At 35.3% G+C, this 111,427-nt stretch overlaps 6 protein-coding genes across 12 annotated transcripts in view; 3 read left to right on the forward strand and 3 right to left on the reverse strand.

The window, feature by feature from the left end:
- Window positions 1-7,306: 7,306 nt before the first annotated feature.
- Window positions 7,307-31,241, reverse strand: LOC117322327. Its single transcript, XM_033877181.1, has 17 exons — window positions 31,157-31,241; window positions 29,501-29,650; window positions 25,957-26,059; window positions 23,368-23,643; window positions 22,628-22,760; window positions 21,655-21,887; window positions 21,045-21,199; window positions 20,416-20,566; window positions 16,730-16,815; window positions 15,995-16,226; window positions 15,335-15,486; window positions 13,126-13,258; window positions 12,659-12,811; window positions 12,058-12,219; window positions 11,690-11,768; window positions 11,281-11,365; window positions 7,307-9,098 (listed from the first exon to the last, which is right to left on the reverse strand). The coding sequence occupies exons 3-17, from the start codon at window positions 26,045-26,047 to the stop codon at window positions 8,166-8,168; spliced, it is 3,054 nt and encodes a 1,017-aa protein (XP_033733072.1). The 5' UTR covers window positions 26,048-26,059; window positions 29,501-29,650; window positions 31,157-31,241; the 3' UTR covers window positions 7,307-8,165.
- Window positions 31,242-34,282: 3,041 nt separating this feature from the next.
- Window positions 34,283-57,740, reverse strand: LOC117343474. The gene is made up of 22 exons (XM_033905841.1): window positions 57,640-57,740; window positions 56,209-56,484; window positions 54,359-54,494; window positions 53,922-53,997; window positions 53,378-53,537; window positions 52,086-52,234; window positions 50,710-50,854; window positions 50,465-50,553; window positions 49,230-49,467; window positions 48,424-48,596; window positions 47,843-47,996; window positions 46,999-47,040; window positions 46,100-46,169; window positions 45,598-45,655; window positions 44,321-44,542; window positions 39,991-40,098; window positions 39,450-39,662; window positions 38,335-38,580; window positions 36,039-36,179; window positions 35,531-35,800; window positions 35,032-35,244; window positions 34,283-34,592 (listed from the first exon to the last, which is right to left on the reverse strand). Exons 1-22 carry the CDS (start codon window positions 57,713-57,715, stop codon window positions 34,293-34,295), a joined length of 3,555 nt encoding a protein of 1,184 aa, XP_033761732.1. The 5' UTR covers window positions 57,716-57,740; the 3' UTR covers window positions 34,283-34,292.
- Window positions 57,741-61,437: 3,697 nt separating this feature from the next.
- On the reverse strand, window positions 61,438-67,614 carry LOC117322329 (histidine N-acetyltransferase-like). Of its 7 annotated transcripts, none has more exons than XM_033877187.1 (4): window positions 67,447-67,614; window positions 62,744-62,932; window positions 62,419-62,646; window positions 61,438-62,068 (listed from the first exon to the last, which is right to left on the reverse strand). In XM_033877187.1, the coding sequence occupies exons 2-4, from the start codon at window positions 62,903-62,905 to the stop codon at window positions 61,694-61,696; spliced, it is 765 nt and encodes a 254-aa protein (XP_033733078.1). In that variant the 5' UTR covers window positions 62,906-62,932; window positions 67,447-67,614; the 3' UTR covers window positions 61,438-61,693. The 7 variants fall into 7 exon arrangements, with proteins under 7 accessions (XP_033733078.1, XP_033733081.1, XP_033733077.1 ...); XM_033877190.1 differs by having other exon boundaries at window positions 62,824-62,932; window positions 67,447-67,613; XM_033877186.1 differs by lacking the exon at window positions 67,447-67,614 and adding an exon at window positions 66,429-66,539.
- Window positions 66,384-76,028, forward strand: LOC117322328 (failed axon connections homolog). The gene is made up of 7 exons (XM_033877183.1): window positions 66,384-66,539; window positions 66,738-66,861; window positions 69,765-69,967; window positions 70,939-71,016; window positions 73,438-73,556; window positions 73,697-73,813; window positions 74,718-76,028. The coding sequence occupies exons 1-7, from the start codon at window positions 66,409-66,411 to the stop codon at window positions 74,807-74,809; spliced, it is 864 nt and encodes a 287-aa protein (XP_033733074.1). The 5' UTR covers window positions 66,384-66,408; the 3' UTR covers window positions 74,810-76,028.
- A 9,308-nt stretch (window positions 76,029-85,336) lies between these two features.
- On the forward strand, window positions 85,337-99,724 carry LOC117322330 (activin receptor type-2B-like). Its single transcript, XM_033877191.1, has 6 exons — window positions 85,337-85,622; window positions 87,779-88,117; window positions 89,114-89,252; window positions 90,368-90,938; window positions 91,131-91,400; window positions 91,977-99,724. Exons 1-6 carry the CDS (start codon window positions 85,544-85,546, stop codon window positions 92,160-92,162), a joined length of 1,584 nt encoding a protein of 527 aa, XP_033733082.1. The 5' UTR covers window positions 85,337-85,543; the 3' UTR covers window positions 92,163-99,724.
- A 9,995-nt stretch (window positions 99,725-109,719) lies between these two features.
- The window catches only part of LOC117322333, a 4,349-nt gene continuing 2,641 nt past the window's right edge, over window positions 109,720-111,427 (forward strand). Inside the window, 5 exon segments of the mRNA XM_033877194.1 lie at window positions 109,720-109,847; window positions 109,984-110,394; window positions 110,891-111,081; window positions 111,208-111,386; window positions 111,388-111,427. The exon segment at window positions 111,388-111,427 is cut by the window's right edge and continues 2,641 nt beyond it. Of these exon segments, the coding sequence (XP_033733085.1) occupies window positions 110,220-110,394; window positions 110,891-111,081; window positions 111,208-111,386; window positions 111,388-111,427 (585 nt within the window). The 5' untranslated portion in view covers window positions 109,720-109,847; window positions 109,984-110,219.

Genomic DNA, 111,427 nt, shown 5'->3' on the forward strand with positions numbered 1-111,427 from the left:
GTAGACGAATTATACGTTAACGAAATCTCCGTGCAGGATTATCACAGCTAGGGCAGATATGGAAGAACATGAATGGTTGCAAAAGGAATGGAACTGTGTAACAATTTTAACAACGACGAATGTTTCAGAGCTATGTACTGACAGTATGGCCATGCCTGGTGCACATTCAGCTGTGTCCTATATGCCCATTCCAGAAGAGGTGACTGGACAGTACAGAAATTCCATTTTACAGCAGCTAGAACTATCCTATCACCCTGATCAAGATTGGGTCAAATATCTTTGCTCTTGACTAGACCAAGGTTTTGATACGATGATAAGACTGTGTATAGAACGTAACTGCAAAATAAAGAATGTAAAAAATCAGCTTGTTAGAAGATTCAACATTGACAGAATTAATTCAGCAAGAAATTAGTAAAGGTTTTCTATCAGGACGATTTCAACAACCACCATTTGAGAAATATGGTGTTAACTAGTCCTATCGGGCTTGCTACAGGTAAAAATTCTGGCAAAAAGAGGCTATTGACAGTCCTTTTTGTTAGCAGGGGTCGACATTAACCTTTTTCTGCACTTGTCCCTTTGGACAAGTAACATTTATATTCACTTGTCCGAATGGAATTATCACTTGTCCCACTTGAAAATTTTCAATTAAGTTAAATGATGTTTTTCAATGTCTGTGTCCAAGTTACATAATGAAGAAAAAAAATGCTACTGACTGCCTATTTTCGATTTACAGAAACTAAACTAGTCTTATAAGAATAGAAATAAACTGACTAAAACATGAACATAATTGTAGAAATGCAATAGTGCATAAATATCTGACATACTATATTTGCTAAATCTTGCAATAGATAGCGAGCCTGCATCTGTTGCCACTTTAGTCCTTCAAATTAACTTGCAATTTACTTGTATGCTTTTATTCATATTCCTTTTTTTTCCAATATGCATATTCAATTCAAAGACACCAATGGGGCTGATTGAATATTTTTGAAAAACACAAAGTTAAGTTATCATCTGCATATAGTGTTCTGAATTAAACTATTTTCGTTATGAACAAGTCACTTCCAATGTACACTATCCATGTTTTCGTTTCTTTTTTATCATAGGTATAAGGTGAAGTCTTGTGAATGTTGATTTCAGAATATAAATATACAACATGAAGACAATATTTGTTACTTGTCCCCTCGGACAAGTGTTTTGATACATTCACTTGTCCGACAGCAATTAAGTCTGGTACCGGATAAGAGGACAAGCCTTAATGTCGACCCCTGGTTAGTATGTTATTTGTTTTGCATAGGGGCAGCCAGTCAGCAGCTTGGAGTAATGTACCACTTGATTAAGACTTTAGGACATTGGTCAAGTGATAATACATAGTGTAGATACAGAAATCACAATATGCCATGGCCAAGACTATGCAGTGATTGGTTATTAAATCTCAAACTGAACAGTCTTGTAGTTATTTCTACCGCAATATACTGTTATTCCACTCTCAAGTCTTTGTATTATAAATGTGCCGACTATTAATATATGGTTTATGTGGACTATAACCTTCCAGTCTTTTGCTTAGTCAAGAATTAAAACTTTGACCCGAGCTGCAATTGTTATTGACGTCATCAATATTCGAATGACTTCACATCACCGAGTCCTGGTATAGTCACCTGTACATCTTATTTGCATACGAGAAATAAGACTTGGCCACGTTTCCCTTTTATTCAAGCTGATATTATAATATTGTAGTAGAAACAGGTCACATGACTCTTGATTTTAGGATATAAAATTCATTTCACACTCGTAAGCCATTTTATAAAAGTTACAACAGACACTCACTAAAGCTGAGATCATGTCTTTTGTAACTTTCAAAAAACTAATTTACTTGTGTGTTAATCCATATTCATCTTCGCTAGCCAAGGCTTATGATAACGTTACACTCCACAAACCCTTGGCAGATATAGTCGTCAGTTCTGGCCCTCTAGCAGAGATACAAAATAACTGCTCTTTATGCATGATATTTTCGACTAATCAAAACGACCGTTACCAGTGTACTTAATTGGTAATGTTTGCAAACACATGTACACTTGGAGGCTTGTGTCATTTTGATGAGATATGTAATCAATAGCTTCTATCAATTGATCAAACACTGTGATTTCCCCAATGATTGTACATCTCTGTATTCAGATAAAATACCATGACATAGTCGACAAGGTAGCTCTGTACTGGGCGTCGCAATTTTTGTTTACTGCGATTCCAAGCCTGAATGTAAAACGCTATTTGATTGGATGCCCTGGGATTCCAGGGCGCGACAGTTTAAGCACGACTATAGCTGCCAAGGGTTCGTAGAGTGTAACGTAATCAGAAGCCTTGGCTAGCGAGGATGATCCGTATCCAACAACCACTCATGATCAGTGTGCAACCTCTATAACTGCATGTAAATGTTATATAAGTGACTATCTACCATTTAGTAGAGTATAAAATGACTAACAATCAGTGAGCAGTGTATATAAGTGATTATAAGCACCTGTTGACCACAGTTGCCAACCCTTGGTCTTATTGGTGACCGCAGTTTACCAGCCCGTATTTCTAGTAGTATTGGTGACTGCCATTGCCAGCCCTTACTGATAGATAAGTGATAACCACAGTTGATATCCCTTACTGATAGGTTAGTGGTGACCACAGTTGCCATCCTTTACTGATAGGTTAGTGGTGACCACAGTTGCCAGCCCTTACTGATAGGTTAGTGGTGACCACAGTTGACATCCCTTACTGATATGTTAGTGGTGACCACAGTTGTCATCCTTTACTGATAGGTTAGGGACGACCACAGTTGACATCCCTTACTGATAGGTTAGGGACGACCACAGTTGCCAGTCCTTACTGATAGGTTAGTGGTGACCACAGTTGACATCCCTTACTGATAGGTTAGTGGTGACCACAGTTGCCAGCCTTTACTGATAGGTTAGTGATGACCACAGTTGCCAGCCCTTACTGATAGGTTAGTGGTGACCACAGTTGCCAGCCCTTACTGATAGGTTAGTGGTGACCACAGTTGCCAGCCCTTACTGATAGGTTAGTGGTGACCACAGTTGACATCCCTTACTGATATGTTAGTGGTGACTACAGTTGACATCCCTTACTGATATGTTAGTGGTGACTACAGTTGCCAGCCTTTACTGATAGGTTAGTGGTGACCACAGTTGCCAGCCCTTACTGATAGGTTAGTGGTGACCACAGTTGCCAGCCCTTACTGATAGGTTAGTGGTGACCACAGTTGTCATCCTTTACTGATAGGTTAGGGACGACCACAGTTGACATCCCTTACTGATAGGTTAGGGACGACCACAGTTGCCAGCCCTTACTGATAGGTTAGTGGTGACCACAGTTGTCTGTCCTTACTGATATGTTAGTGGTGACCACAGTTGCCAGCCCCTACGTATTTCTAGTAGTATTGGTGACTGCCATTGCCAGCCCTTACTGATAGGTTAGTGATGACCACAGTTGTCTGTCCTTACTGATAGTTTAGGGATGACCACAGTTGACATCTCTTACTGATATGTTAGTGGTGACTACAGTTGACATCCCTTACTGATAGGTTAGTGGTGACCACAGTTGACATCCCTTACTGATAGGTTAGTGATGACCACAGTTGACATCCCTTACTGATAGATAACTGATAACCACAGTTGACATCCCTTACTGATAGGTTAGGGATGACCACAGTTGACAGCCCTTACTGATAGGTTAGGGATGACCACAGTTGACAGCCCTTACTGATAGGTTAGTGGTGACCACAGTTGCCAGCCCCTACTGATAGGTTAGTGGTGACCACAGTTGACATCCCTTACTGATAGGTTAGTGGTGACCACAGTTGCCAGTCCTTACTGATAGGTTAGTGATGACCACAGTTGACATCCCTTACTGATAGATAACTGATGGCCACAGTTGACATCCCTTACTGATAGATAACTGATGACCACAGTTGACATCCCTTACTGATAGGTTAGGGATGACCACAGTTGACAGCCCTTACTGATAGGTTAGTGGTGACCACAGTTGCCAGCCCCTACTGATAGGTTAGTGGTGACCACAGTTACCAGTCCTTACTGATAGGTTAGTGGTGACCACAGTTGCCAGCCCCTACTGATAGGTTAGTGGTGACCACAGTTGACAGCCCTAACTGATAGATAACTGATAACCACAGTTGACATCCCTTACTGATAGATAACTGATAACCACAGTTGACATCCCTTACTGATAGGTTAGTGGTGACCACAGTTGTCAGTCCTTACTGATAGGTTAGTGGTGACCACAGTTGACATCCCTTACTGATAGGTTAGTGGTGACCACAGTTGTCTGTCCTTACTGATACTTTAGTGGTGACCACAGTTGACAGTCCTTACTGATAGGTTAGGGATGACCACAGTTGACATCCCTTACTGATACTTTAGTGGTGACCACAGTTGTCTGTCCTTACTGATAGGTTAATGGTGACCACAGTTGTCTGTCCTTACTGATAGGTTAGTGGTGACCACAGTTGTCTGTCCTTACTGATACTTTAGTGGTGACCACAGTTGTCTGTCCTTACTGATAGGTTAATGGTAACCACAGTTGTCTGTCCTTACTGATAGGTTAATGGTAACCACAGTTGTCTGTCCTTACTGATAGGTTAATGGTAACCACAGTTGTCTGTCCTTACTGATACTTTAGTGGTGACCACAGTTGTCTGTCCTTACTGATAGGTTAATGGTAACCACAGTTGTCTGTCCTTACTGATAGGTTAATGGTAACCACAGTTGTCTGTCCTTACTGATAGGTTAGTGGTGACCACAGTTGACATCCCTTACTGATAGGTTAGTGGTGACCACAGTTGTCTGTCCTTACTGATACTTTAGTGGTGACCACAGTTGTCTGTCCTTACTGATAGGTTAATGGTAACCACAGTTGTCTGTCCTTACTGATACTTTAGTGGTGACCGCAATTTGCAATATTTTACTGATTTTATTCATGGTTAATGATTTGATAATTAGGTAGTTCAGATCTTCATATGTTTTTAATCATGTTGGGTTTTCATACGAATTCCTGGAATCATTGTTTTACAAAGATGGTACTTAAGCAATTGTACTTGTAACATTCATTGATTATATAATTATCTGCAGTTCAACAGCATGCTAAACTTCTGGTTTCATAGTAACATGTTCAGCTCTCAATATTGCATTACCTGACTTGGTCACAGGGGTATAATGATTAATTCTTTTATGTTATTGTATGTGTAAGTATGTATAGTATTGCATTATATATATATCATGTTGTTCTATTTCTTAGGGATATTTCAGCTGTGGTACATCTTCAATTTGGGCACTTTACATTTGTAATTTGTAAGTCCTCCAAGAATGTGTTTATCTCCACTGATAAGTTGACTCGATTCAGTTACATGGCTTGTCCAACAGGAACAGCTTTTTCACTTAGCTATGTATACCATGACATAGCTTACATTTGGTTTTTATTATATGTCTTTAAAATGATTTATGTCAGCCAGGTCATGATCATCTATTAAAGACAGTCGAGCACCACAGCTGTTATAGCCCCACAGCCCAATGTATTTAGTATATAAATAGCCGTAGAATTTCAAATTGATCATCATAAATTGATAGTTGTGTTGGTAAGTTGAAAAAAAAAGATAATTGTGTTGGTAAGTGTTTAGATAAATTGATAGTTGTGTTAGTGTTGAGATAAATTGAAAGTTGTGTTAGTATTTAGATAAATTGATTGTTGTGGTGGTTAATGTTTAGATAAATTGATAGTTGTGTTTCGTTAGTGTTTATATAAATGTTTATATAAACTGAAAGTTGTGTTAGTATTTAGATAAATTGATTGTTGTGGTGGTTAATGTTTAGATAAATTGATAGTTGTGTTCGTTAGTGTTTATATAAATGTTTATATCAACTGAAAGTTGTGTTAGTATTTAGATAAATTGATTGTTGTGTTGATAAGTGTTTATATAAAATGATAGTTGTGTTGGTAAGCGTTTATATCAACTGAAAGTTGTGTTAGTATTTAGATAAATTGATTGTTGTGTTGATAAGTGTTTATATAAAATGATAGTTGTGTTGGTAAGCGTTTATATAAATTGAAAGTTGTGTTAGTATTTAGATAAATTGATTGATGTGTTTATAAGTGTTTATAAAAAATTATAGTTGTGTTGGTAAGCATTTATATTAATTGAAAGTTGTGTTAGTATTTAGATAAATTGATTGTTGTGTTGATAAGTGTTTATATAAAATGATAGTTGTGTTGGTAAGCGTTTATATAAATTGAAAGTTGTGTTAGTATTTAGATAAATTGATTGATGTGTTTATAAGTGTTTATAAAAAATTATAGTTGTGTTGGTAAGCATTTATATTAATTGAAAGTTGTGTTATTGTTTAGATAATTGATAGCTGCGTTAGTGTTTAGTTAAATTGATAGCTGTGTTGATAATTGTTTATATAAATTGATAGTTGTGTTGGTAAAATTTTAAATCGATTGAAAGTTCTGTTGGTTAATGTTTAGATGAATTGATAGTTGTGTTGACAAGTGTTGATATAAATTGATAGTTGTGAAACATATTGATTTTGTGTTGGCAAGAATTTAAATAAATTGATAGTTGCACGGGTGAGTGTTTAAATAATCTGATAGTTGTGTTGGTTAATGTTTAAATTGATAGTTGTGTTGATAAGTGTTTATACAGATCAATAGTTGTATTAATGTTTAGATAAATTGTTAGTAGTGCTGCGAAGTGTTTAGATGAATTGATAGTTGTGGTTAAATTTTAGATAAATTGTGTTGGTTTGTGCGAAATAAATTGATTTTGTGTTGGTAAGAATTTAAATGAATTGATAGTTACACGGGTGAGTGTTTAAATAAACTGATAGTTGTGTTAGTGTTAATTGACGGTTGTATATGGTAGTGTATCTTTTAACTGAATGTTGTGTCGAGTTGTGCGGAAATAGATTTGTGAAAGTTGTGTTTAATAAATCGATAGTAGTGTCTGTTGAAGGTGTCTTCAGTAAGTCCGTCTTGATATTGTTCTTACGTTTTTGATACATTTAATCGTGCATCATTAGCTCATAATTTTTGGGGGAAATATTATAATAAACAAAGATGACGAACGTTGATAAAATTTTAGATAAAATGTTTTTAATGAAAGACAATAAAGCAATGTATTAAAACGGTTCAATAAATATCTTTTTTATGATCAATGAAACAATGATAACAGAAAGTTCTTTTAAAGTGATTCTTTAAATTTATTAAAACTTTTATAAAAATATCAAATCAGTTTCTTTACATTAAATATATTGAGTATAAGACTAAAAATGAAACAGTCAAACAATCATGTAGACGCCACATATTGATAATATGATAATTGCATTGCTGTTAATGGCCATATTAGTGATAACATTGCTCTTAATGGACACATTAATGATAACATTTCTATAAGGGACATATTAATGGTAGCGTTTCTATTAGGGACATATATATCGATGATAGCATTGCTATTAACGGATATATTTATTAGTGACAACATTCTCATTAGGGACATATTAGTGACAACATTCTCATTTGGGACATATTAGTGACAACATTCTCATTAGGGACATATTAGTGACAACATTCTCATTAGGGACATATTAGTGACAACATTCTCATTAGGGACATATTAGTGATAGCATTGCTTTTGATATTAATGGACATATAAATGATAGCATTGCTGTTAATGGACGTACATAATCCACATGTGCTAGAGTTGTTCGCAAAGACACAACACTAGAATATCTGTTCCTTAAGTTTCAACAATGTTTTCATCCTATCCCTCACAACGTTTTCATCCTATCCCTCACAACGTGCAGTACGTAAATCTTCACCGTATATCAAAATTCAATAAAATTCAGCAGAAATACGATGATAAATGTTCACACGTAGAATTGAATGATTAGATATTCACACACGTACACTCGAAATAGTGCATTTTGTATGGATCATGTACACAACTTCAATGTTGCATTAAGAATAACGCTATTCTTGAACGATCGATACACATGCTCAGGACCGGTGTACTCACATATGTGTCCTACAAGGATGTATAGCTCCTGTTAGAAATCGCGTTTATTGTGAAAACATTGTGAATACATGCATAGTTAGGAGCAAGAGTTTTCTAGAAGTTGGCTTTCAATGAACAATGAAGAAACGTAATCTCCACATGCAGATTGCTGTGTTGAGTGACAGTTTTGTTCTTTTTTGTATCCCTCGCCTTGAGGTTGCATATAAGCTATGTCACAGGTTGTTGGATCTAAGCTGATTTTGGTTGAATTATTTTGAGTACTAGTCTGAACATCCATGCCGCATTCTGTGATTGTTGTATCAGAACAGTTTTTGTCTGTCGTATTTTGACTAAACACATCACATACAATGTCATGACTTTGGGTGTTCCAACCCCTTTGTACGATCGCATTTTGATAGTTCACACTATGATTTGGTGTACCAGAACCGCTTTGGACGATCACATTTCGATCATTTATTAAAGACACATTAAAAGAACTCTCCGAAGTTGATATCTCGTTTTCTGTGGTGATTTGAGAATAAGCACTGTCAGAGTTTGTTGGGCCAGACATATTTCGGGATAAGATTTGGTAGGAATCGTATTCGGAGTCTGACTTTCCACTAAAATTCCTTGAAGATAAACACGATTCTGTATAGTTGCTTCTTGCTACTGCTGAAGGACATTTTGGGACAATATTGCAAACTTGAATGTAATCTGTGTTCTGTTTTCTGGAAAACCCTACCTGAGTAGTGCTAATCATATTGATTGTGTTATTTCGACTATTACTAGATATGTCACCATCCCCGACAGAGGGACACTGCGCCGGTTCTTCTTCCGTCGACTCTTCTTTAGCATTGTTCGCCAGATTATCATGTGATTCTTCATATATATTCCATGGCATATTGAGAAGAGGATGTGTTGCAGACAGTTCTGCATTAGGAGTCTGATTGGTAGCCGTCGAAGATAGGGTGCCAAGACCACTTTCTGGTGAATTGGTCAGCATCTCTCCGATTACTTCTGTGTGGCAATGCTTTAAAGAATGTAGAAACAATATCAAATGCGTTAGCATAAAATTATATTTCGTCATCGTTTGCATTCAATCGAAGGGGATTACATAGTAAAATTATTTATTCATTTTTTATTTATTAGCTCACCTGCCCGAAGGGCAAGTGAGCTTATGCCGTGGCGCGGCGTCCGTCGTCCGTCCGTCGTCCGTCCGGCCGTCCGGCCGTCCGTCCGGCGTCAACTTTCCATTCAAGCAACTTCTTCTCAATAACCAAAAGGCCTAGAGACCTAATATTGGGCCTGTAGCATGCTGGGGTGAAGGGCTACCAAGTTTGTTCAAATGAATGACCTTGACCTTCATTCAAGGTCACAGGAGTCAAAAAGGCTAAAATCTTCAAACGACTTCTTCTCAACAACCAACAGTCCCAGGGAGTTGATATTGGGTCTGTAGCATGCTGGGGTAAAGGGCTACCAAGTTTGTTCAAATGAATGACCTTGACTTTCATTCAAGGTCACAGGAGTCAAAAAGGCTAAAAAAAATTAGACGACTTCTTCTAAATAGCCAAAAGACCCAGGGACTTGATATTGGGTCTGTAGCATGCTGGGGTGAAGGGCTACCAAGTTTGTTCAAATGAATGACCTTGACCTTCATTCAAGGTCACAGGAGTCAAAAAGGCTAAAATCTTTAAACGACTTCTTCTCAATAACCAAGAGTCCCAGGGAGTTGATATTGGGTCTGTAGCATGCTCGGGTGAAGGGCTACCAAGTTTGTTCAAATGAATGACCTTGACTTTCATTCAAGGTCACAGGGGTCAAAAAGGCTAAAATCTTTAAACGACTTCTTCTCAATATCCAAGAGTCCCAGGGAGTTGATATTGGGTCTGTAGCATGCTGGGGTGAAGGGCTACCAAGTTTGTTCAAATGAATGACCTTGACCTTCATTCAAGGTCACAGGAGTCAAAAAGGCTAAAATCTTTAAACGACTTCTTCTCAATAACCAAGAGTCCCAGAGACCTAATATTTGGCCTGTAGCATGCTGGGGTGAAGGGCTACCAAGTTTGTTCAAATGAATGACCTTGACCTTCATTCAAGGTCACAGGGGTCAAAAAGGCTAAAATCTTCAAACGACTTCTTCTCAATAACCAACAGTCCCAGGGAGTTGATATTGGGTCTGTAGCATGCTGGGATGAAGGGCTACCTAGTTTGTTCAAATGAATGGCCTTGACCTTCATTCAAGGTCACAGGGGCCAAAAAGGCTAAAATCTTTAAACGACTTCTTCTCGATAACCAACAGTCCCAGAGACCTAATATTTGGCCTGTAGCATGCTGGGGTAAAGAGCTACCAAGTTTGTTCAAATGAATGACCTTGACTTTCATTCAAGGTCACAGGAGTCAAAAAGGCTAAAATCTTTAAACGACTTCTTCTCAATAACCAAGAGTCCCAGAGACCTAATATTTGGCCTGTAGCATGCTCGGGTGAAGGGCTACCAAGTTTGTTCAAATGAATGACCTTGACTTTCATTCAAGGTCACAGGAGTCAAAAAGGCTAAAATCTTTAAACGACTTCTTCTCAATAACCAAGAGTCCCAGAGAGTTGATATTGGGTCTGTAGCATGCTGGGGTGAAGGGCTACCAAGTTTGTTCAAATGAATGACCTTGACCTTCATTCAAGGTCACGTCGATCAAGTATGCTTAAATCTTTAAATGACTTTTAGTGAAAAGCCAAAGTGCAGAGAGACATTATATTGGTCCTGTAGCATGCTTTCAAATAACTGCAGGATCCATATATGAAAAGATCACTGCATTGCAGGTGAGCGATTTGGGCCCATTGGGCCCTTGTTTATTTTTATTCTTAGACATATCATTGCTATTATAAATACATGTATAACACACTCTATTTCCTCGAAATTTTCTACAAGGTCAAAAGTCATAATACCATGGTCCTAATATGATCGCAAGTTACACCGAAAGTTACATATCAAATTTAGCATCAAAGAACGATGGACATTTTTTGTGGTGCAATGAATTACTCATTCACTTTCAATTTAAAGATTAAGTGATGCTCAATCTTGTCGAGAATAGTAATAGCATATAGTCTGTAACTTTTGTTAATGTTTGAAATATACAACAACATACTAGTATTCTTGTTTTCAGTCGGTCATAATAACTTTTTTCGGAAATGTAGCATCTTTATCAGTATTATTTACCTCATTAAAATTTGGGTCTGGTATAGCCACGTTCTCAATTTTGTCGTCAAAGTTCTTCCACTTCTTTTGTGCTTTGTACACCAAACTGAAAATAGATGATGTGAGGAAAGGGTGATCCCTTTATACTGAATGATCCGAAAGTCTGACGATATCATCACTACTATTGGTGATGAAATTGCCGATTTATTTATTGGTTTATTTATACATTAAAACATTTCATGAACAGTAATTTTACTGCCAAAAAAAGTTATGGAAGGATCAATTTTGCTCCATGGAGGATAATCGGAAAAGTTTGTGACAATATCACCAGTGATTATGAAATCAACAATTCATTAATATATCCAAAAAGTGTATATCAATGTAATGTACATTAATGAGCATTACAGAATGTGTAATACTACAAACTCACATTAACAAGATAACAAGAAAGACGATGCCTCCTATGATAGCTCCTAATATCCTCCAGACGTCTGTTGTCGTATCGGCGACTGGTATTTGTGACACAAAACACGAGAATAATATTGTATTTTTGCTGAAAGGATGCAATGTTAACATCACATACAAGTTTCAGTTTCCATATATCCGACATAGCAGTACATATACAATGTATGTGATATATTTCAGTTAATAGTAAACGCATAATTGCGTTTTCCTTGAATTTGATTATATTTATTTATTTATTTATTCATTTACTTATTCATTTTTTTTATTTATTTATTTATTTATTGTTTATTTATTTATCTGATTTGTTACGCATGACATGCAAATCGTGCGAACCTTTCGCCGGTGTATCTATAAACACTTCATCACTATAATCTGATTGAAGACCATCTGAGTATAGGATCTTGTATTTGACGGAGTAGTTCTTCTCAGCACGCAGACCTAGCTGTTTGCTACTGAATGCGGTCGTCGAATCAGCAGGAAATGTGATGTTATTGTCTGCAATTGTATTGAGAATACTTATGACAAATATGTATATGAAAGTCATGTCAATAGAATACCAGCTTTCCCACCTTTCGGAGTTGATAGGTCTTCGTAACATTAGCGACAAATTTAATAAAATATACGTTACACATCACGGACGACATGGTTTACTACCAGGAACTTGCTTCTTGGATATTAGTGTATTTAGTTTATTTGGGGGAAATATTCGCGTACCAATATTTTCACGTGTTATTATATTCGCGTGTGGATATTTTCGCGGAGATTTAATGATCGCGAAATAAGCGAACATTTCCAATCGGTATTTTGTATTAATATATTTATGTGATTTTAAAGTATAAATCATGTTATCTTTATTGCTCCGCTAACGGGAAAATGTTTCATTTGGAACCAGAAAATGTTATATAGTTATCAATGTGAAATTTGAATCACGTACCTGTGTTGGTTTCAATGTTGGCATACGATACAAAGTACGATGATGGTCTGGGTCCTAACCGAGACTTTCGTGAACAAAATGACAAGGGGTATAATTTTATGTTTGATTCCACAGTAACAACCAGACGGTCAGGTTTTTTGAGTGGCGGCCCATCTGTTGTCATAAAATAACAATATAATTAGGTCAACTTGAATTAACTTTTGGGAATTCCCTCATATAAAGCTCTGAATGCTAACATTTAATATTTAAAACTCTCATCCCAAATAATATTGAATAAGATTAGCTTAAACTTTTAAAAAGTTGTAATTTATTGTAGAAAATATCATTCAGTGTCAAACTCGGTTTTTAGCTTACACAAACTCCTCCCCAGATTGGATTGTTGATATCATATTTGAATATGATTGAAGCTATATAACTTGAGCAATGTGCCAAGATAGTATGCTTATGACTTTTGTATTTATACTTACTCTCAAAGACACAGTCTTGCCATCGGATCCCAGTATCTTTCTGTGAGACACCGAACTGCCAATTTGATCCACTGTCTTTTTTCAATGGGATAAGTAATTGTTTATCTGTTGATTCTGTGAAGTTATACCTTCCCTGTATGAACAATGCATACAAAAGCTATCTTTATTATTATGATTGTTTCATGATATCAGAGTATAACTTCATGCAATACATTGTTGCTGGTTTTTTGGGTTTTTTTTTGTTTGTTGTTTCTTTTTTTTTTGGGGGGGGGGGGGGGAATACGAAACGTGTCGTATCAACATATATACCAATAGCTCATGGTGGTTCGCATGGAAGCTAGCGAGGTGTCTTATTATGGGAGGAAACCGGAGTACCCAGAGAAAACCAATATGGTTGGTTACCCCATTAAACGGATGAGGAATATAAACCCCGGTCGACTAAGTGAAAGGCGAAAGTGTCACCTCCGTGTCACCAGACCACCCACATTCCACGGATATTAATAAATCCTTAGACACTTGTATTGAACGATACTTTACCATCAAATTCCTTTCATAAAGAGTGCCACCCAAACTATGTATATTCAAAAAGTATTAGCGATCGATCACCCTTTGGATGAAAACGTGATCTCTCTACACAGGATTTGTAATATACAGGAACAGCCCAGGAAGCACTCACTTGGCACATCGAAAGGGGCCATTTAACGACGATGGTCATGAAAAACGCGGGGTATGACTTTCTATTCTATCTGGGTCATGTGTGGAGGAGTATCAAGGATCCACTAAAATATGGAAAAACGAAAAGATAGAAAATCGGAAGACAGACAGAAGGGAAAATGTCAAGAACCAAGGTTTTGTTATTTAGTATTAAGTTAGGTGTGGACTCCTTATTCAATTTGAAAAATAAGAAGGTTTGCCTTTTACATTTAGGTAGGAATTATATCTAGATGTTTTAAGGAAATTGTAGACAAATAGAAGATATACAAGAGTGGATTCTGTACATACAATTCAAATAATGAAACCATAAAAAAACAATATACAATCCATTAATTGATAAATTAGCAAAATTTCCTTATAGAAGAAATTATATATCTGTATGATTGATAAATTATCTTATGATTATATAGGTACTTTTATATCTATGGTTGATAAATTACCATATGATTATAGAACTACTTTTATATCTATAATTGATAAATTACCACATATGATCAATAGAAGTACTTTTACATCTATGATTGATAAATTACCATAATATGATTATAGAAGTACTTTTATATTGATGATTGATAAATAACCACATATGATCAATAGAAGTACTTTTACATCTATGATTGATAAATTACCATATTATGATTATAGAACTACTTTTATATCTATAATTGATAAATTACCATATTATGATCAATAGAAGTACTTTTATATCTATAATTGATAAATTACCACATTTGATCAATAGAAGTACTTTTATATCTATAATTGATAAATTACCATAATATGATCAATAGAACCAATTTCATATCTATGATTGATAAATTACCATATTATGATCAATAGAAGTACTTTTATATCTATAATTGATAAATTACCATAATATGATTATAGAACTACTTTTATATCTATAATTGATAAATTACCATATTATGATTATAGAAATACTTTTATATCTATGATTGATAAATTACCATAATATGATCAATAGAAGTTCTTTTATATTTATGATTGATAAATTACCACATATGATCAACAGAAGTACTTTTATATCTATGATTGATAAATTACCATAATATGATTATAGAAGTACTTTTATATCTATGATTGATAAATTACCATAATATGATCAATAGAAGTTCTTTTATATCTATGATTGATACATTACCACATGATCAATAGAAGTTCTTTTATATCTATGATTGATACATTACCACATGATCAATAGAAGTACTTTTATATCTATAATTGATAAATTACCATAATATGATTATAGAACTACTTTTATATCTATAATTGATAAATTACCATAATATGATTATAGAAGTACTTTTATATCTATGATTGATAAATTACCATAATATGATTATAGAAGTACTTTTATATCTATAATTGATAAATTACCACAGATGACCAATAGAAGTACTTTTATATCTATGTTTGATAAATTACCATAATATGATCAATAGAATTACTTTATTTTAATGATTGCCGTACTTACCAGACAGGTGGCGTTATATTTATTGTCCTGTGAATGGGGGTCGGTGAGACACCAGTGATATGTGCAGTTGCTAGATTGACCCGTTTTACCTTTCCAACTAACCAGGTATCCAGAATTTGTTTCTTCTACAATAACTTCGGTTATGGACATACCTACAATGTAATACATGTCCATTACACATCCTTTAAACGCATCCAGGAAACCTTTCGCTGATATGCTCGGCAGTTTATACAATATCAAAAATATTCTTTCCAGTTGTTGTTTAAATAAAGTAAACAAGATTTCATATATAACTCTTAAAGATATATTCGGTTGTTGATTAAGAGTAGCTAACAAAAAAAATAGACTTTTTGAGATAATAGCTAAACTAGGTCCCTGGTCAAGAGATGTACTATTTCAGCCGGACATAGCTCACGGGTTTTAGATTGTGCGTAACAACGCGCTGTAAACATTATTCTTTAAACACTTCTATACAGTTGTTAGATATTCGGGGGTTTTTTTCGCTCTATTTTTAATGACCGCGAATATAGTGAAATTAAATCCTCCACGAATATTACCAAGAAAACAGTAAGTAATAATGTTAAGTTGTTTCTTTGATTAATTCTCCATTCACCTGTGGGTCAGTAATAGCCTATTAGGCATGGTACCGCCCTTACTTACTTGTTAAGTTAGCTCTAATGGACATTGGTGTTCCTTCCTTCGAATCACCCCTTTTCGTCTGTGACCATATGATGACATCATATTTTACAGAAACCCCACATGTTGTATAATACTCGCTTATGGATAATGTTGCTTTGTTTCCATTGAACGTCACATTCCAATAGTCAACGGAAGAATTTATTTGCATGTGATAACCAGTCAATACTCCTTGTGTTTGGTATTCGTTTGGTGGCTGTTAATTGAAGTCGAAATCAGGCAAACTCAATGCAGTATTTTGCCTATTTGATTGAATGACAATACATTTCTTATATATTCTTTTCAATTGAAATAAATAAATAAATGTTAATCTTTTACACAAGATTAGATTATTGAGCTAAAAAATATTACGTCAAATTTGTCTTGTGTGTATATTCATTCATATGTGAACTTAGCGTTCTTTTGAAATGAAATATTAACAGTCACATGTATGCTATTATGTAATCACGGGGAACACATCTTCATCTATCTAAATTGTTTCTTCCGAGCTATAATTAGTTTCCTCTGCCGTTTTCTATGTATGAACACTTTCGGTCCATAGCAGCACTGATGAGTCTTAGGAGGACAACGTAGCTGTATGATACAGATACCATTGTTTCATTTTTGGCTTTATTGTATTCAACTCTCAATTTGAATCGTAAGGTGTTAATACATTTATAAAGTCTTAATATGTATGACCGAGTGGCATTTATTACGTACCTTGATATATATTAGAATATGTAGTTGTTCTGCCCTGCACCAGGCTGTATAGGACTGCTTGCTAGTTGAAGGGCCAACTAACGGCACTGCCGAAACAATAGATAACCAAATATGTATATTTCAAGAAATGCCATTTCAAGCGACAGAACATAGATAATAGAAAGTGGTTCTAATTTTAATGTTTGTTTGTTGGATTTATCGGATATATTTAAACAGCCAGGGGCACTTTTAGGAGAAGTATCTCTGTATTAGGGGCACTTTGAGGAGAAGTATCTCTTTATTAGGGGCACTTTGAGGAGAAGTGTCTCTGTATTAGGGGCACTTTGAGGAGAAGTATCTCTGTATTAGGGGCACTTTGAGGAGAAGTATCTCTGTATTAGGGGCACTTTGAGGAGAAGTATCCCTGTATTAGGGGCACTCTGAGGAGAAGTATCTCTGTATTAGGGGCACTCTGAGGAGAAGTATCCCTGTATTCGGGGGACCTTTGAGAAGTATCTCTGTATTAGGGGCACTTTGAGGAGAAGTATCTCTGTATTAGGGGCACTTTGAGGAGAAGTATCTCTGTATTAGGGGCACTTTGAGGAGAAGTATCTCTGTATTAGGGGCACTTTGAGGAGAAGTATCTCTGTATTAGGGGCACTTTGAGGAGAAGTATCCCTGTATTAGGGGCACTTTGAGGAGAAGTATCTCTGTATTAGGGGCACTTTGAGAAGTATCCCTGTATTAGGGGCACTTTGAGGAGAAGTATCTCTGTATTTGGGGCACTTTGAGGAGAAGTATCTCTGTATTAGGGGCACTTTGAGGAGAAGTATATCTGTATTAGGGGCACTTTGAGGAGTATCTCTGTATTAGGAGCACTTTGAGGAGAAGTATCTCTGTATTAGGGGCACTTTGAGGAGAGGTATCTCTGTATTAGGGGCACTTTGAGGAGAAGTATCTCTGTATTAGGGGCACTTTGAGAAGTATCTCTGTATTAGGGGCACTTTGAAGTGAAGTATCCCTGTATTAGGGGCACTTTGAGGAGAAGTATCTCTGTATTAGGGGCACTTAGAGGAGAAGTATCTCTGTATTAGGGGCACTTTGAGGAGAGGTATCTCTGTATTAGGGGCACTTTGAGGAGAAGTATCTCTGTATTAGGGGCACTTTGAGAAGTATCTCTGTATTAGGGGCACTTTGAAGTGAAGTATCCCTGTATTAGGGGCACTTTGAGGAGAAGTATCTCTGTATTAGGGGCACTTTGAGGAGAAGTATCTCTGTATTAGGGGCACTTTGAGGAGAAGTATCTCGGTATTAGGGGCACTTTGAGGAGAAGTGTCTCTGTATTAGGGGCACTTTGAGGAGAAGTGTCTCTGTATTAGGGGCACTTTGAGGAGAAGTATCTCTGTATTAGGGGCACTTTGAGGAGAAGTATCTCTGTATTAGGGGCACTTTGAGGAGAAGTATCTCTGTATTAGGGGCACTTTGAGGAGAAGTATATCTGTATTAGGGGCACTTTGAGGAGTATCTCTGTATTAGGGGCACTTTGAGGAGAAGTATCTCTGTATTAGGGGCACTTTGAGGAGAAGTATCTCGGTATTAGGGGCACTTTGAGGAGAAGTGTCTCTGTATTAGGGGCACTTTGAGGAGAAGTGTCTCTGTATTAGGGGCACTTTGAGGAGAAGTATCTCTGTATTAGGGGCACTTTGAGGAGAAGTATCTCTGTATTAGGGGCACTTTGAGGAGAAGTATCTCTGTATTAGGGGCACTTTGAGGAGAAGTATATCTGTATTAGGGGCACTTTGAGGAGTATCTCTGTATTAGGGGCACTTTGAGGAGAAGTATCTCTGTATTAGGGGCACTTTGAGGAGAGGTATCTCTGTATTAGGGGCACTTTGAGGAGAAGTATCTCTGTATTAGGGGCACTTTGAGAAGTATCTCTGTATTAGGGGCACTTTGAAGTGAAGTATCCCTGTATAAGGGGCACTTTGAGGAGAAGTATCTCTGTATTAGGGGCACTTAGAGGAGAAGTATCTCTGTATTAGGGGCACTTTGAGGAGAGGTATCTCTGTATTAGGGGCACTTTGAGGAGAAGTATCTCTGTATTAGGGGCACTTTGAGAAGTATCTCTGTATTAGGGGCACTTTGAAGTGAAGTATCCCTGTATCAGGGGCACTTTGAGGAGAAGTATCTCTGTATTAGGGGCACTTTGAGGAGAAGTATCTCTGTATTAGGGGCACTTTGAGGAGAAGTATCTCGGTATTAGGGGCACTTTGAGGAGAAGTGTCTCTGTATTAGGGGCACTTTGAGGAGAAGTGTCTCTGTATTAGGGGCACTTTGAGGAGAAGTATCTCTGTATTAGGGGCACTTTGAGGAGAAGTATCTCTGTATTAGGGGCACTTTGAGGAGAAGTATCCCTGTATTAGGGGCACTTTGAGGAGAAGTATCTCTGTATTAGGGGCACTTTGAGGAGAAGTATCCCTGTATTAGGGGCACTTTGAGAAGTATCTCTGTATTAGGGGCACTTTGAGGAGAAGTATCTCTGTATTAGGGGCACTTTGAGGAGAAGTATCTCTGTATTAGGGGCACTTTGAGGAGAAGTATCTCTGTATTAGGGGCACTTTGAGGAGAAGTCTCTCTGTATTAGGGGCACTTTGAGGAGAAGTATCTCTGTATTAGGGGCACTTTGAGGAGAAGTATATCTGTATTAGGGGCACTTTGAGGAGAAGTGTCTCTGTATTAGGGGCACTTTGAGGAGTATCTCTGTATTAGGGGCACTTAGAGGAGAAGTATCTCTGTATTAGGGGCACTTTGAGGAGAAGTATCTCTGTATTAGGGGCACTTTGAGGAGAGGTATCTCTGTATTAGGGGCACTTTGAGGAGAAGTATCTCTGTATTAGGGGCACTTTGAGGAGAGGTATCTCTGTATTAGGGGCACTTTGAGGAGAAGTATCTCTGTATTAGGGGCACTTTGAGGAGAAGTATCTCTGTATTAGGGGCACTTTGAGGAGAGGTATCTCTGTATTAGGGGCACTTTGAGGAGAAGTATCTCTGTATTAGGGGCACTTTGAGAAGTATCTCTGTATTAGGGGCACTTTGAAGTGAAGTATCCCTGTATTAGGGGCACTTTGAGGAGAAGTATCTCTGTATTAGGGGCACTTTGAGGAGAAGTATCTCTGTATTAGGGGCACTTAGAGGAGAAGTATTCCTGTATTAGGGGCACTTTGAGGAGTATCTCTGTATTTACTCGGCCTACATCTGCAAACATTATGCGGGATGCCCATCTCATGCCATGCCATCCAGAGAAATTAGGATCTAGTGTCTTGTCCTAGACGCAACCTCTCTTAAATGTCAGTTAAGTTGAACTTGTGACAAGGCATTTCATCAACACAATTCAATATCAATAAGCATTAAAAGTATCATAGTTCTTGATATACAGCTGCACCATTTTCATCGGTATAATTTGCTAACAGCGCGATGCAATTATGAGATTAACAGTGACGAACCGTTTACTCTTCCGGAGTACCTGGTCGCCAGACAAATCTATATATTTGTTCATTTTTTTGCTCTCGTTCTATCGATTCTGCGTTAAAATCAGTTTTGTTTTTATGTCGTTATTTTCTGTCGTTTTCAACTATGAAAATAGTTTGTTTTTTGTTATCTTTTCACAGCTAAAACTCGATATACCCTTTGTTGTATGAGATACATACCATCTTCTGGTGTTTTAAATTGGTATACATGCGGAGTGCCCCAATACCGACTTTGGCTGACTTGGCACATCAAAGTCACTGTGTAAGACGTATACGGATGACTTTTTTCCAGATGATAACAAAATTGTTTTTCTTTTTCTTCTGTGCATCGCTAAATGTAAAATAGAGTGAAACAAAATCAGTGTCTTATTTCCCTGATACATGATTAACAAGTATCCATTATATTTGTGGGGTGGATCACACAACATTCGTGGATCATCCTTGATGCTCCAATAGTAACGGTTACTTTCGCTTCCTGCACCGCTCGAATATGACACGGCAAAATTGAAGGCTCAGTCACAGCCACCATGCGGATAAAACGAAGATAACTTGGATTATTTGATGTAAAATTACTGTCTTTGAACTCTTCTGTGATCTTCACAAATACATCGGTAAAATGTGCCATGACATACTCCGAGGTGCAAAGAACGGACGTGAACGTAACTTTACCGATTGGCCAGTATGTTATGGAGTAACAAAATAGATATGTAGCCTGATAGGTAACTGTCCCTGCAATATCACAGAGGATCTAGTACAGTTTATTTAGAGAAGAAGAAAAATATAAACGAATCTGAATTGATGATACTCACGATGGTGTCAAACTGTGAACTGTATCTAGACTGGGCCGTAATATTACATTTGATACCATTTGTAAATCCTTCTGGAGGAAATGGGAATAAGCAACAAACTGCGACTCTGGTTCCGTTAAAGCTGTGCCGACATCCGGACAGGTTGCCAAGCTTTTCTGTAAGAAGTACAGAATACATACCATTGTATGGCTGTAGATATAGGACACTCTATTGTCATCTAGATATATAACTGGTGTTGAATTAGCTATATATTGCAACCAATTCCGTCGAAATGAACATACAGATCACAAATGCAACTTTTCATAAGAAATATAAGGAATTTACTAAAACCCAAAAGAGCAATCACGTTACGCTTGTAACACAACCAAACGTGGCCGTAACAAAACGAGATCTGTTCTGTACTCAACAATGTTAGATTTTTCGTCTACGGAACAAGTATGATATGATTTTATAAACATCATGCTGTTTTAGACCTTGACGCAAAAGTGATTTTATCACAATCCTATCAACTTCTATCCATGGACCTGACGACATAGACTTATTGAAAAACTGATGTTCTGTAGGAAGAATCTTGATGCATATGACGCAAACAGAACAATGGAAACGTTACCGATAGCATAGTTAGAAGTAATATTGAAGTAGTGCGAGGATGTTCCGTAAAGACCCTTCCCTGTCAAGTTGAAATTGTACGTCACATCCAGTCTCGGTATGTCCAACCTCCACACATTGCGTACACATGTTGTATCGTTGTCGATGACGCAGGTACACTGAGGATCATTATCGAGTGGTACAGGATCCCCGTTTTGATTACATCCTGTTTGGTTTAATACTGGTTCTTTATATCTACGACGAATACGCGACAAAGAGAAAGTGAAATATATGTAAATTGATTGAAAATTATGTAATTTGTTTAAAAATTATGTAATTTGTTTAAAAATTATGTAATTTATTGAAAATTATGTAATTTATTAAAAATTATGTAATTTATTAAAAATTATGTATTTTACTGAAAATTATAAAATTGATTACATTAATAGTATTTTGCACATCCCCATCCAGACTCTGGCATTTCTTTTGATCAAATCGAGCTTTGTTTTTGGTCGCCTCCTTTATCACTGAGAAGTCGTATAATGACGATACAGCTGTAGTGTGCAGTGTGATTCGATTGTGTTCCGCTGTAGCTCTCGCGTTTAGAAAGGTGCTAATATCTTGTGTGTAAATTGTATAATGCTTTAAGTTCACAATGATACCCTATCAATATAATGCTTTTCTTATTGCCTATTGCATTAATTGTAATTATGTATATCACTGTTCTCCCCGGACTAAGTCTATAATCATGATTGCCAGAATGAATAATTGATAAGCAAAGATTTGTTTTCCTATTCAATTGAAATCATGTGCGTGCGTGCGTGCGTGCGTGTGTGCGTTCGTGTATGTTGGAGATATTAAATGCTAAAATTTGTTTTATAAATGGTTCTATAACAGTGACTTGACTTCACGGTATAATTGTTACTTCTGTTGATCATTAAAAAACATAAAGCATGAATTGGTTATTTCAATAAAGAAATTTACAGATTAATCACCTCAAAGTCGGTCCAGGGATAGTTTCGAATTCTATGGACCAGGAGACCCACTTCTGTACGCTGATCCATGTGCATTCCATGTAGTCTATGTTATATATAACACATTCAAATTTCTTTGGTCTAAGCGGTGGTTCTACAAAAAGACCAGAACTAAAACAGCGAAAATCTTTAAGATATAACGAAAAGCATTGTATGATGTTTAAATCACGCAGTTAGTCTTCAGAATATGTTGCTGGCCAGGAATTATTTCTTCGAATTATAAAATATCCATTATTTAGATTAAAAACTTGCCTATTTTGCTGCATAACAAAAACAAAGGTCAACGCATTTTCAAAACCTATGTAAGTAATGCATTAGAGTACGAAAGTACGGGATGTATTAAGCATCGGCAGTGAAAACCATGCCGCATGTCTAAAAATAGACTTCAGTACTATCTTGATCATATACAGTTATGTAATGTTACGATATACATTGTACCTGTTGTGTTACTATGTACACGATATTTGTTTGAAATTTACCTCCAAATAGTCAATGTCTTCTTTATTTAGCAACTGCTTGTAGTCACGTTCCTAATTCAACACTTGCTTTATACTTATGAATACGATACTATATTTATCATAACTTGGCAATAGACAAAATATTTAGAATCGATTAAAGGTTTTAAATACATTTCGTTTGTTACGATGGGATTTAAATGTAAACAACACAATTAACCTCTTCCTGACTTAAGAAAGACTCACTGACGACTATGAAGCGTAGTCCTGCGCAGTCATCTTGATAACAACACTGGTAGACGGCAGAATCATTTTCAGACACGGTTGGTATTGAAACTTGAATCCCTTGACCAACATCTGTCCATTCCTGTAGCGTCTGTGACGTTGTAGAGTTGACGGGTTGCTTTCGCAAACTTATGTTTGCTGAAGCTTCAGTTGGACACCATTCTGGATTACGCGTACAGTTGATAACGAGGTCAAACCCTTCGGGAATACAATGGGAATTGGCGTTCGACTCTATGCCTATGGGAAAACATTTGTAGAAGATATATGACTTTTCATGAAATTGGATTCTAATGACAACAACAGTAACATATTTCTTCGTAAAATTTGATTGCAGGATTGCATTAGAGGGATTATGATATACACAGAAGCTTTAAAAGAATAAACATGTACTAGTGCAGATATTTTAATAAACAGGTAAACTTTACTTTGGATTATTTTGATTACATATGATCACAAGAATGACAGTACAGCAATTCTACATTTTTTTTGTTATCCGATGGAAGATTTACGGTATGACAATGGGTAAAAATGAACAAATTTTTGAAAAGGATATTAGTTGTCCACAAAGGAAATGGCCACTTAAGGTAATATATATATATCTACCTGTCGATCTGCACAATATAATTGGTACAGTTTATTTCTTGTAGTCTATCAAGTGACCTCAATACGAAAAATATGATATGATGGAATTTTTCTTGTTACAGTTTAAGGATTTTTCCTGATTAAAACAAAATTTGATCCTTCTTTGAATGAAGAAATATTACATAAATTTTATAGAGATCAAATTAAAAAATAATTGCATTTAATTAATTACAAAATAAATACCACGGAATGCCATTTAATGGAATTGACATGATGTGACATAATTTGATATATAACAACGTAACACAAATGACAGTTTCCTTGATGTCGCCAGGCCTCAAACTCACAATATACGGCATCTAATAGCCTAGCTAGAAATACCTGCAGCTTACACCACCACACCAAGTCCATGTTCTTAGAAAAGAATGTTTTGATGGCACAGTGATGAAAAGTTAAATAACCCTGACCATTAACCATAGAGACCAATCGTCCATAAGATGATATTGAATACCTGGATTGCAATGTGTACATGGATGCGAATTGTACACAATATATTACAAATATTCAACATAGTACAAAAGTTCGGACTATCAAACCTTATCTCAAGATAATAGCTAGGTCATTGTTATTTTCGTAGATCTTGGTATACGAGTCCAATTCTGGCCTAATGAACATTTAGAGGTCATGCGGTGCAGCCATCTTCAAATTAGCCACCCAAACAAATACACTGTCAATATGAGTTGGAGCGTGATTAATTTAAGTTAATATAACTTGTTTCGCAATTGCTTTAAAATAAATAAAGTTTATATTTACATCAGTTGGAGATTACAAATCCACCTGACGAAAACTCAATCAAAGGGTTAAAAACTTTGGATGCATGTATGTTGGAATCTTAATTTCCACGGTTATAAGCCTCAGAACTCTTCTTCATAATCCTGTCCTGGTCAGGTCATCGAGTGATGAATGCTCGGAGATGTATGAATTAGCTTGCTTCAGAAGATCCGTTTCGAATGCAAAATCAAAAACCAGTTCAGATAAATCCAGAACAGTTGATTTTGCAATTTGTCTTCTTTCATTTTTTGCTTGTCTGAACTTTAGTTTGAACAATTTGTTAAAAAGAGATGAGGTTGTTTTTGCTTAGAACTACCATATATATACCCTGTAAATTATGAATCATACGAGATTAAGTGTCAAGTCAAACAAGTGTCTACAACATGGACAACTCTCACATGTAACTAAGTTCTACATCCTTTCGGTATTTACACACTAAGCATGGACTATTTAGGGCAAACATTTCCACGCCATACATATTAAAGAATTCTCACGAATTCTTCGTAAAATGTGATTGCAGGATTGCATTAGAGGGATTATGATATACACAGAAGCTTTAAAGGAATAAACATGGACTAGTGCAGATAATTTAATAAAACATGTAAACTTTACTTTGGATTATTTTGATTACTTATGGTCATAAGAATGACAGTACAGCAATTCTACATTTTTTTTTGTTATCCGATGGCAGATGTACGGTATGACAATGGGTAAAAATGAACAAATGTTTGAAAAGGATGTTAGTTGTCCACAAAGGAAATGGCCACTAAAGGTAATATCTATATATCTACCTGTCGATCTGCACAATATAATTGGTACAGTTTATTTCTTGTAGTCTATCAAGTGACCTCAATACAAAAAATATGATATGATGGAATTTTTCGTGTTACAGTTTAAGGATTTTTCCTGATTAAAACAAAATTTGAACCTTCGTTGAATGAAGAAATATTAAATAAATTTTATAGAGATCAAATTTAAAAAATTGCATTTAATTAATTACAAAAGAAATCATGCAGGTTGTTAACATAACTGTTTTCATGGTATGACTTTGAAACAAAGAGGAATTACGTGCATAGTGCTTTGCAGACAGCCAGTATAAATCTTTATCAGTTTTAAGCACATAATAAAATTACTTACATGTGGGTTGTATCCATGAAGATTTGCATTGTATACATGAAGATGCTACGTATGCGCTCCCAAATATCAGAATGGTGATGAATTTATCCATGGCCGCGGCAAACTGTATCAAATGAAACAAAACAATTTGATCAGCTAAGTAATGATTTTGAAGATAAAGTAAAATATCTATAATTAACTTGTTTTATTTTCAACAAAGAGTAAAGCTTACTTGTTTTCTTTGGAGAAATCGCCAATTCTGGACATTTCCAGTGTTTTATACATTTTGATTCACCTTATCCTTCACATTTCCAGTGTTTTATCATTATGATTCACGTTATCCTTCACATTTCCAGTGTTTTATCATTATGATTCACGTTATCCTTCACATTTCCAGTGTTTTATCATTATGATTCACGTTATCCTTCACATTTCCAGTGTTTTATCAATATGATTCACGTTATCCTTCACATTTCCAGTGTTTTATCATTATGATTCACGTTATCCTTCACATTTCCAGTGTTTTATCAATATGATTCACGTTATCCTTCACATTTCCAGTGCTTTATCAATATGATTCACGTTATCCTTCACATTTCCAGTGTTTTATCATTATGATTCACGTTATCCTTCACATTTCCAGTGTTTTATCAATAAGATTCACGTTATCCTTCACATTTCCAGAGTTTTATCAATATGATTCACGTTATCCTTCACAGTTCCGGTGTTTCATCATTATGATTCACGTTATCCTTCACATTTCCAGTGTTTTATCATTATGAATCACGTTATCCTTCACATTTCCAGTGTTTCATCATTATGATTCACGTTATCCTTCACAGTTCCGGTGTTTCATCATTATAATTCACGTTATCCTTCACATTTCCAGTGCTTTATACATTTTGATTCACGTTATCCTTCACAGTTCCAGTGTTTTATCATTATGATTCACGTTATCCGTCACAGTTCCAGTGTTTTATCATTATGATTCACCTTATCCTTCACATTTCCAGTGTTTTATACATTATGATTTACGTTATCCTTCACATTTCCAGTGTTTCATCAATATGATTCACGTTATCCTTCACATTTCCAGTGTTTTATCAATATGATTCACGTTATCCTTCACAGTTCCGATGTTTCATCATTATGATTCACGTTATCCTTCACATTTCCAGTGTTTTATCATTATGAATCACGTTATCCTTCACATTTCCAGTGTTTCATCAATATGATTCACGTTATCCTTCACAGTTCCAGTGTTTTATCATTATGATTCACGTTATCCTTCACATTTCCAGTGTTTTATCATTATGATTCACGTTATCCTTCACATTTCCAGTGTTTTATCAATATGATTCACGTTATCCTTCACAGTTCCAGTATTTTATCATTATGATGCACGTTATCCTTCACATTTCCAGTGTTTTATCATTATGATTCACGTTATCCTTCACATTTCCAGTGTTTTATCAATATGATTCACGTTATCCTTCACAGTTCCAGTGTTTTATCATTATGATTCACGTTATCCTTCACAGTTCCAGTGTTTTATCATTATGATTCACGTTATCCTTCACATTTCCAGTGCTTTATCAATATGATTCACGTTATCCTTCACAGTTCCAGTGTTTTATCATTATGATTCACGTTATCCTTCACATTTCCAGTGTTTTATCATTATGATTCACGTTATCCTTCACATTTCCAGTGTTTTATCAATATGATTCACGTTATCCTTCACAGTTCCAGTGTTTTATCATTATGATTCACGTTATCCTTCACATTTCCAGTGTTTTATCAATATGATTCAAGTTATCCTTCACAGTTCCCGTGTTTTATCAATATGATTCACGTTATCCTTCAGAGTTCCTGTGTTTTATCAATATGATTTCTTCACATTTCCAGTGCTTTATCAATATGATTCACGTTATCCTTCGCAGTTCCAATGTTTTATCATTATGATTCACGTTATCCTTCACATTTCCAGTGTTTTATCATTATGATTCACGTTATCCTTCACATTTCCAGTGTTTTATCAATATGATTCACGTTATCCTTCACAGTTCCAGTGTTTTATCATTATGATTCACGTTATCCTTCACAGTTCCAGTGTTTTATCATTATGATTCACGTTATCCTTCACATTTCCAGTGTTTTATCAATATGATTCACGTTATCCTTCACATTTCCAGTGCTCTATACATTAAGATTCACATTATGCGCTACCTCTCATTTCCAGTGAATTTTGTGGAATACCAAACAAGTTCAGTCATTATCCAATGGTAATTTGAATTACAAACCATTTATGGTGCCTATAAGTTTGACCAATTTCGTGTTTTACATTATAAAAAACATTGAGAGTGAAAAAAGGCGAGTTAACCGTCTCAATAATACCGATTGTAATTGTTCTGAACTAAAAGATTCGCGGTTCTATTTTTTTTAATTATCTTTCTATATAATTTCATTTCAACGACCGTGAACTCTGGATCAATCTTTATATATCTTTAATACATTAAATAAAAACCTGTAGATGAATGTTCTATTCCTGTCTTCTTTACTCTTTTATTCTTATTAATCTATTCTTTCCTTCTTTGATTTGATGGCGGGTTCCATAGGTTCAATACTAAAACAGTTTTTGTTTACAATTCAAATACAGTATTCTATGACGTTTTGAATGTTAATCTGTGATTTACATTGTAGAGTTCGTATCCCTAAACTGTAAATTATTATTAAATTTGTTTTGTTTGCAACATTCATTGCCGATTTGTTTTACATTGACTCCTTAGAAAATGATTTTGTGTCATCATATATAATAAAGAATAGACAGATTTAATTCAATATTTCACAATGTATTACATCAAAGCAGGATATTATAATTGTTCTTATTAGTAGTGTAGGTACCCAATGGGATTATATACCACTAAAACTAAAATGTTTTATAATTAGTTAACATTTTACTCATTAAGTCTCTATGCACAATGGAGAGTGGAATAATGCTATATTCACTTTTGCTTTTTATACATTTATGGAATAACGTATATCACTTTCATGCTTCCCGGAAATTACACTGCGTAAACAAGTTTCAATCATACATTATCTTAAATTGAAATGTTACCCTCACATACAACCAGAGTAGCAAAATTATCATTTTTTGTTGCATAGAAAGGTGCACGAATTATCGTTCTTTTATAGACTTAACTAAAGTAACCCATTCTAAATGGAAAAAAAACGGCGATCGGGTACGCCTGCAAAGACCGGAGTTGTGCAATATATACCATACTATTCTTCTGATTAAGTTCACTTCGTAACCAGTTTCCCATTATATTGGGAAGCCATAACTGAAAATTGATTCCTGCCTTTTTTATCTGGTTTTAATAGTAGAGCGGTAAATTCTACGCATTTGTGTAGGCGGATATTGACTTGATATAGGACGAGTCAATGTCCAGGTAAAAACAAATATTGTTAACCAAATAAAACTTATTATAGATACATACACAATATGTAACAACAAGAAAAACAAGAAAGCTCTAAACATCGAAAATGATTAAAATTAAACCATTACCTATGCTATACGCTTCCAATTGCCACGCTGTCTAGGTTTTTCCAGGTGATAGAAAATGTGACATTGTCAAGTAGCCCGGTCTGGTTAGATTGAGTAAACCGCGATAGCTGTACATGTATAAGCTGTGTTGTTCGTTCAAGTCAACAAGTCCTGAAAGATAAACATCAAAGGTACTTTAGTGGACAATTTCTTATTGTAATACATCTAATGTATCATCTTGTATATCTAAATTAATTTTTATGATGTCCATGTACCGAATAATTTTAATTTTTTAAAATCTTTGCCGGCGAGTTCAACATCGTGATGCACTATCTAGAAAGATTCATGTTATCAATGATGATTGTTAGGTGTAACAAAGGTTGCAGGAAGTATTATCAGGTTAAACTGTAACATGAAATCCTGACCTATCCGCGTCCACAGTCAGCAGTGTATCGAAGGCGTTATCAACAAGGCGTTATCATTTATGCAATCATTTGTTGTTCGTAAATGAAATCTAAACAATCTATTCGTATCGTTGTTGGCTTCATCTAAATGTAACCATGTGTAAACACCTATATATGATTTATGTTCGGTGACAATGACCTAAATTAACAGTACATTTATATCATTGTAAAAATTGTAAAATAAAAAAAAATATTGAACAGAGATTGGAAATATATGATCTAACTAAACTGCAGCTGGTAAACACTGTTGGTGAATTCTAGTCTCCACGGTCTGTGATACAGCTTGATGATGCAGTCTGCATGCCTTTTGTAAGTAATTTGAATAACGACACGGTTCAGAATATATACAATGTACTTAACAATATTTTAAATCCAACATTGGAAATATGATATATTTTGTTCAATTATCGCACATTTTTACCTTCCCATCAAGATTTTGTCTTTTCTTTCGACCTATTTTGATTCTACACTTTGGGTCCTTAGCGTCAATGACGAGTCTTAAAATGGTGAAACAGCTATATGATATAGCTTAATTCATTTTATATCTACTGTATCTTACTCAGATTTTGCATTGAACCCATCAATATCTTGCTTTTTGTAACATTCTTTTAAAACAAAGCGGTATCAAAAGGCCATAGCTTCTTTTAAACGAGAAAATTATATGTTAACATCATAAACATACGAATTTGATGTGTTTGATTCAGATTTACTATACCAATTGAGATGTACAGACGGGATTAAGTATTAATGGAGCGAAGCTAACATGTTTTAAATAATAATGAGAAGATGTTATCTTGAATTAAAATTCTAAATTAAACTCGTAATAGCGACTATCAGCGGATAAAAAGCATTTCATAGAGCTTTTAATTCCTTTTCATTTCATATGATTATCATATCGAATAATGTATTAGCGAAGTTGAATTCACTAAATAGATAAATATTACTTTTATCAAATGCCAAACGTCATTTCTGATTATAAATATTGCATTGCATAAGGCATTCAGTAAAAATAGATAAAAGAATGTTTTAGCCATGATATGTACAATATACATGAACACTTTATATATATATTTATGATATCAATACCTATCATATATTAAACTATATCTGCCTTTGTTATTTCTGATGTAATACGGGAGTCACATGAGTGTTAACTGTATGGCATCATACAAATAATACAATGACAAAAGTGATTCGGAAAATAGTCACTTACCTTTCCATCTTAGATATTTATGTATTAAGCAAGTGTTGAAACACGATATCCTTCGTACGTTGTGTCACAGCTTGTACCACCGCCTTTAGTGGGTTGGAGTGGCTAGAGGACGGAAGTTCAATGTAAAACTACCACTTGTATCACATGTACTGATAACGTAACGTTGTAGCAAAGTAGGTGAGATTAGTACTACAAAATGAGTATTTTTAGCCTACACAACCTTTGTGAAAAGGCAAATGAGCAAAGAGGACAAAGAATTTCAAACTACACTAAATCGAATTAATTATTGTCAACACTACGGTAATTTAAGGTGATTGTGTCAATGTCTGGAGCAACATGTGTGGTTTATTGTCTTTAAGTGAAGTGTCACATGTGTGGCATGATTGTCTTTTAGACTTGTGCCACTTGTGTGGCATGATTGTCTTTTAGACTGGTGCCACTTGTGTGGCATGCTTGTCTTTTAGACTGGTGCCACTTGTGTGGCTTTGACTGCCTGTTAGTCTGGTGCTAAATAAGTGGGATGATTGTTTTTTAGTCTGCGGTCAATGTGTGGCATTATGATGTTTAGTCTAGTGCCACATTTGTGGCGTTATTGTTTTAGTCCTGTGCCACATTTGTGGCGTTATTGTTTTAGTCCTGTGCCACATTTGTGGCGTTATTGTTTTAGTCTGGTGCCACATGTGTGGCGTTATTGTTTTATTCTAGTGCCACATTTGTGGCGTTATTGTTTTAGTCTAGTGCCACATGTGTGGCGTTATTGTTTTATTCTAGTGCCACATGTGTGGCGTTATTGTTTTAGCCTAGTGCCAAATGTGTGGCGTTATTGTTTTAGTCTAGTGCCACATGTGTGGCATTGTTGTTTTAGTCTTGTGCCACATTTGTGGCGTTATTGTTTTCGTCTAGTGTCACATTTGTGGCGTTATTGTTTTCGTCTTGTGCCACATGTGTGTCATTATTGTGTTTAGTTTTGTGTCACAGTTGTAGTTTGACTGCCTGTTAGTCTGGTGCCACATTTGTGGCATACCATTGTGGCCTAAATGATTTTTGAAAAATGATAGCTTGCATTTTTGTCGTGATGATTAATTCCTACACCATTTCTATCAAAATATTCATGGGTAAAGACTGATACGAGACAGCTATGTTAACTCATACAATTGTTATCCTAACATAGAGAGTTTTAATTGTCATTCAATTGAAATATCGTAAATTAAACTAAAAATGCTACTTTAAATGATGAATCAATAAACAGCAGATACAAACGATTACACAAATATACATATAACTAGATATGATTGATATTTCTCTTTGTTTTCATACCTGTGATAATTAATTTACTTAACCCTCACAACATTTGTTAGTGTTGGGATGAAACGTGTAGCTGATACTGACCGATATTCCTATGTTTGGCAGTAGCCATAACAATATGTTCAATGCTAGATCTAAGCACATATTTGTTGATGAGTTTGAAAATAAAAACAGTGATGATGATTTTTTCTTTTCAATGGGTAATGAGGTAGGTTTTTTTGGTTTTGTGTTGTTTTTTTGTTGTTGTTTTTTTGTTATTGTTGTTGTTGTTGTTGTTGTTACTTTTTGTTTTTGTTTTGTTTTTTGTTTTTTTTTTGTTATTGTTGTTGTGTTTACGGGGTGAAATTAAAGATGTATAGATGACATAATATCAAATAAAATCCGATGAGGATATATCAAAGTTTCGTATAAGATGTCTGCTCGAAAACGTGCATAGCTTAGTATTTTCTTAACTTAATGCTATTTGTTTCATACTCGATATAACCAGTAAGCAATTATATTGCCAAATTCATTTCGGAGACATGTATAGTGGTTTGGGTAGAAGGGCTTGACAATTCGTGACAAATTGCTGTCAAGCCATACTGATATAACCAAGCGAATGTTAACTAGTAACATACATCAGCTTTGTGCACTATTATCTAAAGTTGGTGAGTGGTTTACATATCAACTTGTAGATAACATGTCTTCTCAGCATACACCGCAACATCATACTTCCGTATAGACTTTTATACAACTTGTAAACACTTATATGTATTTTTACATAGAAACTTATGATGTGTGAGTGAAAACGAAAATCTAACCTAGATCTTTATATAAAAATACAATAGAGCCGATAGAGAGTAAGAGGGGGACTATATGAACAAAATATTGATAGTCACCGAGAATGCATGGAGACTAAGACCAGATGTTCCAGGTAAGTAAGCGTCCTCTGCTTCATCAACGAAACCCGCAATGCAAATCTAAGCCAGATCCAGGTAAAGTTATTATCTCAGATTAAGGACCGGGTGTATGTTATTATTGTGCTGTCATATGTCGGTGCCTGTTGACTTTGAGCAGACCATCAATGTTTTTTTGAAAGATTTTATAAAATAACTAAGTTTGTACTAAATGTACATTTTAAGCGTTACTGGTCATGAATCTACGTGTAATATTGAAAAGAATATATGCTTAACATATTTCATATCAAAATAAACATCAATAATGTAATGTAGGATATTGGACTCCTACATCAACTCAAATAGATTTTTTATACAATTGTATTGTACAGAAGAACATTTAATTAGCGTATACAGATTATAAAGTATTAAAGACTACCGTGTACTTAAAAAAACAAAATATGTAGCTTAGTTATTTATTATTTTAAACATCAATAACATTAGAGTTAAGGATGATTTTTATCGCCATATCTTTTATCATTAGATCAATTTATTAAAACCACTTAAGCATTGATGTAATTTTTTTTAGTTTCATCGGGGTATGAAACAAATTTTGTTTGCAAACTGTATGAATCCGCGTATCGGATTCTTACAGAAGTTTGCAAACAAAATTTGCGGATTCTTACAGAAGTTTGCAAACAAAATTTGTTTCATACCCCGATTTTTGAAAATGATTTTCTAATTTAAAACATGTTTTATGTACAATTTTACTGGTTTTAAATGGGATTATTTTTCTCAAATCAATACGCAACGTCAATTGTCGTATTGTGACGTCACATTTTCGCGCCATTCTCGGAATTTCTTTCATAGAAGAATGAAAAGAATTTTTCGACCAATCACATTTGCGTATTTACCATGAAAACAAAGAAAAATTAATTATAGTGCTTTTAATTTCACTACTCTTTTTCCGACACGAAATGCTCAGAATATGCCACATGTTCCTGTATATTGTTCCGCGATCCTGTACCACATGTGAAATAATAGTCGCTATTTACACTAGCAGTACTTGTAACACTCCGATGCGTATCCCCGGGAAAACTCACATAGTTAGGCAAACAGTGATTTTCATCTTCTATTTTCCGATGCAAATCATGTTTCTTGTAGGAATTCCATCCAGATGGATTATTCATTAATTCATTGCAAGGATATTCGTCGGTATCGTCGATTTCATTTTCGTCATATTTCCGACATGCAACCTACAAATGATACACAAATGGAAAACAAGTGAAAAGGGACACTAAACAGTGACTGTAAGTTTTCTTTATCTTATACATCAAGTAATTGTATAATTATTAAAGCTATAAACCCCCCTTTTATTTGCCCAGATCATTTTCCCCTGATGTTATACGGGAGGACAGGGAATATCCACAAGCTTATCGGTGTGACATTAAAATAATTTTGTACTTTAGGATGAGGCAGAATATCATGTCTCGTCACGTTATCTTGCATTGATGCAACATCAATATTAGATACAAGAGGGTAAACAGGATAAGAGAAAAAATAATAGATAATCCCTTGGAAGTGAGGGAGGGGGGTCCAACACACGTATTTGCCAACTTAAAAATATGTGTATGATATCCGTAATGATAACTTCAGTTAATACTCAACTAAATCAGTAATCGAAGGCATTATTACCTCCCCTGCTCGGGTATTCCCTCCTTTGGGTGGACATAACTGTTGGTCAGACACCATACTCCTGGGCCCGTTTATGGCATTATCTCTTTGAAAAGAGCAGTATTCATTATCTTCTCTCTCCTTAGATCCCTCGGTTCCTGTTTCCTGGAGGTTCACAGCAGCATCGCAGTTCAGTATACATGGCACTCGTTGTGAATGCAGAGCATTATCTCCCTGTACATATACATGTAATAGTTATTTACTACAAATGACGGTACTTATACGTTTGTTCATCTTAATATACAAAACATTAGGTCAATGGGTCAAGTCAGGTCAATAGTTGAAAGGTCAAATGTCATGATGGGTGACAGATATTATATATTCATATCATATATAAATTTATATTTATCGATTTATCCTGTCCCATATGTTAAATAGAATGTATGCTATTATAGTGCAAATAACAAATGTATCATTTTGTTCACTTTCTTAGCCGAGGATGATTAAATAAGACATTTACTGTTTTATCTCCTAAGAACTTATCATCAGAGGCTGCAATGCGGTGCCGTACTAATTTGCCTTTATGTGAAGTCGGACCAGCAGCTGCCCTATGTGTGTCCCCAGGAAGTGTATGTACATAGTTCGACAAATTCTTTGTTCGATTTTCTTGTTCAGGACTGTTCTGCGTACAATTATTCCATCCAGAGAGATTTCGAACGGTTATATCTAAGTGGTTGATATCTTTGTCTTCAATTGTATATTTGTCATCTTTTCGTAATGATATCTGTAACTGAAACGAAATTATTATATCTACAATACACAGAAAAAATATGGTTATATTCAGTTCGTTTTGTAAAACTAGTTTCTTGTGAGAATATTGTCAACTAATTGCTTATACGGGCCTTGAGGAATTAGAAATTTGGCAGAGAATACTGCTAAGTGCCAGTTCATAGGCCTTAGTATATTCGAAATTTCACTGTTTTAAAATTTTAGATAGAGATGTTTTCATTTGTCTGGTTAAATGCTACCTCTACGTCCTCCATGTCTTTTAATATGTTCTCAAAGTAGCTTATATCATCTGCCAACACGCTCCGGTCTCCTGGAGGAAAGCCCGCATCATCATCACTTGGCTCAATAGTCGGATGGGTTGTGTGCGAACTACCATAATCCTGCAATATTGTTTACATAATTTGTTTACAATGTGTGTTGCATTTACTCCATTTATTGTCATCTTAAACGACACTGATGCCAGGCCAACCCAACGCTACCTTTGCAAAACAAACAAAAACAAAACAAACAAAATAATACAAACAAGAACACATAAAAAAAACTTCCAGTAATGGAAAAAGACCCAGTCTTCATTCTGTTTCTTATATTTTTATACCATGTACGCTTGAACATAATAGTAAAGTTTGCATGCGCAGTGTAATCCAGAGGCTTACTCGATTTGCACTCTTCTCCTTCTAGAATATATCTTCCGGTCACTCGACTTGTAGCTCTTCTGCTTCTGGAAGATCTTCTATCTCTTCCGTCTCGAAGTTGGAAGATTTATCTTCCAAGATGGTGGCGACCATGTTTAAATGTGCGAGTGATGAATTTCACTAGAGAAGGATTTATGACACATGCATGCACATGTTTGTGTCATAGTGTTTGAGAAAACTTAAAAACTTGTTTGTTTTAGGTTATGTTCTTCCGGTTTACTCGATTTACATATAACGGAATGCGATCTTCTGAGAAGGCTTTTCTTCCGAGAAGAGTGCAAATCGAGTTGGACATCAGTGATATTCCTGTACAGGGAACTGCATTGAAGTATAGCGGAAGGACCTACGAAACTAACGTTCAACGATGTTGATTGGTTCAATTTGTACCCCGTTTGCTTGTGTCGTTAAAACCCTTTGATGTCACTCTCACTGATTTCCTGTATGGCACGTATTATAGAAAGTTTCAAGTTAACACTGGCTAGTGCCCGGAATCGTTCTTGAGTCATTAAGCATTTAATTTTCGAGAAACAATTTTCAGCTGGATTTAGAATACACAGGCAAAATGTAAAGCCGACACCCTGCATATGAAAAAAACTGTGATATGACCCTCTCTGCGCTGTTGTGGTTATTGAACAGTTATCGACAACTACCACATATTCCGGTAAGTCAGTCCTGAGATAAACTTGCTTCATTCCAGAAGTTCAAGTACGTGTTCGTGTCTAGAAGGCCCATCCACGAAATTGTAATATATAACACCATTCAAACCTACAAGTAGATTTAAAGTTAAATTACGACCTTGGTGAAATTTGCCTATTTCAACACATGCACACCCTTCTTAGAGTGACCATAATTCGAGTTAGTAGAGGTTATTTTGAACCCACTCTCGTCCATAAATTTCACTTGACAAGGCCGTACCGTTTTGCAAAAATCCATATCGGCTTGTGTGTAAACCATATTATACCGAAAATGCATGATTTAACCGTTTGTTTAAATTTATTGTTGAACGGAAACTGCTAAATTATTGCATTTTTACATATTTTTTTAAATACCATTAACAAACGTGATTATATAATATAAAAGACTAACCTTGAGGGATATATGTGTAGCATATAATACATGTACATTTTACGTTTAACCAACAACTTATTTTTGTAATTATGAATGTGCTAAATATGAGAAAGTTGAAAATAATATATCCCGAAAATGGACTACTGTTTGTAGTCTGTTAGTACATTTCAATTAATGTGTTCATTTGATTCTGTCAAGGACGTATATATTAGAATATTATAATATACAATTCCTTGATTTCCTTCATTCATTCATCATAGTAACTATCCACTCTGATTGGCCAGTTACTACGATAAGATCAATGGGACAGTAATGAATCGTGTCAATAGTAACTATCCACTCTGATTGGCCAGTTACTACGATAAGATCAATGGGACGGTAATGAATCGTGTCAATAGTAACTATCCACTCTGATTGGCCAGTTACTACGATAAGATAATGGGACAGTAATGAATCGTGTCAATAGTAACTATCCACTCTGATTGGCCAGTTACTACGATAAGATCAATGGGACAGTAATGAATCGTGTCGATAGTAACTATCCACTCTGATTGGCCAGTTACTACGATAAGATCAATGGGACAGTAATGAATCTCACGGCCTGTATTTCCGCTACGACACTGAAGAAATCTATACAATAATAATAATACAATATAATCTTTACAAACGATTTGATTGGTCGTTCAATCAAAAGTAGTAAACGGATGGGCGGAGCGATGTAACGTTATACTTCAGTACAGTTCCCTGTATCAGTCTATTGAATCATTTGACTTACATTTTTGAGGTCTGGCAATACAAAGACGTCAGTCGTGCTGCTACGTCTGTATGGTTCGTTCTCTCTGTGACCAGAAGTCCGACGCGAGTCTCCAGGAATATATACATAGTTCGACAGACTGTCTTTATTCTTCCTCATTTCTGGCACGAGGTCGTATTTTTGGCATGATCTGTTTTTCTCTCCCTGATCATTACTGACCTCATTTTCGTCCGTTGTGTCTGCGTCAATGTTATTGTCTTTCCTACGCTGTACATACAACAACGAGTATTGATCATGATCAAGACAAATCCCTTGTTTATGTTTTTTTTATCTTAACGTTAATTATATTGATAACAAAGATACTACTTTTCATTTTGGTATTAATTCACAATAATATATTTACATTTTGGTGGCAAAGCCACGATATAAACTAAGTAAAAAGATTTGCAGTCTATGTGACCATAATTGACACCCAAAACTTGACATAAATCTATGCTACGCATGGATATATTCACCAACCGGAACTACTTGTAACTAACGTAAACAATCATGGCTCTATGAAAAAAGCCTAGGACTACGTCGTTTTTTATGTTAATTAAAAAGTATCAAAAAGAAACTTTATACAATATTGTTACACAAATAATAAAAAGAATTGAACAGACTGTGTGTTTTTTTCATATTATTTCAATGCACTTTTTTTGTTTGCCAATCTGCACGTGGCAAATGAATTTTGAATAAATAGGCTGTTCTATTTGTCGAACCCCATTGACGAAGTTGCTGAATATTGGCATTTTTTATGCTAACTCAATTTTAATTTTCAGAAATAACAAAACGAATATGTTGAGAACAGATAAACATGTCGAGAACAAATAAACATGTCATATTGTGCGGTTCGCAAAGCTCTGGCATCTATATCGACCATAGACACCAAAAAAATTCTTAAATATTCATGATATCTTACCTCCAATTAATTTGTATTTGTCAAATTCCCTCAAATGTAGTACTTCCTAAAAAGGAACACAAATCTCACTAACGTTTGTGTTGCTTTTACAGAATACCAATTATCTTTATCCGAATGATGACTATTTTGATTTTGGTATTCATTTGCAATGATATATTCATAATATTCAAATTACCGGACTGGTAGTACTTTCTACGAAGGGACACAACTCTCTATCAGACACCGCCATGCTGCCATCGGAGACGGTGTTGTCGGCCGGATGAAGACGACTATATTCTGAATTCTTTATTTCCTCGTTTCCAGTTCCCCGCCTCTCGGTTTCCTGTTCGTTGCTATGCTGACTTGTTACTGAATCGTCTCTTCTGTTTGAATCAGAACTGTCGACTCCCTACAAACATGATATTGCTTGTGAAATTGAATTTGAATATCATGATAATCATAGAACCATCAATGAAATATCAAAGTGATGAAACAATATGACAGTTATGAAAATCGAAACTGCCTGCCAGTCGTAGTAAAATTGGAAATATCTGTGTAAGTAACGTCATTGTCCCTGGAAGAGTGATAAGTCATGTTGGGGATTCCTTTGCGGATCCTTTGAAGGTTACTCAGAACCTACCTTTGTTATTTTTATGATTGGATTTGAATTTCAATATATTACAATTTACAGTTTATCAGAACATGTATTTTATATGATATTTAAACATTTTACTTACATTGTAAGGTTCTCCCAGATCAATGTCAGTTAATGTATAGTGAGGTACATTTTGACTACCGGCAGTTTCATTTGCAGCAGTAGCCTGAATCGTATCCTCAGGTATATTCTGTAAACAGTATTTCTGCATTTGTAGTTAGTGTTCATTGGCTAATTAATTACATTTAATCACTTTTCGGTTTCTCATTAACTGGCTGTTGGTTAATGTTTAATGTTATTTATCTTTCTGGGTTTTTTTTTCAATTCTGTCTGTGTTACATACAAATATTATAATAGGCGTAGGTTTCTATTAATCTAAGACATTAATTGTAATTTTGCACTACTTTAGTAATAAATCAAATATGAAAATAAACGACAGTTAGGTTGAAACCAACTTATCGAAAGTATAAATATAAAAAATATAAAAAACAAAATTGTAAAAAAAAAAGCCATGTTTAGATATATGGTGACGTCATTGAATTCTTTTAAATGTGGCCATCGCCTATGTATTGATATATCGTTAAAATATCAAATTTCACACATGAATACATTTGGACTGCAGATTTCAATTCCTTCTTTGACTGTATTGGATAGTCTGATGACCATCTGGACCAGGAGACTATTTTTCTATAAACATCATTAACTGAAGGCGTGACACGATAATATCGAAAGAGAGAGCTACTGTATATATAAAGAGGTTTAGCCGAAAATTGTACGCCGAATCCCAGGCAAGATTCCGATACCCGGACTGTGAAATTTATTTTCACTTGAACTTAGGCTTTAACTTGATCAAAGATTGAACGTTTGATTTAGTTTATTATAGAAAGATTGACTATCATTCAGTTAAGCCTCATTAAGATTAGATAGATTTAGATCGGTCAGGGATTTCCCTCTATATTTATGTAATTAAACAGTTTTTGGAGCCCAGTCTTACGTGAAATTTGATTAGGGACGCACACAATCGTTAGATAATACTTGGTTCAATTTGTAAGCTGTTATTTGCTTCAGCGGTGACCACACACGTTATACCAGTAATATTCCGTTTGGTAAATAAAATGGACTATAATCATACAGCTTTCCCCATAGTCTATAGTACAGCCAAGTGTTTAGCCATGTGCCCGACCCGTCAATCTGTTGTAATTTTAGAGTATTAAGTAAACCGACCGATCGACTTAAAATAAATTTATTTTATTTCCTTGTTTATTTGGTCAAGGAAGAATAGTTATCTGTTGGAAACAGAAATATATACAGCTGTTAAAATTTAATACGCCAACCTTTAAGCGCACATTTAAATGACATTATAATTATCATCATCATCATTTTGTAGAAATGAACTTATTACCTTAATACGTAGGGTTAAATCTGTATACGTAGAAAATCTAGAAAATTCTCTTAACAACCAGTCTACTTCTGCATCAAAATGGTGGAAAACAGCAAAAGCAATCTTGAAAATTGATGACAAATCACCTATCATTCCTCCATTAAATTGTAATAACTCCATTTTATTTCATCCACTTGATAAAGCTGAATGTCTTGTTGATTATTTTACATCTACATGTATTTCAACTTCTTCTGATTACATTGATCCACTGCCTCCTGTTCCAGAATCCCCAAATACTCTCAATAATATTTCATTTCAAGAACAGGAGATAGTGGATCAGCTGACTGTATTGAATGATAGAAAGCCTGCAGGATCTGATGAAATTGTACCTAAAATTATTAAACTCCTCTCACCATCACTAGTAACTCCCCTTACTTTATTATTCAATAAAACTATGTCTACAGGCTCTATTCCTCTGTCTTGGAAATTAGCTAATATTAATGCTATATATAAAGGTAAAGGTAATAAATGCGATGTATCCAACTATCGTCCTATTTCTATCACATGTTGCTTTAGTAAGATATTAGAAAAAATTGTTTTTAAACATTTATATAATCACTTAATACAATATGAAATTATTACAAAATATCAGTCTGGATTTATCCCAGGTGATTCTACTGTCAACTAACTACTATCATTGTATAATACAATTATTCAAAAATTAGATGAAGGACTTGAAATTAGATTAATATTCTGTGATGTTAGCAAAGCATTTGATCGAGTCTGGCATCCTGGTTTACTATTTAAACTTGAAATGTATGGCATCAAAGGTAAGCTCCTTAATTGGTTTAAGGATTATCTCTTAAACCGTTAACATAGGGTCATGACAGAAGGTTTCTGTTCATCACCATGTCAGGTAAGTGCTGGTGTCCCCCAGGGATCAGTCCTCGGCCCTTTTCTATTTCTTATTTACATCAATGATATCACTGAATGTATAACTAATGAAAAAAGATTATTTGCAGATGACACATCTCTCTTTAGAGTAATACATACCACTCCATTAGATGCTGCCAACAGCCTATCTACTGACTTAGTAAATGTTGATGTATAGTCCAAAAAATGAGACATTAAGTTTAATCCAAATAAAACTGAATCATTAACTTTTAGTCGTAAAAGGAATATAATTAGTCCTGATATTTTATTTCAAAATGAAATCGTATCTAATGTTACATCACATAAACACCTTGGTGTATTTTTCTCTCCAGATGGTAAATGGCATCATCACATTGACTATATCTATAATAAAGCATATAAACGTCTTAATTTACTAAAGTCAGTAAAATATAAAATGAGTCGAAAAACCTTAGTTACTTTATATACTTCTTATATTAGACCCATTTTAGAGTATGGTGATATTATTTTTGATAACTGTACGCAAGAAGAAGCAAAACTTCTTGAATCAATACAAATAGAAGCTGCCCGTATTATTACAGGACTGCGTAAGGGAACCTCTCATTATAAACTTTACTGTGAACTTGGTTGGGACACCCTTGCTGCAAGACGGAAAAAACATAGATTAATACTCCTTTACAAAATTCTCTGTGGAACTACACCAACTTATCTGAATTAATTAATTGAGCCGTACTTTACTAATGCAAATCCATATTTATTACGTAATGATAGAATGTTTACTATTCCATTATGCAGAACCAATATCTACGCAAAAAGTTTTATTCCAGCCACATAGAAAGATTATAATGAACTTGCAGCAAGGTGTGACCTTACCAGTATTACATCAATTTATCAGTTTAAAAAACTTTTAAATATGCATTTAAGTGACATCAGATTCGAAAATATTAATTATGCCTATTTTAATGCTGGTACCGGGAAAAACAATATACTTCTTTGTCAATTAAGAAATAATGTGAGTAATCTTAACTCTGACTTACACAGAGATCATCTTTCTGAATTTCCAGTATTTACATGTGGAAACGCCCATGAAACAGTAGAACATTTTTTCTTAACTTGTAGTAAATATGAGGAACCCCGAAGAATACTAAGAGAAAAATTATTCAATTTAAATCATAATCATTATAATTTAAATATATTTTTGTCTGGCTGTGAAACTTGTAATAAACTAACTAACTTAAATATATTTGATAATGTCATTGAGTTCGTTAGAGCCACCAATAGATTTTTACTATAGATTATACCCCATTATTGTTCTGCGATCTGCAATTTCTTTCTTTCCTTATTAAGCCCTATATATGGTCACCTACCCCTCCCCCCTTTTTCTGATTGGCATGAAATTTGTAATACTTAACATATTATAATAATATATTCCAAGTATTACATATGAAATATTACATAGCTCTGAATCAAATCAATTGATTATGAAATAAGTAAGGACAATATCAGTCCACTAATACCATTCTACTAAATTTCTTTTCTTCCATATTCTACAATATATTTGTCCATGACTGAATATAGTATCCATGACTTAATCCAAAAACTCATGGGTGGATGACCAATGGCTAGTAAGCCAGTATGGACTTTTTAGGTCTGTATCCCATAGGTGGATGGATTATGTCTTGGATAATGTATTCTAAATCCTCCAAAATTTATACAAATTGAAAATACATTTAAGACAAGCCAACTTTTATTAATAATAATCATAGAATTGTCCTTACTACTCAAATTACATATTCATACCATATTATATTATATATGTACTAAGTAATATCTTTATTGCATTGGAATTACTTAATTCTATTAAATTAGCAATTTTATATAATTATATATGTATATACACTTTGTTACAAGGAGATAACTTATATAGGCATATTCCTGTTGTTAAATCCTTTTCTTTATTGAATAAAATTTTGTGAAATTGAAAAAAAAAAAAAAATTGTAGAAACCAACAGCACCACGTTATATTGCCTGAACACTTTACTTTCTTTAAATCCTAGAGAGAAGAATGTTTATCCTTAATTATTCGGTACTGGCAACTAGTCAATTACAATTCTGTTACCTCAGATTCCCAGTAACTTGATTGGTTGTTGAAGCCAAAGGAGGACATCTCTTGGTCTGATGTCATTCCATTGTCTCCCGGCATGGCATTGTCTGCAGGATGTAGGCGACTATATTCAGAGTTTCTCATTTCCTCGTTCATATTTTCCCACTGTTCAGCAGTTGTATCTTCGCTAGGCTTATGTGTTGAAGACGTGCGAAATGCACTTGAATTGACATCTTCCTGTATATAAAGTTGGTGTATAATTTAAAAATCTAATTTTAGTTCTAAAAATGGTAGATGATACAATAACTTAACGCTCAACATGCTAGAAGTGGGGTGACTAGATCACCTGTTGTCAGTTTAATGAGACTGGGTGTGGTGTTCTGCTTTGTGCCTTAGGGAATATATTTCAGTGATGTAGCACTATAAACTCGGAATCAGTTCCGCGCTATTATAAGGAGGGAAGGATGGAAACATCGACTTACTATAGCCTCCCAAAACACCCGCTCACCACACATGCATATTACACACAGGGGAGGTCGTCCTTAAAAACCATAGCTGTTCATTTAAGCATTGATGTCATTTTTTTTAGTTTCATCGGGGTATGAAACAAATTTTGTTTGCAAATTGTATGAATCCGCGTAGCGGATTCTTACAGAAGTTTGCAAACAAAATTTGTTTCATACCCCGATGAAACTAAAAAAAGACATCAACGCTTATAATTAATTTTTGAAAATGATTTTCTAATTTAAAACATGTTTCATGTACAATTTTACTGGTTTTAAATGGGATTCTTTTTCTCAAATCAATACGCAACGTCAATTGTCGTATTGTGACGTCACATTTTTCGCGCCATTCTCGGAATTTCTTTCATAGTAGAATGAAAAGAATTTTTCGACCAAACACATTTGAGTATTTACCATGAGAACAAAGAAAAATTAATTATAGAACGTTAAACAGTACATACATCCAAACCTGGATTACAAAGCGAAGTAAAGCCTCAAAAGATACACACATTGGTAAGCAGTTCATTGTGAATGAAAGATTATCAAAATGTTATATACCTTATTATTATTATCAAAGTCTATGCGCATTATTGACGTAAAACATTTGTAGATGATTAGAAACCATTTAATAAAGCCGCCAGACCAGGTCAATTATCATTAAAACAATTTTAACCCTTTGAGGGAATGTTCATATGTTGAGTAATTCAAAATCCTTATATAGTTCGATATTCCATTATCTCATGACATTTTTACTAGTTGTGCGGTCTGATATTGAGAAGAAACACGTACACTATCAACAGTGGGGAGGTCAAAGTCATACGCTGCACAACGATTTCGGCATTTGTTCCTATATAAAACAATAGTATAGAATAAATTTAGCACTTGAAGATAGTTATTTACTATAAATGAACATGACATTAGATGTTAGATATATAAAAAAAGAGATATGAAAATAATAACTGAATATCCTTCCCATTAAATATGAAATTAATATGATGATGCTACTTTATCCCGGTGTAAATATTAAAGATGTTAAATCTCCGATAAAGAGTAATGATGATCGATTGAAAACAAAGAATGGGCTGTTATATATTTGCATACCATACCGAAAGTTACATACATTGCCGCCATTCAAATGTTGGAGCTTCTCTTTTCATCTGTTTCATAGACATATATCTCTATACCGTGGGTATCAATTTGAGCAATTTTGGAACAAGAAGTGTATAAACTGTCAGCGATTTAATATCGATCACCGGTATTGTTCTTTTAAATAAATATAAATATAACTTACCGTTTGCAAACTACTGCGACCAGTATCGATAGTGGCAGCGCGAAAAGCGCGAAAAGTGCGTAAAGGTAGTCTGAAATTCAAGGAATTACAGTGTTGTGTATGTAGAGGTAGCAGTCCATCTAAATGAGGAAATGTGATTTTGAATGTCTAGTTGAATAACATGGCAACATCATAGATAATTGTTATCAATCAAATCAACAAAAATGGCAATTTCTCGTGATTCAGAGGGTCTTTATCGCTCACCTGGTTTCATGAAATATGAAACAAGAATGATGCTGAAGTATGATTTGTCGCCTGTCTTGCTATGTCAATATATCATACGCATTTTATATGGCTACATGAACATTGATTTTATTGTAATTCTAAAAATGTAAGGTTTTTATGCCAAAAAGTGCATTGATCAATGAAATAGAATTTACTTTCGGCCCAACCCCATAGGCATGCTACCACACACATATGAGCGGTATCCATTGCTTAGTTTCAGAGAAGAAATTGTTTATATCAATTTAGCCAAATTTACCCCTGTTGGCCGCGCCCTTCAGCCCTCTCACCCCTTTATTTGTACAATTTTGAAAGCCTATCCAAAGGGGATGCTACCAGTCAAATATGATCGACATCCATCGCTTAGTTTTAGAAACAAAGTCGTTCATATCAATTTAGCCAATTCAACCCCTTTTGGCCCCGCCCCTCATCCCCCGGAGGGTCAGTCCCACCATTTGTACAATTTTGAATCTCCTCCGTATAACAAGGCTACTAGTCAAATTTTGTTGAATTCTGACTAGTGGTTATGAAGAAGTCAACTGTCAATTGGACGGACGGACCAAGTAAGCTAATATAAATGAGATATCGACATAAGAATTGGTAATGTACGTTAAAATGTAAATAAGACCAAAACGTACCTTTTTTCTCGATAGAATGTGAGGTAAAAATATTTCTCCATCCTGTAGGAAATATCATTTCAATGGATTTTAAAAGTAGAACACTGGGAATGCATTTATACGTATTGTATACATATCTAACAAAAATAAGTAATTCAAACATAAGTATATGTTAATAACTTACTGGTATTACCATTATATAACTAGAGCATAGATTGCCTGGTCAATACTAGGACTGCCTTCTCAATGTAATATTTACAAAAGATATAGAAAATGAGTTTTACCTATTTACACCTCAGAATTAATATACCAGAAAGGATTTTTGACAGTAGTTAATACTTGGGAGCAACAATGATAATGTCAAGAAAAGTAATGGACACCCTATGGAACAAATGGAACAATCAAAATTCGTAGGTGTTCTCTAAAAGAACAACATCCATTATTGGCTGCATCTCCAACGGAGGAGTGCCAGTTTTGACTAGTCTACATTCCTCGGTATTAAGAATATTTTCAATGAAAGATTTTTTTTTATCATTTTTCTAAAGTATTTCATATTAAAATAGACGGGGAGTAAAAATGAGTCACAATGACTTCTGTTTTCAGTTTTTGGCATTCGTTTCATCTTATCTTTCAAAGTTTAAAAATTCTTTTGAAAATTGCATGACATTTCACAAATATATCTATAATTTAACACCCCACCCTCCAGGCCGACTACCCGTGACAAATTTCTATAAAAAAAAAATCGAATGCTTTGAGTATCATACCATATGCAGATGACATTAAAATATACTTATCACAGTGGGGCCGCATAACGGCCTAAATTGGTACTCCTCTACTTGACCAAAGATACAATATAGATAATTACCGTATGGTAATGTACATGTCTCCCATCGGATGCCTCCTCTAGATACAGGTGATGCAATTGAGGCGCCAAAGACCCACGAATGATCCATTCGGGCTAGTTTCGCGATCACAATCTTCATTTGTGTTTCCTTGGAGTAAGCAAAATCGTAATTGGCCTGTTGGTTAAAGCATATAAACTCATAAACGTAAACGAAGCTCAGATTTCAATAGATTTCAAAATTTATTGTGAGGTACGCCCACATACATGGATTCATTGACTGAACGCACATTGTAATTGTCAAGTACAATACAAGAAAATTTTATGAAATCGATTCAAATGTCTTAGCAGAATAACGATTATTTTTTAATTGTATTGACTATCATGCATTTAAATAAAATGATGTCAACAATGTTTACTGAGGTCATTTATCTTAAAGTTGGTTTGATAATTAGTAACTGACATGTTTAAATGCCATGTCGAAAGAACCACACACAACTGGTATTTTGAGATCATATCATATTTTGAAAATGAATGGATCCTGGCTAACAATATCATAACCATTCGTTAATCGCCAACTACACTGAATTACAAACCATACGTACTGTGCAGTCGACAACTCCTCGATCTTTGCAATCGTAGTCACGTGCGGTTACCTGGCACCAGTGATAGATGTATGTGATGGTTTTGTTTAACGAAGTCAGGTGTTGGATTGTAACCAGGAATTGATGATGATCAGGGAATTCGGAAACAGTCACACTTTCGACACTTAATGAATCTGCATTAAAACATCTGTATCTTTAGTTGATGCCAGAGTAATTGATATTCTCATGTTCATAGCATTTTCCCCGCTTTTTGCTATCTGATAACCTATTTTACCGAGTCAAACAGATATCGCCTTACAAATACATATGATATTCATCTTTCCAACAAAAGGCTAAATTACCACCAACGAATCGGAAAATTAAGTGGCATATTAATGAGATTTAAAACATAAAAGTGACTTATTCAAACAATATTTAGTCGACCAACTTTTTCTTAGATATATGTTTTTTCTTCATAAACATAGGTTTGAGCTGTCATTGTTTTGGCAGATTATTAAACAATGGCTTAAGAGAAGAGACCTGAAAGATATATATGAGAAATGTGATCAATTATATTGGGTTGAAACACTTTTTCTAACTAATTCAAAATTCTATTTTAGAGAAAGCGTTGTTTTTGGTCAGTACCCGTTTTCTCCTGATGCATACTTTGATGGTCGTCTTTCTTTCTAAATGTCTTATCATGAAGAATACTGAATAATCATCTTTCTTTTTATTATATTGTAGTCTTATATTGAATATGTGCTTAATCATTGTGCTAACTTTGCAATTACTGTATTATGATTGTTAAGTTGGCTTAATACCATTACCTTTTCCTGTGGGTTTTATATCAAGGTTTAAATGAAGGCTAGCACGTGACTTTCCAACAACAGTCAGTGACGATATGTCCGCATATAAGCCCATGGTATCGCCTTGTATATTCTCTATAATAAGGGTTGATTTTACTGGATACGTCTTTGTCAGAAGTGCCAAGCTGGTATTTGATGATGAAAACAGCTGGAGCTCATATCCTTTCAGTATACCGTTGATTGTATCCGGAGCAGGAGGCTGGAAGGGTTGAAATACCGCGCATAGAAATATATAATTTATTTCATGTCCGTCATGAACGTCAAGTACGTTTGTGTAAGATGGTATGTTTCTTATATTTCATATTTCGAAATATTTCTATCAAAACAATAGAGAGTATACAGAGACTACACTGGATAACTAAAGATGTGTATTACTTACACCATTCGACCAAATTTATATAAAATTGATATTGGGCTGATGAGTTATGGACCATTACACAAAAACATGTATACTGTATAGTGAGCATGTCATCACGGCTACACAAGGCTCCACAAACAAACATGCATGCACGTCAATATGGTATATGTTATTCCTGCTTCGTGTTCATTGAAATTGGGGGGCCGCAGTGGCCGAGTGGTTAATGTGTCCCGACACTTTATCACTAGCCCTCCACCTCTGGGTTGCGAGTTCGAAACCTACGTGGGGCAGTTGCCAGGTACTGACTGTAGGCCGGTGGTTTTTCTCCGGGTACTCCGGCTTTCCTCCACCTCCAAAGCCTGGCACGTCTTTAAATGACCCTGGCTGTTAATAGGACGTTAAACAAAAACAAACCAAGCAAAACAAAAATCATTGAAATTGGTTCACGTGTCAACAAAGTGTAGATCCATCTTATCATGGGTCTTCTTTTGATTACCATGGCAACCAAATGACGTCTAATGTCTTGGATGGAAAAAATTGTCATTGTGATTACCATTCGTAAAATCCCTTACATAAAATGAAAATCAGACAATGTATCTTTTTTGACAGATCAGAAACCTCCATTATGCTTCCATACTAACGGATCCACATAAACCTTATGTGTCATCGTTAAGCTACACCACTTGACCTAGTTTAGATAACTGATGTAAGGATTGATGAGCTATATGCCATTATACTGATCTTTCCATCGCATCTTTAATATACTTACCTATGTGTTCACAGGAAATATTTTAGCTAAATTACATGTGAAAATGATTTCAAATATGACTGAACCTACCTTGATATATATCGCTACGGTACAAGTTTGGTTTTTGCTCAGGTACATGGAGTATGATGTCGGAGTTCCTTGGGGTCCATACATTGGAACTGACGATGAAATATGTTTATTCATGAAAATTGATAGAAATGGCATTATGCGTAACGGCAAATATACAAATGAAGATTGGGTGAAGAGAAGATTTATTATAATTGAAAGGTTTAGTAGCAAGGCAAACAAATGGTTGGTAATGTAGTTCATATTACCGTCCTGCTTTGTTGAAAACTTTGCCGTACTACTTCGAGACCAATATCTGCTTTCGGTAAAGCGACACAAGACTTGAATCATGTAGTTTTGGAAAGGCTTCAAAGGCTCTACCACATACTGTACATATTTGCTATTTTTCCAGAGCTGGAAAATTAATGAAAATCGATAATATTCATATGTATATAAATACAAGTATTCACGTTATTTTAAATTGCAACGTTGACGGAGAACAGGCAAATACAACGAGTGAGCATATCGCTAGATGCATGGTTTGTCTCGTAAAAGTGTATTTGAATTTACAATTACGATCAAAATCTAGTTACACGACTAACAAAAGCATATTCGCAATCTTCAAATTTACAGTAAATATATCGAAACAACACTATATTTGATAAAAATATTAACATTTCAAGGTGTCATCTTTCTTTCGGGACACCCGTTACATCAAGAATGTAACAAATTAGGTTTAAATGAACAGTTTATTATTCTAAATTGACTGTATTCATCTCTTAAAGTTTTGAAATGTGCTCATCTGTGATAGTGTTGTTTTTAATGCGTTGATGTGTGCTCGTGTTTCTTTCGTATTGAAAAGTATTGTATGTCTTAGTTATTTCAAAGTCTTGTTGTGTGTCTTTCATATGGAAAAATACTGCTGTGTGCCTTTTATATTGAAAAGTTCTGTTTGTCTTTTATATTGAAAAGTGTTGTGTGTCTTTTATATTGAAAAGTGTTGTGTGTCTTTTATATTGAAAAGTATTGTGTGCCTTTTATATTGAAAAGTAGTGTGTGCCTTTTATATTGAAAAGTGTTGTATGTCTTTTATATTGAAAAGTGTTGTGTGTCTTTTATATTGAAAAGTGTTGTATGTCTTTTATATTGAAAAGTGTTGTGTGTCTTTTATATTGAAAAGTGTTGCTGAGCCTTTTATATTGAAAAGTGCTGTGTGTCTTTTATATTGAAAAGTGTTGCTGTGCCTTTTATATTGAAAAGTGCTGTGTGTCTTTTATATTGAAAAGTGTTGTGTGTCTTTTATATTGAAAAGTGCTGTATGTCTTTTATATTGAAAAGTGTTGTATGTCTTTTATATTTGTATTGAAAGGTGTTGTTGTGTGTCTTTTGTATTAAATGTTTTGCTATGTGTCTTTTTTATAGAATGGTGTTGCTGTGTCTTTTGTATTTGTATTAAAATGTGTTGTTGTTTTTTATGTGTCTTTTGTATGGAAAAGTATTGTGTTGTACGTATGTGTCTTTTGTATTGAAAAGTGTAGATGTGTGCTTGTGTGTTGTTGTACAATCAAAATACTAGACATATATATCAAGATGTCTCGCTTTTTACACGACATCAGTATCCGACGTCTGTATAAAACATATATACCTCTGTCACACTTTGTGACGTGTTGTATGTGATATTGCAGGATATTCCTGCTTTGTAGTATGCAGGGTTATTTGGGAAATACCAAGTCAGTGTTGCTGTGGTAGATGTAGTCGATTTAACTGTGAATCTCCGTAATGGCCCCAATTGCTCTGGAAAAGAACAACAGAAGGTCATAACAAGGTGCATGCATCTAAGGTCTCTGAATAGCTTAGCATTGTATCTTCATCTTGAATAGTAGGATCTTATGAAATATAAAAGCAATTAATTAGTTATTTATCTATAAGTTGATAATAATTTTTTTTTTTCTTTACACATTTTACCAGTCTTTAAGAATAGCTAAGACAGGAATATTAGCGCAGAGGGTCATAGTTGCCTAACATTGTTCAAATTAAGGTAGATATCGTTCCACATGGCGTGGTAGATATCGGCTGAGGCAAATTACCATAAAAGCCATAAATACCAGTCATGGCGTGGTAGATATTGGCCAAGGTGAATTACCATAGAAATCATACCAGTCAGGGCGTGGTGGTAGATATTGGTTCAGGCAAGTAACCATAGAAACCATATCGGTCAGGGCTTGGTAGATATTGGCTTAGATGAATTATCATAGAAGCCATACATACCATTCAGGGCGTGGTGGATATTGGCTCAGGCAAGTAACAATAGAAACCATACAGGTCAGGTCGTAGTGGTAGATATTGGCTCAGGCAAGTAACCATAGAAACCATATCGGTCAGGGCGTGGTAGATATTAGCTCATGCAAGTAACCATAGAAACCATACCGATCAGTGCGTGGTAGATATTGGCTCAGGTGAATTACCATAGAAATCATACCAGTCAGGGCGTGGTAGATATTGGCTCAGGCGAATAATTATATAAACACCGGTCAGAGCGTGGTTGATTTTTTCAAAAGTGTATATTTACATTCATCGTTAAGGGCGTGGTGAATATCTGCCTAGATTAATAACTATAGATACCTATCAGGGCGTGATAGATATGGTTCCAGCCATATATCTTAATATGATATATATATTGGGTTAGACCACATGAACTTGGCATGGCTTCCGAATACATGGTCCACGTAAATGCATTGTGTGTCATATACTATATATACATGGTGATCAGACATAAAATTACAGCCATCGGATATGTCAAGAGAGATATCTGATAGGAATGGTGGTAAAACCTGTTTACTTCCCCATATACTGTTGATAAAAAGAAGTAAATACTTGAATCTTATCTAAAAAAAACAAATCACAAAATTAACATTTTATGTAGATGACACGACCTACCAATAGTGATATTTGTGGTGATGTTGTAATCGAAAGAGGATGTACCATAGGGACTTCTTCCCTCAATATGTATTGTGTATCGTTCATCTCTTATAGCATCTGCAAGTAGGCAAGTCGTCTGGATCTCCTTCTCATGAATGTCCTGACACTTTCTCGTTAGCTGTGGATGTATAAGTAGTTAGATACTAGTAATGTCTGTAATAGGAAGAAGTGTAAAATAGCCTTCCGGTCTTGGGGCCTCTCTCGTACATCCTACCACTGAGCAATAAGAGAATTCCCCATTATTTAAGCTAGTACACTTCTCATTCTTTCACAAAGTCTTCGCTCCAGATGACAACCACAACCAAGGTTCCTTGGCTCCATGAAAGCCACTCTCAGTCTCTTATAACTTAAACTTGCATTGGTCAACGGCACTAAATCTGTTATGGTGTAAAGACACATGAAAATCATTCTTCAGCAATTATGTCTAAATAATATATATCTTGTTATCTTATTGAGATTTGAATGTAAAAAGGTGACATATCTTTAAACAGGAGCTACTTACAAATCTGTAACTATTGTCTTCGTCATTGAAGTCGACACAATGTTGTGATTTCCTTACACTGTTCGTACAGGTACAGCTGTAGGATGCAAGTTTAATTATCGTTAAATTCAATGAATTTATTTAATCATCTGAGGGTTTCTAGCCTTGATACGACAGGAAGAAATATTTTCCTAGAAAAAATATTCACTATGATTACTATAACAGTGATAGGTCTAATCAGCAAAGGTGAAGATAGTACTAATAATTTTTTAACCTTGCGTAAATATTGATTCCTATAATCTTATCAAAGTTGATAAACCTATTCCTAGATTCGAATATATGTTTTCCTTATAAAATGTTTAACTTTATAAAATGTTAGCATGCGACTAATCCTGTTGGAATTGTTTATACACTGCATTAGATGATAATCGAGAGAATTGAAATGTATTGGTACAAACCGTGAAGGATCTTCTTCCTCCGCTGACATGCGGTATTGCAGTGTCCATTCCACGCATGAATCATACATGGAAAAATAACATTGTACACCGCCATTGCTGATGATACAGTGGAAGTACAGTGGATCGGGAGGTACATCTATATAAACAGGCAAATCAATTGTGTCAATGTACTTTCATCACGGTCATTATCGGTATACTGTGAACATATATGTTTTAGAGAGTTTCATATTTTAGCGTGTTTACTGCATTTGCATTAGCTCATACGGGCTTCAATAAATGAACTTTTTGTTACAGAAAACCAGCAAGGAGGAAATTTATCTCACTGTGTTAGCATCTGAATTATCACAATACCAGTATATAAAAACCAACAAAAATTAACCAAATTAATGCAGTTTGGTAATATTTACGGAAAAATTAATTTAGCTATTTTCGCTTCCAATGATACCGTGAAATAGGATCTCTGTGAATATAACTTGTATTATCAATTTGTCTTTTTTATTCACATACAAGAAGAAAGTGCCAACATGACCACGAAATACCGAAAATGAATCCCCGCGAACTACTATCGACTTGGTCAGACGCAAAATATTAACCCCAGCGAAATCAAATAACTATACTTTACAATATATACACAAATACTAGGCCGATATATTGAGTTTAATCTCTTACATACCAACAAATAAATTATTCAGCGAAAGGACAATAACAAAAAATACCAAACAAATACTGATGGATAGAACAGAGGAAACATGTCTCATGAATATATTTATTGTTTCTAAACTTATTTTCAGCTTCAATTAATAAGCAAGACTGTAAACCAACTTATTTTCGCGTGCCTTAAAAAAAATCACGTATTTCGCGTGCGATTGAAATCCGCGAAATAGTTTCAATCAGATACAATATGCCATTTATGACAATAAATCGTGAAATTGAATTGCCGCTGAAAAGCTCATTAGGCATGAATACGCGAAATTAAGTCGCTGCGAAAATAAGTTGGTATACGATAAATCATAGATTTTAGATTTACTGTATCTAACTGTTAATTGATAATGAAAGTTTCAAAAAGCTTGCGTGATTTTGTACCTTACAAACGCAGACGCTATTCAAAGGATGTAAATTATATGTTTGCAATGAATATTGATTCTTCTCTTCAATATCAACACAACATAACTATGAAATGGAACTATATCGATAAAGGAATAACATAATACAATCAAAATAAAATAATAGACGTAAAATGTAAACTAACTAACAGTATATTTTGATAAAGACAAAATGCTTAATTTTCTAATACATTTTAAGTAGAGACGAAACTGTATTTAGATTAACTTTCAGATAAATAAAAGAATTACAATTTAGTATTTCTTGTAGAGTAAGAATACCTATATCTATATATATACTATCTCTTTGAACGATGCAAAATGATGTACTAAAGAATAATAAGATTTATTGATATGGTAAACTCAATTTCATGGTATTTTGTTAAAGGACATCGCAGAGACTCAAATTGATCTGGAGCAGACATTGCAACTATTACTATCGTATCCTTTCTTTCAAGACTTTTTTCTTTCCAGATTTTTTTTATTTCCGTGCTTTTTTTCTTTCTGTGTTTTGTTTTCATTTGTTGCTGTTTTTCTGATATCCGTCTTGATACGACCCTGGTTTTTAGTGTGTCTTTAACACCCGTCCATAAATGACCACGGGTTATGCTAGGATATTGAACATATACATAACACAATTATCCGAAATATATTTAATCAAGTTTTTAAAGTATATTTAAGTTCACGGTAACTCTAAAAACTAGCATTTGATGCAGAAACATTTTGATTGGTTTGCTAAATTCTACTCACCCCCGACTTCAAACACACCGCTATCGAATTCGGTTTCATCAGAACACAGACTTCTACAACATGTGTACGTTCCTCGATCCTGGATATTTGTTTCCGGGATGATTATACTCGATGTTACATTATCATTCCTTACTTGCAGACGTTCTGAGCTGCGTATACGTGCTTTACCCTTCTTGAAGAATAACTGTTCATTGTTTTCGTTGTCACCTTGTAAAGAACAATTCAGTAAAAGCTGTTTTCCGGTAAGGACGCATCTACCGGGGCGTGACATTAAATCTGAAAATGTAAAAAAAAAAAAAAACAGAAAAAAAGAAGAAAAAAAAAAACTTCATTAAGGAATCATTATCCCCTTTTTTAGGCAAGACATAATTTTGTTCTTGTTAAATTCGACCTTCGGATCTGTATTTCGTTCATATCAAAGAACATTGATCACTTTCCTTCTCAATATGATATTAGGTGTTCTGTTTCAGTAAACTGTAGTAATTATCAACTCCATGTGCAAAAATAGCATATATCTAATACTGCACCTGTTTAAAAACTGCTGTTTTCAAAGATTTATTCAGACACAATTTATACGAAAGCCATCAGTTCAATTTCAACTTATTTTAGAGCAAAAAGAAACAAAAGGATTTGGAATCATCTCCAAGCACTTCCACTACAGTTATTCTAGCCAAACGTTTAAACAAATAATGTAGTGTATATCTACGACCAATCATTCAGAAAAGTATTCTGATATACATCCTAACATTGGTAGTTTCTGTGTCCTTCTAATTCTTACAAAATTTATCTTACATTGGTACAAATGTTACGGTATATACATCTGATTGCAAACAAGGATGAACAATGAGATTCTTCCATCTCATATCAACTGGGTAAACAATACTATTCGTCCATCTCTCACAGAGGATAAACAATTGTATTCCCCTTTCTCACATAAAGAAGGTGAGCAATGATATCATCCCGTCTCAGAGAGGTGGACAATGAGATTTTCCGGTGTAATGAAAAAGGAAGTGAACAATGCGATTACCCTTCTTAACAATGATATTCTATATATCATATAACGAGAGTAAAAAAATCCATTTGTTACGAATAGAGTAAACAATTAAATACGCCCATATCACACAAAGAGGGTAAACAATGATATTATTCTATCTCACACAAAAGGATGAACAAAGAGGGCCATCAATGAGAAGCCCCCCCCCCCCCCCCCCCCCCCCCCCATCTCATACAAAGAACGTAAACAATAAGACTCTCCATCTCATAAATAGAAGGAAAACATTATATCCACCAATGTCACACACAGTTGATGAGACCTCTACTCTATCTCACACAGAGTGGGTGGACAATGAGATTACCCCCGCAGGGATAGAAAACACTCGAGATTTGTATAAATAGCTGAGTGAGTGTTTCAGGGATAGCAGAGCTACTTACTAACACGTGTTTCACAGCTGATGTAGGTGGAAAATATTCCGATCGTCACGGACACGATCAACAACAAATCATGCATTCTACAATGGAAACATACATCCCCGACTATACATACAGTATGTAGAATATAAGTATGCAACATAGAAACTCAAATGACAAAGAAAGACAATTATTGACTCCTGTAACTGACGATTTTCGACCATACTGGTACAACTAATAACGTTTAGTAATGACAGTACAAAATGTATGAACAGTTTCGTTTAAATGTTTAACTTAAACTTTATTTGTGTAAAAACACGTTATAAACGAGACTGTATTACTACTATCCCTCAATGATGAAAGTGTGCATGGGGTCTTAAACCTGTCGTATATATAAACATAAATGCTTTCAAATTTGCCTACGATACGTATGACATTTACATTTTAATAACCAAGACAAAACTTTTGTCATAGATAATACTACATTCAGTATAAACGTATATAGGTCACGAATGTTTGTTGTATCGCTTATGCCGCCATATTGAATGGATAGCGTCCCGTGACTCGTTTATCATAAACACTGCTATATCCACCTATAAAAATACTCATGCAAATGCTAAATATTTCAGTACAATACATGGGCGTGTCAGGACCATGGACATGGTAATATAAATGAAAGCATAAGTTTAATGTATTCATCTACAACCTTCAAGGATTCAACACAAAACAGAATATACAATAATTAAATGATTTTAAATGATATTTACCTTCCCTACTTCACCAATAATCACCTGATGTGGATATATTCCGTTTGAAGTTATGGTCCTCTAGTTTTGTATATTGCGACATGTTCTAATGCTGTATGCAGACTACGGCGTAGACAGGTATGGGTATTCCAAGAAGTGGGAAATGTGATTTCCCATACATTATCTAACCTGTGATTACAGCATATCGTCGGTCCGATTAGCTTCTTCGAACACAGGGCAAGATAACTTTTTTATGGACACTGATCAACGTAATACAAAAGTCTTGTTGTTTAGAAAACTTATAAAAAAAGTCATCATGCTGAATATATTGATGAAATCGTGAAAATGATGGAAATCCTTGATGATGAAATCATTATAATGATAGAAATCCTTGATGATGAAATCATTATAATGATAGAAATCCTTGATGGTGAATCCGTGAAAATGATGGAAATAATTGATGATGAAATCGTGATAAAGATGGAAATCCCTGATGATGAAATCGTGATAATGATGGAAATCTTTGATGATTAAATCGCGAAAATGATTGAAATCCTTGATGCTGAATTATTGATAATGAAGGAAATCCTTGATGATGAAATCTTTATAATGATGTAAATCCCTGATGATGAAATCGTGATAATGATGTAAATTCCTGATGATGAAATCGTTATAGTGAGGGGAATCCTTGATGATAAAATCGTGATAGTGTTGGAAATCCTTGATGATGAAATCATTATAATGATAGAAATCCTTGATGGTGAATCCGTGAAAATGATGGAAATAATTGATGATGAAATCGTGATAAAGATGGAAATCCCTGATGATGAAATCGTGATAATGATGGAAATCTTTGATGATTAAATCGCGAAAATGATTGAAATCCTTGATGCTGAATTATTGATAATGAAGGAAATCCTTGATGATGAAATCTTTATAATGATGTAAATCCCTGATGATGAAATCGTGATAATGATGTAAATTCCTGATGATGAAATCGTTATAGTGAGGGGAATCCTTGATGATAAAATCGTGATAGTGTTGGAAATCCTTGATGATTAAATCGTGATGATGATGGAAATCCCTGATGATGAAATCGTGATAATTAGCGGAATCTTTGATGATTAAATCGTGAAAATAATTGAAATCCTTGATGATGAATTAATGATAATTAAGGAAATTCTTGATGATGAAATCTTTATAATGATGTAAATCCCTGATGATGAAATCGTGATAATGATGTAAATTCCTGATGATGAAATCGTGATAGTGAGGGGAATCCTTGATGATAAAATCGTGATAGTGTTGGAAATCCTTGATGATTAAATCGTGATGATGATGGAAATCCCTGATGATGAAATCGTGAAAATGATTGAAATCCTTGATGATGAATTCATGATAATGAAAGAAATCCTTGATGATGAAATCGTGATGATGATGGAAATCCCTGATGATGAAATCGTGATAATGAGGAGAATCTTTGATGATGAAATCGTGACAATGATGAAAATCCTTGATAGCAATATCTCGGTAAATCGTTGAGCAGTTCAATTTCACGGGTCAACTATTTCGCGGTAGTGCCAGTCAGACCTAGTTCCCGGGTATCAGGTTTAGCGCTCCACTCTGTGTAAATTTTCGCTGGGTATCTTTTTTTCGCTCTATATATAATGACCGCGAAGATACTGAAATTAAATGCCCGCGAATATTACCAACTATTGGTCAATCAATAGAAACAACACAAGTCACTCTCCTTGTCAATTTTATTTTATTTTCCTATGAGCCTCTATTTCTACAAGATCTTATCACCAAGACTTCTTTCTGGAATCGCTAGGGGCCGCGGTGGCCGAGTGGTTAAGGTGTCCCGACACTTTAACACTAGCCCTCCACCTCTGGGTTGCGAGTTCGAAACCTACGTGGGGCAGTTGCCAGGTACTGACCGCAGGCCGGTGGTTTTTCTCCGGGTACTCCGGCTTCCCTCCACCTCCAAAACCTGGCACGTCCTTAAATGACCCTGGCTGTTAATAGGACGTTAAACCAAAAACAAACAAATTCTGGAATCGCTCTACAGACATACGAACGATTTTGTAGATAATCACAATGACATCATTTATGGCATGTCAAACATTAATTGTCTCAATGATTTGATGTTGATATCAAATGGTTTTCTTTGATATTTTCATTTCCCATGTGTATTCAATAAGTTAAAATTTGTATTGTATATTATTTATATTTGTGTTTAATATTTCATTATTCATGTTCTATTTGTATCTTTCATATGGTATACTTTTCTATTCATATACTTTGTTTCATATCTTATTGATACATTTGTACAGTATTGTTAAAATAAATTAGAATTCTCTTTTTTTTTTTTTTTTTTACATTACTATTATATCCTGTTTGCATTTATAATAAATACGGTTATTGTCGAAGGAACCATTTTTCCGTATATCTAATTGCGTGCGAATTGTCTCTCTTCTTCAATAAGGAACCTTAAAAGATTATATAAAAAAATCTATTTTGAAAATATCAAATGAAAATGAGCTAGTTTCATAAAACATTAACCTCCGAATAACATACCTTTAACTGTATTAGTAACACATTCGTCTAGCATCAGAGATTTCCAGCTTGACCCGGAAAAAATCACAGCAGGATCCGGAATTTCTACTTACCAAGGTCAGTTTTTAGACTCTGTTAAATGTTATTTGTTTATCCCCGCCCGCTGTTGTGATAATCTGTATCATCTGGCTTTTCATGATCTATCTTTATTTGTATTAAATACTTTATAGTTTATAAATAAAAAATTTCACACAGAGTAGGAAAGATAGAATACAGATGGTTTTTGTTTTACCTTTTAATCAGTAGAGATTCAACAACAGTATTTGCCTACTCATGTGTCAATTCATCCTTTTTTTCAATTTTTAATAGTTTTTTCCCCACAGCGTTTTTTTGTTAGAATATCATTTAATAGAATACACGGAACGCTAATGCAAAACCGTAATGGGTTTGTTTGTTCATTCTAGATTCCCATCTTGATTCAATGTTTTGTTAGGTTAAGAAAGAAAAGTAATACTGGAAACATATCTTGTTGCCATTTAATTAAAAACATTTCTACCAAAAATCATCAACATGAATATTTGATACACATTTTGTTTTCTATTGTTTATACAAATGCTTCTTCTACAAAGTACAGCTCATTGTCATGAACTGTTACGGTTGAGGTATTGTACTTTTCCATTGTGCTTGCGATGATATTGACATCTTGTGTCCGACCTTGGTAATGAATCATAAACAAAACAGAGTCAGAAGAAAAACTAAGGCAGTTTCTTATATGTTCATTCATATGATGAGCTAAAATTGTTTTCTGTTAGTAAACCAAATATTTCAAGATTATATACAACCCCTACTTGCGCAGAATATCCGAAACCAATAGTCATTAGCTCTGTGCTATGCAGTTGCATCTCATTATTACTACCCAATATTAAAGTAGATCCATCACAAAATATATCGATATTTGATTCCAGAAGTCGGTAGGGCGTCCAGTTGACGATTATGCGACCATCTGGAAAAAGATTTTCTGTTTTAAGCTTGGAATGAAAAATGTCTTTCATATCCGTCTTCCGTAGCTTTCTTACTGAACAGTTACGCTCCGTCGGTGTCAAGTCATTTATCTGTAACGATTGGAGAGATGCTTGGAAATACAACCGCTCCTAAAGAAAAAAATATACCTCGTACTGTTATACCGATTCATACAACATTGAATAGAGGTTGCACAACGATTTCTCGTCGTATATGGCATTTCTTTCACTCTCGTTAGTCACTTTTCAAAAATCATTAAAACACGAGCTTAAGCGAGTATTTCATGCCTTGGGAGTTGAATGACATCCACCTATTGTGGTAAAATTTGTTTTAAATATGCCATAGATGAGATGTTCAGCAGAATCAATCAATGAATTTTTAATCTGTTGGTTTTTTTTGTTTTTTTTTTTAATCTTTTTTTTTTGTTTGTTTTTGTTTGTGTGTGTGTGGTTTTTTGTTGTTGTTGTTGTTGTTGTTTTACCTGCTTCAAGAGCAACTCTGCTTTCCCTTCCGCCACTCTCTTCAGAAGTTCCGCTTTACCGAACGAGTAGGCCAGACGTTGGATGTCTGTATTGTGTTGGTTGTCCCTGTATATGAACTCCTTCATCATCCTTGTCAAACCCTGACCTTCCATGTCATTCTTTATTCGTATTGCTTTGGTTACCATGGTTTTCCCATCATCAACGAATGTGATACATTCAAATGCAACCTGTAATATACATTTCCAGCATTTATAGTTTAATAGAAATATTTTTATTTTTTAGTTTACCTACTTTGTAAATATATACAAATCCTTTGCTTCTTACAATCTTTTCGTTGCACACCCCTACATAGCCTTTGTGTGTTGACATCATGTTCATGAAGAGGGAGGGAAGGTAGTCTTTACCGTTATAAACCCCATGTCTTATTGACATGATTCCATCATAATCTTCAATACTGGCCCTCCGGAATTCAATCTCCCCGTCCATGGTTAGGCAAGCTCAACTGAGTATGTCCTGAAATTAACACAATACTTGTGTTAGGCAATGGATTGTACATCTATTACCAACCTGAATAGCCCATTAAAATATGGAAACAGTATATCATCAAATAATTCATGTTTTTCTTCTATGACTCGTCAGTGATGTTAAGTATATCATAAAGCTGTTTGGTCTTAGGACTCATCAGTGATGCTTGTGGCTAAAAGTGTGGATATTGGAAACGGAACTCAGGGAAACCGTAAAATCCTGTATAGTTAGTTACATTCGCAGGATATGTAATTTTTACGATAAATACACACTCTTTATCATTCGGCACACCTCGGCAGATTCCGGCGGAAGCGGAATCTGTCGAAGTGTGCCGAACCAAAATATCCTAGAGCTTACATCGAGCCTCTACTATAGTGACTGTGGTTTTACTATTGTAGAAGCGACTTCCTTTGTTTACATCTAATGCGCATGTGTAGCGAAACAAAAGTTACAATGCGCATCTCTAGCCGACTTTGTTCAACAACTTGGTCCGACTACAGCAACTAGACTTCGTTTGCGCATGCGTCACCATTTGGAAGCACGGCAGTGATTGGTTGTTGTTTATACGCATATATAATCACATTAGACGGAACAGCCTGACTGCCAATGTGCTAGTGAAGAATTGTTTACTTGGCGGTGTTCCGTTAAATTTAGTACCTGGTATATTGTTCCGACAGGGAAATAAATATCGTAAGCCCCATGAAGTTAACAACTACAACACATTTCACCGATAATGCAAAAGGTATATATCACAGTATTCAGCATACGACCTTGTGATGTGTGCTGTCTTAATTTGAATGAAACCATATCCGATGTGTAAGAGAAGATATTACAAGCATGATATAAGCACATTTCAATACAAATTACAGTTGAACAAAATTAAAAAAAAAAAAAAAAAAAACTGCATCATACAGCGGTATCGTCCTGCTGGGACTTGTCACTGATGATACAGGCCTAAACTGTTGATACTTAGAAGACTGAGTAAACAAAAACTAGGCCAAAAATGTCACAATCTGGATGAAAATAAATCGTAAATACCTCAGTTTCTATCCTACGGCGTTGATCACTTCCAGAATCCTTGTTGCACTTTGTGCATTGAGGTTATCTACTAGGTCAGATAAGATTTAAATAGAGGTCGTTTAATTTACTTATAACAGTCATATAATTCATTTTAGCGAATGATTCAAACAAATGTTGGTTTTTGTTTGTTTTTTGAACCATTGCAGAAAGAAAATATCCCATATATTTATCTCACGTTCATACACACGCACACATTACATTCATCAGATGTTATCAGCCAAATGTATTCGCTATAAAACAAAATATTGAATGATTTGTTGTTATTCCAACATCTCGTTAATGTTATAACATATTGTCCCAATTTCCTTTTGTTTTCCTCTGATTGAATTGCTCCACTGCACAATCACTTACGTGTTAATGTCAGTAATCCCATTTACAAACAAAAACAATCACAACGGTATTCCTATCGAGGTTTAAAACTGAAGCTGTGTATGTGTATACATTTACGTGTGTCAAGAGTGATCTCCCCTGGTATTTACATGTAAAATTCAAAGACGAGAGTGAGATATCTAGGTATGTAATTACACAAATAAAACAAAATGGCCATCATGGTAACTGACATTGCAATTACGATTTATTAGGTTTACGAATTTATATATATGACTTCCTGTATTTTCATAATTTTCCATCCAAGTTTCTACTCTTTGGACTGCTATCCTCACTGACGAATCCTACAATTTCGAAATAGGGTGTATTCCAGATGGAACAATATGTCATTGGAAATTGTATATCTGTGCAAATTGTTGTTGTTGTTGTACAACGGTATCATCAATAGCTTAAAAAAACTCATGTGTTCACGTTGTGACGGAGCCACTGGTTTGCTGATCTCACAACAATAATCCTCTAGTTTTCTATGTACAGTTTATTAACATATTTACAATACATGAGTCCAGCTTCCATACACGTTTCCGTCTGCTCTACTCGTCCTTTCTCACTAGACTGGCCATTCATGCTACGTACCATTATCCTAATCACCCTGTTCAGGCACACACATTCTCACGCCACTGGCTCCCCTTATCTGTAAAGCCATAAACTTCCATTCCTCATCCGATAGAACACTTTCACACATTAATTCATTTATAAACATAGCCTAATCTAAACAGTCTAATGATAAGTTCCCCTTTATTAAACTTAACGATCTTGACACTTAAATTGAAATGTGACCTCACTTGACACTCGATGAGGTACCTAGGACAATGCCCAGACTCATCAACTAGACATACATACATGCCAGTCTTTTTCTCTCCCCCCTACTCTGTCGCTGCCTCTTATCAAATGTATCGCCCTGTCACAACGTTTTAATGCGGAAATGTTTTCAGTGTACCAACACTTGATAAGAAATGTAAAAAGCTCAGTCACAACACACTATATAACACAATTAATGTTTCTACAAGTCATTAAAGCGAAAGACACCTTCAAATTCAGATTCGCACTAGCATTTGCCGAATAATTGGTTTATTTTGTTTAAAGTCCTATTAACAGTCAGTGTCATTTAAGGACGTGGTTTTAAAGGTGGAGGAAAGCCGGAGTACTCGGAGAAAAACCTCCGGCGTACGGTCAGTACCAGGCAACTGCCCCTCATGGGTTTCGAACTTGCGACCCAGAGTTGGAGGGCTGATTATAGTAATGATAGTATTGGGACACCTTAACCTTGTTTGGCAATACAGAATTATAAATCCAAATCAGGAATCTATCAAGATCTAGAACTTCTATCATAAGCAACTAAACTGGTTGCGGAAGCTTTTAAATAGCGACTTTTGAAACATGCTATAAAAAGAAAATGTATCAAGGAAAAAGCAATACGGTATAAACTTTTTATCGTGTGAAAATGGTAAAATATTAATCAAATGATCTTTACACAGTTCCACTATCATCTGTTATCAAAAATCAAATATTTAAAAGGTAACCTTTGATTTCTCCTCAGGATCATAATGACGGAAGTTAAGCCAAGCCAAAAAAAATAAATAAACGTCATAAAGTAAACTGTATTTTTGCTGATTGTGGCACAAAGACAATAATAGGTACGTTTAAAGAATTTAAAGAAAATATAGATCCGAAATTTACATGGGAACAACGGATCTGTCATCGTCGTTTCCTGGTATCCAGACAACTGAAGCATCTCCTTCAACATTGTTCACATTAGTCGCCTCCTACACACTTCCGGTAGATATCATAACAAGTATTATATTATTCTGTCGTTCCTCGCCCCTCAAGGTAGAAAGTGTAATCACCATGAAAATTCCAAAGATCAAATACGCTCCTCACTCTACTGATCACAGGCGTATTGCCACTACAAGTTTTCATACTCTATATGTGCGCCTCCCTGACACTAGGTGGCCGTTCAAACATATAATTGGCGTGGTCCAGATTGTCACCTCCTCAGAATGGCCATGTCAAAATTTACCGACACGATTGCAGATCTACCCTCGGGAGTAAAGATTGTGGGCGGGGCTCTGGTCGCCGGGGCCGTGTTAGTTGCTGTCTGGAGGAGACTTGGTGCCCAGCACACCAAAAGGTATTAAAACAAATTATGATAGGATTATTTAGACGACGTTTTAAATATTTTAGATAAGCTTTCTAGTACGCAAATAGCATTGTTAGCTTTTGAAGTGTTGACTAAAACTAGCTTACCGCTTTATGGTTCAGTAAATAGGACTTTTTATCGTTTTTCACATATTTATTTATTTATTTATTCATTTATTTATTTTAACAGGAAGGTGTATCCCCCGGATACCATTGTTATCCATCAGTTAGGGCGTGGCCCATACGTCCCTAGCCTCACACCTTTTGCAATCAAGCTCGAGACATACTTTCGGTTGGAAGGCATTCCATACCAGGTAAGTATATTCCTGTAGAATGTTATGACCAATTAAATTAACATATATATTCATCACCTGTGTATGTCTAGATATTTTGTAAACACACATAACTCGGTGCATGCCTCAATCTCGCACCTACTCAGCGATATGCACAGCTTAAGTGACTTGGCCTTACCTGTCGTGGTTGTGAAATATGGGTATGCCGTCACACAAAGATATATTTTTATATGCATTGTACGGCAGTGTACACACCAAATACAGGAGAGGCAGAAAAGGGGATGTCATTATACATTAAACAGTTTTTGTACCATACGTCCTGTTATCACATGAAATTGAGTTGATCACGCGGACTGTTAATTGACACTTTTTTATTATATTGGCTGAATATTAATAGAATAATCGGTCGCGTATTGGGACTATCTATCAGTGTACTGAATTGATAATAGGGATTCCGGTTACGCCTATCCAGTCAGCGAAACGTACGTATTTATCGTTACAACAAGTTTTGAAGTTTCAGATGGGACCGTGGGCGTGAACATGACCAGGGCTCTTTCCTGTTACACATATCATCTGACTCGATGCAGTCATACAAAGCCCATTTACCTGATGATTCACTGCATGTCGTTATCACTGGAACCCAAATCCCTGTCATCTTACCTAGGTCAAGGTCACTATTGTATCATCTCAAGGTCACTCCGTATTCTTCTACAAAAAGTGTGGAGGAGACACCGATATACTACCCCTACACCTTTCTCCTCACTAGGTTGAAGAAAAGTCATACCTGCGATTAATGCGAGTTGTGGCTGCAGTGGAGACCGCATAATATCGCTTATCGTTTTATATGTAAGGTTCCGTAGTCACCACACTGTTATATGGTATTCATTTAGAGGACGCAAAATAATCTGGATTCGTTTTAGATTAACATGGCGGATGTCGCGGATGAGGCAAAAGACGCTTTTTTTTACATGAACACCTGGTCTTAGCCTCTGTATAATTTTTCATTAGCGTCGGTGTAAATCGATATTTTGTTCATAATTTCACTTTTTTTTTTACTGATTTTTGTTAGAATTACGACTATACGATATATATTTCATACATATTATTTTAAATACAAATGTACACGCCACATGTACAGACATTTGTCTGTTGTACATTTGAAAAGTATGCATAGAGGATGTAAAAGAACGCTATCGCGTAGGGTCCACATTAACACTACCAACAATAACATACTCCACCCAGCGATATTACACTGTGTCTAGAGTCCATCCATTTCTCACTGAGCTATTCATCAAAGATGGTCATCGCTGAAGCAATGGACATTTTCTCGATAAAATATTATATTGTCTATACCCCTAACTAATTCCACGTTACGTTGTGTAATGGTACAAATTTTAATTTATCTGCGCTTTTTTTCGGCACTGTGGCTTACAAAGCTTGTAGACCGGTATATTTTATACTACTTTCCTGTTCAAGCTAGACATTAGACGGCCGAATAAAGTATGAATGGACATCTGGAAGCAAAAAATTACATGGTGTGAAATTCTCCGATTGTATCTTACGAAGGCGGTGACCACCTTCAAGATCAAAAGGAGAATAAAAAATCCTATGTTCAAGGGTATATGACCCATACCTGTCTTTTCCTGGGCAAACGCTCATGTATACACTTAGACACTCTGTTTGGAAGATATTGGAAGACTTAAATAAACACAAAAAATAGCTATGAAATAAGCTAAATGTTTTTAATTGTTTATTGGGGATAAGGACTTGCTAAAGTGATGTAAGATATCATATAAAAACGTGACCTTGCTCAGATAATATACCACATTATAATTCTGCCTGAAGAAGACAGCGTGAACAGATTAATATACGGGTTTATAGTTAAAGTGCTTCAGGAGAGGAAGTGTTCAGTTAGCGTGAACCAGAAAAGGCTGCCACTTAAGAACCTCAGACAACTTTTAATTATGTCTTGTCGATGAGCTGCATATTTAGAATATCAGCGAAATCTGGCGGGAATTCCACAGTTGTTTAAAATTTCAGAAATATTAAGCTATATTATTGTGACAGGGTGATAAATTTGATAAGGGGCAGCGACAGAGTAGGGGGAGAGAAACAGACTGGCATGTATGTATGTCCAATCGATGAGTCTGACATTGTCCCACGGCACCTCACCAAGTGTCAAGAGAGGTAAACTTTAAATTGGAGTGTCATGATCGTAAGTAAAATAAAGGGAAACTTATAATTAGACTGTTTAGATTAGGCTATGTTTATTTATGAATTAATGCATTGAATTGTTCTTTTGGATGAGGAGTAAAAGTTTATGGCTTGACAGATAAGGGTAGCCAGTGGCGTGATAATGTGTGTGCCTGGACAGGGTGATTAGGATAATGGTATGTAGCATTGAATGGTCAGTCGAGTGTGAGCAGCGAGAAGTGCGGATGGGACAGCGTGTGGAAGTGCGGATGGGACAGCGTGTGGAAGTTTGACTCATGTACTGTAAATATGTGTGACTTGTAAATAGAACTTGTAAATATGTGAATAAACTGTAAATAGGAAACTGTCGGATTATCGTTGTGGGATAACCAAACCAGTGGCTCCGTCACATTATGTACGGAAATCATACGAAAACTTAACTAACCCTTCAAACCCCATATGCATTTATTGTCTATATTTTTGAGATATTAAAAGTGATGTACTTATAACGTACTTATTTTAGCGTACTTAAATTTTCGCGCTTAACCGAATTCATCAGATTAGCGCGGTGACACTTTACAGAAACTACAATTACAACATAATTTAGCGGAAATCTATAATAAGATTATCGTCATAATATATATGTTTGCAGTTATAATGACGTCATATATATTTGTGTTTAACAAACAGCCTTCAATGCGACTTTTAATCTCTCTTTGTATCTCCGTTAGGTTGAACATGACCTGCTCAAGAAAAGCAAGAAAACAGGAAAAGTGCCGTTTTTGCAGTACAACGGAGAGGAAGTATCGGATAGCGAGTTCATCCTAGAGTTCCTCAGTAAGGAAAAGGACTTTGACCTTTATAGAGATCTTACACCTGAACATATTGGAATCGGCAGGGCCTTCCAGAAAATGGCGGAGGAAAATACATACTGGTATGCTGACATTGTATCACAATATGTATAAATAGCCCCCAACGGGGTGCCATCTTGGTGTTTATCTCTGTATATTTCGGTATAAAGACTGAAGTAGTATATGGCAAACACGAGGAGTCCGTGCAGGAACGTGGAAAGCATATATCTGCTGTGTCACACTTAGTGTGGTGAGAGGCGACTAATTGTGGAGACCCCCTGCAGGGCTAGGGGTGGGTTCTCATTGGACATTGAAGAGACCAAAATCAAAATAGATGTTCTGCCCCCGTTAAATTACTTGCGATCTTAAATAATCATTGCTATGTCTTTCTTGCTTTGTCTTCTTAGTCAAGGTGTCACCTTGACGCCTGTCCTCATATAACACTGGCTGTTAATTTGTGTCTCCTAGACACCCGTTCTCATATAATTTATGTCTCCTAGACACCCGTTCTCATATATCACTGGCTGTTAATTTGTGTCACCTTGACGCCTGTCCTCAAATAACCCTGGCTGTTAAATTGTGTCTCCTAGACACTCGTTCTCATATAACAGTTGTAACCACGGTGACGTCAATAGCCCACAATAGCCCACAATCAAAATGGCTGTCTCATTTAAAGGGTCATGCTCTCTGTAATGTAACTCAACGGATTTGACCTAGATTAGTATGGCAGTATTGTCGATGAAGCAGAAGACGCTAAATCTTCCGGAACACACGATCTTGTTTTGTCTCATTGGACTTTGTCAAGGATCTCCATGCAAATCTATATTGTAGCCGTATTCGCTCTCGTTTATCGATTTTGAGTTAGAATTACGTATTTGCATTAGTGTATGTATTTTCTGTTAATCTCTTAATATATGAAATGAATAAGAAATGTAAATACAAGTATAAAACCTCCCAAATTTTAATGTTAACAGTCTTGAGACATTATTATAAAAACTGTGTTTGGTAACATACAATATGGAAGTTATAATATATAAGTGTATATTTTTTCTAGGTGCTTTGTGGCGGATAGGTGGGTTCTTGACAAAACCAAAACAGCACTGAAAGAGTCCGGTATTCCTCGGTTTCTATGGTAGGTCATGGATTACACCGATTCGTTGATTCTCGGAAAAGGTATAACGTTTGATCCCACAAAGTTTTATAATATCAAAATGATGGCAAAACCATGAAAGTGATCATAGCAGTACAAACTTGAAATCAATTAGTGGAAACCAAGTAGGTGATCGTAGCAATACAAAACAAGAAATTGATTAGGGGAAACCATGTAGTTCATCATAATAATACAAAACTAGAAATTGATTAGAGGAGACCATGCAGTTCATCATAATAAAACAAAACAAGAAATTGATTAGGGGAAACCATGTAGTTCATTATAATAAAACAAAACTAGAAATTGATTAGGGGAAACCGTGTAGTTGATCATAATAATACAAAACTAGAAATTGATTAGGGGAAACCATGAAGTTCATCATAATAATACAAAACTAGAAATTGATTAGAGGAGACCATGTAGTTCATCATAATAAAACAAAACAAGAAATTGATTAGGGGAAACCATGAAGTTCATCATAATAAAACAAAACTAGAAATTGATTAGGGGAAACCGTGTAGTTGATCATAATAATACAAAACTAGAAATTGATTAGGGGAAACCATGAAGTTCATCATAATAAAACAAAACTAGAAATTGATTAGGGGAAACCATGAAGTTCATCATAATAAAACAAAACAAGAAATTGATTAGGGGAAACCATGTAGTTCATTATAATAAAACAAAACTAGAAATTGATTAGGGGAAACCGTGTAGTTGATCATAATAATACAAAACTAGAAATTGATTAGGGGAAACCATGAAGTTCATCATAATAATACAAAACTAGAAATTGATTAGAGGAGACCATGTAGTTCATCATAATAAAACAAAACAAGAAATTGATTAGGGGAAACCATGAAGTTCATCATAATAAAACAAAACTAGAAATTGATTAGGGGAAACCATGTAGTTCATTATAATAAAACAAAACTAGAAATTGATTAGAGGAGACCATGAAGTTCATCATAATAAAACAAAACAAGAAATTGATTAGGGGAAACCATGTAGTTCATCATAATAATACAAAACTAGAAATTGATTAGGGGAAACCGTGTAGTTCATCATAATAATACAAAACTAGAAATTGATTAGGGGAAACCGTGTAGTTCATCATAATACAAAACTAGAAATTGATTAGGGGAAACCATGTAGTTCATCATAATAAAACAAAACTAGAAATTGATTAGGGGAAACCGTGTAGTTCATCATAATAAAACAAAACTAGAAATTGATTAGGGGAAACCGTGTAGTTCATCATAATAAAACAAAACTAGAAATTGATTAGGGGAAACCGTGTAGTTCATCATAATAATACAAAACTAGAAATTGATTAGGGGAGACCATGTAGTTCATCATAATAAAACAAAACTAGAAATTGATTAGGGGAAACCATGTAGTTCATCATAATAAAAAAAAACTAGAAATTGATTAGGGGAAACCATGTAGTTCATCGTAGCCGTAAAAAAATCGAAATTGATAAAGTATTTATCTTTTTCTTGTTGTAGCCACTTTTGGATCAGTGACGGTTGACATTTTTATATCATAACTGTTCATTGTGCTTTTCCTCATTACCGTGTCCCACTAAGGCAATAATCTAATCAACCTGATATTTTTTACATTGAACATCATATAATATAGGGTTGTTAATTAGCCAATTCCATATTGGCCCTGTTATTAGGCCAAGGTCTGTCATATTGGCCTGAGGCCGCAGGCCAAGGGCCAATTTGACAGACCGAGGCCTAATAACAGGGCCAATATGGAATTGGCTGATTAATGACTCTTTTATTAATTAACTACTAACGCATATTTTTGCCAAATAAAATTTAATGACAACAATACATGTAATAATCAGTTCAACAAATTTAATGACAACAATTAATTCAATAAAAATATTCTAATAAGAATCATTATAATGAGTCAGTTCAATTAATTTAAATTATTCTTGAGAGCTGGGAGGGAACTGTAGATAGTCGTCGGCGATAACCCTGCGGCCTCAGGCCAATATGACAGACCTTGGCCTAATAACATGGCCAATATGGAATTGGCTAATTAATAACCCTATATTATTGCGTAGACGTTAAAGGGAAAATTCACGACACCATAATCTAATCATTTAGTGAAGCATTTCTTAATAAAACATAGATAACTGTGTATATTTGTTTAACTGGTAACATTGAAATATGTCCTTATATTTAAAGTACATTGTACATAAAGACCTTAACAGCTAAGCGTTTCCAAACGTGTTTATATAGCACGCATATATAATAGTCTTTTAATACGAATCTAGTAAAATATTCTTATATAAATTTAGTAAAAGATTCCTATATTCGTACTGAGGAATAAAAAAGTGTAATGAATAGCATAATCACGTGATATGACTTACGTTTGTTGTAATCGTAGGGGTAGAATGCAAAAAAAAGTCTGGACTCAGATACATGCACAAGGTATAGGGCGTCATACACCAGAGGAAATACGTCACATCATGTCGGGAGACCTGAAGGCCATATCCGACTATATTGGTAAATATTACCGCCTGACATGTGTTTTATTCTGCATTTTATTTTTTATCTCTAATATCAATATTTCGATTTATACAGTACTGTTTGTACTGTGGGTGACTAAGACTTAAGTTATGAATTATTTTTAACATCTATTTTAGGGTCAAAGAAGTTTATGTTCGGTGAGAAAGCCTGTAAATTTGACTGTGCAGTATTTGGAATTTTGGCCGAGATCAGATGGGCGTCATTCGGAGGGTTTGGAACATCTGTCATCAAACGTGAGCTTCTATTAATATAATATGTAATGTATATCATACATCATGTTCTTAATATCGTGAAGAGAAGAGAAGAAAACTATGTAAAGAGATCTCTTCACTGTTTTCTTTGATTAAAAAGACAAGAACTGTAAAAATCATTTTTGGAAAATATCAACAGGCGCAATATTTCTAAGAATATATAACTAAGATTTCCTCTTAATTACGAATATTAAAAGTGTATGCTACCAGATACCTAAATCAGTGCAAAACAACAGTTTTACAACTTTGTAGGTCCTAGCTACGAGGACGCGTCACTATGGTACCTCTCGTAAGCAGAGGGCTGCATTATCTAGCATCAACGCGACTTCGTTCTTGTTTGTTTTTACAATTATCAACCGAGATATTTATTCATAGAACATTATAGGCTCGTGTATCGGCGTATCTTAAACCCATTTCACCATCTATCAGAAGAAATCATAATTTTATGATTGTGAAATCTACAACTAATGTCGCTTTAACAATATTTTATATTGATATATATATATATATATATATACATTTTTGTAATTGTAATTTACATGATTACAAAACATGTAGTACCAGCTGCCACACTGCAAATGCCACAGGCATATAGAAATACAAAAATATATCTAAATCATCGGAAGCATAGAAAGTGGCTTAACATGATGTATTCACTTCATACTAGATAGATACAATTATTTATAAGAAGAATGACAGCTATGGGACTATCCCAGTCACAAAGCAAGATATCTTCGAGGGCAAACAAGACTGTATTTCTAACTCAACATGGCAGCAAAGCATGAACATAAGAACAATAGTATTTTAGGACCAAGTGTTTCGGAAGGATCACCGTTTATATTTAAACCGACATAACAGATTTATTTCATTATTATTCTATCTTCAGAATATCCTAATCTTTGCGAATATTGTGAAAGAATGAAGGAAACATTTTGGCCTGACTGGAACGAGTATATTCAACGAGACTGCACCAAGTAGTTAAAATGCCTAGACATGTCCGTTACCTGTGAAGGACACAATCTGCCAACATAGAAATACATAATGATCCGACATATGATGGCTAGACAGTGGTGTGTTGTTAGCAACTTTGTCTATGTGCCTTTTCCCAGTGTCTTACATTTTGAGGAGAGCAGGGTAATATGGATGTCCTGGTATCATAGAAATTGGAACTCGTCTGAAACAAAATGTTAAAATTTTGTTATTAAGTTTCTGTTTTAAATTGGAAAAAACACACAAGAAAGCTGTCTGTTTCAGATACTCTGAATATACATAATGTATATAGTTTAATGCATATATTTGTATAAAGCAGAGGCACTATGACACGAATACCGGTTCAGTGCATTATCACGCAACATGGCATGGTGAAAAGTGACGTCATTTCCTGTACTGTCAAAGTTCACGTCAGGACAAACAAGAATGTTGATTAAAATTGTAATCAATCTTTGTGAGTTTAGGTTTTCTTTCATGTTCTGAATTTTGAAATCTGTTTTTTTTTTTTTTCTTTCTTTCTTTTTTTCGCACATCTTATTCTGTCTGGTGAAAGGTGATGACGTCACTAGCCTTTGAGTATAAGCAAGCTTTTGGTCATGTAATTCATCACTAGAGTGGTAAAATATCTGGTCGTAAAAGTCCTATGGACCCCAAAGGCCTCAAAATCTAAGAATGGTTTTATTAATGGTTTAAAGCATTAGCATGGTTAGGTAATGTATTAAGTTTTTTTATTGTTGTTTTAATTTTACATGGTTGTAATTAATATATATATATGTAAAAAGTTTTTATATACATTTGTAAAAAATGGAAGACAGCATAATCTCAATAAACTATTCATCCCAAAGAAAGCTTAGTTTAAAACGTTGAAATTTTTTGATGGGAAAAACATTCAAAAACAAAACAAAAACAAAAACAAAACAACTTTCATTGAACATTTTTCGTATTGACAGTATATTTTTTTGGTTTTTGTTTTTTTTGTTTTTTGGTTTTTTGGTTTTTTTTACTTTTTATTTGAACACCAACCAGAAAACTGCAGCGTAAAAGTTAACAGGCAGCCATGTCTAGCCCTAGATTTACCACATTTATCGAGGTGAGCAAGAATATGACAAGGTAAAGGTTTGAACTTACCTTTTTCTGTCGTCAGTTCAGAAGGATGGGATAGAAATTTGATGAACAATGTTCATTAAACATGTGTTGTTAACTACAAGTTTGACTTTCTTTTCTTTGTTTATTTTTTCAGCCCGAAAATTTAGGTGCACGAAAAAATGATACATCTACAATGGACTTCACAAATATGCTCATATCTATCATTAAATATATAATCTAGAATGTAAAATCACATCCGTTATGCTTGTAGTATAAGTATGTCTATTTGAGCAAGCTTAAGCGATAGTTATTCCAGTTGTTTTCTAATACACTATGTACCTCATTAGTCTGCGTGTTGGTGAATATAGCAAACTGGTGGTCATTGTAGAAGTAGAAGAAGAAAAGTGTGAATGCATATTTCTAATAGTAATCGACATTTTATGACGACATTGCATTATTGGACACAATATATGGTGTGATATCAATGAGTTCAGAAATCCACCTCAATTTCCATAGGGTTGGAGATATATGAAAATCTGTGAGTTTTTGTTTTTAAGAGGCTTTATGAATTTGCTCTCAGCTTAATGTACTGTAACAATCGAGTCAATTGTGTTATGTATAGTTATAAAATATTGTATTCTGTAAATCCGCTTATTTTGGCGAACTCAAATTTTAGCAAAAAAAAAAAAAACAACCCCAAATTCAGAATTAACGCAAAGGCGATATTGCCGCTGAGGTAGCACAGAAAAAAAACTATAGTAAACTATAGGTAGCAGTAGCAACATGCATAATCCAATTAGCTTGATCATAATGAATGCTATCTAGCTAAATAGCTAAATAGCTAAAACATACAAATTATGATATACTTAGTATAAACAGCAATTCCTTTCTATGTACTGTGTACCGACACGCTTCATTTGATTCATTGTCACTAACGCGCCTCCGTGATTTCGGGGGAAGTTACTTTCAAAGTAAAGGGTCATCCATAGGACAGGAAAATTGTCAAAGTAAAAACAACAGTCAAATCCTCCGGGGACTGAAGGACCAGAAAAATATGACAAACTTGGAAAAACCAGAAGCAGCCAAATAGCTAACAAGCTCCTATACCAATACCGATTACTTAACAATGCAACTCTGATATAATTGCCATTGCAGAAATATAACCCCAAAACCTATAGATATGCAGAATTTTCATTGATGGATATGATCTTTTCTTGTAATAAGTGGTATTCCTCAAGGAAGTGTACTGGATCCAGTTCTATCTATCCTGTATATAAATGACCTCCCAAAATTTACTGCGTCCCCTTCACCACTATTTTTTTTATGATACTTAATTATTCATGCACATAAAGACTAACGAGGATGTTTTGATTCTTCAAAATGATTTGAACAAATTGCAAAACTGGTCAGATACTTATCCATAAGAGCTTCTGAATTAGAATGTCATTTTTGTATCTTGATACAGGAATATTTAAACTATTATCTAAAGCACTAGTAAGACCCAATTTAGAGTACGCCGGTAGTAGTTGAAGCTGAAGACATCAATCTCATCAAGATCGTGCAAAGAGCAGATATTGCCTGGTTTTAAGTATCTGCCATACACCGAACATTTAGAGAGTTTTAATCTACCAACACCAAAGTACCGCCGGAGTAGAGGAGACATGATAATTGTTTTTTTTTTCAAAATTGACAACAATATTTATTATTCCAGGATAACTAGAGAATATTTCCAAATAGACAATGCAAACAGAACCAGGGACCAAACCAAGAAAAAACACAGATGTCGGCAGGATATAAGAAAAAAAAACATTTTCAGTCAAAGAATTATTGCTACATGGAACAGTTTATCACAATCTGTTGTAGAGGCGGACAACACACTACATTTTGAGATAGCTCTAGAAATTTAGATGACATTGCAAAAATATTTTGATTATTTTGTCAATTCTTTAAGTTGTATACCGCACCGAAGTATTATATTTATATTACATCTATATGATAATGGTATAGAGGCTTTCAGTCTGCATCCATAACTTTGCTTTTAAAACAGAGCACAGGGGAGATAACTCCCACTTAACGTGATAGCTTCCCCAAAATGCTAAGAGAGCTACAATCAGCATTATAATAATTAATGATTGTTTTTAAGTAAGCAGTTAGTCTGAATTAGACTGGTACTTTGAAGCTGGCCTAGCTATACTGAGAAATTATTCATAAGAAATATAATTTGCAGTATGTAAATTCGCACACCTGGCGTTGTTTTTTTTCTGCGTTTTTTTCCTCCAAGTAGTCCAGGACTTTGCTTTTTTGTTTATATGGTAACCAGACTTTCGTCGAACTTTTGCCATATCAAATACATTTTATATCATTTCCGATTAAGTTCGTTTTGAAAACAAAAGTTGACTGTTAAGTCTCACTTCCAATAAAATCGATACTGGATGATTAAATATGTTATTAAAATAATCCCAATTGTTGATTGGGATATGCATTTTGCAAATATTCATGATATAATCAAAACTGAATAAAAATCCACGAAGTAATAACAGCGGTGATCTGCAGACGCCCCGTCACACTTTCGTCGCCTTGTTTATATTAGAGCTGAGCAAGTAATTTCGCACACTTTCGGTATGTATTCAAAAGCATTTCCATAGTTAATTTCAAATCGAGAAAGAATACCTCACATTATTAGATGTACAAATGCTTCGTAAAGTGCAAGTGTGTAACCTGATGTGCGCACACGTATCACTGCACATGGGAGCTGTTGTTAACTTGTCAAGATTTGAAGACGATCGGAGCGTAATTTCGCACACCAATCTAACTTCTTTAATTTTGTTGATAACTATAGTTTTCAACCATTTTGTAGACAAACAACATCCTGAACTAAGATTAAGCCCAATATTGACATGATATAAATAGTCTTTAAAAACAAAATAAATGTAAAATTCGAAAGTGTCAATTTACCGCCATATCTGCTTTAAAGATCGGGGAATCGAACCCCAGCCGCCAATATGAAAGGCAAGTGAGCTACCACTGTGCTACACGACCTTCCATCCAATTTCAACACTGCAATGTATAAACAATATAATTATGCAAATGTATTTGGTAGGATTTGGGGATACAACAAGGAAATTGTCATCATTTTCTGCAGAAATTGCATTGACGTATGGGACTATCACAAGAGTGGACCAGCCTCCTGAAGTCCCTAGAGTTTTCAACTCTTCGAAAATCATTTGGGAGACTGTTCCACACTCGAGATGTCTCAATAGATTGTGACTTTCTGTCGTAATTCAGTGTTTACAATTCTGATGTCCGTTCCTTCTTGTGTATCATACTTAAAAATTCTGAGTCTGATGAGGGTTTGAATGTATCCAGATGAATACCTTATTGATTGTTTTATAAACCTCACATGACACGTCTATCGGACGCTTTACATATAGCATATCGCTTTTGATAAACTTCAGTAACTGTGAAAAAATAAGTTATGGTCATCATTAATGAATCTTAAAGCACCTTTTAAGTCTCTTTTTCGTTTTCCGAACACTTTTCGTGTAAGAGAATTGCCACATTAAGAGACGGTTATTACACTTGGAAGTGATTAAAGGAATTATTTATGAATCTAAAGGCGGCAATGTTTGGCTTAAAAACCCATCAAATTCTCTTTAAAATAAAAAGTTGTTAGGAAGCTTTTCTATAGATATATGAAATGTGAGTCTCAAAGCTTAAAAAAGAGTCAAAATTTTCACCTAAAAGTCACCTACATTTTCTGGAACAATGACAGTAACTCCAACTTCCAAAGACTGTGTCATCTAGAGTATGGCCCCTGTAAAATTGGCCTGGCATTTATCAGGATTAGCCTACATGTGGTTCGATTGAAACCATTTAATAAATTACTGCAGTGATTTTCAACATGTTTAAGCTAAAGGATCTTAATTTGAACCACCAGCTGTGTTGTCATCTGCATATAGTTGTAAAGTTTGAAAAACTCACAGATATAAAAACGTATTATTTACAAATACAGTAAAAAGGAAAGGGCCAAACATCAATACCGAAGGAACACATTTCAGCACGTCCAACTAGTCACCGCATTTGGAGTCAATCTTTACCTGCTGTTTCCTGCTGCTCAAGTAGCAGCTATATACCACGTTAACAGAGTCTCCACTCATACCAAAAGCCTCCAGCTTCCTGAGCAGAAGATGATGGGGAAGGCAGCCAAAAAGTCTTGGACGAGTCCATAACAAACCGCGACAGGGTAGACTGACATCTAAATCCTGGCCTGAAATCAGTAAGGAAAGGATGAGAAATATTTGTAATAAAAACTGATCATACATGCTTCTTTCAAACAATCGTAGACATACATGGTAAAATACTGACAAGTCAAAGCTTTGTTTATCTTAAATACTTAAAAAACATGAACTACCTGTGTTCCCTTCAATATCTCTACATGGGAACTCAGAAGTTTCCAAACAATGATTCATCAATTCCTCTAGTAACACTTATATTCGTACTACAGGCTCTCGGGAGTTTATGGGAAAGTGAAACCAATACTTTATGAAGGTATAATTTTATTATTTTATGTTAACATTTCCTGTTATATAACTATAGTTTAACTAGTAGCATGACTGATAAGTCTTGTGGTACCTGGTCCTGCAGGTAGGCCCTAAAAATTACTTGATCGAAGGGGTGACTAAAGGTGCGGTCAACATATATGGAGATTTAACATTAGCATCGGCCCCTGCTTGGATTTTCAAAATATGTTAAATACAAAAAGGTATGGGTATGAGAAGCCTAAATCTGGAAAAGTTCGTTTCAGAATTAATTCTGTGAAAAATTGGGACCTCCTTGACTAACACCTGTGTCAAAGGTGCTGCTATATACCCCCCCCCCCCCCCCCCCCCCCCAAGAGTATTATATAACACAGTTACATACAATTATTTTTTCATTCTGTTGGTACCAAATATTACGATATTTCAAAGGAAAATGTTCATTTTTATGGCTGATTTATATTCAAGGAAGCTGTTGCTACTTTCACCAGTTTTTCTATTACGTTAAGGAAATAATTTGAACTGAGCTGTTTTCTGAACAGTTTCAGCTGTTTCAGTCTTCCATGGTAACTCTCTACCACCCATCTTGACTTTCTACACCGGCGGTTCTCGTTGGCAGTCAGTGTACCATACTGTGTTTGACCTTGTAGAAGATAGGAAGGCATGTACACAGAAAATCCTGAACCTCGGAGCAGGTCCAGTACATCCCTAAACCCCCGGTCAACAATCACATCGTCATTATCACTGAGCCACAAGTTCAGGTTTTCAAATGATTGAAGTATTGTTTTCAAGATATTTGTATCATTTTCATTCCCATAAAATGGACCAATAGTATCTAGTACATGTAACCGTCTGGTAAGACAATGCTCATGAACTTAACATAGTTGCGTTTCTTTTGCACAGTATGAGGATCTTGGAAGAGGGTGGTCAGCACTTTTTTTAACAGAGATGTAAGTACCATCAGGGATAACAGTTACTTTGTCCCCATAAAAACATCTTGTAAATGCATTGGTGTGGTACTTAGCGTCCTCACGACTAATATGTCTTGGACCAAGGAAACCAGGCACAACAGTCTGGCTCAATGCTAGCAAGACGCTATGAAATGTGTGAGGCACATACTGGTTTTTGTTGTTGTTTTTTTTGTCAGACCACACAAGACACCAAGTTGAGACCATGAAATATTCGTCTTTAATTCAACCCAGAAAAGATACAAAGCATGGAAGAATGGATGTTGTTTGGTATGTCATAAAAATAGAAAAATAGTAGTTTTTGCATAAAAAACATGATAGGCAAATCTTCATGATTATTGGTATTTATGCATAGGGCATGTTTGGCGTGCTCAAAAAAAGCATTTTACCGGTTTTGAAATTACATTATTTTTTGTCTGTATACAACATATATATGTGGAAAGTTTTTTGAGAAGTATAAAAGGTAGACTGTGATTAGAACCATACAAAATCATATTGACAATGTTGGATATATTTTTTGTTTTATGAAAAATTCGCATATTTTTCTAATTAAAGGTGTCACTACGCTTATTTCGTGTATACTAATATAACATATTTGGTACCACAATAACTGTAAATTTATACACTATACAATGATATCAGTCAATTTGAAAATTAACATTCACCTGTGACAAAAATCAAGCGTTTTGTTAGAGTACCCCCGTCAATCAATCTGGTTTTATGCAAGGAGGTCCAGTATGACTATCGTAGTGCTGATAATGACTAATCCTTTATGGAGATATGGTCTTGTGTTACCAAATCCATTTGGTTTGTTTTTGTTTAACGTCCTATTAACAGCCAAGGTCATTTAAGGACGTGCCAGGTTTAGGAGGTGGAGGAAAGCCGGAGTACCCGGAGAAAAACCACCGGCCTACGGTCAGTACCTGTCAACTGCCCCACGTAGGTTTCGAACTCGCAACCCAGAGGTAGAGGGCTAATGATAAAGTGTCGGGACACTTTAACCACTCGGCCACCGAGTCCGTGCATGTGACATAAGTTCGTATTCTCGAACTATTGACATGATCCTTCGAGTTCGAGTTAGCGAGGTTTTACCAAGGCAATCAGCCGATAAGGCCTCAAGTGCATTTTCATTTTAATTGTTGTCCTGTGTTATTTGTCAAAAGGCAAGTGTTTGTTTGGCAGCAGAATAGTTGACGGGATGTAAACTTTTAATCCCAAAAGGTCATCAGCGAAATGCTTCGGAGACTCCCTGTCTCATTTACTATTCTAAAAACGTTTATCATATCAGCTCTTTATACCTTCTGTGTTGTAGGGTTGAGAGATTTAAATTAGCCTTTCCGGATATGTCAGGCTTTAAAATCCAGTCAGTAGGTTTTGGCCATTCTCTGCACATTCTCAATGAGTTCGATATATTTTAACTTTGATGGACTCGAGTAATTCCCATCATATTTCAGATAGGGTCTGGCTAGTGAATTAAATAGCATTATGAAAATAGATCCATCCAGATACACATAAGACGTGTTAGTCCTAACTATACTCATGGCTATATTGACAATCAAATGTATTTACATGTGTGTTTTGAAGTATAAATCGTTATCTATCATCACCCTATCATCCTACTATTCTTTACGTTTGTGACATGCTCCAGTTAACCAGTTAAATTTCTGTTTATATATATATATATATATATTTGTTTGTTGTTGCTTTAGCAAAAAACAATGTTAAGGTGAAATTTTATTGTGCATTTGTTCGACTAAATTTTCAGTTTGTCCAAATCGTTTTGAAGTGTTTCAACATCCTCGCTGGTGCTTATCTGTCTATATATTTTGCAATCTAATTAAAATCTAGATGGTCATTCTCACTACGTTATATGAAGATCGTGGATGTATACAACTAATAGAATTGGACCGAGTACACTTCCCTGAGGGATACCACTCATTACCAGGGTATGCTCTTGATAACTCGCAGTTGACTATCATTCATTTGTATCTTCTTTTAAGAAATGTTTTTAATCCAATTTACAACCTAGCTGTAGACTTAAACCATATACTGACATTTTTTCAATAAACGTTGGTTTGACACTACCAACGACTTCATAAAATCCACGTATATGAAATATCCAGGCTCACCATCCTTGGGCCTAATTCGTTTATGCGGACAAACCGGTTCGTCAGTTTTTAAATGTAATATTTCAAACATATATCTTGACGGACCTGCAAATGTTAATACAGGCACTGGAAGTCTTTGTCAAGGCTCGTCTAAAAACAATATAAAATCACCAGGTCCGTCTTTATTTCATAAACGAACAACACCGGTCTAACTGGTCCAACCGTTTGGACCGCAAAAACGAAAACGGTCCGTGTCTACAATCACTGTCCATTCTTCAAGTCCTATTCCTCCGGTTCATTCCCACTCAGCCAACATGTTGTTTTTGTAGAAATAGCATTGCCTGGACAATATGTAGTATAGCCGATTTCAAAATATACAAAGTATATCAACCTACGGCCAATGTACAATTAAACTGGAATATTCATGTGGAAATACAATATTTTCCGCACATTTAAATATTGCACCCACAAGTAATTAGGATGTCTATTTCTATGATATTAAATCAAATAAGTAATTGCTGACCATATTTAACATACGCATATTATCTATTTATTCTTATTTATTTATTTTCTATTTTATTTATTTATTTGTTTATCTATTTATTTATTTTGATTATTTTATCTATTTGATTTTTAATGGATATTTAGACGGTCGCTAACTTTTATTTAGCAAAAAACATGATTTTCTTGTTATTCTTGTTATTATGAAAAAAAAACTATTTGGTCAACATCATCAAAAGTTATTCTACCAAAGCAATAAAAATTAGAAAAGAAAATGATATTCAGTTCCAATGTCAGATAGGCGTATATGGGATGCTATTCTCACGTGACGACCATGGGTCAGTTTCTAATTGTAGATACCGTCTCACCTTAATTAGAATTTTATCTTCAATTTAATTAACTCTACATGATTCCGCTTGTTGAATTTTGAACACCACATTTTCAATAGATTGATACCGTCTATAATTTAGTTACTCGGCACTAAAAACGGATATTTTAAATATATCTTCAGTTTGATGAGATTTTTTTTTTCAAGTACAAATTAATATTTAAATATAGCTTTGTTGTATCGATAACTAACTTTAATCCCGTACAGTTCAATTGATTCCTAATTGTGTATTCCATTTAAACTCACTGAATAAATTTGCATGCAAACACAATATCAAAATCTGAGGTTTTAGCCTTAAATAATGGTAAACACACAGAACATAAACCAAAATTGAATCAATATTTGGAGAATTGAGATTCCATACATCTTCTACAATGTAACTGTGTCCCATATTTTGTTTTTTGTTTTTGTTAGAATACCTCTGGTACAGTCTGTGAAACTGAGTTAAATATGTACAGCTTTACATCATGAACTGTATCTCATTATATGGACTGAAAACTTAAATTTGAATTTTACAATTGTGTAAGAGTTTTGGGTATAGGTGCGAGTACTTTACCATAAAACTCAGAGCTAAGAATGCCATTAATTGTTACTTATATATATATATATATAAGCGTACATTCAATAACATAATTATTGTTATTTACTGTTTTAAGATACATGTTTAAACACGACTTTGTTCGGGGCCATTCCTTTACAAATTATTCGGGTTAGTCACAATAGAATTTGTACATGTCAGTAATGCGTTAAAGTATCCATGAATGCATTTCAAGTTCTTGTTAATAGGATTTTTCTTATCTCTGACGTTGATCATGTTTATCGGCATTTTTTCTAAACCAAGGGTCAAATGGGGTAACATTTCCGGAAATCCTATTCGCCTCTGTATTTTAGTTTCAACCTAAAAATTAACAACATCCGGGCAACTCGGAGTGGTGTCGGCCATATTGGAATAAAAGTAAACAGAGTTTTCGGCATTGCATGCAGAAAAAAACTGAAAATTTGTGTTGAACAACGAAGATTAGGGAGACATCCCTTAATATGACTTCAAACGATTATCTAGAGACTCGTATTCTGCAATAAGAAAGAATATTTATTTGTTTTCTTGTTGCAGAAGGAATCGATACTCGAGCTGAACCATGAACTCACAAAACTTGTTTCAGAGGCTCTGCCCGATCTTTTGTGTTTTTAGTCTCGCACTATCGTTTCAAACAAGTGGTAAGTTTCAAAGATCTCCATTGTTTAATTAATAATATGTTTAAACAGATTGTTCGCGTGCTAAAAACTCCAATTATCCTGATTATCTGAAGAAATCTTGTGAAATAACCCGACCTGTTTCTGAGATTGATGACTGTTTACACAACGTGTGGTCATCGACACCGGTACGTAGCATTGTATGCACGTGCCCATATACCAACATCTATGTGATATGAAGATGTGAGTATTTTAGAAGATTGGTGTGCTATTATCATGTCTCCACTAGGACATGACCATGCCAACATGATAACATATAGCATACCTTTGCAAGGAGAGTATACATAGTAGGGTATAATACTCTCCTACTCCTATACGTGTATGAGGTGTCATTCCACCTGATTACATTGGTGGATATTGCGACCTCATATATCCCCTCAGCATGTTTTTCTTGTAGCTGCCAGCGCCCTGATTCTGGGGCGCGACAAAAAAGTGTCATAAACCATCTAAAGTGATAATTCATGTTAACAAATATGTGTACGCTTACTTGTTGATGAAGTATCAATCCATTTATGCACAAACTGTTGATGGACACCTCTTAAATATAAGATAACATTTAAACGACTTTAATTAGGTAGGTCACAGCAACAGGTTTTACGTGTGGTGGTAATTAGAGGTTACATGACAGCCTGTTAAAAGTTTGCAGTCGTGTAAACCTCTAATATTATTGGAGTAAATACTCTCCCAAATGAACTAGTTCAGGCACCAATCCTGAAATCCCGTCTTACCAACAGCCATAAGTATACTATCCCTTTCAATAATATATGAATAAATATATAAGTTTTTTTGCAATTCTGTGCAGGCTATAAATAGTAATTGTTATCAAGCGCCTCTATTAGCGGAAACATGTATTAGGGAGATAAGTAACATCACTATTTCCCCGTACAACTAGTGACTCCCTTTATTCGTAACCAGTCAAGTGTATCCCTTATTGAGAGCGCCTTGTCCCCTATCAAACACACACGAGCACAGGTAAATCGGGTTTTGCGCATGTGTGTATCGATGTATGGGATCTTGTCATAACGTCATGATCAGACCAAAACATTGTCAATTTTAAACGCACACAAAAAGCACATCGTTTTATGTAGGCCACTATAAAGTTACTTATCATCCGGGAACTATCATAGTCTTGTTGCACACTTTGAATATGTTGTTGAATGGATCAAATAAAAATGTTCATCATTTCATATCGCAATGAAATTTTCTAAAAATCGTGTAACCTAAAATAATGTTTCCCCATTATCCACAGACTAACTTAGTAAAGATATTCAAAACTAAAAATAATTATTCATAACATTTCATATTTTCAAAAAACCCAGTGTCTGGTTTTCAAGTTTTCTCCAATATGGCGCCAAGTAACGACTGAACAAGTGACCGCGAAGGATTGTGGGAAGGTCAGGGGCCACCACGTAGACTATAGGGGCAAATAGAGAGTTACTGATCTGTGTTATATATGTTTCTGCTATCAGCGAATACCTAAAAATGGTGTCAAAAGACGAATAGTTATAGTGTTTTATGGTGCCCAAACATGTGTAATGTTATTATCTATTCCTGAGTAATTTTGAATTATATGATTTTCAGTATTTTCTTTACCCAATGACTTCACCTATGTGTTGGTATTTATTTTTTTGATGAACATCCAAGAATTGATTGAGAAGTTAAAAATAGAAGTTCCCATGCCTGCCACCAAGAAATAAGAGAACAAATCAAATACTGTGCTGGCATATTATGATGTCGCAGTCATATCTTTGATGTGTATCACATTGTTAAAGTCTCACGGGAAACTATTTTCATCTTGAGGATTACTCTGTGTCACACGAGATCTTATCAGATCACCTGAATGCAGTCATTACATATATCATCCTTGATTTGCTGAAAATCTTAATATGTTTATGTTGTCATTATTGATGACATTTTAGTATTTAGTTAGAAAATTAATGAATGTTTGTCTATACTTGAGTTATTTTTGTACTTTATTGGCTTAGGTGAATGCTCATGGCCAAAATATTTCTGACTTAAATTTGGTTACAGTTTGATGTAAGATTATCATTGCTAGCTATTCATGATAATGTTCCAGGTATTACTATATCAGTCACGGTACTCACTTTTTTTCCCGACAGCTGGTTCAACTATTGAAGGAAAGACCCCTGAAGTGCCAAAGTTACGCTGTGTGGTGTATAAAGATCAGTGTAACAGTAGTATAGAGCACTGTGACACAGTTCAGGAATGTGACTCAGAAATGCCACACTGCTTCTCAGCATGGCACAATACCTCCAATGGCATAGACATTATGAGACAGGGCTGCTGGGCAGACAGGGACATGTGTGATCAGGAGAACTGTATCCAGAGTCAAAAGATCACAAGCGTGAACTTCTGTTGCTGTAACAAGCCGTTATGTAACCAGGACATCACACCGATGAACTACCCTCCAACATCTACACCCAGCACCACAGGTACAGGTAAGTCACTTGTACCTTCCCAGGTCTATACCCAGCGACACAGGTACAGGTAAGTCACTTGTACCCTCCCTAGTCTATACCCAGCGACACAGGTACAGGTAAGTCACTTGTACCTTCCCAGGTCTACACCCAGCACCACAGGTACAGGTAAGTCACTTGTACCTTCCCAGGTCTACACCCAGCACCACAGGTACAGGTAAGTCGCTTGTACCTTCCCAGGTCTATACCCAGCACCACAGGTACAGGTAAGTCACTTGTACCCTCCCAGGTCTATACCCAGCACCACAGGTACAGGTAAGTCACTTGTACCCTCCCAGGTCTACACCCAGCACCAAAATTTGGATACTGAAAAGTCATTTAATTTTATGTCCAAATTTTAGAATGACCTATATCAGCTTGGTGCACGAATAGGACAAATGTACCTTAATATTTGCATATAGTGCACATTTTTTTTCTCAAAAATTGACTGGTGAAAAAAACCACTGGCACTATACGTAAGTACAAGCCTTTGTCGGTCAGATGCATGAATGTGATTTCAGATTTGTGATCGTTTCCTTCAACAGCAGGGTTATGATTTAATGCTGTAGAATTCAGCTACCACGCAGTTGAATATTGAAAAAAAAAAAAATTATTTTTAAATATTTTTTTTTTTTTGAAAATGAATCTCAAAAACGTACCTGCTTACTGTACGTGATTGCGCACTATACGCTAATATTTACAGTACCAAAGTATTTAAATGTTTTACAAAAAAAGACACATCTCATTATTTATTCAATTTTTGAGCTGAGTTAGCTATATTTTGGACTACAAAATGAGGAAAAACAATAAACAATCTCTATAATCTGTCAGTAAACAAAACTGTGATATTGAGTTCAGTGTTCCAAACTTAACTTTTTACAACAGAAAATCAACTGTGATGCAATATTAATATTAGGCAATTTTTCACTGAACTTGTTGTTCTGTTCAAATCTTTTTTATGCATATGTTTTTTTGCAGATACCTCATCTACCAAGACAAATCCTCCAGAGGACAAGTTGTTGAAAACTCTACTCTACTCTATTGTTCCTATCATCGTGCTCGTCATAATCATCATCGGTGTCTTTTTCATGTGGAGATTCTACTTCAAAGATAACAGGTAAACAGACAGAATATGTGCTGATAAATTTTTTCTTCAATTGCATGCCGAGGTCAGCTCTTGAAGTTTTGTTCTTAAAAATGTTTTAAAAAGGTTGAAAAGTCTCACAGAGCTAGGAGCCCAGATCATGTAGACTCTTAAGAAGTAGGAGACGCTGACCTATATTTTGACCTTGACCTACATCAAAGAAGAAGTTTGTCGACACTCTATCTCCTAAACTACTTGTCGCTGAAACTTCATCCTTGGGGCTGCAATAGCTCAGTTGGTTAGTGTGGCTGTTACATAATCCTAGGTGAAGACCTGAGATGTGTGGTTCAACGCTCCCTACCTGTGTCTATTTGTGTTTCTTGAGAGACTGAGATTAGAGTTGTTCTTGTGGTTTTGTCCATGGACAAGACACTCTACCCTAATGGCATTGGATGGCAAGTGGCAGCCTCACGTGTGTTATCCAGTGAGTTAGTCACCAACTACTACAAGGGGACCCTGCCTCAAAATGACCCTGACTGTTCATGGGGCAAGAAACCCAGCAAATAAACAAACATCATACCTGGGTAATTGGTCCACCTAGGTGAGGCAGTGTTTCATGTGACAAAAGTAGAACACTCTGGTACTTCATACTTGGTTCATGGGTTCAGGCGATGTGTCATTTACTAAAAGTACAGTCGCTCTGACTTACGTTTTGACTACATCAAAGAAAAAGTCTGATCTTCTGTTCTTCTTGTCACTTAAACGTCTTACTTTGGGCATAGGTTCATCTTGCAAGAGGTTTACGACTTCTTACTTCGGGCATAGGTTCATCTTGCAAAAGGTTCATGACATTGAATTTCTGATTGCAGTTGTAATGGGGCTTTTTTGGGGCCCCATACCCAATTGAAATTATTTCATGTTTAAGGCAAATTCCCAAAATTGGCTGTTTATTCTTGAAAAAATCTTTCCCAATTCATCAATTTTCTTCCCAAAATGAGACAAAAAGGCCTCATCCCAAACAAGTGAGAAAAAGCCCTGAGTAATATTCCTAAATTCATTCACATGATGTTTGGTATATATTCACACATTCGGTATATATTCACAGGGGAAAGACAAGAAAATATAACCATATTTTGTATTATCTGTAGATACATGCAGCATCACCAACTGTCCACTGGGGACCCGGAGCTTGATCTGCCTCCCTCACCACACCCTCTGCGGCCAGTACAACTGGAAGAGGTCCGTGCACATGGCCGTTTTGGTGTTGTTTGGAAAGGAATCATGAGCGACCAAAGTGTTGCTGTTAAAATCATGCCGTTTAAGGAACGCTCATCTTGGATGACAGAACAGGAGATATATAAGCTACCTCACATGAAGCACGAAAATCTACTCACGTTTATTGGTGCAGAAAAGCGTGACGAGAACCTCTGGTTGATCTCGGTCTTCCATGAGTACGGATCACTCTCCGACTACCTCAAAGGCAACACCATCACCTGGAGTGAGCTCTGCAAGATTGCAGAAACCATGACCAATGGCCTGGCATATTTGCATGACGAGATCCCAGCAGCTCGTGGGCAAGAAGGAAAGCCATCTATAGCTCATCGGGACTTCAAGAGCAAGAATGTGCTCTTGAAGGATGACTTGACAACCTGTATTGCAGACCTTGGTCTGGCAATCAAGTTTGAACCAGGCAAAAGCCCAGGAGAGACCCATGGCTTGGTATGTATGGTTTTGACAGAAATATATATTACAGACAATTGAAATACATTATCTGTCCGAAAGTACATGGGCAGAATATAACTGAAATTTAAAATGTTTACAATACTAAATAATTCAAATTTACTGAATACTACTTGTATTTCAAAATTACAGTTTTGTTTACTACATTTAGCTTTCTTTATTTTACACCAGGTTGGGACAAGGCGTTACATGGCGCCAGAAGTTTTGGAAGGTGCAATCAGTTTTAATAGAGATGCTTTCTTGCGTATTGACATGTATGCATGTGGCCTCGTCCTGTGGGAACTCATGTCACGGTGTTCAGGGTCAGATGGTCCAGTTGAAGACTACCAGTTGCCATATGAGGAGGAGATAGGCTCACATCCAACCCTAGAAGATATGCAGGAGTTGGTGGTGATGAAGAAAATTCGTCCCAGCGTTAAAGATCATTGGATGAGACATGTGGTAAGTTTGCCATGGCAACCCTGACCCACCACATCCAAACCATTCATATCATTTGTGCGACTATGGCTTGCCTTGCTAAGCTGTACAATATCTGTATATAGTATTGAAATAAATGAATCGGTGAAACCTTTGGAAAAACTTGTGTTGTAATATTGAGGTCTAATAATCAGGAAGTTGTGTGTTATGTTATTGACTTCGTTGTGTCTATTTGGTAAGAACTTAATAAATGTAGGTCTTAAACAAAAATCTAAATTTTAAGAACTGTGCTATTTATATATTACATTAATGAAAACAAGTTTAACAGGTAAGAAGTAAGCCTTCAGCATAGAATTCTGCTCTAGCCATACCTATGTAAAACTATTGTTTCTCTTTCCCATCACAACACACCTCTATCTATAAACCATCCAGTTGCAAAATTTTCTAAAACCTGACTTCGTCAATTGCAATAAATATTTTACTAAAGAGATATTATTTTAAACTCTTCTTTTATTCTAAACTGTAAAAAAAATTTGTACAATGAAATATATAGTTTTTAGGTACTTTAAATTGTATACCTGTTCAATTTTTATCGTACAGGGGTTGGAAGCTCTGATCCCAACTATAGAGGAGTGCTGGGATCAGGACGCGGAGGCGCGTGTGTCTGCTGATTGTGTCCATGAACGCCTCCTACAGATTGGCCGCACACTCAACGTATCTAACTCAACTAACCACCTACTCAGTCAGGAAACAACCCACTACCAGATATCCACCATCTCATCGTAGCTCAAACTTGGCCAAAAAATGGGGAGGGAAAAGTAACAGCAGAGATTGAATGCTGGAGGGACAGCGAGACGCAGTGCAAGTCCGTGGGAAGGGCAGTACATTACATTACACATATAATGGGGAGGGTTTGGGAATGGCAGTGCAAGTCTTATGGGAAGGGGTTGGGAAGGGCTATATCGACAGTGCCGGGGATGGGGAAGGGCAAAATCGAGGGTTGTATGCAGTGAAAAATGACACTACAATATTACATACATATATATATAGAGCTTCTCAAATCATAATGCTATGGCGAGAAAAGACGCTTTGATAAGATATAGAGTTTTGTGATTTAGTCGTTGTGAAAATTCTGAAATACATCCCACCTCAGGAGCTGTGTATGACACTGGGATCACGCCTCGTGTTATACGTAGAGGAGACGGATATATAGAAGGCTGACACAGATACAAGGTAGAGCAGGTAATCTTGATCTACGGACAGGTGGGCCATAAGGGACATGAGGATTATAACTGTTGGATAAAAAAGCATTTCTGAAGAGTAATATTCTTTGTGATGGAAGTGAAAAACAATCGTTCAGCACAAGTATCTACATATTAATCATTTATTGTCTGTCGTGTTAAATTTTGAAGTTTCATGATGTAGAATTCAGGCCAGTGTTTTCACCTCGGTGAAAAATTATGTTAGTCACTCCTGATTTAAGAGGTAAAAAGTGCTTTCAGCCATATTAAGAACCAAACCTGTCTACACATGGAACTTCAAAGTTGTTCAGGATCATTCAACCGTGATCATAGTATTGTTTAAGAATCACCGATTCAACATTAAGCAATTGTTCAATTGTTTTTTAACCTGTTGAACAAGCGTTCCTAGACGTGTCTGGGTATTGGAACACACAGGTTTCTACTGTTGATGTACTGTTATATGTATTTGTGGCCGAGTTGAATCATGGGTTTTGTTATATGTGTTTGTTTCTGGTATATCATCCATGTTTTCCTCGACACCCATAGACCTATGTATCTAGGCTCTCTATTGTGTGAGAATTGTCCTGTTATATCATTTATTTCAATTAAACTAGTGCAGACTAAACATATTTAGACATTTGAAAGTCAGGTATTACAAATTTTGCCAAAAGATGTCTGTTATGGACGTAACTCTTACACAGTCTGCTGTCTACTTTTTCATGGCAGCATTGGTAATTGATTGTGTCCTTTTCGTACGAAGTAGGTCTGCATAGAGGAAGTGAAGACTCCCAGGTATGATATTGTGATAGAATACAAGGGGAGATGACTTTACATTGTTTACTTCAGAATCATGAGTGCTCATCATAGTCGTAGTCATCATCATCATCATCGTCATCATCGTCATCATCGTAATCATCATCATCATCATCATCATCATCATCATCATCATCACTGATATTTGACATGAATACCTCATACATCTACCTATGATATAAAAAATGTGTATTTCTCTTTCGATTGCCCCTCCTCCCATCAACCTCGCCAATGTGACTAGTAGAACATCGTCAGATGATAAAATCCTTTTCTTGGAGCTCAACCTGCATCTAGTTGTGTAAACATGTAAAATATGTAATTAATATGTACAGGTTTTGTTTATTTCTCCTGTCTGGTTAAAATCAGAAACTTATTCAGTTTTAAATATACCTCGTGTAAATGGCATAATTATATACCTCATGTGATGAATTCGAAACAGATTTACAATATATAGATGTTTGTAAATCAGATACACTGTAGTTTCATGAATTAGATATAAATTGATAAAAGAAAAGTTTTTTATTAAATATTTTCTTTGGGAGAGTAATTATACTAATCTTGGTTGAATAAGACTAAGGTACCTGGAGTGCATACACAGCTGAAACCTAACTTCAGAAAGGAAAATTTCAAAAAAAGACCAAGCAAAGAATGAAAAATCTATTGTTAAATAAACATATTAATAAACATAATTAACCAGCATGTGAACTAGATTGTACTGATAAATCTGAAAACACCCATGTACATTTTTACCTACAATCAAATTCTAATGTGTATTGAAGCCATTTATATTAAAGTAACTACATGTATTTTTTTCTGACTTTAACCAGACACGAAAATCACCCTCTTCCCTTATTCCAGCTTTAGACATTTCAACAGATCTCCAACAACGATATGAGTTTCATGTGTGAAGATGTTTTTTCGTTGTTGGGGAATAGATGTCTACAGATGGATGTTTGGGACCCTTGTATATTTGTTTATTCATGAAAACGTAATTTATTTCTTCAGCATTGTATATAGTAACAGAAGAGAGGCTAAAATGCATAGCTAGTACTTGTTTGATGTTTATTGTACTAAGTTGTGTCACAGAGCTCACGCTGTTTATAACGATAACAATTGCGATCGATGGTTATATCCTAGACATAGTTATGTGTTCTTATTTCAAACAAAATGCAAAATTGAAAATGAAAATCTTATCAAGCAAAATGTTAAGTTTTAACAAAGAACATCCTTCAATTTAGGAATATCCTTTAACATTGTTTGTCAAACTGGGGCTACATGTATCACAATTTAATTTTTTGCGTAGAATTGACAAAAGAAAAATGACACAAATATGTACTGGAGATGGTATTATGTGTTTGTTACTACTTTATTATTGTCTTGATACAATGCTATGAAAAAGGGATTCATTATCTAATCTGAATAACATTATTGTATGAATTTTCATTATATCACTGTTAAAAAAAACTTATATTTATGCAGTTGAAGTCAAATGATGGTGTAAATTATGTCGTACTTTGTTTAGAGCTGTGTTCAGTGTTTTGAATTATCACACAGTTACCTCCCCTTAAAACTTTACACACCGATGGATCATAGCATATACGTCTTGCAGAATGAAACGAGATTGTGACTGTAGGTCGCCTTGCTATGATTGTCATATATAAATTACCAACATCAAGTAATCTTAACTTAACCATACTAAAGTAAAAAGCAAAAACTAATTTTTGAGTTTTCCATACTAAAGTAAAAAGCAAAAACTAATTTCTGAGTTTTCACTGTAACACAGATGCTGGTATGATACATTTTACTTATATCTCTTTTTTGAAACGGCCTTGTACATTGTAGAGCTTATAAGACAATTTGATTTTCAGACTAGTAATCTAAAATCTACAACATAGAAATAAATATTCATTGAATTACGAAGAAAAAAAAATAGCTTTATGAATCTCTGGAAATGTTGAATATAAAGAAATTCTGCCTGTGAATTATCACTGTTGTGAAATCTTTTCAGAAGTTTAGTAAAAAATTCTTTACAACTTTAGTTTAAGGCAATAACGTGCACTAAAAGGAGAAAAAAAGCACCATTGTAGATATGTCTTAAGTTGTTTTAATAGAAAGCAACACAAAATGAAGGGAATATGCAGATAACAAATAACCATTAGATACAAACAAATGCTTATATACAACTTAAAAGAAGCTTTTCATTTTAACTTTCCCTGAAGATTTTCATCGCTTTTGCATAATGTTTTCTGTAAATGTTTATAAAATGTGTTCCCAAAATTGGTGATAGGCTTATTTCAACACTTTGATTTAGCTGTACTGGTAACCACAGGCATAAGCTCCAAATCTATGGTCCCTTATGATATATTTAAAAATTACTGTGAGCTGTGTTTTAAGAACAAGCCCAAAGATGAAAATTGTTACTTTGTATATAGAGGAAGGTTTTAAATTAAAGAGAAAATTGATTATTGATATTGGTGTAACAACATTGAGCCAGACAAGAAAATTTGTGAAATTGGTCGTTCGTCTATACTGTCCTTAGTTTTTTTATGTGGGCAATTTCTGTGGAATATCATACAGCATCAGCATTAGTGTAATATGATTGTAAAGTTATCAACTGTTATAAACAGATAATTGCTCAGCTTGTATCTCAGGAATATCATACCAGCCTCCAACACTTCTCAACCACAGCTTCATAATTTTACTCAAGGGTGATGTCCCCTTCGAATTCCACCTTTTGGCAAGAAAAAAAAAACGGGGACATGAATGAACCATCCATGGAACATAACTTCACTTTAAATTGATGTGTCATTCGGTTTCAGCAAAAACCTCACTACCTCTACATACTCTTCTAAATTATAGACTTTCGGTACTTCTGGAGCATCAGAAAAGTTCTTTTCACCATAGGATGGTAGGTGTACATACATGAAGGAATTCAAATGAGTGAAAGTGTAATCGACTTTTTATTTTATTTTATTTTATTTTTTTTCAAAATTAGTTAGAACATTTGTATAGGCTTTGTACAAAGAACTATATGATAACTTATCTATTCTTTTCTGATCCCACTTTGAGCAGACCCAACTGAAACTGATTTAAAAACCGAGAAAACCTAGCTGTACTTTGTGTGATAAAGTGTATAAATTATTATTTTAATTTCATGACTGATAACAAAATAGCATACTAGTACCTGTAAAACGTTTCAATTAATTTGAATTCACAGATGTTTTTGTTTTAGTGATTTGTTAATTGATATTAAATCTCAGGTTTAGAATTTTAAATGTATAATTTCAAATTACTCAACTAAGCATATTAATGTGGCCTTATGTACATCAAATGTACAATAAAATCACGGCAGTTAATTTCTCCTTTTGTGGCCACACAAAACCTATCACAGCAGCAAGGGCAGCACTACCTTTTGTTTAGATCGATTAAAGCCAATCTTTTTGATTGGCTGTGACATAACTTAAAGTCAAGGAGTGCCGTTGATTGAAGTCAAGGTTAAGAACGGCTGTGGCATAGCTTAAAGCCAACGTTTTTGATTGGTTTTGTCATTGATTAAAGCCAAGGACTTTGATTGGCTGTGACATTGATTTAAGCTAAGGAGTTTGATCGGCTGTGGATACTGAAATTAAGTTCAAAACTTTATGGAGAGGAAATGAACCTTCAATTGTTTTGTTTCAGACATGCATTCCTTGATGAAATCCAAATCTAAAAGGAATGACCGTGTTGTTCGGGTATGGATATGGTTTTGTAGATACGCTGTTGTAGGCTTGACGTCGAGATCTTGCACAAACTGAGCAGCTTTATGACTGAGCAAAATCATGTGATGCCCATTGCTTATAACTTGAGGACATTGAATGTGTAGGTCCTTGTCCTCTTTAGATCATACATTGTGCCGTGTCATATTCTGTATTTCTGCAGCAAATAAGTGTTAAGGTGGGAAGGACTTGTGTTATATACATTTCAAGAGGAGTCCTTTTACAAAAGCTTTGATCATGATTTTGTGACTGTTTAAGATATCTTGTTTAAAATGTAATCAGAAATTCAGTATTTGACTGTATGTTAATTGTGGGAGGATGGCGGTTGATTTCATTTTAATCAAAAGTAAATGTCCATGAAGATCATAATTATCCTGTTTTCATTCTCACATGCTATTGTACTATTTATCAGGTTCTTGTAGCCAACCATGTCTTGTTATAAAACATGTACTGCCACTAGTATTGTCACTCATGACCCCCATACTTAGACGAGTTCCTTATTGTGTTGATAAACTAGTTCTGTCTAGTTGATTTTAACCACCATTACGGTACTGATTTCTTAAATAATCATTTTTAATTGATGTATGTTCTATTTTTTTTAACAAAATAAAGTGCTTTTCATTTGCACCACAGTTAAGTGGGTAATGGTTGGTTTTCAGCATATACATGTTTATTATATTAACCTGTAGAGCCTTACTCACAATGCAGACCGATATTGTGACAGTCAACCCGGTGACAAGTATACATTATAATCATTAAAAACATATTTTCAATATTATACAAATACAATTGAAAAATAACATTTTTAAATTGTTTTAGATATGAATTCAAAAGTTGGAATATCTTGATACTTAATATTGTCATTTTACTGCAAAATTCTTTTTTTTAATTTTTTTTTACTGCAAATTTTTTTAAAAATTTTTTTTAACAAGAAAGAAAATCCTACTTTTATCATTTCTCTTTAAGTTTAAATTTGGTTTTAATTTTCTGTGTATAAAAAGAAAGACAATCAAAAGTTAACATTGAGTTATAAATAATTAAGGAATGGGTCCTTCTTTGTCTAAATAGTTACTGTTCAGTTCATTCTGTTCCGTGAAACCTTGTTATTAAATATCGCTTTTGCTGCCATGAGAATGACCTTGGAACATGATGGAGATTATATTTTTGATACAAAAAAGGCATTGTCATGGCAACAGATTCGTGCTTATTTAGTTAAATATTTCTCATATTGAAGCAAACCTGTTTCTTTGATCTGTGCACCAATTATTGAAGACCAAAGAAATTCAGAAAGTTGGTAATTTATATTGGAAGCGTTATGTAAATAAATGTCCGATTATACCTCGTGTACGTAGATATTTCTTTTGTGACAATATGACCTCTCCACACTTAACACTGCTGTAACTGGGGGCAAAAACATGTTCCCCTTCCTGTGTGTTGTGTTTTATTACTGTTCTAATGTATCTTACATTTACGTCAGGAAGCTGCAGGCCAGTAGATATCAAGTTGTTGATTTTAACAGAAATGAATTTTAGTAAAATAGAAATAAGTTGAAACATGGTTTGCCATATACAGGAAACTAGAAAGGGATGTCAACTAAGTCATCTTTGACTAGTGAAATGAGGGAGAAATTCTGGGTTGTCGACTAGGTCGCTGATGGGGAGAAATTTCTGGGACTTGGTCATTGACTGGTGAATGAAGGGGAGGGGGTTAGTTCTGGAGTTTCATAATTCTTTTAGAATACGCACATTGAATGTGAGTTATTAATTTTACTATTGTATTTTTAACAATGTTATTTTTTTTAAGATAAAAAGATATGGTCACTTTAAATGAAATAATGTTCACCCGTTCAATTTAAAAAAAAAAAATGTATCATTTGAACAAATGGAAACATAATAATGATATCAGGTTTGCAGTCCTTTGAAAGGAATTGTTTTAATGTAATTTTTATATATTTCCCCTTCACAATTGGTGTTGAATTCATCCTATTGTATTTGTTTTCTTCTTGAGATATTGGTCAATAAGAAATTGTAAAGAGGAATTACTTTAAAACGGGTATTTATCATGATGTATAGGTCCTTATGTGACAACATGTTTCTCGGTGTAAAATGGCTGTTCTCTAAATTTGTGGGGTCTTATAGAAAATTCAGTTTGATTTTAGTACATGCTGGGATTTCATCCTGATAGAGATGGCTTCACTTGTTTGGGAGAGATTTGTGATTCTAAACCAACCTGTTATTTGATCATGTGAAATATGATAACAGGGCCTTGCACAGTTGGCATTATGAGCTATTTTTACTTTTTGTTCCTGTTAATTTTGTTTTTATCAAACATGCCGTACATAGCACTTTTCGCGTCACATTTTGCCCTCCTGTAATGGCGGACCTGTATAATTGTCGACCTGCGAAAGTTGACCCCCTCGTGTACAGTCTTAGTTCTATGTACTGCGTGTATTATATAGGGGTTGGCAGGATTATATATGTTTACCTTGTAGTAGATACTTGTTTAAATTTGTGAATAATAAAGTACAAACTACTCATAATCCTGTGTCTTGCGTCTTGTTTTACAGTAGGTAGTTATTTCCTCGTTAGTTCAGATTGTCACTTCATCTGTGTTTCCATCATTCTAAATCAGACTCCTTATAATTGCTGTACATTGTATTTGCCATAGATTTTGTTGAATACAGTAGCTTCAAAAATAAGCTGTGAAAGATTAAAAAATGAAGAAATGATGATGTTGTTCAAAACCATACATGTTAGCTACTTGATCTGAAGGACCAAGGTGAGGTTATGCTATACTGTGGATTTCTGTCGTTTGTCCATATGTCAACAGTTTCTTCAAATGACTTCTTAACCAATGTCTGGAATTTAACCTTATTTGACAAGAAGCAACCCTGGGCGTTGGGAATTCAAAATTGTACATGTACAACTGGTGGGGCTGACCACCCCCCCCCCCCCCCCCCCCCCCCCAAAAAAAAACAACAAAACATGCAGACACCCTCCCCCTAGGGGAAGAGGGACAGGATCATAAGATGACACTGTGGCTTTATTTCTACAAACAACGACTTCTTAAGTTTGAACTATACTTTGGATATCGCTCATGATTGGCTTGAAGCATCCCCAGGTGGTTGGAATTCAAAATTGTGTGAAGGATATGGCTGAGGGACAGGTCCAAAAGGGGGCAATTTGGCTATAATACTATGATCAACTTCTCTAGAACTTTGCTCTGGAAATCACTCGTATTGGGCTGGAGTATCGCTTGATGATGGGTATTCAAAGTTGTACAAATGATGGGACTGACCCCCCATTTCCAGCCAAATCATTTCATGGTGTGTGTGCAATATCTCAAGTTATGTTGAACGTATTGCATTCATTCAACTTTTTCTTCAAAATGAAAAAAAAAAAAAAAAAACTTGCTTGGGATAGGTTTTCAAGTCTGGGGGGGTCAAATGTCAAGATAACAAAAACAGTTTTGATATGCACAATATCTTCATTTCTGTAGTGTCTATTGTACTCTGACTTAAGCTTCTGTTAAAAATCAATTTCATACCAGGATGTCAAAGGTCAAGGTCACTGTTACTATAAATAGAAAATCAGTTTATGTCTAATTTCTTGAGTTATGTATTGTTAATTCCACTCAGATTTTATCTAGTGTGTCCTAAAAAAGGGGTGCTTGCTGAGGATATTTTTTTACGACTGGGGGTCAAATGTCGAGGTCACTAAAACATAACTTAGAATAGTTCTAAAGAAGGTCAAACTTTATTAAATTCTTCGTGATGACTAACCTCTGAAGCAGATGAGAATTTATTAGGCGTGGCAGTATTAGTGTCCTGCTAGCCCAAATTTCCTCTGGCCCTGATACCATGTCTGGTGTAGGACCAGACATGGTGTCAGGGCCAGAGGAAACTCGGGCTAGGGTCCTGGGCCCCACCTGGTAATGTTGGGCCCCTGTATGGCAGGTACTTTATAGTAATCAAAGTGTATGTCTGTTAGTCAGCATTTTCATTTCCGAAGATTATCTCGGATTCCAGAAGGCCAAACTTTCTGAAACACCTGTTGCACTATAGTGTGAGGATGTGCAATAGCGGTTTAGGTAGCACACCACAGTAAGACAGCCTGGCCATGGGCAATTTTTTTGTTAAGGAAATAACTCCTGTATTATGATATGCATAAAAAATGAAAAAATAAATGTACACTATAATTGGTATATTCAGTATGAAGTAGTACATACAGGCTTCACATTTATTAAAACAAAAATCAATAAATTGGTTCCGGATTTTAAATATCCGGATTTTCCGAACGTGTGTTTACACAGGAAATTTAGTTTTGCCTACAGCGCAAAATGGAAGCCCACAGAAAAGGTAAGATAGCGGAAAAACTTAATTTACAACATATGTCCAAACAAGATTAATTCTGTCTTTGGGATAGAGATAGTTAATTTTAAATAGGTTTCAGAAAAAAAATTGTGTAGAGAATTGTGCCATTTTGGGTCAAATATCATAATATTTTGCAATTTTTGAGAATTTTTTAAGCTGTTACCATGGTATTCACAGCTCTAAAAATCACAGAAAATATCAGTTTACTTATCCTTCAGAGCTCTATTAAAATTGCAAATGTTGTACAGATTTCAAATATATATACTTTATTAGAGGTTATATGTAAGGTTAACTGGCAATGTTTACATATCTAAAACATGTGCCATATTTTTCAGAATTTGGCATTTTTACTGTACACTGCTACCTTATAAGGGCTGAAATATGTTATTTTATGGAAATTGTGCTTAATTATGCTTGATTAAGCTTCATTTTAATTCATTATTGCTCAAAAATGCATAAAAACAATCTAAAACTTGTTTATTAACTGGCTTGTCATATTAGAGGAATCAAGGGAGGTAACTCGCATAACTACCCATTTTAAGGGTGGGTTAATTAAGCATAATGTTAATGAGTCAGTATAAATTGAAAAGATATTCTATGTTTTATAACAAACCCAAAATAACTTATTGGGTATCTAACAAACCATATAGACTGAATTCTGGTTTGGTTTACCTGATTTATTACCCCGTATCCATGGAAACTATTACAGTAAGTGTTATTTTTTGAAATATTTGGTGAAACCATTATTTTCAATTTATTTATACAATGGTAAGCATGTAATTTCAATTGATTGAGTGTACGGTTGATACAATATTGTCAGTTATTGTCATTTCCTTCGGTAAAGCAGAAAAAATAGCATTTTCCGCATAAAATGGGATCAGCGGACACTTCCATATGATCATTGGTACATATCTGAATTACCGGGGTGGAAACAGATGACTGTGATGTCATAGGCATGACATTTTGAAATCTTGGATGTGATGTCATGATTTATCAGTTAGAATATTGCATGTGTTGCTAAGCTGAGGTTTGGAAAGGAATTTGGTTCTTTATTATGACACCATTGAGTATTTATGACGTCATAGATACCATCTGATGACGTCATAGTTACTGATGACGTCATGGTAACTATGACGTCATATTACAGGGCTAAATTTGATAGCTGTATAGTATTTTTTGCTTGATTACATGCACAGAGACTCAAAGTACCACATTCAACTCAAAACACAACTTTATTCAAGAGATATACAGAATTATGGGAGTTTTTATCTTTAAAATTACCTGCCCTTATTACTGGATTGGGAGAAAAAGTTGTCAAAATACACCTCTCAGGGAAATCAGCAATACTCGGTGACTATTAAAGATACACAGTAACCCGATATGTCATTTTGTTCGTCGGAACATATTCTAGACATTCATGGGGTTTTTAGTAAAATTAGAATTTAAAAAAGTGATGTATAAGGTAGCACACCACAGTAAGACAGCCTGGCCATGGGCAATTTTTTTGTTAAGGAAATAACTCCTGTATTATGATATGCATAAAAAATGAAAAAATAAATGTACACTATAATTGGTATATTCAGTATGAAGTAGTACATACAGGCTTCACATTTATTAAAACAAAAATCAATAAATTGGTTCCGGATTTTAAATATCCGGATTTTCCGAACGTGTGTTTACACAGGAAATTTAGTTTTGCCTACAGCGCAAAATGGAAGCCCACAGAAAAGGTAAGATAGCGGAAAAACTTAATTTACAACATATGTCCAAACAAGATTAATTCTGTCTTTGGGATAGAGATAGTTAATTTTAAATAGGTTTCAGAAAAAAAATTGTGTAGAGAATTGTGCCATTTTGGGTCAAATATCATAATATTTTGCAATTTTTGAGAATTTTTTAAGCTGTTACCATGGTATTCACAGCTCTAAAAATCACAGAAAATATCAGTTTACTTATCCTTCAGAGCTCTATTAAAATTGCAAATGTTGTACAGATTTCAAATATATATACTTTATTAGAGGTTATATGTAAGGTTAACTGGCAATGTTTGTTACCAGTTAGTTCATATATTGAGTGGGATTGCAATTTTGTTCTATACACTTTGAGTTCGAGCAGGCATGTTTATCTATAAAATAGTACAGTGGAACCTAGTAAAGGTCTGGTTTATACAGGTTTTCTGATTACACAGGTTCAGTTTACATAGAAATGTCTACAGAGGAACCTAGTAAAGGTCTGGTTTATACAGGTTTCCTGATTACACAGGTTCAGTTTACATAGAAATGTCTACAGAGGAACCTAGTAAAGGTCTGGTTTATACAGGTTTTCTGATTACACAGGTTCAGTTTACATAGAAAATGTATAAAATTAGATCTAGTTGTAGGTAGGTCTAGTTTATACAGGTTTTGTGATACAGGTGCCAGATTACACGTTTAGTTCACACAGATATTTATAAAGTGGGACCTAGATGTAGGTCTGTTTTATACAGGTATTATTTGTTTTAGTATTATTTATTGCAGATTGATATAATTTTTCCTTCATTAAATTTCGTTTCATCAAAACCCACGTAAAAACTCGCCATTTCTGATCTATAATCTACACCAAACATAGCTGTATTACTTCTGACCTGGGGCAGAATTTCAGCACGTGATATGTAGCCACCTTCACCTTTCCCCTTATTTCATCATCGTTTTGTTTTTCAGGTCACAGTACTGACTCCCGAGCCTATGCAGCTTAACAGTATAAGCAATGTAATGCACAAAGGGATTGGAATACACGAGTGTTCAAAATAATTAGTCCAAATTACATTGTGAACATGAACTGTGGACTCGTAGAAATTGACAAATACATCTCAACTGTTTTCATTACATTCCGTTAGCGTACTCTTATACCCCCATCACACTAGGTCACGTTCCCACTACGTCCAACCACGTCCTGGAAAAAATTGAAGAACGCAATGCGAACGCAGAAAGAACTTGTACAACGTAGTAAAGACTCAATAGAGACCGATAAGGACGTGTTATGGTCTTCATGGACCTGGAGGACGTGAACAAACTTTGAGCATGTTAAAAAAAAGCGTAGCGAGGACGTGGTCCAATCGGGACGTAGTAAGAACGTAACAGGGACGCAGTACCAGCGGTATTGACGTGGTAATGACGTAACCAAAACCCAATGAGAACTTCATTGACGCAGTGGAAGCGTAGCGCTGATGGAAAGGATTGTATTACGTTCTCATTGCGTTGTCAGTGCGTTCTTGCTACGTCAATGTAGTTCTTATTGCGACCTCTCTACGCTTGTACAATGACCAAGGTACGCTAATACCACGTTGTTGATGACCACGTTAGGTTTCCAGTACGTTCTTACGGTGCTCATTAAGTTTACGACACGTCTGTCACAGGTTACCACCACGTCAAAACCACGTCCAGAGGATCGGCTGTATAAATACTCATTTCAAGTTTAATTCATTATCACTTTCGTTCAAACTACAAAAGAAGATGGTTACAAGTTATCAAGAACTTCTTATGCATCTTGCTCTGATTCAAGGACAACAGGTTTTTATTGATGCACAGGCCGCACTTTTGATGCTGCGAAGAAGGCGAAGAAGGAATAAAAGACAACCTAGGCTTTTTTGGTACCACCACCACCACCTGTCTTGGACTGTCCGGATTTTCTCGGCGGCATATTGTGAATATTGCAGGGGAATGGAAAAAAGAAACAAGTCAAGTTGTATTTATAGGGAACGGGCAAACGCAGAGAGAACGTAGTAATTACGTAATGCACGCGTAGAAAGATCTTTTTGGACGTAGTAAGAGCGTATTAAGAACACACAGAGCGTGGTGCACGCGCGAACATGCGCGAGATAAGGTCTTAGTGGAAACGTGTAGGACGTAGTAAGAACCCAGCAAGGACGTAATGAGGGCGTAATATGAACGTGACAACTGCAAAATTCTCCATTTTTGCCACGACCCCGCTGCGTTTCTCGAAATTTTAAGGACGCAGTGCGGTCTTCGTGGTCTTTGTCTTAGTGTGATGGGGGCATTAACAAGACCCCGTACAGCAGGGCGCACTGCTGAGAAGGCTAGTTCAATCGGCGATCGAGTCTGCTTCTCGAGAAATATTGATTTTATGAATATATTTCGAAAATTATTATCTTTCATCAGACATTTTAAAACTGTGTACTATACATATATATACATTCGTTGTATATTTTGGGGAAAAAATATTGATCGAGTGTCTATCACGAAAAATGTGCAAACCTAACAAGTCTTTTGATAACATGGCTCTGAGACAAAGGAATGTTAAAAACATCATCAATATAAGCGACTCGCTTTTAACCCCGCACCCTCCTTCAATTCACGGGAAAGCTGACGAGTCAATTTGAATTTCATATCCTGTCTTGATTTAACACTGACAGGTGTAATACTTCATTGTATCATAACAAGTATAGGGTATTTCGTCATCATAACAATCATTAAATCTAGGACACTTGGCCGAGTGCCAACTTCCGGTATTTCACCACCAATATATTTGGCCTTGCCGTTTCTTTTAAAAGGTTCTCGACATACATTGCATCAGCATAACATTGACCATTTTATTTAAACTTTGAAAGCTTAACTCGGAACGTGTGTGACAAGAATTCATAAAGATAAGACAATCAGTATTATATCAGTGTAATATGTACTTGTACCGTTGACGCCAGTTGTTGGAATTGTAGATATAGCCTGTATCGCCCTGTAATCAGTTTTAACTAATCGGTTTGACTTTCATTACTGGTCACGTCCGATAAAGGTGGGACTCTGATCTATGCCTGGTCGTCTATGTGATAATATGTTGATTATGTTTTATGTAGATAACAATGACAAAGATCTGTCGTACAGGTACACCTGTAGACTGACGGTTATACGTCCGGGAGTTGTCCTTCTGTAACGAACTGAAACATGTATTTTGCTCCGTAGGACCTGTATATAACGAACGCCACACCGCTCTCACGCTCCGTTATACATATAACGAACGGTACACAGCTCTCACACTCAGTTATATATAACGAACGGTACACAACTCTCAAACTCCGTTATATATATAACGAACGGTACACAGCTCTCACGCTCCGTTATATATATATATATATGTATATATATCACGAACGGTACACAGCTCTCACGCTCCATTATATATATAACTAACGGTACACAACTCTCACGCTCCGTTATATATATATAACGGACGGTACACAGCTCTCACTCATATATAACGAACGGTACACAGCTCTCACGCTCCTTTATATATATAACGAACGGTACACAGCTATCACGCTCCATTATATATAACGAACGGTACACAGCTCTCACGCTCCGTTATATATATAACGAACGGTGCACAGCTCTCACGCTCCGTTATATATATATAACGAACGGTACACAGCTCTCACGCTCCGTTATATATAACGAACGGTACACAGCTCTCACGCTCCGTTATATATATAACGAACGGTACACAGCTCTCACACTCCCGTTATATATAAGGAACGACACACAGCTCTTACGCTCCGTTATATAAAACGAACGATACACAGCTCTCACGCTCCGTTATATATAATGAACGACACACACCTCTCACACTCCGTTATATATAACGAACGGCACACAGCTCTCACGCTCTGTTATATATATAACGAACGGTACACAGCTATCACGCTCCGTTATATATATAACGAACGGTACACAGCTCTCACGCTCCGTTATATATATAACGAACGGTACACAGCTATCACGCTCCGTTATATATATAACGAACGGTACACAGCTCTCACGCTCCGTTATATATAACGAACGGTACACAGCTCTCACGCTCCGTTATATATATAACGAACGGTACACAGCTCTCACACTCCCGTTATATATAATGAACGACACACAGCTCTTACGCTCCGTTATATAAAACGAACGATACACACCTCTCACACTCCGTTATATATAACGAACGGCACACAACTCTCACTCTCAGTTATATATAACGAACGGTACACAGCTCTCACGCTCAGTTATATATATAACGAACGGTACACAGCTCTCACGCTCCGTTATATATAACGAACGGTACACAGCTCTCACGCTCCGTTATATATATAACGAACGGTACACAGCTCTCACGCTCAGTTATATATATAACGAACGGAACACAACTCTCACGCTCCGTTATATATATAACGAACGATACACACCTCACGCTCCGTTATATATAACGAACGGTACACAGCTCTCATGCTCCGTTATATATAACGAACGGTACACACCTCTCACACTCCGTTATATATAACGAACGGTACACACCTCTCACACTCCGTTATATATAACGGTACACACCTCTCACACTCCGTTATACATAACGGTACACACCTCTCACACTCCGTTATACAGAACGAACGGTACACAACTCTCACACTCCGTTATACATAACGAACGGTACACAACTCTCACACTCCGTTATATATAACGAACGGTACACAACTCTCACACTCCGTTATACATAACGAACGGTACACAGCTATCACGCTCCGTTATATATATAACGAACGGTACACAGCTCTCACGCTCCGTTATATATAACGAACGGTACATAGCTCTCACGCTCCGTTATATATAACGAACGGTACACAGCTCTCACACTCCGTAAAACACCTGTACAGACGGTACACGTTCTGTAACACCCGATAGACATACCCGTATACAACTAGCAGAACACAATTCTCGCACTTTGACACAGTGAACAGTGCACAGCTCCAACCCTCCATAACAATTGTATACATGTAACGAATGGTATGCAGCCTCACGATCCGTATCACATACAAAAAGGTCTAATGGTACATAATATATGATTAACCACTATTATGAAAGTCCCAATGGGAACCATTGTTATTTCAAATAAAAATGCAATAAATTGATTAAGATGATCTATATACCTGTAGTGTGTAATTAAGATTCTACGGGCAGCATGACGAAACCTACCGAGCATTCTAGACTAGTTAGTACTCGATCTATATGGTAGAGAATACACTAGAATCGTTCATTGAGCCATGCATCAATATTTCATTTGGATATCGTCAAAAACATCTATATTCCAGAACAATCCACCTCCCGGGGTTTACCAGTTTTTAAGAACATTCTAGATGTAAGAACAGACGTGTACGCCTGCTGTAGGCTGTATATAAATGTATATTTAGTAGATTCTGTGTATATTGTCGTTACAGCGTTATAAAGTCACCCGAGATGATGCACACATAATTGGTAGCAGGGAGGCCACAACTCCAGAGCAGAGTAAGAATTGGTGATCTCTGGGTTGATTAATATAATTTCGTGATGGGTGGGGATGCTAAAAATGGTCTCAGAACCACACTAAGGTGAGTAGCATGAAAGGAATATTTTTGAAAAAGGTTTTGGTTTATTGCTTAAATTCCCTTTTTTTCTTTGTCAAATCATTTCAATTTCATGTACCATAATTAACTCAATTATAAGGATAAAACGTTATAGGTCTGTGACAATAATAAATATTATATCTAAAATTCTACATTTTGAGACCAAAATTTTGCACTGTCATCGATCAACTTGACAGGTATGAATAAGGTATAATATAACTACCGCTTTCAGCTGAATTGACACAATTCCTAAACAGTAGCTCTAACTGTTATGGTATCTATGCTAATACATGTATGGGTCTCACAACTGTTAGTAAACATGCGTCAGCGTAAAATTGTGTTAAAATTATTTATATATATATCTATTGTTGGGTCAGGTCACCCGTAGCACCCGGCTCTTCTTTTAAATGTCACAGCCGGGAAGTTTGTTATTTTTGATATTTTCAGGAAAAACAATGTTCTGCTAAGTAAAGTGTGTTTCCGTTGGAATATAGACGTTTTTTACACATTTTTTTCTAAATAAAAAGATATTTATAGTTGAAAAAATACTCGTTGTTTTCAGTGAAGAAAACCCCCAAAAGGTGTGGGTTGAAAGCCGGAAGAGCCGTGTACACCTATTCGGAACAGACCATGTTTAGATTTCATTAACACTACAGAGTGGTCCCGAATGCGTTGTGTTCTATTTCAGGGGGAAAAATACGACGCAATGGTTATTTTTAGTGTGCTTGTCGATTCCTGAGGATATGATTGGTCAGTTTAATAGCGGAAGTCGTCATATTTTAAAATAGTATCAAGGATTGCACCATAAGAAGCGCTGCCGGTGTAAGACTGGGCAGTAAACGAATGTAAGGCAAGGAGGAAGAACGTAGAAACACAAGCCAGGTAATTTGTGGTGCAATTGTCACGATGAAGATAATGAACAGTCCCAGAATGATATCCCTTAGAGCCCTGTATAACAAATACCCTAACAAAATCATGAAACGTTTTATTTATAATATTTTTTTCTTTCACTTTTTAGTCCCGGCCAAGCCCGGCGCCGTCAGAAAAGAAAGAGTGACAGGAAAACCGACTCTGCCCCCAGAGCTCGTACGAAGCCAAGGGAGAGATCGAGGAAAGAAAGAAACTTGGAATCTTAAATCCAAGATAGAAAAGTTACGACAAATCGTAACAATTCACTCTCACGGAGACCCAGCAATACGGCAGAATTTAGCGAAATGTTTGAACAGACGATTAGCATCAACGACGTCGCCGAACATGGCATCGTCCCAAGAAGCGTCGACGAGCTCGTCGACATGTTGGACATCGGGGCTGGACTTGCTGGAGAATTTGGATCTGAGTCTGTTTACGGACTCGTTTCAGATGCCACCATCCCCAAATTCCAACAATTCTCTACATTTGGTACAGAATCCAAGTGGCCTATTTGACAACGGTAAGTAATTTTTTCAGTATTTCATTTACAGTAATATATCTATTGATCAACTATATTTAATTTGGAGATATTGTCAAACGAATTTTAAGTTTTTATTGTATCTTTTGACCTTTTTACGTGCGAGTGTTAAACTGTCAATCTGTTCCAATATGGCGGGACAGGGGTTGGGCCGGTTGTAGCCTAGGTAGGAGATAAGTCACGTGGGATTATGGGTCACGTGTATAAATATTTATATTTAACTAGGGACACAGGCTAAACACTTCTAGTAGCAAAGTTAAGACAGAAATTTTAACAAAGGAAGATTAATATTTATAACCACTAATGGTAAATACAACCATATATATCATCTTTTGTATTTGAAGATTTAAATATACAAAAAATGTGTGTTAAATTGACAATGTATACATTAGGGATTAGTTAAAGAATGTAGAAATATATTCATATATGTCTAAAGTAGCAGTGAAAATAAGCATTTCTTTTATTTTGTGTGTTACAGAGCAAGCTGGAATCAAACCTGATCCAGCTGCCACGGCCTTTGACCTGAAAACTGATTTTGATGATGCGGGGGGTGAGCCAAGTTTGGATAAAATGGGCGGTGACGTCCTTGACATGCTCACTTCCTTCTCTGATGATGTCGATGACGAGTATCTCAATAGCTTCATGGACCTCACAGGATTCCTCCAGCTGGTAGGTTGATCACACCATCCTTTGTAATATAGACTATTACCGATTCTATATGTATTCAAAATCAAATTAACACAAGTTTTAAACAAGGCAGTTCATTAAAATTGATTCTTTCTTTTTCCTTCACAGGAGGACTCCAACATGGGAAAACCCGAGGAGGTGGCTCTGATAACTGAGCCTGAAGTTATTGAAAAACCTGTCCAGACAAAGTCGCAGAAGCGTAAGCTTGATGATGAGGTGTTCGAAGAGACAGAGCCATTCTCAGCCAGCATCGATCATGACTATGTCTCCAAGAAGCCTCGCACATCATCTTGCAACAGATGATGAGGTGTTCGTCTTTGAAGAACCT

The sequence above is a fragment of the Pecten maximus genome, chromosome 2, assembly GCF_902652985.1.
Source record: "Pecten maximus chromosome 2, xPecMax1.1, whole genome shotgun sequence".
Taxonomy (NCBI): domain Eukaryota; kingdom Metazoa; phylum Mollusca; class Bivalvia; order Pectinida; family Pectinidae; genus Pecten; species Pecten maximus.

Coding starts and splice junctions, on each gene's coding strand:
- LOC117322327 (XM_033877181.1), bottom strand. CDS start 26,047: ATGGATAAATTCATCACCATTCTGATATTTGGGAGCGCATACGTAGCA. Junction 13,259..15,334: donor AATATAACGCCACCTGTCTG/GTAAGTACGGCA, acceptor TTGTTCATACAG/GGAAGGTATAACTTCACAGA. Junction 9,099..11,280: donor CAGACCCAAATTTTAATGAG/GTAAATAATACT, acceptor CATTCTTTAAAG/CATTGCCACACAGAAGTAAT.
- LOC117343474 (XM_033905841.1), bottom strand. CDS start 57,715: ATGCATGATTTGTTGTTGATCGTGTCCGTGACGATCGGAATATTTTCC. Junction 46,170..46,998: donor ACATTCTATCGAGAAAAAAG/GTACGTTTTGGT, acceptor CTTGAATTTCAG/ACTACCTTTACGCACTTTTC. Junction 45,656..46,099: donor GTCGCAGTAGTTTGCAAACG/GTAAGTTATATT, acceptor TGTTTTATATAG/GAACAAATGCCGAAATCGTT.
- LOC117322329 (XM_033877187.1), bottom strand. CDS start 62,905: ATGGACGGGGAGATTGAATTCCGGAGGGCCAGTATTGAAGATTATGAT. Junction 62,647..62,743: donor GGGTGTGCAACGAAAAGATT/GTAAGAAGCAAA, acceptor TGTATATTACAG/GTTGCATTTGAATGTATCAC. Junction 62,069..62,418: donor CAGAGTTGCTCTTGAAGCAG/GTAAAACAACAA, acceptor TTTTTTCTTTAG/GAGCGGTTGTATTTCCAAGC.
- LOC117322328 (XM_033877183.1), top strand. CDS start 66,409: ATGGCCATGTCAAAATTTACCGACACGATTGCAGATCTACCCTCGGGA. Junction 73,557..73,696: donor GGCCATATCCGACTATATTG/GTAAATATTACC, acceptor CATCTATTTTAG/GGTCAAAGAAGTTTATGTTC. Junction 73,814..74,717: donor TGGAACATCTGTCATCAAAC/GTGAGCTTCTAT, acceptor TTCTATCTTCAG/AATATCCTAATCTTTGCGAA.
- LOC117322330 (XM_033877191.1), top strand. CDS start 85,544: ATGAACTCACAAAACTTGTTTCAGAGGCTCTGCCCGATCTTTTGTGTT. Junction 89,253..90,367: donor TTCTACTTCAAAGATAACAG/GTAAACAGACAG, acceptor TATTATCTGTAG/ATACATGCAGCATCACCAAC. Junction 91,401..91,976: donor ATCATTGGATGAGACATGTG/GTAAGTTTGCCA, acceptor TTTATCGTACAG/GGGTTGGAAGCTCTGATCCC.